At 40.8% G+C, this 144,179-nt stretch overlaps 1 protein-coding gene across 1 annotated transcript; it reads left to right on the forward strand.

The window, feature by feature from the left end:
- The first annotated feature begins 26,188 nt into the window (after positions 1 to 26,188).
- Positions 26,189 to 88,696, forward strand: PXYLP1 (2-phosphoxylose phosphatase 1). The gene is made up of 6 exons (XM_075417299.1): positions 26,189 to 26,254; positions 43,446 to 43,577; positions 69,657 to 69,818; positions 70,754 to 70,880; positions 83,668 to 83,807; positions 86,365 to 88,696. The coding sequence occupies exons 2-6, from the start codon at positions 43,499 to 43,501 to the stop codon at positions 87,294 to 87,296; spliced, it is 1,440 nt and encodes a 479-aa protein (XP_075273414.1). The 5' UTR covers positions 26,189 to 26,254; positions 43,446 to 43,498; the 3' UTR covers positions 87,297 to 88,696.
- Positions 88,697 to 144,179: the final 55,483 nt, after the last annotated feature.

The following is a 144,179-nucleotide window of genomic DNA, read 5'->3' on the forward strand; positions in this document are numbered from 1 at the left end:
AGATTTACTCAGATTGAATTGGGCAGCAGTTATGCCTCATGATAACCCTTTACCTCAGTAATTGGCAGGAGGAGATGAAGTAGCAGCTACAGTGTTGCTGTACTTGAAGTGACTTGTTCCTCATGAGTGCCAGCGGTGAGAGTCATTTTCTATCATCTCGCTATTTCCTTGCAGGATAGTCCATCCGAAGAGGTATCAGAAAGACAGTAGATGCTTTTTGGTGAAAGTATATCCCACATAAACATGATGTCACGGTTTATGGCCGTTTTGTGCTATTGAAGTACCATCCAGCACTTTTAGTGTAGACAACTGGACTCTGTACAACTAAAGCTGCAAGTCATCTCTGTTTGTACTGTCTGTCTTGATGGAGCTGTGGATCAATGATCTCTCTGATCTAGGTATAAGTAATACACTACATAGAAGCACAGTACCAGCAGTTACTGAGAAATCTGTCAGTGAATTATAATGACAGGTGTTTAATTAAAAGATTCATTCAATCTCTTGGCCAGAGAAGCTCAGTGTACGCCATCTGAACGAGCGAGAACCCGTTAAGACCAGTTTGTTCAGAGCATCACTCACAAAAGCACTGGTAGAGGAATCATGCTAGAAACACTGCTTCGTAAAGAGAAAAAAAATCCCATATGTTCTTACCAATGAAGGGCCTATTTAGCAACTTCTGAAAACTGTTTGACCACCAATGGTATCCTGGGATGCATTAAGAAGAGTCTGGCCAGCAGGTCGAGGGAGGTTCTCCTCCCCCTCTACTCTGCCCTAGTGAGGCCCCATCTGGAGTACTGTGTCCAGTTCTGGGCTCCCCACTTCAAGAAAGATGAGGAGCTAGTGGAGAGAGTCCAGCGGAGGGCTACCAGGATGGTGAGGGGACTGGAGCATCTCTCCTGTGAGTAAAGGCTGAGGAAGCTGGGCTTGTTTAGGCTGAAGAAGAGAAGGCTGAGAGGGGACCTTATAAATGCTTATGTAAATATCTCAAGGGTGGGTGTCAGGAGGATGAGGCCAAACTCAAACAGCACACCAAAGTGGTGCCCAGTGACAGGACAAGGGGCAACGGGCACAAACTGAAGCACAGGAAGTTCCATCTGAACATGAGGAAGAATTTATTCTCTGTGAACGTGACAGAGCCCTGGAACAGGCTGCCCAGGGAGATTGTGGAGTCTCCTTCTCTGGAAATATTCAAGACCCCCCTGGACAAGGTCCTGTGCAGCCTGCTGTAGGTGACCCTGCTTCGGCAGGGGTTTGGACTAGATGACCCACAGAGGTCCCTTCCAACCCCTAACATTCTGTTATTCTGTGATATGTTGCACTTTGGGCTTGAGGGTGCTTTAGATCTATGTGTGACACAGTCCTCCTGCTTGCCTTTCCTCTGGGGGTCTGCTGGAAGAGTTACGCTTTAACTGCAGTTTAAAATGGTAATCCACTGGAAAATGGTCTCTGGGGAAGACCTGAAAATGGTGATCCTAATGGCACTGTCTCTCACAGCATGTAGCTGGCTCCTACGTGGAAAAGCCTGTGCTGTAGAATAAGCGAGAAGGTGCCAGCACAGCTCTGTCAAAATGTGCCCAAATATCAAAACCAATATGGCATCCACAAAGTGTTAGAACCTTAAAGTGCTTGTTCAGAGGACAGTCATTCTCAGATTGCAGTGGTGAGAGAACCCTTGAAGGTGATGCTTGGTGAAAATCAGGTTGTCCAAATACTGGGGGTGAGGGGGTGAGGCGGGAAATCTGGAGAGAGAACAAACACTTTTTTCTTTTGTCATGGCCTTTAAACAACCACTTACCAAAAACACAGGGGAAAAAAAATCCCCTTACAGCTGTGCAAATCTGGTTTAGACTCACTACACTGCATTAATAAATAGGAGACTGTGCATAGGAGATCTATTTGTTCATGACCTGCTGATATTTTGGGCACTAATTCATTAGCAGGGAACAAAAAAATAATATACTCAAACTGTTATCCAGAAGTTCAGATACAGACATACATCCCACAGGGAACTGTTATTTATTTGTAGGCATAGAAGAATTTTGTTCTAGTTTGGTAAATCTAGAATAATTGAAAAATGCAGGTATAGGATCTCAGGCTAAAAAAGAGATTATATGGTTTCCGAAGTTACACTATTTTTTTTCTTTCTGTACCACTATTAACTGTTTAGTATTGTCTAAGTTTTAGGGAGTATATTTATTCTTTCATTTTCTTACTTGTGTAATCCACTTGTTTTCAGGAAAGTTCATATACTTTTTAAGTTACCGTCTTGCGCACATTTTGTGTTAGGCTTTCGGTAAGCAGCTACATGAGAACAGCTTGCCCTCTAGTGGTGCAGAGAGGCAAGGCTAGGCTCAGGCTTTGCGAGTGCTGTTTTAGTTATTAAAATAAATCTGCAGTATCTAAACACTGAAAAATCAGCTGCATAGATCATCACCCTTTGTGAGCTACACTTCAAGGGTCAGTAAGCCAACAGAATTAATGAGTTTTGAATATATTCTAAATACAAGTGGTTATAGTATGCAAATAATGAGAATTGTTCTAAAGTGTCCAAATGAAGTGTTTTAATATTCAAAGTAATTTCGTTAAAGTGTTCTTTAAGGGAACTTATTAAGGGAAAGGCTAATAATAACAAATGCGCTTTAGCTTATTCCAGAAAGCAAACAAGCGTACAACACCAAAATTATAATCATGCTTTGGACTGGAATGAGAGAAGTTTAACCAAACTCCTTTGGAAAGCCTCACTCTGTGAGATTAATATGTGAATTTAGAATAATTTTAATTCAATTATTCAAGCTCTGAATTCTGCTAATTTACACTAGAATGTGTCTTACTTTACTCAGTATTTCTTAATATCTCTTCATAATCAGAGAGGCATTAGAGACACTCCAGGGTTACTGACATGCTAGTTTGCCCAGCTCTGCCAAGATACCTGTTCAGGTTGTTAAAGAAAACAGGGGTCACCTGCTGATGAAATACAATTTGCAGTTGCATACAGTAGCATGTTTCATGTGGCCTTCCTATGTGTGTTTCCCATACTCTACTCCTTGTTTAGCTTGGCATTCATATGGAGGAAGCTATGGTTCATGTTTTTCCCTATCAATGGTGTACTAGGGAAGTAGGAGTCTATGTGATTCATCCACCCCTGCACATTACTAGAAGTATGTCACATTCACAGGGCCCTGCTCTCTCAAAGACAGGCACGATAAATAAGGAAAGTAACTTCAGAGGGGTTTTTCTGCTTCACTTTCCGTCCTCCTACTCTCAGAGCTGCTCTGCTTAGAAGAACAATTTGCTCAAATTCTGAGTTCCTGTTTTCTGCTCTGTTGGCCTTCTGAGAGGCCACGACATAACACAACTGTCATTTATGCTCATTTCCTGCTTATGGTACTTGGACCTTTCAGGTTCAATATTCACATTTGCCTAAAGTCATTACAGCATCTGCTAAGTAGTGAATAATGAGGTTGCCAATAAAGCAGCACTTTATTCATTTCAGGAGGAAAATCTGCACTGACAGTTAGCTGGCAGTCTATTCTGAATTTTTCTGACTATTGATCTACATTCTGAAGTGCACCTCAGACCTTCTGTCTCTTGACCTGATGATAATTTTCAGTCCTTCATTTACCATGAATTGAAGGATCTTTTCCAGTAAATACAAGAATACCCCTGGAATGTTGCCTAATTTGCTTGAAAGTACTGTAACTGCTGTTTTCAGAAAGACATTCAGGCTTACATCCTTAAAACAAAGTCTTAGGGCCAAATAGTGACTTCATTTGCACCACGGTAAGTCTAACATTATTCTGCTTGTTGTGGAACCCCTCTCATCATCCTCTCCCTGTTTGGGAATGCAGAGTATTTATCAGGAGTAGTAACAATTTCCCATGAAAACACCTCCAGGAAATGGTCAGTGAGTGGCAAATCTCACGTGATTTCCCTGGACTGGTCAATGAAAAGACAGATACATCAAGTTATTTCTTGGTCTCTGGTGTCCGATGTCTCAAGATCTGTGTTGTATAGCATTTCTCAGAAACTAGAGAAATATTATCTGGCGCCTACCTAACTCCAGTTTTAGCATAGAGGCTCTTCCCTCACAGAATCACAGAATGGTAGGAGTTGGAAAGGACCTCTGTGGGTCATCTAGTCCAACACCCCTGCCAAAGCAGGGTCACCTACAGCAGGATGCACAGGACCTTGTCCAGGGCGGTCTTGAGTATCTCCAGAGAAGGAGACTCCACAACCTCCCTGGGCAGCCTGTTCCAGGGCTCTGTCACCCTCAGAGGGAAGAAGTTCTTCCTCATGTTCAGACGGAACTTCCTCTGCTTCAGTTTGTGCCCATTGCCCCTTGTCCTGTCACTGGGCACCACTGAAAAGAGTCTGGCCCCATCCTCCTGACACCCACCCTTCAGATATTTGTAGGCATTTATAAGGTCCCCTCTCAGCCTTCTCTTATTCAGGCTAAACAAGCCCAGATCCCTCAGCCTCTCCTCGTAGGGGAGATGCTCCAGTCCCCTCATCATCCTTGTAGCCCTCCGCTGGACTCTCTCCACTAGCTCCTCATCTTTCTTGAAGTGGGGAGCCCAGAACTGGACACAGTACTCCAGATGGGGCCTCACTAGGGCAGAGTAGAGGGGGAGGAGAACCTCCCTCGACCTGCTGGTCACACTTCTCTTAATGCACCCCAGGATCCCATTGGCCTTCTTGGCAGCCAGGGCACACTCCTGGCTCATGGTTAACCTGTCCTGCACCAGGACACCCAGGTCCCTCTCCACAGAGCTGCACTCCAGCAGGTGAGCCCCAAGCCTGTACTGGTGCTTCTGGTGCATGGGGTTGTTCCTCCCCAGGTGCAGGACCCTGCACTTGCCCTTGTTGAATCTCATCAGGTTCCTCTCTGCCCAACCCTCCAGCCTATCCAGGTCATGCTGAATGGCAGCACAGCCTACTAGTGTATCCACCACTCCTCCCAGTTTTGTGTCATCAGCAAACTTGCTGAGGGTACATTCTAACTCTTCATCCAGGTTGTTGATGAAGAAGTTAAACAAGACTGGGCCCAGTACTGACCCCTGGGGGACACCACTAGTTACCAGCCTCCAACTAGACTCAGTGCCGCTGATGACAACCCTCTGGGCTCTGCCATTCAGCCAGTTCTCAATCCACCTCACTGACCACTCATCCAGCCCACACTTCCTGAGCTTCCCTAGGAGGATGTTATGGGAGACAGTGTTGAAAGCCTTGCTGAAGTCTAGGTAGGCAACATCCACGGCTCTCCCCTCATCTACCCAGCCGGTCATGCCATCGTAGAAAGCTATCACATTGGTCAGGCGTGATTTCCCCTTGGTGAATCTATGTTGACTACTCCTGATAATCTTCTTTTCCTCCACTTTCTTGATGATGACCTCCAGGATGAGCTGTTCCATCATCTTTCCTGGGATGCAGGTGAGGCTGACCGGCCTGTAGTTCCCTGGGTCCTCCTTCTTGCCCTTATTGAAGATTAGAGTGACATTGGCCTTTCTCCAGTCCTTGTGCACCTCTCCTGTCCTCCAGGACCTTTCAAAGATGATGGAGAGTGGCTCAGCAATGACATCCGCCAGCTGCCTCAACACTTGTGGGTGCATTTCATCAGGGCCCATGGATTTGTGGGTGTCCAAATTGCTTAAGCCATCCCTCACGCAGTCCCTCTCGACTAAGGGAAAGTCATCATGTCTGTAGGCTTCATCCTCATTAGATTCTCATTTCGAAGCATGAAATTCTGCCTGCTCAGAGAATAGGAGGAAAAGGGACAGTTGCAGATATATGGTGAGGATATTACAAAGCATTGCGCCTCAGCTGAACTGTGATGACTTAGCATAGATACTAAGCTGTATATGCAAGTATAAGGTAAATGACATTCACATGAGTGTGAAGGGAAATAGGGTGCCAGTGCAGAGGGCACTGAGAAGTCAATGCACAGATTAGAATTCAAAGCATTCCTGTGTGTTTTCTGTCCCCCTGAGACCAGGCCACAGATGGCTTGCAAGATGTACCTCAGCCTTTTGAATATGAACTCAGATCTGCCAGCTGATGCCCCATTTTACGCTGCTGGTTGCAGAGTCTGGCTGGTGGAGATCAGTCAATACTACAATGTCAAATTGCCTGATATGCCTACACCACACTCCTGCTCTTCAAAAAATACCCTCAAAAGCTCTGATGTAAAGGCATCACCACATATTCCTTGGGCTAAATCATTGCAGCTAGTGAGCATGGGTAAGGGAGACCAACATCTAGGGCTTTACTCCCCTTGTCATAAACACCATTTAAATCACATCTCCTGTGGTTGAGCAGCACCTAGAATACTGACTTTAAAAAAACCATGTCAGCTGAGGGTTTAAAATTAATGCCTGTAGGTCCATTTTGACTCGCTTTCTGACTTTTAAGCGTAGGATTTGCTCTCATAATGTATGCAAGTTTTCTTCTAAATCCACAAAAGCTTGAAAAGTTTAGAAATGCATCACCCAGCTCTAGAAATCTGAATGCCCCTGGAACCAGGAGATCAGCAGCTTAAATTCACATCACTGCCCATGGATGAAATAGTCATCATCTTTTAGGAAAATACAGCTTGCAGAATCAGACACAGAAATTTAGTATCCCTCGTAGGAAGAAGAAATTTTGTTGAAAGAGAAAGAAATAGGGTGGCAAGAATAAAAGAAAGGAAAACAAGCTATTTACATATGACATGGTAGTGGGCTAAGAGAAAGGGCTTGCTTTAGGAAGGGAGCTATGCTGAAGGGGAAAGAAGCACCCAGAGGGGCACAAGAGCTTTCATTGTGCCCATGCATCATAGGAACCAACCTAGCCAAAATCCAGTCTGTCTTCTGTGGTCCTGACAACAGCACAGAGGTAGCAGGGTAAAGCTGCCTTAAATCTAGCTCTGTTGTAGCTTATCCCAACTTGGAATAGGAACAAAACTAGTTAGTTGCAGTCTCTGCACCTATACAGACAAAGCAGGCTGCCAGGCAAGCAGATTTATGAGTTGAAAAGCATTTTGAACAACACTGACAAAAAGTGGCAGAAAAATCCTTGCTCTTATTTTATAGGCAATAAAATTGGCCACACAAAGCCTCGTATTTCCTCTGCATGCTTTGCACCAGCCCTGAACAGTGTCAACCTGCACCAGAGGCTTGGCTGTGCCTGATGCCTCCCAGATGCTGGTGTCGGTCTGAAAACCGCAGAGTGCCTCGCAGGGAGTCCTAGCTACTGTCTGCTCACTTGGTAGGGATGGGCAGTTGTAAGCTGTCCCCAAAAAATTATGTTCTCTAGGTTTGGTTCAAGCTTGAAGAGGCATTTTTGAAAATTTGGAAAAACCATTCAACTGGAGTTGCATAAGGGAGGAGGCTATGCCAAGAGAGTACAAAGACAGCGACTGAACTTCAGCACTTGCTTTTTTCAGACAAAGTGAATATGAGACAGGCACCTAAAAATCCCAACCAAACAAACTAATCTTATTTGTGCTTTGATTGTTAGAAATATCTGATAATTTTCAGATCTGCTGTTTTAAGGGCAGCACAATATGTGGGTCCATGCACAAATGCCTGTCTTTTCAGTTCTGGTTATCTAAAGCTTCTGTTCTGTACAGTCACAGCCCTTGCACTTCCTTGCTTTGTTATTTTCTCTCCCTGCAATCCCTGTCTCACCCCCTGCTCCCAGAATGAATGCAGAATGCCAGTTGAAATGAAGAGTAAGAAAGAGGTAGGAGTGATTTCTAGCTGGGCTGTTACAGTATTGTGGTATAGAATCCAAGAGGACTAAGAATCTGCTACAGCCTACACTTGCTGTACAGAGCAAAGTTGAAACCAAATTAGGCAGGCAGGCTGAATGGCCTGAGCCGCATAAACACATTTTGTCCTTCTTTGTTATTTTTCTAGAAGAAGTAATATCAAGGCAGTTTTGGGGTACAAAACTAAACAGCTGCATGTGGCAATTAGGAGAATGAGTGGAATGGTGGAGGGTCTGAAAGGAAGCCTGTTTGATGGTCTCATTCTTTACTGCTTTCATTATGTTGCTGTTACGGAGATGGGAGCACAGTTGTGCTTAGCACTTGTTTACCAACTCGGATCCAGCTGGGAAAATGCAATCAGTGTTTCCATGAATGAGAGGTAAAATTTTGGGTTTTGATATATGTCCTGTTTGCAAAGCACTGAAGCTCTAAAATTCCACCTCTCAGAGGTATTTTCTGCTTTTCAGGTGAATTACATTGAAGAGTTCTGACATCCTTTTGAAAGCGTCCTGCAGGAAAGATGACATTTGAACCTTGATCATATCTTGTCTGCTGTTGAAATATATGACTCAAAAGTGCTTCCTTATGAATTAGGCACTCATCATGCATTTTAACGTCCTTGGAGAAAATTATGCAGGCCTCTGAGTTGCCTGCATGAGTTATCTTTTATTCATTAGAATCCCAAATGTTATTGAAATGTATTCTTAATTATTCCATGCTGAAATCAGTAGTGTTCTTGAACAGTAGTTTGCATTTGTTATGTCCTGCTGCTAGCATAGTTAATAATGTATATAATAATAAAATAAGAAACTATCAGAGCAGAACAAGAGAACTTATTAATATGATTCAAATTAAGAAAATTGTTACTTCTGGCTTTCACAGCCTATGAGCAACATTGTCTGAATACTTGAAGCACACAGAATCTTTGCTGTAGGTCTAGCATAAAAATAACAACATTGCCAAAAGAGAAGCTGGTAAGACGTGACCTACTGACCCTGCATTCATACCCTCTAATATCACTTTGTGTAGTAGTATTTTATTCAGTGGAACTCATGTTGTCAAAAGCTTTCAGAAGCAGTCTTTGGACATATTTCTGGAATTAATAGGTGTTTATTCAAGCAGAAAATCACAACCCCTAAAAATTATATTTTTGCTTCACTGTTTCCCCTGTCTTTCCTCTTTTTCCAGCCCTCTCCCTCTCTGTATACACACGTACTTTTCATTTGCTGTTCTTTGTATGGGAAACCAAAAGGTTTCTAAAAATTCAAAAGCTGGTGCTGAAAAACTGTACAATATTCAGGGTCAATCTCTGGTAGGAAATCTAGAAGCATCAAAAGACTCAGTAAAAATTACAGTCTTTTGTTGAGTTGTATTTCTTGTGCAGCTGCATCATACCCCTTTGACTCACCACACAGAGTGTGGGTGATTTGCCAACATGTCCAGATCTTTTTCTGTAGTCATTTCCAGCTGGCTGCAATTCCTTAAATACATGGCTTTGCATGTTGTGCAATTAAAAGTCATCCACATCCTATGCTGTCATCCGCAAGATCTTTCACTTCATTCTGTAGGTTATTTCAGTCCTTTCTGATATTGACAACATGGTCCATCTTTGACATCAACAAATATTACTTCCTACATCTTATAATGGCAATGACAAAATTAAACACTAAGGAGAGAGGTACTCCCAATTTCAGACTTTGAAAAGACCAGCTAGGAACCAGTTTTCAGCCCTCTATTTTTGGCACAAATTATCAGTTCCTTAGTTTAATCAGATCCCTCACTGGTTTATACTTATTGCATGAAATGTTTTCCTCAGACTGGAAAACTTAAACATAAAATGTTATTTAAACACAGCAAGTTTAACTACCTGGAATTTCTTATCAAAGAATATACTAGGATGCTCTGAAGGATGTGCTGCTGGTAATCTGATATATTATCTCAGTGTCCATTTGTCACTTGTTCTTCAGTATTTCTTGCCTTTAAAATGTGTCCTAAGGTCTTCAAACCTGTTGACGATAGACTAACAGGCTCACGGTTGCTTAGGTTGCTTTTCTTCTGTTATTTTCCAGCCATGTGCAAGTTAGCTCTCAACAGCTCCCTCTAACATTTCTTTCTATGTCTAGGAATCATAGCATCATAGAATAATTTAGGTTGGACAGGATCTCCAGAGGTCATCTAGTCCAACTTCCTGCTTAGAGCAGCCCTAATGAGATCAGGTTGTGCTGGCACATGTCCAGTTGAGTCTTAAACACCTCCAAGGAGGGAGATTCCACAACCACCTGGGCAGCCTGCACCAGCGTTTGACCACTTTCATGGTAAAAATTTTGTCTTTGTATCTAATTACTTTCCCATGTTCCAATTTGTGTCTGTTGCCTATCATCCTACCACTGTTCAGCTCCAAGAAGAATCTGACTCCATCTTCTGTGTACTTTCCGATCAGATAGCTGTAGACAGCAGTAAGAACTCCTGCAAGTGTTTTGTTTTTGAGGCTGAACAGGCCCACTTCTCTCTGCCTCTTCTTTCACATCATGTTCTCCAGCCCCCCAGCCATCTTGGTGGCAACCAACCGGACTCACTCCAATATTTCAATAAATAGTATAATGTCCAGTATTGGGCTTTCTTGCACTGGAGAGCCCAATACTGGACATTATATCGCAGAGAGGTCTCATGAGTGCCAAATTGAGGGAATGATCACTTCACTCTACTTGCTGGCTACACTAATACAGCCCAGGTTGAGGCTAACGTTCCTTAATCCAAGGGCACACTGCTGATTCATGTGAACTTGTCTACCTGGACCTTCAGATCTTTTTCTGCAGAGCTGCTTCCCAGACAGTTGGGCCTAGCCTGTCTGGGTTGCAGGGGGTCATTCCATCCCAGATGCAGGAATTTGCATTTGCTTTTGTTGTACTCCCTAAAGTCCCTGTCGGCCCATTTCTTTAGCCTGTTCAGGTCCCTCTGATGGGCAGCCCTGCCATCTAGCATGTTGACAGCTCCTCCCAATTTTGTTCTGCCTGCAAACTTGCCAAGAGTACACTCTGTCCCATCATCCAAATCATCAATGAAGACATTAGACATTACTGATCACTGAGGGACACCAGTGGTTGCTGACTGCCAGGAAGACACTGCATAAACAGGTATTATTGAAGCTCCGTATATGCTTTGAGCAAGTTAAGTTTTGATTCTGCCGCAAATGTGTAAACTGGCAGTTAGCAGCGAGGACTCCTCATCAGTCCTACCTTTTCCTCTGTGTCCTTTATTATAGATGTTATCAAAAGCTGAGGCAATATTCATGTGGTTTTTCAGATAATATTCAAAGCACTCAGTCTGTTTTTTGGCAAATCAATTGTAGGGCAGTATTCTGTCCATAGGGGCTGTTTGTATTGGGTTATTTCTCTCTGCACATACTCTCAGAGTGTAGTAAAACGTATTACAGTGATCACAGCATGGTTGCTGTATCCATGATAACTTGAATTTAGCTAGCAGCAGTAAGACTGCAGCAGAGATTTGGTGGTATGCCCTCCAGCACAGAATAGCAGACATATTAGAGCTTGCTATTGTCAGAGCTGGCTGCCGCATCTTCATGGCAAGCGTGAGCAAAGCCAGCAAGGTAAGTGCCAATGTAATGGTATCCCTATTTTGCTGCACAGACATATCTTGGCTGCTTCTGTCTGTTGCTATTAAACTGTTCAACTGCAGCCAGCCTACACATGCCTGACATTCAGTTTTACCTTGTCTTTTGCCACTTTTGGGAAGTAGGACACAGCAGTTCCTCTACTTTCCTCAGAAGTAAAACAGTAAACACAGTGGCTGCTGATCAAGTTACGGATTTCTTTTAATACCTATTATATCGATAATGGATAAAGACTGATAGTACAAGATGTTTAAATCAATCAGCAGAAAAGAAATAAAATCAACCAATGGAAGCAGTGGAAAAGATCTTTGGCATGGCTTTGTTTTTGATCTGCTTGCTTCAAGTTGTGAGCAGAACTTCTGTCATGTACCTCACTTATTTACATCATAGAACAGTCCATTTTATTACCTCAAGTATTACTCACCTCCTAGGATTTCTCTCTCAACATGCCAGAAGCCAGCAAATCTGAGAGATATTTGTGTATCTTATTCAGACTTGTAATGAGATCACCAGTGGACAAGACAGATACAGTCTACAAAAAGTACTGGTTACTTTACTAGCAGTTTTCCAGTGGAGCCTAGTTTGAGTATGAAGTTTTGGGAACACCATTCAGGTTATACATTTTAAGTATGTTGGAAATATAAAACATTGACTAAAACTGAAGAACTTAATTCAAGACTAAAGAATTCTTTCCAATAATGATTTCTCTTATTCCACTTATCAATGTTTTTTTCAAACAAAATATGTACAATTAAAAACATTTTAACAGAATCCATCTGGAGAAAATTGAAAAGGCCATCAAAATAAAATACAGCAGTGGACTGAAAAAAAAATATTTTTTTAACTGGTAATACTAAATCATCCTTTATACTGTTGTCACAAGAAGGAAAATCAAAAGACAAAAAGCAAGAAGCACAATCGAAAGAGGAGACTATTATACCATTGTGGACACTTAGAGAACTTTTGAGAGTTATTCTCGCAGCCAGAATAACTAGATGATGATGAAATATTCACTTGCTAGAGCAACAAGAATCACCAGCCTAAAAAAATGTTATTACAGCACATTTTAGTATCAGCATTATTGGATATGGGACTTGCGTTCTGTCACTAGTTTTGACAAAGAAGAGAAAGCAATTTGTAGAGCTGAAACATGTTTGCCATCACTTGTATTTGAAAAGCCTTCAAGTTAAAAGTCTGTATGGCGCTAGACCAGGTTATGTGTTAAAAGATGTTTGAAATGTACAAGAATAATGACTGAGTTAAAATTTTTTCTTATAATACTCGTTAACGTCAAGAAGTAGTCAAACTAGTCCACATTTGATTGTTCCGATGTTAAATAATATTTCTGCTCTTCATCCATTCACAAATTGCCTGAAGATAAAATTCTGCAAGCTGACATAGGTAGAGGGAGTTATCTAACCCTGTAGGATTCTGGGTTAACAAAATAATTTCTCAGCTATACCTGTAACCTGTGTCAGAAGAGAGAAATGTACAAAGAGAAACTGAAACAATAAAAGGCAAGGTAAGGCTGAGATACTAAGTGCAGTCTTTTCTTACACTGACTTTTGGAGAGAAAATTTGTAGAAGAGCTGTTTCAGAGGCACTAGCTGGGATCATAAAAGATAAAACAATAACCTTGTGGGCAGATCTGTCTGACCTGATTATTGCCAGATTTTTAGAGCAGACAGACAATGAAGTTGTCTCTTCCTCTTTAGGCAAGAAATTTCTCAATACATGACTACCGTTTCAGCTCATTCAGGCCTGAAGTTTCATCTGTGTTTTGTCAGGGTCCTCACTAATTAACGCCTTTGTGTCTACAATCTGTTGACTTTGAGGATGAGAACAGTACATAATCACATGTGACACATGGACTGCAACTCCAACAGAACTTTGTCCTGTAATAACAATGGTATGCTAAAGAAAGGCAGAGGCATCGTAGTTCAGACTCTTTATATTTGGTGGATTGAAGCCTGATCCTTCTTTCATTTCTCTTGGGATTTTTTTTTGGGGGGGTGGCATGATGGTTAACACTAAAGTGTGCAACTTCAAACTTGCTTTGCCAGACTGCTACTTTAATCTTTATGCGCTTCTGCCAACTGACACATAGCAAGGTCTTTCAGGGTATGAGATTAAACACACCATGAGTCTCCATTTCTAATGAAAGCTCCATGGGAACACCACTGGGATCACTGCTACTTTGCTGCAGTCAAAGTTGTGTGAGCCCATGTGCCATCCCTTTGTGTGTTAGGGAGACAGCAGTATCATAAATACAATGCAGCGTATTCTGCTTTCATGCTTTAGGGCATTCATTGCAAAGAATAGCAATGTTTTCCTCTAGTCCTCAAAGCTGCTTGTTTACCCACCTGCTTTGTTCAGAACTGAAATGTTTAGCTTTTAAACCAGAGAGGAAAACCATCATTTTCTTTTTATCAGCAATAGGAAAGCCACATGAAATCACTCTCGCCTTTAATAAGCTTATTTGTTTAAGCATCTGGGGTGTTAAATTAGCTTTCTCATCTACATGTGGTTTAATACCCCACCCATCTATTGGCTGAGAACAAAACAGGTCTAAACACAGTATTGCCTGCTGTGACAAGTGCTGTGATGAATTAGTAGTATGAGAGCCAGTATCACAAGGGCCTAAAGTCTATCGAACCCTATACTGACTGGACTATAAACTGCACTTGTTTGTTGTAAGAATAAGTATGTCACAGAGGGGAAAAAATAGGCCCATGACAGCTGGTGCTGGATTTTTTTGTGAAAAGAGATCTTTTACCAATTCTGCTGCCTACTTACCATTTTCAGTGAGAAAGCTGTGAGAAGGCTGAAGGCTACGCATTTAATCAACAAACTATTCAGAGTAAGAGTTTGAAGGCTTACTACATGTCTACAGTTAAATATTTTCCCTTCTGCAAGGGATTTCTAATTTGCCAGAGTAGAAAAATCCAAAAGAAAACATACTTTCAATACATTATAATAGGAGCCTCTAAACGTTAGACAGTACCCTTAGAGAAAGAAGTTGTTGCATAATCTGTTAAGAAACAAGCATTTGCTCCTCATGTGCAGTATATAAAATAAACAAACGCATACAAACAATACAATCTCACTTTACTCGCAGAAGATATAACCCATAATCCTGACTGAGACTTACATAGTGATTTTACTTTTTTAAATGAAGGCAGACAGAAGAATAGACATCGAAGTTTCATAGCACACCCTCTGTAGGTCTGGTTTCAGTTGTCCCTTTTCCCAATTGTACGTGATCCCCCCTAAACGGCCATAAAGCCTTAAAAGGATTTACCTGAGTTTCCTGGCAGATTTGGCCTGTGTAATTTTGATTGTTCCTTTGAGACACCTCAGCTCATCTTCATAATTCCCATCTGGCTTGGTTTTACTTTTCATGCAGGGAGGTGAAGTAAATCTGACACCAGTGTAGCTGAGAGCAGAATGTAAGAGACAGCTTGCTTTGTATCTGTGCTGCTTTAAAGGAAACATTGTTTTTTAAATAGTCTTTAAACATTTACCTAATATTAGCAGCAGTTCAGTAGAACTAAAATACAATACGTATTAAATGCAAGAACGCTTTCCTTATTCAGAACTTGCACTTGGCTGCAGGCAAAAGGCATTCATTGCTATCTGACTTTTAAAAAGGGCTAGTTTGCCTTCTCTTAGCCATGCTGATGTAAATCTGAAATAACTCCACTGAGATCACTGAGGAGATGGCAGAGTCCTTGTTTTGTATCTGAAATCAGCCTACAAAATAAGCACAAGCAGTATAGGCTACTTTAAAAGCTCGAAGAATCTACTAGGACTGCCATTGCACACAGCAAAAAAAAAATCACTAAAATGCTGTTTCAATTTCAAATTCAATTTTAGAACATCAGTTTTTGAGAAAAAAAAGAAGGACAAATTTCAGTCGTTAATATTGTTTTCAAGCTTCTGGAAAGGAATATCAAACTATTGGAATTGGGGAAGGGTAATGAAAGTCACAAAACAGAAAACTCCTTTCACTTGAAGGCTGTCAGGAAAACAGCCCCCCCCTGGTTTCCTGCAGCTGTGAAAGCAGCAAGAGCTCACTTCCAATGACTGTCAGTGAGAGAGAGACAAGTTGCTCTATTTTCTCCACATCTGGGCTACAGCTCACAATGTACATAGACGTTTGGTGCTGGGATACAGATCTGAACCCCAGTTCTCTCACAGCACAGATGTGGAGAGGAGGTTCGAACCTGGAAGGTGTTTGTAGACCTTTGAACAAGTGACACACAGAATATTCATGCTCTGCTTGTCTGGTTGGTAAGGTCCATGGAGTGTATTCCTTACCACGCTCTACATAAATAAGTAGTTCGATGGATCCCTTAGGCCTTGATCCATAGGTAAGACCTGTGATCCCTCAGGTGTGATCCCTAATTCATGTTTTAGGGGGCTTGCAGCTTTTTCTGGGTAGCAGTTGTAAAATTCTTCCTGTCTCCTATATCTGAAAATGAAGCTCTTAATACCGCTGCAGCTGGGTCACTAATTGTTTGGGATTGTGGGATTAATCAGTTTCTTACCGACAGCTCAATTCAGATGAATATGTTATACTTGAGCTAATAAACATTTGGGCCCTTGCTTGGTTGGGTTTTTTTTTATTATTATGGGCAATATGATGCTCACACATACAATTTCTGTTATTTAGCTATTCTCTGCAGTGACTATTCTCAAATAGTCTTATTATCACACAGTGCACAACTCATTTGTCTCTCACTTTCCTGACTTAATACCCTCCTACCTTTTCTTGATCTTGTCCTGCCCTTGAAATGTACTAGTTAGCTGTATGCAAAAACTAACAAGACAAAGAAGTTGCAGTTTTTCTGAAAAAAACCCCCATGAGTTCTCAGAGTGACAATGACAAATGATTTATACTGGCGGGCACTCTTCATGAACACTGAATGCTGACAGTCTGTATTCATGCTAGATAGAGGATACCTCTAGGGCCATCAGTTGGACTGTTATTTGTTCTTTTAACCTAAAAAAATTGTGCTGTCTTTAACATACTAAAAATAAAAGTATAACATTTCCCCTTATGACATGTGCAATGAAGGATAACATCCAAGTAGCCTTTTTAGCATCTATCACTTTACAGAGCACTTGAAAAGTTACAGGTTTTTTCAAGCAATCATCAGACCCATGGAAGTAGATTTTGTTGCCATCCCATTGCTTGTACTGGATCTTCAGCTATGGGAAGGCATCAGCCTCCTGACAAACTATCGCATTTCAGCTTAGTATCCTGGCCCTTTGCCTCTTTTGTTTGTGTTTGCCACACTTCACATGTATCTGAACTGACAGTGGAAATCTCCTAAGAGCTTCTTGTTCAGAGCCAGCGATGGTGTTTGTAGACTATTAAAAGAACTGATTAATACACAAAACAATTCACTGAGGATGGTATCACTGGGTATAGTTATAAACATGAAACCTTGCCAGAGGCTCATATGGGAAGGAAATATGTGTTATGGCCCTAAGGACGCTTACGGGCCTTAATGGTCCTGACCAGCCTCACCTGGTTCCCCCATGCAAAACCTTGCCTGTGAGCACAGGAGCCCATTTAAGCTCAGTCTGGGACCTTCAGGCTTGGCATGAACTATGCTGTTGGGTTTTGGTCTCTAGTTCAGCTGATGTGTGGGTGACTTTCTGGTTTGACTTTGGGCATGTCTTGACACTGTGGACCTGCCTGTCAATCACTCAGTCTGATTCTGACCTCTGAATTTACTCCCTGGCTTGACTTGTGACTATTTCCTCACCAAGAAATCATCTGAGAATCTGGACTGTTGGTTGAACCTGGACCCCACCTCTGGGTCTGCCTTGCTGGGGTACAGTGGGGCTGGCCCCGGGTGGTGAGGCCCCTGGCTGCGTTCTTGCTCCCTGCCCCATAGGGAGCAGATGGCCCTTTTGCTTCCCCCAAGTACGCAGCTGCAGTTTAGAAGCAATGTGAATGGGGTGTGCACAAAATGAACTCCTCGTAATCAAAGGTACTTAACTCCAGGGCTTCAAAACCCTGAGGCAAGTAGGTCTTTTTCTGATATCACTTATATGGCTTTAAATCAGCAGAAACACTACTGAAGGTAGTGGAACTATTCCCCTATGTAAGAAGTGTTCCTAAATTGTATTTTCAGAGGAAAGAAGGGGAGACTTAAAAAAGGAGTATGGAGACAACTTCAGGAAATAGCCCTAGAGTTTGGGAAAGTAAGGAGACCTATGACCTATGAGGCTGTAGTAATGTGTTACTAAATCATTAACAAAATTCAAATGGCAGGAAACTGTAAACACCTTTCCAAAACATGATTATTGGACCTGCCAATTCTGCTTCATGTTCTAGCAAAAATAAAGATCTGTCTAGGGCTTTAATAGCAAGGATTTGAGCTAGTATGCTTTTTCTTTTTCTGCTAGGAAAAATGATGTTAGAAATGGGTTTAGGAATTCACATCTGCAAGAGCGACCTGCTTGATAGTTTCTCAGCTGTTCTGAGATGCCGAATCAGTGTAGAACACTGGTCCATCACCTCAATATTTGAGCAAGTTTGTTGATATCTAGAAATTCTTTCCTAAAAGTCCATGCATCTGACTATGTGCATGTTTATTTTCAGCTGCTAATTATTTCCCAGTTTCTGTTCTATTTCAGTTATATTGTCAAAACCTAATTCTGATGAAGCTCTGGCTTTGATCCCTGAAGCTTCAGCTGTGCAGTATCTGAAAGCTGTGAGTGGAAAAGCAAAGTATTCTAGTACCTTAAAAAAGACAAGGGAAGGGTTAGGAATTAACTGGCTAAAGAGTCCCTAGGTATAGAGTAGAATGGTGACTTTTTTTCTCCCCAGAATGTCCTAGGTGAAGATCTGTAAGAATAGAAGCAGCTTAAGTGACCTGAAAGGAATCAGGCAGTGTTACAATTACAGTTTCCTTATCTAGATCTTCTCAGAATACTGCCTCTTGCCTGTTCATCACTGGTGTTCACAGTGGGCTCATCCAGGTTGAATCAAATATTAAAATCTGGCTTGTCTGAAAGTAAGTTTTTCCTTGTCTGAAAGTAAGTTCTCCAAGGGTTGGAGCTACTCCTGCCGTTACTGGATTTGTTCGTTTGACAAACCTAAAACTAGTGAGGAGGAAATGAATACTTGAAATACACCCTATGTGGGTGTACAAACAGAGAAGCCTGGCTTAGCCACACTGACTGCTTTTCCTCTGTCGTGCTGAGAAAACACTACATGACTCATTCACTCACTACATTCTACCCACTTTCTTATTTACTCCTACAATACTGGGGAAGTGCTTTCTGTATGCTAATGCAGAAGAATTGAGCCTTAAAATTGAGCGATATTCCTGACATGAATATTAAATATAGTTAGAAAAAAGTATATTGAAGTGTCTGGCTTTATATCTGCTTAGCACGTTACTATTCCTGCCTTGGAGCAGTTGTATGTGTTCATACTGGAAGCTCATCTGATACAGCAGCATGTGCATGTACGTGTGTAGAAGAAGCCTTTTGCTGAGTAACAATATATTAGTCAGTGTTAATTATATGCAGTAAATATTAAAAGTTTGGGAAGGTATGTCTTGCTGTACTATTTATCTTTACTTAAACTGGGACACGGCTCCAGACTATAAATGTCTTGCATTCTCAGCCAATGAATTTGTTCACAGAAATAGGAAGCTAAGATACTAAGATACCAAGTTTATTTGGTGTTCTTCATATTTCAAGTCACAATGACTTAATATTCTCATCTGAATGTTGTTTTTGGTACACCCACCCATGTTATCTGTATTCATGTATATATTCTTTCCTGATGGAACATCAGGTCAGTATGCCAAATGCAGCCATAACTGCTGGCTTTAATGCAAACCAGCGTTACTGACTATAGGCTAAAGAGACTGACATGTCCTGTTCCACCTGAAATTTTTGACTCCCTGGTGACAAAGTGTACAGTATGAATCCTATTTGCATGTCAACATGAGCTTCTGTGTGTGTCTCCATCAAGTATGCCAAGGCATTTCTCATCTTCAGGTTTTGGACAGCAGCAGCAGGGGAATGTACATTTGCTAGATGGGTGCCCTTGGCATTGCGTTTAATAGAAGGACAAGGACTAAGGACGAACAGCCATCCCTTTTCATGTCTGGCTGGGGCCCCTCATGGGCAAGTTTGAAGCATATCAGAGAATGGGGTAAGAACAAAGTTGGCAGTGATAATGTCAGTGCTGAGGGCTTTTTTTCTAGGTAGGTTCCTTAATTAGACTTTCAAAGATGGCAGTTCCCCTGAGAACTAAGTACAACAGCATACCACGTGCTTAAAATTCACTTAGCTTCATGGACAGCTCTTTAGTTCTGCTCACCAGAGGAGTGAAAAATCTTCCCCAGTGAGGTACCTGGGCATTCCTCAGGCACAGATAAGCATTCAGACACTCTAAAGTCAATTTTGCTGGCATCTGACTATCTGGTCCCAACTCACCCAGCAACAAAAGGGCTAAAAGCTGTCACTCTGAAGAACTTTACTGCCTATCACTTTGATAAGTCGAATCTGAATTCAAGTAAAATCACAGCTTGCAGCAAGAATATTTATGAACTAGGAAATCCGCCTGTGAGTGTACAAGGGCAATTTAGATATATATACATATATTTCCACACCCCCTCCCCTTCCTCCTATCTCCGTGTAAGCAGTGCGGCAACGTGGCCACCCTGGTTGCCTAGGAAGCTGATTGCTGCTCCTAAGGGAACTGTTCAAAATTCCAATCCAGATTCTAGTCAGGTTTGTGAGACCCTGGGAATGGAGCTCTTGAGGTGGTGGGTACTTTCCACCTTTTTTCCCCTTTCCTCAGCAACTCTGGACTGCGAGCAGGCAGCTGTGCTGCTTTCCTAGGCAGAGCAGCTGGACTTGGTTACCCCTAGAACCGTTCAAGTGCTGTAAGAATGGCTTGCCTTGTGCCAGGGAGACAGAATGAGCTGTTTGGGACCATAAATGACACTGGAGAGTAGTTGTGTATATATGTAGTTATTCTGAGGTTTGGTTTTGAGGCGTTTTCTAAGCACCTGCTGCCTTTTTGGGCATTTGGACTTTCATCTGAGTTGTTTGAAATGCAAATAAAAGCAGTGACACATACTCAGACAACCTGAGATCTGTGTGTTCAGAAGACTATGCTAAACCCTTTGTGGAGTTTCTTTTCAGAAGCTAATCCTAGAACAAAATTACCAAATGGAGCTTTACATAAGTGAAATAATAAGCTAGCCAAATAGTGCGCATACTAGAGTGGCAAAGGTGAGTGCTCTCTCCAAGTCGGTTCCATCTCATAGCCCTACACTGCTGACTGCTATTCGGAGAGGCAAAGAGGGGTGATTTAAGAACAAAGCTCCTTAACATTTTGGCTTAAGGCTGTTGTTCAAGAAGTTGTGTCATTTCTAATTACATGTGCTGTTCAAACTTATGTGTTCAGAATAACACCTAGACAAAAATCTATGAATAGAATAACTGATTATCAATGTAACCATTACTCATTAAAAGATATCTTAGATGGTAACAAAAGGCAAGAGTTTGAGTCACTTGTTTATGCTGTCAAATGACCTTTGAAGTATGAATTATGAACAGAAGCTCTTTGATCAGAACTGATGTATGATGTGTCATAAGGCATTATGCCAAAAAAAAGCAGTCACTTCGGCTTCCTTTCCAGTGGCACTGAGTGAAATGAGAGCTATGGTTCTCATACTATGTCTTATGCTAGCATGTCCATACTGAAGAAATTTGTCTACAATGACTACCAGTGAACCCCTGCAAAGTGGAAACAGGTGTTTGGCTTTCTGTTGGAGAGAAATCGGCAATACACGATATGGGTGTTTTCTTAGCATACTTAAAAATTTTATTTATATTGCATACATTCCTCCATGAGTGTGGTCCCACACAGACTTCCTCTTTCAAAAACGTCAGCCCCAAATTTAGTTTGTGGTTTCTGCTGCTTGCAGTAATTTCTCCATAAAGGAGTGACAACAAGCTGTTTTCTTCAAAATATGACCACCCTGTTTGCACATTTAGAAAAAGCACAACTGGAATGTGATGTGCAATATTGCCATTTGGTGATACCTGTCACGTGAATACTTAAATTACCTTTGTAGGTAGCTGAATGAGGTGGGGTTGAATGACTTAATTAACAAGTCTTTGTTATTCTGACATGCACTGGCAATTCTCTTGTGACCATGTAGGGTCCTGCTGGGATAAATTATGGACCTGCTGGGATGAGATGCCTGTATTTTAATCCTGTGATTGGTGCACATCCAGCCGCATGACAGGGGGGCTTGGAAAACGAAGGGAGGAGGAAGTAGTGGGCCAAACTAACTATTCAAGTTACATTTGTTCAGAGATCCTAATTTATTTTTGAAAATCCTGCAACTAAATCAGATGATTTTCCAAATGAAGGACTATTATATAGCTGTTTATACTCCAGGACATAGTCATGTGCAAACAGCAGAATTCCATTCACTCTGAAAAAGGAACAGGATTTTTTATGATGCTGTCCAGAAGAAAGGGGAATATGGGCAAGTACAGCCAGATAAGGCATCATCTGCTGTATCTGTTTAATACCAGCTAGAAACAATGTAGAATTTGTAATTATTATTTTGGGTTTAATCAGCCAGTGAAAGACTAGAGGAAAAATAATGAAACATGGTAATATTCCTAGTACGTACTTTAATTGCTGATTGCTTGATTACTGCTGAAGTTGATGAGGCTGAGTGTGATGATATTATCAGGAAGTTAAGCCTGAGAGCAAGAGATGAAAACATAACATTTAACATGAACACGATGCACTGCAAAATAGCATGTTTGAGGGTTGAATTGAGTGACTCCCTGCAGAGATAATTTAAATGCTCTAAAGCCATATATGTAGAAATGCTGACAATAAGATAACAGGCAGCCTCTGAAGAAAACAGAAGCTGCTGTAACGCAACAGAAGAGTTACAGCAATGTGGGCAAGTGGCTGTGGCACTGTATCCAGACCAATGGTCATGACATTATTAAAAGATTCCAAAAGATCCAATGAGATGCAGACTGAGGTAATTTAATGGGTAGCAATATTGGCATCCCAGGAGTTTATAGCAACGTAATGTTGAAAGATACACAAGTCATCAAGGCACTCAAAGCGATAAGACCCGGGCTAACTTTGCCAGGCATTGGATAGATATGCCGTGTGACACTTGGAATCATGCAGGAACAAGCAGAAAGCAACCGAAAGAGATGACATCAGCTTTCAGGTATGCGGCGGCAAAGAGCAGGCATAAATAACTGTTTTCAAAGGGGTTTCCTTCCAGAACTGTCAGCAATTTCTTTAAATACTTAAAAGCAGTAGGGCTGAGACACAAAGCATCCCAGTCAGTAATTAGCAAACTGAAAACAGCGCTTGCGAAGAACAGGGTACTGTCAGAAGGGACCTTTTGCTATAGAGAGAGTAAGAACTCTAAAGCATTCAGGCATGTAGCTGAGAAACCCAGCCAAAGTCAAACAATGGAACTGAAAGAATGATTCAGATTGCTGAAACTCTTGTGTTCTTAAAAGAAGAAAAATAAAGCCAAAACAACACCCCACAAACATATAGGGCCTGAACCTGTTAAGAGTGCAGAAGTAACCCGAGAACTGAAATACCTTATCCAAATGTTACCTTGTGTAAAATACTCCATAATTCAAATTTAGAATAGCTTAGAAGAGCCTGAAACTCTCCTTTATGAGCAAACCTGACTGTAAACTTGTCTGTGGAACCATGACTTGCTGCTCTCTCTTGCACGCTCACTCGTGGTTAGGTACTATACTCCATTGATGTTACAGCTTTTAAGAGCAGTAGCTGGGATCTAGCTGGTATTTTGGGTAAAGTCCTTGGGTTTACTTCCTGATTGTTGTTTCTTACAGGAGTATTAGCTGTAGGATTAAACAGAAAATTGAATTATTTTATGCTGCGGAAAGTAATTAATTGGGTACTGTGTGTGTTATAATTTGTCCGCGGGACAGGCCTGAGTCAGCTCATACCTTCTCCCAAGAATCTCCTGTTCAGAAACTCTGGCGAACAGAAGGATGTGTAGTTGCTCTGACTCTGTGATTAGAAATGAAGGAGAGGGAGGAAAAAACCCACCTAACACTTGGAATATACGTAATTCTCCAAAAAAAAAAAAAAAAAAGAAAAAAGTAGGAGTAGGACCAGGAGCTCAGAAATCTAAGCAAGCTGTAAAATTAGAACTGCCCTCCCTGGACGATGGGGCTGCATTTTACCACGACCTATCCTCTACAGTTCAGGCTGCCAGTTTACCCCTTGGGACTGAGGTCCAACAGAGGAACGCTAGAGTGTTTTGACCACTTCTAATTGTGGATTGCTTCAGGAGCAGTTGGTGGATGTTAGTGAGCGAGCTTACAGTTTTAGCATCCATATGTGCTCACGGCTACTGTTTGGCTAATGCAACAAAATTTTTGTTTGTAGCTAATTCACTCTACTGTAAGGATACCTTTACAATACTTTGCAGAAGAGCCAATTCTGATGATAGGAAGTAGTATTTGTACTGTGAGAAGATCACTGGATGCACACTGGTATGTAGAGGAGAAAGTAGATCCAACTGACAAGAATATCAAGTGAGGGGATACGGTGTGACTGAGCATAACTTCAAGTCTCCTCCGAAGACAGCTATTGCAGTTGCTCTGCCCTGTGAGTGTTCAGTTTGTCTCTGCTAAGTTAATCTTTCAAATTTAAGTGTATGGGTTTTTTTTCCAGAGAAATTTTCAGGCTATTAACAACCTTTAAGTACACAGTCTTCTGTATTATAAATATTAGAATGACTTTATCTCTAACAAAGTTGATTTCTTTTGTCTATATAGACAACCTTACTTTATTCCCCAAAGCAAAAACATTCTGTGAAGAAAATTAAATCCTTTTATTACATGGGGAACAGACTGACAGTTCCTGAGTCTCAAATCCTTGGTGAACTGCACTTTGTTCTGGATGGAGATGGAAATGCAATTGCCCTGGAAAGCATTTGCTATCATGGTAAATCGTTGTTTCCATATGAAGGTGATTTTTCTGTAAAGTATGCATTCTGCTTTCTGGGTAGGGAACGGCCAGATTTATTTGTGCTAATGCTGGGCGTTGTGCAATCTTAAAATGCCCTAAAGTGATCCTAGTGAACAGCAGTCTGAACTCTCACTGTTCCACATCCAGGTTCCCACAATTTGCCTTCTGCTCTTTCACAAACTGCTCTTCTTCAGATGGTCGGCACTAGTTTTCTAAAAAATAAGAAAATCATTATGATGGATTAGCTCTGATCTGATGCAATGCTGGTAGCAGGGAAGAAGAGTAGTGTCTGTGTATTTGACGTGGAGCTGTCTGTTGGCAGGCCGACTGCCGTGCCGCTGAGCATCTCTGGGTATGGTTTTTAAAGTGCAGCAGTTGGTAAAGGCTCAACTCCGATCTGCAGCTGGATGACCACTTCACACACCACTGTGTTGGCTAAAACTAGATTAATTCCTACTTCTTATCACAAAAGGAAAGAAGATGGAGAACCTCAGCACATTCCCAGATGAAATCATACCAGTCAGACAAAAGTACTAGCCTAGCTAGAAAAACACGCCCAATGTTTTCGTAGGTGTGTTGGCTCTGCGGACGCGAAGTATCAAAGCACGCAAGTTTGGCTCCATGCTGCTGTTCACAGGGCAGTGACCACCGGTCACCGTGACCCAAGAGTAGAGAGGCCACACAGATAAGTAGCTTGGCTGGCAGAGCAGCGTGACCACCCAGTTGGAAGCTGGCAGAAGCACCCAGGGTTGCAGGTGGAACTGCAGGAATATCTGAACCCTGTGTGCGCTTTGAAGCGATTCCAGACTGCAACAAAAAAGCCCTACAGCCATTTGCCATAAACCCTGGTGCCAAATGTTTCGTGTCAGCGCATCTGCTCTGATCACCCAGTATTTGCATGGGTTCTGCATAGACATGTCAAAGTAGGTGGGTAAAGGGAATTAAGGCATTCCCCAAATGTGCAGAATGAATTTTAGGATCTGTTTTAGGGATACATGAAAAATCGGTGTATTTGTGGGATCGAATGGGCGCTCCGGCCGGTGGAGCAGAACGAGCAAAAGGCTGGTTAGCTGGGAGTCTCTTCGTTGGCAGCAGAGCCAGGGGAGGACTTGCCAAGCTACGAAATGACTTCACTTGCACCAGCTATGCGAGGGAATACATCTGTTTTATGTTTTTATTGCAATTAGTGGAAGGCTCCTATGCTGAGGACTTGAAACGCCGTTTCTTACCGCGGGCCACGACAGCTTCCAGCCTTGCCTCCCGCTACGCTAAGCGGGAGCAGGGCTTGCCCGCGGAGCCGCTCGCAGCGAGCGCCCTGCCGGGCCGCGCCAGCCGTTCGCGCTGTATCTCGGGGGACCGGCGGACATCTGCTGCGTGCCGGAAGCACCGAGAAGCTGCAGAACAGGGCTCCGGTGCGGGAGGGGCTCGGACCAGGCGCCTGCCGCCGGTCCCGGAGCCTCCCGCGGCGGCAGTCATGACGGAGTTCGCCGTCGGAGCGCTGAAACCAGCACAACGCCCCCCCCCGCCTCCCGGCCCTGGGAGACCCCGCCCCGCCCCGTCTCGGGGCAGCCGAGGGCGGGGCCCGGGGGCGGCGCGCGCCGGGCGGGGCCTTCCGCCGTGCCCCGGTGGCGTGGGCAGCACCGCCCTGCGGGGAGGCGCGGCACGGAGGGGCGGGGGTCCCCTCCCGCTCGGCTCCGGGGCGGGCGGCAGGGGGCGCCGGCGGGCGGCGCGGCCGCGGAGGGGCGGTGCTGGCAGGGCCCGGGGTGCGCGGCGGGCTGGCGCCGTGGCGTGGCGGCGGGCGGCGGCTCCGGCCCCGGCGCAGGTAAGGGGCGCGGCGGGCGGGGGTGTCCCCGCGGCCGGGAGAGTGGGACGGTGCTCGGGCCGGTGCCCCGGTACGACCCGGCTGCATCGGCGGTGCTTCCATCTCTCCGGTACGCGCTTGGCGGCTCCGGCGGGCAGTCTTGTGGCTCGGACGTTAGTAGTGCGGCGGGATCGGCCGCCCCGCGCCCGGCTCCGGGGGCCGGGGAGGCTCCGCCGCGGTGTCGCCTGCCCCGCGCACCGGGGAGCCCTCGCGCGCCCGGGACTGGGGAGCAGAACGGCCGCGGGCGGCGGCGGCCGCGGCCGGGCCGGCAGAACCGGCGGCGAGCTGCCCCGCACCCGGCGAGGCGGCGGCGGCGGGGCGAAGTCCGCCCTCAGGCTGGTGCCCGCAGGCGGACGGGCGGGTCTCGGCGCCGGCGGGCGGAGTGCGGCGCCTGTGCGGCTTCGCACGGTGGGTGCGGGCGGGCGGGCGGGCGGCCGTCCCGCGGGGCGAGAGCCCTGGAACGGGCTCGTCGGGTCCCCCGGGCGCCGGGCCGCTGAACAGAGCGGTGCTGTGGCAGGGCTGCCGTGCCTCTCCCGCGGGCTGGTGCTGGGCGATACACCGCGGCTGGAGTGGAGCAGCTTCGCTTGGATTTACCTCTTTTTTTGATGCCTGTAGTCTTTAGTGTATCTGACAGCAGTCCTTTTCGTTATCTGTACTTTAGCCTGGGTATTTTTAGAGCCTTGAACAGACTTGTCAGAGTATTTCCGTGCTGCAGTTTGCTGAAGAATAATCCTGAACCTTTGGACAAGCGCGGGCTTTTCGTCAGAAGTGTGTTCTGACATGGAGATAGTCTTGGCCTTCATGCAGAGTGTTGCACTTAAAAACTAAAAATAAAAAAAATCTGTGAAAGTATTTTTTAAAATGCTGGGAAGTAAGGGGTTAAATAATATATTTGTAATTACCATAACCTGAATTGCTGGACAGATCACTTTACGTAAAGGCTGGGACAATGGAAATGACAGGGTGGGAAGAGAGTGTGAGATGACCTTATAAGCCTTTGATTTTCTCTGGCATTATAGTCTGAGATGAGCATCTAGTTCAGACCGTACATTTTCTCTTTTACAAATTTTACAACTATGGTTTTATGTGGATGAAGAAACTACAGAGTAAGTGGCTCTATCCTTGACTAACTGCAAAAGCTGTCACATATAATAAGTTATTGTGCCAGTATTACAATAGTAATGGGATATTAAACTAACGTGTTTTGGCAGTAAGTAGCTGTAATACTTATGCCCTGTTTTGATGTCTGTAGAAGGAGGATTAGCTCAGAATTTGTAGTAGGAGGGTGCGAGTGGGATAAAAAGCAAAAGCTGCTTAATTTTAATCTTCTCAAAAAGGTAACTAAAAGTAGTCCACATGGTTAAAACATATGCTCCTCTCTCTAATGCCTTTTAATTGTAGACTCTTAAATATTTTCTCTAAGCTCAGCACTGCTGAAACATTAATTTTTATAAGATTCAATACATACTGAAACAGCTCACTGTTCCACAAGAAAGGAAGTATTGAGGAACAGCAGGGTCTTGTGTGAAGGCCTGACAACAGAGTGATAAAACTGTGTTGATGTAGCTAAACCTATGTGTCTGTACCTATGTGTCTAAATAGAGGTGTACCTCTGGTTGGGTTTCAAGCATGTAGGTATATTGTTTCAGTTTCATAATTGTGAACTTACTTTGCTCTAACAGCCTTCATTTGTCTTCTGGGCTTTTTTTAGTTTAAAAAGTGGGCATCTTGGAACAAGCACACACAAAAAGCAGTGCTTCAGGGTGTGCAAAACTACTGTCCTTCATGAAGTTTTCTTCCTCCAGTGGATTTACAAAGGCACGTGTATTTTTGCATACTTCTCTTCCCTCACAACCTCCTTAGACAAAAGAAACCTTAAGTGTCTTGTGAGGTATTTTTATGTAGGTGTCTGTTCATTTTCATAATCTCATAGGAGACCTTTGAAACTAGATTATGGTTGAGATTTTCTGGATGATTTTTCTGCTGAAGTTGCAGATTTTTTTTAAATTTTTTTTTTTAGTTATAAAAGGGTTGCATCTTAAGTGTATCTGCATATTATTGCCTGAAAGATGAATCATGAATTCATGTAGTCCTAAGAGTGGCTTTTACCTGGATTTATGATCAGTTCTGGTTGCATATTTTTTTCCTCTCCCCAAGGTTTTTATTCTCTTTTAAGTAATAAAAAAAAATTGGCAATTAATGTGCAAAAAACCACCATGAGATGCCTGTTGCTCACAAACGTACATCAAATAAGTGTAGGAATTAAATGTTAAGCTACCTACTAACATATGCTTTATGATTTAGATATGAGGAGATTTATGGATATGATGAATGCTACAAAGGAGGTGGTGGGACCTTAATTGTTTGAGGGGGTGGGGTTTTAAAGTCTGCCTCTACCAAATTGATGAAGGTGCTCTCTCATGGAGTGTTGGGAAGTGCACATAAAATGTGCAACTACTGCTTTAGGTGTTAAAGGAATACTTTGGTGAAGGAAGTCTGAGAGGATAAAGAAGAAGGATTTTGTTATAGGTGATATAGGAAGGCTTTGGTAGATGCCCAAGATAGTTACTGACAAGGTGCATGAAAAGACAGCATGGCAGCTCAGCTGCGCTGGCAAGCACACACAAATGCTGCTAGAAGGCAGCCTCAGGAGGGAGGAAGGATTTACTTAAAAAGAATCTCAGTTGTCTAAATGTTGGACAAACAGCATGGTTTGGGTCAAAACTGTTCAAGCAGCGCGTCGCATTTGGAAAGTGTTTGAACATAGCCTTGAATCTTGACTTGCTGGGTGAGGCAGTAGAGTCAGTGAGCTATGCATTGATCCATGTTCAGAAAGTTGTATTTAAAAAATACTCTAGCTTGGGTGGTAAATTTTATTTAAAAATGAAAACTTAAATTGTGTAGCAAAAAGGGATGAAATGCCAAATGCCTGCTAGGAGGCTTTAAATGTAGATTTTGTGCAAGATTTCTACTTGCATGGGTTTTACTGTTGTGGTAATTTTCCTGGAATTGTACTGAAATATTGCAGTACTGATAAAAAGATTGTGCTTTAAAATACATATGTTTTTTTTTTTCTTTGAAATGCTTTCCAGAATGCCTTCCGTAATGAATGCAGGCCAGTGTATGGTATAAATTACACAGAAGTAGAAATAGAAATGGAAATATTTGATCACAAAGCTACATATACGATGGTGGTGTCTGAAGGTTTATGTAGCCGCTTTCCAGAGAGATACTAGAAATGTCGTACAGACCACGACATGCTTCAGGTTCTGTTAAAATCAGGCTGCACTTTGGCAAAAGCCAAATGGAGTCCCCTTAAGCAAGCATTCGGTTTTGCAAACCATTTAGGGCAGAAAGTTTTGGAAATTTTATTGTCTAAAAATTGTAGCGGAGGATACATGAGTCTTGACTTATGTCTACGCAGGAGCACGTGAGCTTTGCCCGTGTGGCTGGCTTTGTGGTATCGGGTTTAGGTCAGAATTCAAAATTAATGTTCTTGTTTGTCTTGAAAGTATTGGGTGGTCTCTGATTGTAGCTGAGTGAGACATATACTTGCTCAGTGAGAAATGAAGAGTGGGAAGGTGTACTGCGAGAAGGAGTGTTTATGATTCTTTAAAAAAAAAATAAATCCGATAATGTCATTTTACTGTGCTCTGATAATGCCTGAATCATAAATGTAATGGTTCATCGTAGGCAGCAAAAAAGAGCATTTTTTTTCATTGTGCAAGATAATAATAGGAGCATTTGCCAGGAGGGCTACAAAGGTGGCTGGTCTGTGTGTGATTCTGCAGTAAGTGGTTCCAATGACAGGCAAAGGATTCAGAGCAAGATAGACAAGCTATTCCGTATTGATTAGAGAGGTAAACTGGGCACTGAAAAGCTGGATAAGCTGTCGTATTTCTTAAATGTAACTGATTTTTGGAAGCTGGAATAATTAGGCTTATTTGTTTGGGCCACATGATAAAGGCATTGTTCAGAAAGGCTGTTTGGAAATACCAGTCAGTGACTGTTTTCCAGCTGTTTCACCCATACTGTCTGCAGCCACCTTAAACTTTTTCATGTACCAAGAACGAAGTCAGTTTGCCCCAGAAAGTTATCGCATGATTCATGGCTTCCCTTGTGCACATAAAAAAATAAACGCCATAACTTTGTCTCCGTGTCTGCTGTGATAAATTCCACAATTACTTACGTAGTGGAAGATACTGTACTGTGTTTTCCTAATGCTGATAGTCTGTGGTGATAAAAAGGGAGGCCCAGTGAATAACTCATATGCTTTATTGTTAATAGTGATTTTAAAAGGACAAAGCAATGCTGACACTGGATCTTGCACTTTGTTGTATTTTTCATGCCTTGTTCATCTTCCTCGCGTCTATGGTTATGATGTTGGTTTACTGATTGGCCCTGAAGTAGAAGTCTGCGCACAGGCTTGCAATTCTGTCTGTGAAGACTTTTGGGTGCCTTCATGAGGAGCTTCTGTTGGGCCAGTAAGTTGTGAAAAGAACTTTGTGGAACTAAGCAACTAAAATGTGGGCAATTCAAGTGAAATACTAGAACATCGTGTTTAATACCAGCACTGTTTACCTAATCCTATTTTTATTTTTCCATTTGAAGAAATAACTCACCTGCTTGGACCTTTATGTTCAGGTTGTCTCTAACTGTAAGATGGTGTGTTTCTAGAGGTTGGCTTGTGCTGCTGCCATGAGGATCAAGGGAAACAACAGGCATGCCCTTTTGCCAGCAGGATGGCAATTTTCCCAGTATGTTGCCTGTGTTATTCCCCATTCAGCTATCTAGCAGCCAGGCAAACTGGCAGTTGCACAAAGTGTTGTGGGGAAGAAAGGGTAGCAGAAAATGCTGACTGTCTGCTAATGCATCTGTGTAATCACCATTCTGGGGTTAGATTGCAGGAAGATGACAAAATTGCTGAATAAAGTCTGTTTAGTCTCTTTTTTTCTTTCTTTTTTTCTTCTTTTTGTTTTCCCCTCCAGTATGAGCTGCCAGCTGTTGGTGCTGCAACGGGTAATAGTATAACCTGTGGAGAGAAACAAGACTTTTCTGTTTGGAAGACACAAACCAGAAGTGATTATCTACCCCATATTTTTGAATCCTTATGATTATATAGGGGTGGTTGAGTATGGAAGTGTTGAATGACCTGGCATATGATGATAGAACAAAACAGATCTCAGAGCAGGACCATAGTCAGGAGAAAAAAAATTTTGGGGTGAGGGTCAAAATATAGCTTGAGCACAAGGATAGAACAGAAATGTAATCAGTAATGAAATAAATGCCAGCCCTGCTATCTCTCTTGCACAAACACTTCTAACATCAGGTTGTTGTGCTGTCATTTTTTACTTATATAATTTAGATAATTTAGTAAAATTGTTATACTTTATGGAAAGCTCTCAGTAATGGCCAAATCACCAGATGTAAAATGCTACATTTTTGAATAAGCTGAAGGCATGGCTAATTAATGGTTACAGGTGGAGTCAGGGGTGAGTTGTCAGTGGAACTTGGTGAGTTCGGATTCTAGCAGTTTTCCAGAGGGTGAGGGGTAAAGGACCTGAAGAGGGGATACAAGGTGGGATGGCGAGTAGGCTGAAAAGGTTGGAGTAATTAAGTCAGCGAGCTCTTACAATTGAACTAGAATCTCCCCAAATCCATTCAGTTTGAATACTGCGAGCAATTCAACCTTACTGTGCGAACGCCTGAGAACTGTGGGCGTGTGAACTGTCAGCGTTAGAATATATACATGTGCAGGCGGTTAGAAACAGACCTAGTATAAGATAATCTGGAATTAAATGAATAAGGACAGATTTGGGAGCTCGGGTCCTATTCTCAAATCCATCTAACCTTAGTGGAAGGGCAGACATGCAGAGGAAGATATTGCCCTTCATACTAACATCATTTCAGATGTTGGATAGGATAACTTTGACCAAGCGTGGGAAAATAAACATTTTCCTTCATTTATGAGCTTTCTTCACTGATCTGTTTGTTAAACGTGACTTTACTGGTTGATCGTAACTAGCCTTGAGTGCATCCCTGCAATGTTTGCTTTCAGAGCTAGTGCCAGAAGAAGGTATTTGCAGTTGAATACAGCCCCTGACGCTGGAGTGGAGGGAGGCAGGTTCTTGTTCCGAGGCATGTTGAAATGCATGCAGAGGGGAGTGTTATGGTAGGAGAGGGAGTTGTTCAAGCAATTAAACTTGTAAAAAGTAAAAGCTTAAATAAAAAAAAAAGTATAACATTTCAAACATGTTAACTGCTTTGCCTTTGCTTGCTTTTTGGAGCTGTGGTGTTATCTGATCAGCTACTGGCTGATCTGTGTGTGATTAGAATCTGTGTTTATACAATTACAAGCGTATGGTATACTGTTTTAAAATTGTAAGTTTAAAATAATTACATTCTGGTGCTGTTTTTTAAGAGTTATTTAATTGTCTGTATGTTCTGGAATGGTTTTGCTACCAATTAAGATTCAGTTCTGGCCTGGAGCCATCAGAATCATGAGGTTTCTTTCAAGTTTCATAATAATGTTAAAAAAGAGTTGCTCAGTTTCCTTTCAGGAAGTAAAAGCACTTCCTTTGTTTTTGTTTTTACTTTCCCTGCAGTTCAGAGACTTGTATGACCTATCATTGCATAGGAAAATGAGTGGGAATATGGTGACATTCCTGAAGTAGATGATGAAGAATTAGGCTTGTGACAGATTTTCCTAGATATTTAACTTTTGTTTCCACGGGGCCTCCAAAGTGCCGTACTGGACTGGTGGGTTGTTACTGACTTCAACTTTTTTCAGATTTCTACAGAGTAACGTAAGCAGCTGTAGGACGCTGACCTTATTTCCAATCAAAAAGAGGTAGTGAAGGCCAGATCAAACCACTTACTGAGAAATTTGTCAGAAAGGAAGGTTCTCTTGAACTAAGGGTTTAAATGGACCAAAAGAAACCAAAATTAGTGACACCTACTCCTTGAAATATTTCATGCTGTCATACATTTGCTGTTCAAACAAGTAAACCAGATGAGACCAAGAAAATCATCATAGTTGGAAAACCAAAGCCCAAAGCATGGAAACTTTCAACAATTCCTAAAAGGAGTGTGAAGATGAGAGAAGAGGCATTAAGCTAGCAAAGGAATTGCAGTAGTCTTTTCAGTACTTATGATTTGGGTACACCATGAAGTCTGACTTTTTGAAAAGGGGAATGGTTTGTGATCCAAAGTTATTTAAAGACTGTTTAAACCTTTGTAATGTGACAGATTTTATTATAGCCTGGATTTTATTAATAGACAACACAACAGTGAAGGTTCTCTGGGGTTTGAAAGGAAGTAGTCCATGCTGTATCATGTTCTGTTCAAAATGCAGCTTCAAATTCAAAACTGCATCCATCTTCAGAGTGTCTGCTGTGCTCTGAGAGACCTTACAGCCATGGCAGATCTGAGGGTTTCTCACTGTTCAACGAAGTGGTCTTCCTCAGTCTTTATTTTGGTAATCTAAAATGTGCAGGTTCCGTAGAACTGGGGACTTTTTTTAGCTTTTTGATTTGTTTGAGCAGGTTTGTAGCTAGTGTAGTATAAAATGAAGAGTCCCAATAGGCTGAGATGAGGGAAAGGATGTTTGGGAAGGGAACAGCAAGAGAAACGTTGATTCTGTGAAATGTTACAAAAATGCACATGGCAGCAGGGTGTGCTTGTTTTTAATGCTGTTGGTAGTAGAACTTTCATGGCTTTTTTTTTTTTTTTTGTCTTAGTTTGGTGCAAGGACATGTTCTAAAATCTTTTATCTATCAGATCAGAAAATATATTTCTTTATAAACCCTGTCATCAAAGTAGTGGTCAAAAGCAGACTAGTGTGTGACCTAGAAAATGTAAAGCTTCGTATTTACATGTAGTTTCTTTGTATTGTCTGACAGAAAACAAAAATATTTGTTCAAAAGACTCCAGTTTGTTACCAGGTTTTATTTATTTGCTGCAGAAGGGGGTGCCATTAATCAGCTTTCAGTGCTGCTTTTTCTTATTGTTTAGTAGGCTTTTTGTTCTTTCTTTTACCTAATAGGAGTATAACAAATCTTTATTGTGTGTTCATAATTAGAAAAACTGAAATATACTGAATATTGAGTTCAGATTTTTGTTGCTGTTAGTGTGCATTGGTGTGAAACCCAAGGGTGTATGAAGCCCCAGGTTTTGCTCTTATGCTTGTAGGAATTGATTATACATCCATACAACTTTAAAAATAACAGCAGTGGCGTAAATTGATTGTAGCAAGAGCTGTATTGAGGGCATGTGTGGGCTTAGCACCTGATTGCTGTAAACTCTGAAGTGGGAAAACCTGATAGAAATCGGCTCTAGTGTGTTTTCATTCCCATGTTTTGGTGGCTTGCTTGGCAGCATACTGGTTTAGAAACAAGCCCAGCAAGATAACCCAGATACATCATGTGGCATCACAGCATCCGTCATCATTCCTTCTCTGGATGTGTCCTACAAATGCAATCCTATGGACCCTATGCTGGATGCAACTAGCAACAGCAAAATTAAAACTGGGGTCACATTTAGTACTTGCAAGCAGTGACAAAAGTATAGACTGCAATAAAAACGTTTTGCTGATCCCAAGAGATTGAGACCTGTTTCCAGCTGGTGCACCTACAGCTTTTTGGCAAATAACCAAGGAAAGAGAACACACTGTGTGTGTTACATATACCTTCGGTATAGGGATATGTTGCATATATGAAATATGTAGGGGGTTGTGGGGTTTTTTGTATTTGGGTTGGGTTTTTTGTTTGATTTTTTTAAATGTACAGGTACTGACAGAATTAAGATAATCCAAAACCTACTAAGAAGGGTTAGAAAATAATCAGTTGGGTAGGTGGGACTTGAAAATATGTAGAGATACAGACTCTGTAAAAGGGACCAGATTAAAGAGCGAAGAGACGGTTTTCAGGGGTGGATGACAGAAGAAGTATCCCGTTTTCCTCTGGAAAACAGCAACGAGGGGAAGAACTGTGTGGCACCTGTTGAAACTAAAGGAATGCTTCTGTAGAGCTGATGGAAAGCAAGATCAGCATAACGCCTGTCATCTGGAACCCAGAAGCCTTGTAGGAGGGCAGACATTCGTAACTGGAGAAGTCAGTACTCAGACAGTTGTTGCCACCGTGAACCTCTACTGAAGGTCTGGAGTTCACAGGTTCCCGTGGGTGCAGTGTGGAGCTTTACCCATGTGTTTCCCTTAATATGGAGCAGAATTCAGCAGAAGAGGTTCTTGTCACGGCTCTGAGCCCCCCAGAGTGAAGTGATATGGCAGACCAGCAGTGACTAGCAAGTATAACTAAACATTCTAATCAAGAGAGAGAGAATGCACGAGCTGCCAAGGATGAATTTTGATGCTGACCATCACTTTGTCCTCTGATCTAAACAGATGTCTAAATCTGGCACAAAGTAGAACATAAAGGAGACTACAGACAGGTTGCAATAAACATTCCATAATTGTTTCTATGTACAATCCTGCTTTTCCTCTTTATTTACAGTTAGAGCTAATTTAGACTCTTGCAAGTTCCTCCAGGCAGGGGCATGTCATCTCTGTGTCCTGGCTGATGGGAACACTTGATGTTCTTTGTAAATAGACTAGCGAAGCTGGTAGGAGGAAAAATGCCTCTGATGTCAGGGTGCTGCCAGAGCCTGGCCATGAGGGCAGCAAACTGTCTCCAAGCTGGATCTCTAAAGGGGTAAGTGTTCTGCGAAGAGGGGGAAAGGAGACTAAATTTAAAATGTTTTGTGTTTGTTTATTTATTTTTAAGGAAAGGATGTTCAGGACATAGAAATTGTATTTGAATTGCAGCTGTTCAGAACTCTCATGTATACTGATAATTTTAGGAATAGGAGAGAGTCTGGAGAAGGAAAACAGTGGTCTAGTGCAGTGGCATCATCCCAAGGATATTAGATTTTTACAGTACCTTATACTTTGGCAGTATAGTTTCCTTCATCTCTAAGTTAGTTCATGCATTTACTTACTTTTTTTTCTTATCATTAGTCCTAGGAACTATTGATTATATAGAAATAACTGCAGTACTGAAACCCCTTAGTGACTACATGTCAAAAACTATTGTGCTTGGTCTAAAAAAAAAAAAAATAAAGTGTGGTCTCTGAGTGGGATTTTGAATCTTACTGAACAAAGAGGATATTTACAGGTCACAATTACGGTTCTTCTTCCAAAAATTCTTGTTTGAGTTGTCAGAAGCATTTGGTTTTGGAAGTGGTTCATTGCAGGGTGATTAGTGGTCAGAGTAGAGGGGGAAGTAAGCTGATACACCTAAATGGTATTCTGTGAAAGTGTGAAAAAGATAAAAGAAACAAACACTTAATGATATTTTAATGCATTTTGACAGTTCCCACACTTTCTCTCCCCTTCCCTCCCCCAGTTATGTTTGTTCAAGAAAACATGGGAATAATTTCATCAGAAAACTGATGTAATCCAGGGAAATTCCAGAAACCAGGGGATCTCTGGCTGCAAAATAAGTTGACTTTCAATGCTGGGAAACTCATAAAGGGTAGTTGTAATGTTACAATGTTACATTACATTAACTACAACATTAATGTGCTAAACATAACTTGAATATAGGTATCTCTGCATGACTGTTTATTGCCTAATTTTAACAGATTCATAGACTTGTAGGTTTTAATTTAAATATAAGAAATATGTTCTAAAGGACTCGGACTGACAAAAGTAAAATGCAAACCTAAACTATGTAAAAACTTGTTCTGCTTGCGTCTCAGCTGCTGATCTCTGAAAGAAGGCATCTCATAATGGTGGTTTGAGTAGGACAGATTTGAAAAGCTGGAAAGTGGCCTTTGAAGGATGTAACCTGAAATTGTAAGCTGAAGACTGCTTTCCCAGAATTTCCAGCGTAAAACTGTATGACAGTCTTGCTCAAACCTGAAAGCTGGTTAGGAGAAAGAGATGTTTAAAACGTTTGCCATGTTATCTGCTTGTGCAACTTGAGATTTAGAAGCTAAGATCTCAGAGTCAAGTGGACCTTTTATTTTGAGAACAGTGGATTATCTTCAAGGTGTGATGGAATTTCAGTGTAGCTAATGGTCTCTCTATCACTTCCGAATGCTGAGCAACACTTCACCTTTACTTATTAAATGCAGCAGTAACTTTGCTGAACAGTGAAAATAATGAGTGCTGTAGAGAGGGACAAAATTAAGTAAGAGCTCTGTTTGATCTCTTAGCTTTAATAAAGTGACAGCTTGTGTTGGTTGCTTTGACAGACTGGGAGATACTGCTATGCCATTTTCAACAGCTTTCACACATCTCAAGACTGCAAGTATGAGGATTTTAGAACTGATCAGATAAGGAAGAAACTTGGAATAGGAGAAAAGAGAAATTTAGATGTAGATTTTTTTTTTTTGTGTTCTGAATACTTAAATATATTAAACTTTAGCAACTTAGCTGCTGTGTGGTGTTTTTTTTCAATCAGATGCTTGCTGCTAAAATGTTAAGTAATCTGAAAATAAAATTATCTTATAAGCAGCTATTAGGTTTTTTACATACCAACATGTAGCTATGCTCTGTTGGATAGGTGCTGCTTCCTGCTGTTTCTGTGCATGATTACCACGGAGTAGTTGCCTTTTTTTTTTTTTTTTTTTTTACCATGACTTTCATTCTTTTCACTTTTTTTTTTTTTTTTTTATGAGGCTGCTGACCTGTTTGTACTTCCAGTCAAGTTCTGTTTCCTGCAGTTACTAACTTCCAACTTAGGTCATGAGGTGGGCTAACCTGAGTAGCATTACTCAGCAGGTTTTATTTAATTTTTTCAATGATGAACTGGTTTTACTTTTTTAGAAATGCAGTTTTTTACACCAAGTGATATGACCTATTTCTCACAAATGCTATTCTTTTTAAAAAAAGGAATACTTGTTTCTTTCTGATGGGAAAATGCAGAATTATGATTAACAATATTGCAGATGCTGGCTTTGTTACTTTGTGATGCTATGCAAAATGCAGCTTCAGTGTTGCAGGAATCATATGGCCAGTTGAAATTGCTGATGTTAGTCAGCTGCAGGGGTTTTGTGAGGGTTTCCTGAATGTGAGGTAATGATTACAAGCATGAGTAACTAAGCAGGTTGTGCTGACTGGAGAATTACTTCTGCTGAGTGTTCCCTGTTTCCTCTTTGTTCTGGTGCTTGCCATAGACCTTTGTAGCACTGGTCGATTTGGTCATAATCATGAGATTACTATTTTTCATTCCTGCAGGAAAAAATCAAATCCTCTGAAGCACCAAAGAAAAGGTTTGGCTTGCGCCGCTTGCTGACACTGCTATTTTCTGCAATTTCCAATTCAAGAGTGTGAAGTTCTTCAGCTCTGAGAGTGTCTGGATGCTGGATTTGTGGGTTTTAGCAGATGAAAAATGTTCTGCCTGGTGGTCTGCTGCCAAATGGCTGGGAAATAATTGATGGACCATCATGACTTGAAGTGAAAGTAAAGGCAGAACTCTTTGTTATAATTGTATCAGGTGCTGTCACCTTCATTTCAGATGTCTTCAAAACAGTTTTTGTCAGAAAATAAGCCTGCAGATGTAGATGAAAGATAAAAGATGCATCAGAAAGCAGTTAAAAACAGTCTTCTGCAGTGTAGAGACATCAGTCTAGTAAGTGGGTCCCTGTGTTCTTCTGTGACTTTTTCTAAAGCTATCAATGAATGTTACTCCAAATCAACTGTATGTTGTCTAGACTTTTTGCTTTCCCTCTAGACTCTATAAGCTTGTTACAACATATATGTCTGTCTGTCTTTGGCATATAGTTCGGTACAGACTTAAGGCTACCTTCTTTTTTGGGCAAAGTCACCATTTCTTTTTGCTGTTTCATTGCAACCACTTTAGTTCGCTTGTATTTCAGTAGATGATATCATTTTGATGTACCACATCAGATAAATACAGTAATTTTATTGAGGCAGACTTTGAAGAGTAGTATTGATTATTTATGGAGACATGCTATTTTAATCAAGTAAATTCATTTAAGCTGTCGTGGTGAGTCAGTGTAATAATGTGCTTACGCTTCATGCTAAGATGGTAGGTTTGTATCCTAGATGGATACGGGTGATTTAGAGGATGTAACAGTATCAGTCAGTTGGCACAGAAGTTTGGCAGTGGTGGTTTAGTGTCATGTCTAACCTCATGAGCACTTTGAAAGCATTGATGTCAAGTTATTTTCAGAGCATGACTTAAAATAATCAAAAGGAATAGTTTAGGTGGTCAACCCTGCAAAAAAAAGTCTTCTCTAGGTTTTGCACAGGACGAGAGGGTGCTGGGGGGCAGCTGCACGTGGAGCACTTGCTAGCAATACCCAGCTAGCGCTGAGCAGTAAGTAGGTTAGTTGTGCCAGCTGGTCTGCTGGGAGCTACGTGCTTAGCCTAGGCTCTTAGCAGGCCTGCTGCTCTCCCAGCATTTCTAGGTAGTTACTAACTTTTCCAGTGAAATGGCCTGAAACAGAGAATGTGGCTTGCCTGAATTTTTCCAAGAGCCTAGCAGAGGCTTGGCTAGTCTCCTGACTCTGGCCTGGCCTTCAATCGTAAGACTGTTTTACCCCTGTGTGAGAATGCAGTAGCCTAGCACCTTACACTAGCATGTGTTGGCACCAGCTTGTGAGGCTCGGTAAGAGCTGAGTGTCCTCTAAATGCTGCGAGTCATTCTGGGATGTTTTGACGAGCTGAGACTTTTGGAGTATGCTTAAAAGAAGGTGATAAATTCTGTGGGCAGGTAGGTATGCTGCAACAGGTGGCTCAGAAGTGATGCTTTATTAATGATTATCCTTCAGAATATCTAGACTGCTTATGTGTGTCATGCTTAAGATCAGTGTTGCTGAAATAAGTTTGAGGTTCTGTAGTTCATCTTTATCAATTCCTTCATTCATAGACTCATGAAATCATTTAGCTTGGAAAAGACCTTTAAGATCATCAAGTCCAACCGTAAATCTAACACTGTCAAGTCCACCACTAAACCGTGTCCTTAAGTGCCATGTCCACATACCTTTTAAATACCTCCAGGGCTGATGACTCAATCACTTCCCTGGGCAGCCTGTTCCAGCGCTTGATAACACTTTCGGTGAAGAAATTTTTCTGAATATCTAATCCTCCCCTGGTGCAACTTGAGGCTGTTTCGGTCTTAAGCAGAAGACCTGTTCTCAGGGATAAGCATAAATCACTGCTTTTCTGGCATGTATCAGAAGCTGCTGCCAGAACACTGCTGCTCCCAGTGCTGAGTTCCGTCTGTTCTACAGCAGTGTGGTGCTTACCTTGAAAAGCAATAACCACTTCAGAGGTAACTGAAGTAAGAACCAAGGCCTGTACCTGGAGACTAGCGAGGCAGTGTTGTCAGTTGTTGATAGAATTGACCTTTGAGTACTGAGAGCTTGCAGCGTGGCGATGGTGAGGCTGGGGTGTGGCCTGCACTGTGGCCTGTGCACAGGGTAAATAGATAAAGATCAATATTCTCTAACGCTGCAGGCTCTTGCTATGTGGTAGTGTATTCGGAAGACCCAAAATGTGTTTTGCTATGCAGTTTGTTTTTTGATCCGTCTGCATATAAAAATAGTTTTGTGGGGAGATAAGGTTGGTTAGCCTTTTATTCCCTGCCCCCCCCCCCCCCCGCCCCCAGCTCAGTTTTATCTTTTTTTAGCTTACAAATGCTCACCTCACTGAGTGCTCACAATGCTTATTACACTGTCTTTGCTTAATATGTGCTGGCTAAGTGATGCTTTTCCCTGGGAGCGCCTCATGTGCCCGCACGGGTGAGCAGAGGCTGCGGTACTCGCTCGGTCTTACGTACGTTCACCTGATTCCCAGCAGCTTGATACCAGGTAGGGGCTGGTGACTGATTATATTGACAGGTTCTTGTTGAACAGTTACTCAGCAGGAGCTGTTCCTTCTAAGTTGTAATACAGCAACTTTTAATTTGTTAACAGGCCAAAGTATATTTAAAAGAAAAACCTTTCCACCTTGTTTATAATTTCTTGAATATTGCATTTAAAACTAAATGTCTTAAAATTTCTGATCTTGCAATCCAGGTTTAAAGCTAATTAAGCTTTTCCTCTAGAACATTTTCCTAGTATGAGGTGTGCATGATCTCCTTTTTTCCAGTCTTGCCAATTTTCCTTTTTTTGTGGCAACTTTTTTTTATGCAGCAACAGTATTAATGGCTCTAGACCGTGCACAAGACCTCTTGTTCCTGAGAGCTTTTTAATAGATTTTACCTTCTCCTCCTTGCTAAGTCTAATTCTGCTTTTTTCCTGTGGTTCCCCTTCTGTTCTTCCATCTGTTTGCTTTAACTTCTTTATTCTCTCCTGGTGTTTTGTATACACTATTCTTTATGCCTTCTACCCTTCACAGCTTTGTTTAGTTTCAGTGGTTTAGTTCAGTTTAATTTCAGCATACCTTTCACCAAGATGTTCCAGGATGAGCTGTGATTTTGTGAAACTGAGACTGTTAAAATCATTCCTTCTGTCTCTCTCTCTCTTTTTTTTAACTTTATTTTTATTACTGCTTGCACATGCCATTTATGGTGCTATTGCCATTTTGGAAAAATACTGTAATAGCTCCAGTTTCTTGTGTGTCAGAATCTCCAGTTCTTTCCATTTTTCCACCGTTTCCAAATGCTGTAAAGGTAGCTCTCCAAGCAAAATGGGATGGGAAGACCTCAATTCTGCAAAATGTACATGCATAATACAGTTCTATTACTGCAAGCCCCACTGCCTTCATTTCTGGAAGATCACCACTTACGCTCTGGGTCCCATTGCTTTGTACTATGGAAGTCACCTTGGGCCAACTTGTAGATCCCACAACTGTTCTTAAGACTAACCACAGTAGATAAAATAAGAAAATCAGTGATTCCTGAGGCATTGAGAGATTAAAATCTTGCTCAGATGGTTAGTTTTTGGAGCACAGAAGAGGGTTAAGAAGGTAAACAGGTGTATGTATTAATTACATGTAATTGTAAGCCTTTTTACTCTCAAAAGCAGGAAAGAAGCAAGAGAGCTCTCTGTAAGCAAGTAAGTGCGGGGGCAAGAAGAAACATTGCTGGGGGAAAAAAGTTATTTTCTGTCAACATGTTTGGATGTGCTGTCGTAAACAGAGCTCAGTTCAAAGGATCTGGGAATCTTAGAAGATTTCTTTCAAGACTAACCAATTTCCTGCAGCGTGCTGTCAGTGCTAGGAAAAGGCACCACTTACACATAAGCACAGCTGGCTGTTTTAAAAAAAAAAAAAAGTGCATGTGAGAACAACACCCCATCCCTTATATAGAGCCATTTTCCAATGGAAAAGGGACATCTGTGAAAACAGGGCACTGCAGCAAACTCTGTGCACTTTGGGATGTCATTTTGCAAGGAGAAAGTGTGTTTTTTTGCTAACAGTGTATGCTTCTTGTTTGGGTATTTTCAGGAGAGGGCTGGGGTTTTTTGTCTATTTTTTAACTTCTGCAACTAGTTATTTGAGTTTTGAAGTTCTACTTTATATTATTGATTTGAAATATATTGTTCTGATCCTTGTCAAAATAGTTGTTTAAAAATATTGTTACACAGAGTTATTCTAGGTGTTAATCTTAAATCAATATACTTTTCCATTCTCTGCATAGTGGTATTGGTAATTTTTCTTACTCTATTTTTAAATAGGAATTGTGAACTTTGTATCAGTAAAAAGGTTATCAGTTAGATAAACTAATTTTTAACCTGCATTTATAAGTGTGTGCATGTGTACCGTTTTAAGATGTTACGATATTATTTTGTTTCTGGAGTTGATTTACCAAATTGCTTTTGAGGGCCCTTAAGTAGTAATATTATTGTTGTGATTTGTGTTGCACAGGGGCAAGAGGCTTTTGTCAAATAGCAGATGACAATGTTATGACATATTAACCCTATGTTAGCTGGAGAGAGGTTAATTTTATGGGAAATAGCAATTTTTTTTTATTTACTTGAAAGTTCTGTCTTGTGGAAATATAGTTAATCTCATAACTAGGGCGAAGATAACTTATTGATACCATTGTTGCTAATTTGAATTGCCTCGTGTTCTTGCCTTTAAGAAATAACTTGACACTGTCAAAAGGATATTTGAATTTTCTTTGCTATAGCTGATGCTTCCACATCTGAAATACATTTGGCAATGTTTTATTGTTTGCAGGAGCCATTGATATGTGAAGATGAAACCATGAAGAGAAAGCAGAACGAATAATAATGCTTTTCCGAAACCGTTTTCTGTTCTTGCTGGCTCTGGCAGCCTTATTAGCCTTTTTGAGCCTCAGTCTACAATTCTGTAAGTGTCCTCCCCTTTTATTTTCTGTATGTAGTGGTCTATAGGTGTGTTTAAAAATGGCCATGCTTACATGTTGTTTAAGCATTCTTTCTGTATTTACATTTTTGTTGTTTTTTATTTTTTTTCTTCCAGAAGTAGGAAAATACGTGTAAGAATATAAATAATGTTGTGTGCCATATAGGAACCTGTGCAATCTGGAGACCTTTCCAATCAGACTATCTCAGAAAAAAAAAAAATCTCAATTTTGTAGTGCAATTAAGCAACTGAATGTGATTGAATCCTTCCATGAAAGTAGGCAAAACACTGCTGCAATTCCTATTTTACATTGCATCAGAGCAGTAGGGTTAGAAAACTGCTGTGAGAGGGTTGAGTGTTGGAACTTCTTATTTTTGCCCTCACATTAGGAAGTTTTTAACAGTTGAATTGGATAATTACAAGCGGCCGGTTTGTTTAAGAAAAGATAAACTATGTTGTGCTTCAGACCAGTTAATCATGGGTTGTTCCAGAGGGCCGTCATTTACTGAGGACTAAGCAGGAAGGTGGTGCTGAGTGCGGGTTAGTGTGTGTTGACGGATGGGCTCTGTGCCACATGGCTGCTTATCACCTGGTTGATAGGAGTGGTAACGTTTGCTAGGTAAAGTGAAGTTGTGTGTAAATCTAATATGTACTAATACACACCGATGTAATCAGTTGCTCTTAGAAGGCAAGGAAGAACACATATTCATAGTATAGGATAAGATTCTTTGTTGTTGTCTTGCATCATGTTTTAATGTAAGAGTACACTCCTACTGATGTATTTTTTTTTTTGCATAGTGTGTAAAAAAAAAAAAAACAAACAAAAACAAACAAAAAAAAACACCAAAAGAAAACCACCAAACCAGAGGATTACTTTAGATTTAGAATGTGTCTTTTGCATATGATGGACAACACTAAAAAAAGGGGGTGGGGGGAGAGAAGGGGAAAGGAACTTTGTGGTTTTATGTTATTTTTTTGTGTGTTTAAACTCTTCTGCATGGAATACAGGGACCTGTGGCTCTGAATTGATTTTTCAGCCTCTTATGGGTACGTGCCAGTGGGTCTGATGGCAGCTTGTTTTGCCTGTCATGGCGCTGCTGTTGATGCTATATGGTTGGTTATGAATGGCGTGGAAGGTGAATGTGCTAGAGGAACTTCAGCTAAAGTATGAAACTGAATTGCTAACAAATATGTGCTTTATTTAGAGATGAGGAGCTAGGCATGTAAGAGAGTAAATCGCATTTCATCAAAAGAGGAAATTATTTTCTGCTTGATTATAAGATAATATTTGTGCAAGAGGAATTCCAGGAGATAAAGATGTTTGAGGGGTGCCTTAAAAAGCACTTAAGCTACAGCAAGCAGCCATCATGAAGGTTAGTGCCAATACTAAAACATATGCAGAAACTTTTATGTAATGAGAACTGCCATACAGGCTAGCAGGAACCAAGTAATTTAGGACACACAGGTAGCCTGGTATTTTAAGTTCTGCCAGCTCCAGTGTGGTAGTTAGTTCAAACCTGGAACAAGGACCGTCTCCAAAGCAAAGACAAAACTCTCTTCTGTCACCATGTAACACTATTTTGGAAACCAGATGGAGTTTGGAGAATAAGAAAACCCAAGCCAAAGTTGTAATGCCAAAACCAATTTTTTCCCTTCAACCCCCAAACAACACACTACCTGCAAAATTATATTAGAGTCTACAAGTGCTTGGTAAGCTGCTTTCAAATTAACCGTAGCTGTAAATTTTTAATCTTCTCCAAACTGTACTTCCTGACTAGCTTAACCTTAAACTATGGAAACTCTTGATTCTGAACTTGAGCTTTTAATGAAATGGGCGTGCACATATTTAAGGGAATACTTGCAATACGTTGTTAATGAAACATAGTTTCAGTACGTAGAGCAATATCTTTGGTCAGTCTCCATGACTAAGACAAATACATAAATTTGCTGTTTTGATAAAAGTGGACCAAGTACTAGCACATGGTGACCCACATGCTGACTCAAGGAGACGGTAACCCGCCACCTGAGAAATTCCAGAAGATCCTGCAGAAAACATCTGGCAGCCCCTCTGATACTGCATGATATGGAGAGCTTTACTGCAATAGAGCATTGATGGTCAGAAAATTTAAGTGTCCACCTCCACAGTGCATAGAGAAGGGGCTGCTGGTATGTTAGTCTCCTTATGAGTAGTTTGGAATTTATTGTTTTTTTTGAAAAACAGAAAAATTCCAATTACTGTATGTATTTTTAGGGATGAGCTGTCTTTAACTGTCGATTTAAATACAGGATCTGTTTGTTGTAGCACTATATACTTAGTAGATCTGTGTTTACTATTTGTTTCCTGTTGCAACATTGAAGGTCCTTCCTTGCACTGAATCTGTTACTCTTAAGACATGACACAGGTCAGTGGCACACATCCCTCACGGCTGGATTCTCATTGTTGCACAAAGTGGTAGTAATGTAGTCTTGTTTCACGTATAAGATGTTTTTTCTTGAAAGCAATGTGCTGCTTTTCTTTTTCATCAGACTGTAAAAGTTGGCTTCCAAATTTTGATCCCTTCTGAGCTGCCCAGAGACAAATTTTGGTTACAGTGCTTTAGAATTTGCGTCAGATCATGGAATGAAAATGAGAGTTTATATGTTTAGACTTAAGAAAATGCCCAAACCATTGGTTTTTTCTTTCTTTTTTTTTTTTTTTTCTTTTAGGGAGTTATCTCCTGAAGCATTTGAGCATGGCCCCAGGTTGCATCAGGGGAGGTTCAGCTTGGATATTAGGAAAAGTTTCTTTACTGAAAGAGTGGTCAGGCATTGGAACAGGCCGCCCAGGGAAGCAGTGGAGTCACCATCCCTGGAGGCGTTCAAAAAACGTGTAGATGTGGCATTTTGGGGCATAGTTTAGCAGGCATGATGGTGATGGGTTGACGGTTGGACTTGATGATCTTATAAGTCTTTTCCAACCTTAATGATTCTGTGATTCTATGATTTGGAGTGGAAGTGGATGTTTTCTGCTGTTGTGAGATTGATTCTCTGTTAGCAAGCATGACAGAGCTTTGTGGAGGAGGGCTGGTCATCCTAAAACATACTACTGCTTCTCTAAGCAGTGAATGCTGAAAATGTCTCTTCCTTTCTTTGCTAAATTTGTTTAAAAAAGTGAAACAGTAACATTAAATGCATAATTATATAAATGGTACATATCTTCCTTTTTTAAACTTCTGCTTTAGGGCAGAGCATGATGCCTGTAAATGCTTGGTATTTTATCCCCTCTTGTCCACATGTGGGACTGCAGCGATTTGAAGCCAGACTTGTGAGGTGTAGCTGACTGAAGCGAAGGGAGTAGTGGAGGCCAAGTTCAGCTGGTTTTCTGTAAGTTCTGACTCAATATTACAAACAGCCCATACTGGGATGGCTGACAAGATTCCAGTCTGTCCCATGCTTGAGCTGTGAGGGTTCAGGAATTGCTTGCAGCAGTTTGCAGCCCAGTCAAGCAGAAATCGATGCTGGTTTACTTGAAATAGGCTGTGCTGTGGAGGGTCTGGAACTGCTTCATGATCAGTGATTCCTGCAGCCACGATGAGGTAGAGGTGATGGGTGTTGTAAGTGTCAGCAGTCCTAATGTAAGTCCATCTTTCCTTGTAAGACAAGGTCCCAAGGCAATTGTTTCAGAGCTAGCAGTTGTCGCATCTTGGGTTTAGACGCAAGCAGAGAAGTGCTGGGGAAGACAACCAGTATGGGACCTCAGAGTCTGATAGGCTGGGGATGGGTTGGACCCAGGATCAACAGAAAATTTTGTGTCCTGTTTTGATGTTTGTTTGTGGTCTCTTTCTGTTCTGCTGTGGTTTCTGAGTTCTGATTTAAGCCAGAGTGCTTTCCTATGTTGTTTTTTCCTCCCAAGGCTGGTGCTTTATGTGGATACTGTTTAACTTGCAGGGTAAATAATTTAGAAAGTTTCCCCCAAAGTTTCTCTTGACAGCAACCAACAGCTCTGAGTGCTGAAAGTATTCTGTCCCACCAACAGTTGCAGTGGATGGACGTGGACCGGTTGGCAAGGATCACTTTTACCAGAGCAGAAGCTACCCTCTGCCTTGGGTCTGCAGTGGCATAGTACCAGAGATGCAGAAGCCAGCTCTGTGGAGCAGTTGGTTGACATTTGTCAAACACTGTGTGCTGGATTGGCTTGCTGGATCAAATGCCAATTGAATCTTCTACATTTCCTTATCCTGAGAAGAGGGAGACGCATAAGCAGACTGCACTTTGCCAAACGGTTGGAGAAAGGCCTTTTTTTTAAACTGTGGTAGCCATTCTTCAAGGTGACGTAGTTGCTGTGGATCCCATAAGATATCTTTCTTCCTGCTTCCAGAGTCATCTGTCATGCAGGTTTTGGGCAATGGGGGGCTTGACCAGTTCTGTTCTTTGTGCACTTCTACAGGAGTAAAAAGGCACGGGGTCTCAGCGTGGTCTTTTTGTATGCTGCTTCCCACTGCATCAGGCGCCAGGCTTGTCTGCCTGGGATGCTAGCCAGCTCGCAGGGTATTTCACCTGGAGCCGTAGGGCAAGGGAACTTTTTTCAAGAAGTCCTGCTGTTTTCAGGCTGTGGATATTTATTTAAATAAATAATGCCTCAGGTTTTGTTTCTGAACATACCTGGTGGGTGATAGGAGAATGAGATTCAAGACATGTTTGAAAACTTCCTAGAGTATTTCAAAACCTCTTCATAGTTTCGCCAGGGTTGTTTACCGTTTCTAGTAGGCATGTAGAAGACATTTTAAAAGAAGTTTATACTTGATGAAAAAGTGCAAGTCTTAACGGTTCTAGGCATTTTTTATATAATTGTGCAGCCTGGACTTTGGAGCAGAAGACTGAGAGCCAGATGTGTTCTCAAATTCACTTTGGCTATTAATAAATCGTACAGTGTGAGACCTGGACCAGATCAGCAATAGAGGGAGACTCTCTTTAGTGGCAAATGCCTCCAAATTTTGTACATATTTTAATTTTTAAATGGTATAGGAAAATGACAGTGTTAAAGCTCCAAAAACGTTCCACTGCTGACTGAAAGCATACCGTGTCATCTCTGGTGCGTAATTATAGTGATGAGAATTTTTGTTTGGGAAACCCATTGGATAGGGTGACTGGTTGACTTCCAAACCAAATATGACTGTCAGCTTAAAGTTTTATTGGGAATTGTCATTGTTTCCTTCTTGTTTTGTGTTTGGGGCTCGACCTATGGAAAAGAGTGGAGAAGAATTTTCCTTGTAGTATTTACCACTCCATACATTTTTATTTTCCCCCTCTTTGTCTACTTATGTAAATGATCATGGTTCTAAAACGATTTGAAACTTCAGTACTAGAGACAAAAGGAGAACTAGTTTTGATAAACTTGTCAGTTAGAAAGCTCTAAAATGGAATTAGTTGTTTTTCTCTTAAAAGACCTCAGTGTTTTGCTTTGTCAGAAAAACTGCAGAATGGAAAAATGACCTGTGCTAGATTGTGGACTCTATTTTTGTCTCTGTAGATCTTATCTGTAATGCTGTTGACTAAAATTGGGCAGTTTCCTTCTGAACCGACAGGGTAAATGCAAGTTGGAATACTTCATTCATTTTTGCCGGAAGAAAAGATTGCCATGGTTGGGCTCTTCCTTCCTACTCTGTGCAATGTGAAATGCCCAGAGCGGTACAAAGGGATTGTAAATGCAATGGTTGGGGGAGTTCCTATAGTACAGAGATGGAGGATGGCAGTGCAGCTAGATTCAAGTATGTTGTAAGGGATGTGTCAGAATCCAGCTGTGGTCCTGCAGCCTCACACTGAGGCGAAAAGGTGTAACTTCGGACCCTGTCAATATTAATTACGTTGGTTAGCCCTTAGGTCAGCTCAGGAACAGGAGATTGCAAGTATGCCTGAAGAGCTGCTTTCTTTTTGCCCCTTAAAACTGGTGTAATTCATGAGAACCCAACCACTGGGCAAGCACACACCTTCCAGGGTGTTAGAACATCTGTGACTGACTGCGGAAGCCTGAAGGTGGGTCTCCTCAGGATGTCTCAACTATTTATCTTTGAAACTACCTTGAATATACCAAACTGAAAGGAACTTTAAAAGTTAGCGGTTAAGATCCCATATCTAATGTCTGTAAAGTTTACTTGACAATGACTACGGATTTTATTTTTTTAATAGAATGCATGTAAATATTTTTTTCCCAACAAAGTAAATACCTTTATTTACTTTGTTTTTTATTTTTGTTTCTGTTTACTGAAAGCCTAAAGAAAGAAACAGTCAACAGAAGAGGATTAAAACTATAGTAGGAAATCAGCTCTGTCTACTAGCTGTTTAACACTGTGGTGAGCACAAATCACAGACTTTCCTTTCGAGTCTGCCTGTTTCGGGCACTTGCAGAATTGCAAAGTCCCTGGCTCTCAGGCAGATCCTGCACATGGAGCTTCTCTTCTGGTTTGAAGTTTGTTTCCCTAAATACTCTGATGCTTTGGTCAGTGCCTCAGGCTTGTCTTTCAATAAAAGGAATTTTGGTATCTGCCACTGCTTTTTAGGCTGTTGGCTGCTACCCTGGAAGACTGCTGGTTCCTGCATAAAATGTGGGGAAGGTTGTAGGTTTTTTCCTTTAAATGCTTTCTCTGCGTTGATGGTTCAGCATGTCTGGAGATGACATTTTGCTTTTCCAGTAATAATTTCCCTCTGCTTTCTGTCATCTTGTTTTGCACTGGAGGTTTTGGTTTTACAGATGAGTCATAGGAAACAGAAAGCGTGGTTCTCCACAAAAAAAAGCAGTAGAGTTTTACTTCATTGGCTTGAGTGCTGCAGGCAGCTCTTTTTTTGACACAGACAGTGTGGGCACCACATGCAACCCTGCCAGGATGTTGCTTGCGGGAGGGGATAGCTGTGTTGCTGCTCAGCCCCTCTTGGAAGCCCGTTTTTTTTAATAACCTGAGCCCTCGGGTGTGATTGCTGCTGTTGGCATCACTGTTTGGTGGCCCAATACTGCTGCACAAGAGCAACACTGAAGCGTTTAGGGCTTAGCTTGGTATCCTCGCCACTGCTCGCTTGAGCTCCCCGCTCCAGACAAGCCGGGGCATGGCGGGTGCTCTGGGGAGGGGTCTCCAGGGCAGTGGGTGCCAGTGCCAGGTGCTTGGCCAGACGGGCAGGTGGGAATAGGGGTGGAAGCTGGGAGGGTGCAGCACCCCTGCTCAGCCTTCCCGTTTGCGAAGCAGGACATGCTTCCTCAACATGCGAAGCTGCAGCTGCGGCACTGCAGAGCTGCCTCTGTCCCCCAGTCTCCACCCCAAACCAGAATGGGGGTGCGCACTGCACCCGCAGCCCCTTGCCCACAGACTGCCAGTGGGACGCGAAGAGGAGCTGGGATATGCGAAGTCTGTGGAAAAAAATGGATGAGTTAAGTTTTTCCAGAGCTTAATTTCTGGAGGAGAAGGGGGGGAAAAACTCTAAGGTGTTCAGTAAAAAGATAATATGAGCTTCTGGCAGTTTCTGGACAGAATACATAGCCGTACCATCTCTCTAAGGTGAGTTCCTTACCACCTCTTACTGTTCTTTACCAACAAACAGTAACTACTCATGTTTTGTATTTTAAGAATATAAGTTCTTCAGTGGAAGGAAAAAAAAATTCCAGTACTGCATTTTAATGAGTTATACAACTAACTACATTTAAAAAGCTGCAACTTTAGAATTCTTCATGCAGAGAACTTGTTTTTGTCATGTGTTACCAGCATATGGAATTAAATGGAGACCAGGTATCTTCCTTCCTGAATTTTGTCTTCAAGATCATAAGCATGGCAGATTTTCCACTAATAAGAAGTCACTCTGGGCTTTTTGAAAGTATTAATTTAATCTGAATTTAAGATTAAAAGGAAAAATAACCCACAAATAATATATTCAAGGCTGTGTACATTTTAGTAGTGAATGAAGAGAACTAACTATAGATACACAGACTTTGTTAAAGATGCTTTTTATGTTGTAACTGGAGATTTAAGTAACTGTTGTGTGATTCTTGAAAGTGGTGGTATAATGTACTAGTCCAGAAATTAACCCTTGAAGGGGGAGAAGACATGATGAATATTTGAGAATGGTACTATGGGACAGTGTTACTTTCTCCCACAAAAAAAAGAGCAATCATTTTTAAATACCTGCTTTAAATATAGGTCAGGTTAAGTTGCTTCAGATGGGATTTGACCAGTAGAAGTTATTTGGCAGGCTACAGAACTTCATGAATCTTCTTTAAATATATATTTTACTTTCATCCATAATGGTTAGTTGAACTGTATTTAAGCAGAGATTAATATGAGCTGTTAAAACATATGTTGAAGGCTACTATAAATAAAGCCTAATACTTTGCAAAAACTTACAGCAAGTTATTAGTTAGGCTTCTGCTGATCCTTACTACAGTGTTGGGTTAAATTCTAGAGGGAATCTAAACAAGACTGGAAAATAATAAGCATTTTAACACAATTTCTCTCAAAATCCAACTCAAATCTTGGTCCTGATACCCTCAAAAAAGTTTGAAAGTGTTGAAATTTGTGCTTCAGTCCTTTAATAATTATAGTGATATGTACTAAAATTCTTTTAAACATATGAAAGGGTCAGTGAGTTTTTGTAGGGACAGTCTCATAGGTACGTATCTGTCCTTAATTGTTTGAGTTCTGAATGGATAGTAAACCACAAAGGAAAATTAATATTCTCAGTAGGAGACAAAATATTGTGCTTACAGCAATTAATATTTCTGTCGGTCTTTACCTAGACTAATGCATCAATCTTATTCCCTCTCTGTATATTTAAGCTGGAAGAGTTTTGTTGCCAGTAGTTAAGCTATCTTTGTTGGAATACCTATGCTGTCATTAAATCCTTCCTGTTCCTGCTTCCTGCCAAACTGGGCTTTTGCACTAATTGCAAATAATGCCACAAATAAGTTCCACCACAAGGTGACTTGGATGTTGTATGTAGTTATATGTTATTTAAATAAATTTGACCTACATTTCTTTCAAGGACAGGGGTAATACCTTTCTATTCCTACATACCACGGAGACCTGCTATCTAGAGGTACTTGGGTTTATCATCAGAATGGGGCTGTAAAAGTAAATGAGGGTAAAATACAAAATTAGGAAGGATATAAATTTTGTTCATTTTGACTGTGAGACCACTATAGGTTTGTCAGTGAAGATGTGAGTCAGGCCTTTGCTTCTCCTAAAGCAGTGTTCAGACAATGGCCCTCCTCTTGTTTTTGTGGAGGTCCGAAAGGTGGAGTTACATCAAGACCAAAAGGCTCCCTGAGGAGTGGGTGTATTCCTCGTGACCTGGATTACATGGTTTTTGCAAATCAGTGATGTGCCAATGTAATTGCTAGAAGCTCTATTGCATTCGAACTCCGATAACCACATGCATAGCTAGTTTCCTCCCGTGAAAGTCTGGGGAAGTTTAGTAGACTTCTGGGGGACATAATAGAATGTGGTTGTGCAGTGTTTTCTTCCGGTGACTGACAATTTTTTGTAGTTTTTTTCCTATCTCTTCAGATGATATTGCAGTCATTTTACAGTCCTGTGAGGTTGTTTACATTGTAATAGTCTATTAGTTTTTTTTTTGGAATCATTGCTTGGGACTGTCTGGCACTGTGGTTGCAGACAGTTTGTATAGACAAATATGTGTATATGTATAGACATATTCTATGCATGGAATAAGTAGCTCAGATTTTCTCTAGAGCTTTAAGAAGTGCTCTGATTTTTTCTTTAATATGGAATATACCTCTTTTTTTTCTATGCTACTTTTTCTTCCATATTTTTTTCATTCTGTGAGCCAGTAGTTGCTTGCCTTTTTATGTCAATTGAATCCCTTCTCATAAAAGGGCAGTTTGTACTTTAATGTGTATCAACTTGATGATGGCCAGTTGCAGTGAAGACATGGGACAGTGAAGAAATTTGGACTTTTTTTTTTAAGAGTTGCTTACTCATAACCAAGCTTTAGGCTGTCTACTGTCATTCTAAGTTGTAGGTGGTTTGGACGATGCCTTGAGCAACCTGATTTGAGTTAGTCCTGCTTTGAGTGCTGGGTTGGAGCAGATGACCTACAGAGATCCCTTCCAACCTAAATAATTAGTTTATTCTGTAGCAGTAAATTAGGTGAAATATTTATTTACTAGTGAATTCTTTTTTGTTGTTTAAAGTTTCAGGAGTATTACCCCTATCAACTTAACAAAAGCTCATTTATCCAGTTCTTTGCTGTTCCTTTTTCATAGCTCTCTAATGCTGTGTCAGGCTGCCTTACAGGTAACTGCAGATGTGTTTTGGATTAGCATGTCTGTCTTTTAAAGCTAAAACCAGTGTTCCTAGGATTTTTCCATAGATTAGTTGTATACTGACCTGAAGTGTGTTTTAACACCTGTAACATTGTGTTTAAATTCTGAAATTCACCTTATTTTGTTTGTGGAAATAGTAGAGATAGTTTTATTTCCAATATGCAGCTGTTGCATTCTTTACAAATGTTAAATTTGGTTTGGTTATTCAGGGTTAGTTCAACCAGGTGAAGTCTGCACAATATAAGCCCCCAATTCTCACAATACGGCCCCTCTGTGTGGGGTTTGCATTCTAGCTCCTGCTTGGGATTTTTGGGATAGCAGATTTCAGTGTTGTGGTGGCAGCTGTGTGGATCCAGTGCCCACAGCTGCTGTCTGGGCGATGTGCGTTGGGCAGCTTTGGTCTTTGCTCGCCTGTGGGTGAGCAGGCAAAGGCAGAGGTTGCCTGGGTCTGATTTTGCCACTCTGTTCTGCCCTCCGTGCTGAGCTTTCCTGTTCTGACTGACTGGGCAGTGGGAAGTGATTCTCATCCCTGAAGGTTTTTTTTTCTTTTTCATGTGCAGTTTTTCAACTGCTCATCCTCTTGCTAAAGGCTGCCGTCCTTTGTACATTTGTTTTTTTCCATATTTCATTACAGAGATGATGGGATCAAAACAAAACCTGGGTGTCTTAAGCTAAGAAGGTGAAGACAGCCATGTCGCCCTGCTTTATTATAGCACAAGCCCATTGTTAATCTTTTGCTGACCACTCTGATGCTAGACCAGTTTTCTGAGAATTCACAGTCAATTCAGATTGCATTAGCTTCATCCCTCTTACTTTAGTTTTATCAGAGCTTTTAGGACTATGCTACCTATTAATTGCAAATGGATTCATCGTTTTTTGTTTGCTGTCCTTTGAGATCTGTGTTCTATACCTTCATCAGGGGAGTGTTCGCACCCCAATCTCTCCACTCCTTGTTCCGAGTGCAGGCCCAGAGCCTCAACGGGAGGGTGTGGGGAAAACTGTCTTAGCATTGGTGGGTATAATGCAGTCACGTTCCCTCCATTAACAGGCCATGTGCCATCTTCAGAACAGCATGGACAACTACTTAAACTTTAAATTTAATGATAAGTTTGTTTTTCTGAGCTGTGCTTTGTGTCTGCCTTAATCTACACTGTGCTGCTTCAAATTGAGTTAAAAATCATCAGGTTTTATGCATGTGCTAGTTCTCCTGTATGTATCTGTTTCAGATGTACTTAATATTCATCAGGTAGTTGTTGTCAATGTTTCTTATTAGTCCTCTTAATTTTGCTCTTGCAATTTATGTCAGGCAGTTTTGTTCTTTAATCTGGGTTTTCACTGCTGAAATGATATAGTGACTTATTCAATCCAACGTGTCTTGTTATTTGACTGTGAAGTTTTTTGGAAAAATTTATTGTGTATTCTTCGGCTTGTGTTATCTTCTGTGATTAATAAGGTTTCTTAAGCTGTACTGATTTTGAGGATTTTAATGCCTGCAGGCAGTTTTTTATTGTTTTGGGTTTGTGGGTTTCTTTGTTTTTTGTTTTTGTGGTTGTTTTTTCTTTTCCAGGAACAGAGATTACTCTTCTTGAAGTTACTTAGCTTTTAAATTGTCAAAGCTCACTCACTGAGAGAAAAGCAGTCCTTGCGCATACTAAATGGCATTGTGGTTTATTTGTTAATGAGGTGGGATCTGAGTTGTTTGTATTTAAAAGACTGAGGCTTTTGTGGACTTGCTGCAGTGAAGTATGAAGTTGTGGAAAGTGGAAGTGATCTCTGTGATTTTTGTGAGATGGTTAGATTAAAAGAACTGGAAACCCTAGGTACATGGTGTAATTTAGGGTTTACCAACTGTGCACGTTAATACTGGATGAAGACAAGAAGTATGATTGACCATCTTCCTCTAAGCTGGTTTACAGCAATTGTTCTAAAGACATCAATAATTCTCCTATCTGGAGAACAGTGTTCTAAATTTCTGAGATTAATGACTGCGTCTGTCGTTACAGGTTTCCCCAGCAGAAAACTGTCGGGCTCTACTGTTGTGTTGGGGTTTGCGGCTAGCAAATCCATGGCAGCTTTCTGTGCTCTGGTGTTTACAAGGACAAACAAGCAAGCTGGCTTGGCTTCTGTAAGCAGTGGTATATGGTGTTGAGATCACTTCCCCGAGTGGGTCAGGTCGTGGACAGAAAACAGTTGGGATTAGATGTGAAACAGAAAGGTGCTAATTTAATGCAGTAGTTAAAATACTGATTTGAATTTGTAAGGCTTTTCATCTTACAAGGACACTGATGTAGGGAAGTGCCATATGTCTGTGGATGGTGTTTGATGATATGAACATATGAAACAGTTTGCGTCCTGTGCCTTTGCAGAGGCTATGGCTGAGCTGTAGACAAGGTGGGTTTTCCTCTCTTTTAGGTGATAGCCCTTTGAGAGAAAGAGATTACTCTGTGGGTCCCAGGTGTGCAGACACAGATACTGCTGAGAAGTGCAGAAGGGAGCTCTGTTGAGAGGTGACAGAAAGATGCTCTTACCAGTGAACAGATGTACAGAGTTTTTTGCAGCCCAGAAAGTTGCTGACTTGGTGTTCTGAAGCCAGGGGAGCAATGCTTGTAAAGATGTAGTGGGCAGAGAAAAGGCGTGCTTTTAAGTCCTTTTATGTCTTTGTTTTTACCTATGTATTTTGTAACCTCTATTTCAATAGCTGTATGTTCTAATACAAGTTGTGCCCTAATAAAAGTTGACTTGAATTTCAAAAGCCATTCTGAGTATTTTGAGATGCTGTCTAAGGAGAGCTGTAAGGAAAAGAGGCACTTGTAGTTCTAGACAACTATGTGCTCCTATCATTTGGTCTTTTAAATGGAGGGAAAAAAAAATTTTATCTAGTATAGTAGAAACCAACTGTGCACACTTTCTCTTCATATTCATTCGAGAAGCGAGAGCTTAGTAGCAAGAGTATGTGAATTCCTTAAAGACTAAGCGCAGGGGAGCATGTGTGCTTCAGCAGCAGAGAGCCCTTGTCAAAGTTGTAAAGTGTTAGCACCAGATTGCTAGATAGGAGCAACAGTTGAGCTGTCTTGCACTCTACTGTATGGGGTGTATTTTTGTATCATTCTCAGCTGCTGTAGATTAAAAGATCACTGAAGCCAGAGGATTTGCCGTCCATGTTCCTGAGAAAATATTTTTTGCCATGTTTTTTTCTGCTATGTTGAACACTTAGAATAGTTGGCCTTTATGTTTGTGTTGAGTTCGCATGTGAAATCTGCCAAGTGTCTTTTTTTCAGGCGTGATGTAATCACTGCTGCACAGCTTCCCACTCCAGTATCTGTGAGAGCCAAAAAATGTACAGGATAAAAAGTAAAAAAAAAAAAGTCACCTCCCATAGGCAAATTATGGCAGTAGCATTTAGTGTATTGTGTCCTGCAGCTACCTTTGCATGTTGAGCTTTATTTTAAGACCATGCGATGGAAATGGGAAGAATTGCCAACAATTTCTGAACACAGCTGATAAAAGCAGTTTTGAAAGTCTGTTCCAGGACAATTTGGCTGGATTAGTTCATTTACCAGTTGCTGAGTTCTGTAGACAGAAGCAGGACAGATCTTTAAGATCTTGCCATAGTGCTCATGAATCTTGTTAGTTAAGTAACAATGTCTGGATCTACTGTATTTATAAAAAATCATGCTTTCAAACCATAAAAAACTCTTTACTTTGTATACTTAAGCTTTGTTTCGTGTCCCTCAGGACACTGGTTTGATGTAGTAAAAGTCATCTCACAGCCTGATGAGATGTGGCAGCTATGCAGATACACTGAGAGGAATTACTTCATTTATAGCATCATGGTGCAGTTTATGTAATGCTTCTCATTTGTGAATCCTAACAAGCCTGTGGTAGGCAAGGGACCAACATAATTGCTTTATCATAAGCAGTGGTGGGGCTTTGTTTGCATCTTGTCGCTAAATAACCTGGAGCATGAGCAATGTCTGACAGGAGTAATGTGTTCATAGGGCAGGAAATCTGTCTGCTTGTCTACATGTCTAGTAGGAACCTCCCCCATCCCCTTCAAATCCACTGGAGAACCAAGCAGTGAGGGTAATGAGTGACAAGCTGGTAAGGAAAAGCGTTATTATGCATATATATTTAACTTAAAGGAGTGCATTTAATTGATGGAAATGTAAATCTTTTCAATGTTAAACAATGTAGAGTTTCAATGTAGTAGAAAAATGGAATAAAATGTAGAGAGTAATTTTTCACTTTGGGAGGAGAAGTGGAAAATGACTGTCTTCTCCAGAACTTAAAAAAGGCTCGGACTTGCAGTGAGCACTGTTGTGTTATTGCTGTCAAGCTGAAAATCCTGGAAGCTTTTTAAGCAGTGCCATGTATGCCCTTCTGCATTGTCAATTGAAAAACAATTGTGGGGAGGAACCCCTAAAACTACAAAGCTCTTTTCAGAGCCACATCTGGACTCAATAAATGCAAGCACCCATTGTATAATTTAATGTGTCTGATTTAAATTTGGTTTCAAAAATGTAACACTACAGGGCCTGCCATGTTGTGCCTTGGTGCAAAAAACTATTTTCTTAACATATTTATTTTGCTTGTGCAAGTCAGATTGGGACTCTGTAAAAATCAGCAAAGCGTGCAACTAATGCACCTGGAAATAAGAAACTTGTTCTCAGAAATCCTGGCATGAGTTGTTTAAAGCTGGTAGAGCTGCCATCCATGGTGGTCATGTGTAGTTGTTCTATTGATTTTTGAACACAAATACACAGACAAGGCAATCTGGCCTTTTCCTGGAGTCTGATAAGAAATAAGGCCCTTGGTCAATACCTGGTAGTTATGGCTCTGTGGGCAGAAGGCTACTTTTGGCAATTGTGCCAAGATGAGGAAAAGCTTTAAAGAAGTTCCCAACTTGTGATCCAGAAAATTGGCAAATAGGTGTTGACCCACTCCTGGGAAGGGGTTAGGGGATTTGGCAGTTTCTGTCCAAGTCTCTGAAAAACAGGTAAGAAAAGCAGGTAATTCGGAGTGGTCCGTAGGGAGATTTGCATCTACAGCGGAAAGCTTTCGGGATCTGAAAACCAAGAAGGCTGAAAACTCAACTAGCATTAGACTGAAGAATGAACTTCTGGTTGCATTTCATGAAGTAAAATTATGTCAGTATTGATTAGTAAAGTTAAGATGCACTTAAAAGTTGCAGCTACCACCATATTATGATTGTTTGGGCATAAAAGTTGCAGCTACCACCATATTATGATTGTTTGGGCAGAAAGAAGGAACTGTATTGTGAAAGCTCCTGCTGGTATGGACTTCCGTTTTGTTCAACTAAAATGTAGCTTATCTTGTACTTGAACTTGTGCATGGCAGGAGACCATTATGAAGTCTTTTTTTTTTTTTTCTTATAGCCTAGTACAAATGAGACTTTCTGAAAAAAATGCACATTAAAAACCTAAACACTTCAGTGCTCACACTCGTTCCACTTCAATCAGCTCTGACTTCCACTGGTTTAGCTGAGGTACATCTGCAACCTCCTAGCCTTCCTGAGGTTCCATTTTCTGTCAGTAAACCTGTGATATACAGGATGCTTCTGAAAACTTATCTTTCCCACACTTTAAACAGAGAAACAGCATTTTTATTTACTTAAATAATTAAAAGTTGCTCAGACTTGCCCTGTAGCACAGAGAAGTTATTGCAAAAAAAAGTTAATCAAAGCTTAAGGATCTAGGAAAAAAACAAAGGAAAATCAAAAGCTTTAGGTAGCATGTCTTTAAATTTCTTTATTCCAGTAGGTATGTCCATCTCAGCCTTGGCCAGGTGATTCTCCTCGAGTTACAAATGAAAATGTAGCAGGCAAACCAAAAAAAGCATTTGTTTTATTTTCACTGTGAGCTGAATGCTAGCAAGTTGCTATAGCTGTTGGTCTGGTTAGTTGTATTGTCTGCTGCAATTTCTCCTCTAATGATGTCTTTGACAGTCTTTAAAAGATAGCTGAAGCCTCTTTACTTTTAAGTATTTTTTGACCGCAAATGTGGCTTGGGCTGATGTTTTCTGGTGGTCAACTTGATGATGATAACTTAATGCTGATGTTGAGCAGTGTTAGCACAGTACTAACGCGCTTGCTCCGCAGGCAGTGCAGACTCATGCAGCTGCCGTCTAGGCGTTGCCGCTCCTGGGGTGCATGCTGTGCCTCCGTAGTGAGCCTGTGGATCAGTTTTCAAGGATCAGCTGGTTGGTTTTCGAGAATCACCTCCTCCAAGCTCAGGAGCAATGCATCCCGACCAAGAGGAAGTCAGGTAGAAATGCCAGGAGGCCTACATGTATGAACAAGGAGCTCCTGGCCAAACTCAAGCAGAAAAAGGAGGCCTGCAGAGGATGGAAACAAGGACAGGTAGCTTGGGAGGAATACAGAGAAATTGTCCGAGTAGCCAGGGAGCAAGTTAGGAAAGCTAAAGCCCTGACAGAATTAAATCTGGCCAGGGATGTCAAAGGGAACAAGAAAGCCTTCTATAGGTATGTGAGTGATAAAAGGAAGATGAGGGAAAATGTGGGCCCTCTCCAGAAGCAAGCTGGAGACCTGGTTACCTGGGATGTGGAGAAAGCTGAGGTGCTGAAAGACTTTTTTGCCTCAGTCTTCAACAGCAGGTGCTCTAGCCACAGCGCCCAAGTTGCAGAAGGCAAAGGCGGGGACTGGGAGAGTAAAGAACCACCCGCTGTAGGAGAAGACCAGGTTCGAGATGCCTAAGGAACCTGAAGGTGCACAAGTCCATGGGGCCTGATGAGATGCACCCACAGGTCCTGAGGGAACTGGCTGAAAAAGTTGCCAAACCACTCTCCATCATGTTTGATCATTTGGTCGTGGCAGTCTGGGGAGGTCCCCACTGACTGGAGAAGGGGCAACATCACCCCCATTTTTAAAAAGGGAAAAAAGGAAGACCCGGGGAACTACAGGCCAGTCAGCCTCACCTCTGTGCCTGGCAAGATGATGGAGCAGATCCTCCTCAAAACAATGCTAAGGCACATGGATAACAAGGAGGTGATTTGGGACAGCAGACATGGCCTCACCAAGGGCAAATCATCCCTGATCAACTTGGCATCCTTCTATGATGGGGTTACAACATTGGTGGACAAAGGACGGGCAACTGACATCATCTGTCTGGACTGCTGCAAGGCATTTGACACTATCCTGCATGATGTCCTTGTCTCTAAATTGGAAGGACATGGAGTTGACAGGTGGACCACTTGTTGGATAAGGAACTGGCTCGATGGATGCACACAAAGAGTTACAGTCAATGGCTCAATATCCAGGTGGAGGCCAGTGAAGAGTGGTGTGCCTCAGGGGTCGGTACTGGGGCCGGTGCTGTTTAATATCTTTGTTGGCAACATGGACAGTGGGACTGAGTGCACCCTCAGCAGCTTTTCCGACGACACCAAGCTGTGTGGTGTGGTTGACACGCTGGAGGGATGGGATGCCATTCAGAGGGACCTTGACAGGCTGGAGAGGTGGGCCTGCGTGAACTGCATGAAGTTCAACAAGGCCAAGTGCACATGGGTCAGGGTAATCCCAAACACAAGTACAGGCTGGGCAGAGAGTGGCTCGAGAGCAGCCCTGAGGAGAAGGGCTTGGGGGTACTGGTGGATGAGAAGCTCAACGTGAGCCGGCAATGTGCACTCGTGCAGGCCAGAAAGCCAACCGTATCCTGGGCTGCATCAAGAGAAGCATGGCCAGCAGGTCGAGGGAGGTCCTTCTGCCCCTTCACTCTGCTCTCGTGAGGCCCCCCTGGAGTATTGCATCCAGCTCTGGAGCCCCCAACACAGGAAGGACATGGATGTTTTGGAGTGGGTCCAGAGGAGGGCCACGCAGATCATCAGAGGGCTGGAGTACCCCTCCTATGAGGACAGGCTGAGGGAGTTGGGGGCTGTTCAGCCTGGAGAAGAGAAGGCTGTGGGGTGACCTTATAGCAGCCTTCCAGTACCTGAAGGGGGCCTACAGGAAGAGTGGAGAGGGACTTTTCACAAGAATGTGTAGTGATAGGACAAGGGGGAATGGCTGTAAACTAAAAGAAGGCAGATTTAGATTAGATATTAGATATTAGGAGGAAGTTCTTCACCATGAGGGTGGTGAAACACTGGCACAGGTTGCCCAGAGAAGCTGTGGCTGCCCCCTCCCTGGCCAGGTTGGATGGAGCTCTGAGCAACCTGGTTTAGTGGAAGATGTCCCTGCTCGTGGCAGGGGCATTGGAACCAGGTGATCTTTAAGGTCCCTTCCAACTCTTACCATTCTATGATTCTATGATCACTGTGTCAAAATGGGAAAAAATCCCCTAACTCCATGAATGTAATCAATTTCTCTTGACAGGTTAATGTTTATATGTAAGAATTCAAAATATGATGTTCTGTTCCACAAGTCTGCTGCAGCATTCCTCATTGTCTTCAAAAGGAAATGATATGTTTGCTGTAGGAAGGAAGTCATCTATGTTTACCTGATAGGACCAGCAGGACTATTCTAGTGGGCTTTAACTTCTGGTGTCAAAATATGCTGTAATGAAGGCTATTGCAGAGATCTGTGGTTCTGCAGTATGAAATCCATGTATTCAAGGCTGCCATAGCAAGCACTTTTCAGCACTTTTGATTAGAAGCACTGACTTGAAAAGAACATTTATTCAATGACATCTGCTACTTGGTTATTACTTATTAATACTTTTCAGAGTAAGTTTAAAGTCTGTATTAGAAGTTGAAACATAAGGTCCTAGCAATAGGATTGTGCTGCAAGTCAACAGACTCCTTGAAAATTCTCTAAATTATTATGATTTCTCTTACAGAAGGAAGAGCAGCAGCAGGAATCCAGAAACTGATTGTATGTTGAATAGGTATATATGTCTGGGCATGTCTCGATCCATAACTCATGGTTAGTGCTGAATGTTAGCAAATTCTTGGGAATTCTCTTGGAGGAAGAGATCAGTAGTCTCTGTTCACTGTTTGCTCCTATTTGACTGCTCAGTGAATGCCATGAGGCTGGAAATTGCTGCCTACTTCTGTAATGAGGTTGATGAATTTATATTTTTGGGTCATCTGTTTTCAGACCTTTGGTCTGATAACATTTCCAAGTGTGTAAGAAGGGAAGTGCTTACCTCTGCTGACCAGCTACAGTTGCAGTCTGAAAGCTGTACCTGTGTGACCTTGAAACCCATGCTATTGCTAGGTTGAAGTATTGTGGAGAAATTACACTCCACAGAACCTTCTTTCCTCTGAAAATTTAAGACAAACTTATGTAAAGGTTTAGTAGCTTCATTTATATTTTATATAAATACAAAGTTTGAAGCTTGGAAGCTTATGTTCACAGGCTTAGAAAGCCTTTTGAAAGATTTTTATGGTTGTTTTTCTTAATAGTACTTGATAGTTTGGCCAGTGTGAGCCTAGTAAGCTTTTTTGTGTAATTACTCAGCATGCAAGTACAGCACATTAGTGATTGTGGTATTGTGCATTATGGGTGAAGGCCCTCACTGTTAATACAGATGCTACCTTTGAGACTTGCAAAGCTTTTATTTAGCTGTACAAAAGAATAAAATGAGAAAGGTTGATTGTGTGTCACACAGGCATATTTGAACTTCACTGATGTCTAAATATGCATTTGTAATCCCAAGCAGAGCTCCAAAAGCGACCCTCGGGATGTGCTCCTTGGGCGTGGGCGCAGGGTGGCAGGGATCAAGTCCAGGCTGGCAGGATGCTGGAGCTCCTGCAGCGCTGTGCCTGGGCTGCTGGCTTCCAAACGGACAGCATCCTCCTTCACTGTTGCACTATGTCTCTTCAGCCCATATGTACCTTATCTGCCTTCTCCAGATTGTTTTTCTTGCTGCGCACATCTTCACCTTTTTCCCCCATCTCATTTGTACTGAAGCATTCCTGCCTCTTTGTGGTTGTTCTTCCCCTAGACTACTCCTTTTCTAGTTTCCATTTTTTTCAGAGTGCAACTAGAAGAGAAGTCTAAATTCATCATCAGAATTTTAGAAGCCATAGTGTCCTTCTCTGTGCCTTGTTAGGAGCAGAAAGGGGAGGGAGGTGGAAGAGGGATAAATAACTTTTTGTGCTGTCTGACATGCGCATTTGCTTTTCTTCACCCATTAACATAAGGTTACCTACAGTGTTTGTTTTTTTTTTCATTTCTGCTGTGTGTGGCTTCATTTCCATGTGACTGTTTTAAATAGTATGTTTGCATGGGGCTGAAAGAACCTTCTGTTTTATAAAAGTTGAAAACTTCATGTCTCTGTTTAGTCAGAAAATTGAGACTAACATGGCTACTTGTGCTGCTACTTCTCAGACTTATTAGGGCTACAAGGGAAAACAGAAACGGAAAATGGTTTTGTTGCCTACCTTTCTCGTTTTAGGTAAATGTTAATGATTTTTTTTTCATGGATAAATCTTTTTCTTCTTGGTAAACAGTGGTGATATCTTTTATTTTTCAAGCTGAAACTAGGACTGCAGAAGCGAGAGAAACTGGTAATGGAGTGATTTAGTGTTTAATTTTGTGTTTCTTCTACATGAACTGCACTTTGCTTTGTGTTTTTCTGCTGTATTGAATTCTGTCAGACTCATGTCAGTTTTGTAGCCCTAATTCATATCAGACTGGCTCCCTGCTTGGGCTTCTGAACACAATAGTTGATTTGGTAAACTTGACATTCTTCCATTGGGGATTAGTTGCTATGTAGTAATTGTTACAATCATTATACTGAAAGTGCTTCAGAATGATTGTTTCTCTTGCTAAGAAATGACTTGTCTCATATTTGTCTTTTTTGGTATATTTTGTGGCATTCAGTGATGGGGGAGGCATGGAAGTCAGACAAGTTAGCTTCTTGCTCTTTACATAGGTCATATTTAATGTACACTGAGAATAAAACCATGCGTCATAATATTTCAGATGCCATTGATTTTGTTCATAAGGATAGTTCTTAGTCAAACTGTTAATTTTAAAATTTGGTCTTCAGGCTCTGTGGTTTGATTAAAATAAAAATTACTGGAGTCTTGTTTGATTAAACTTAGTATCAGAGTTTGGCTTTTATTTCCTCTGAGTTTTGTCAACTTAAAAAAATCATATCTCACTTTAGAGCTGCAAAAATTCTTGAAGGAGTGATTCTACAGCAGTATTTAGCTATTCTGCCATGTGGTCAGTGCCCCTCTGTCTCTTGCAGGACTGCGCTTGCTGTTGGGCTGTATAATCTGGTCTTACTTTTGTCTGATGCTGGCCCATGTGTTTAGTTTTGTGTTTCAAACAATTTTAACTTGGTGGTACACCGAGCAGAGTTGCATTGAGGTGTCTTTCATTTCATTGTTTCTGTAAGCCACCTACTTGTTTCCTAGATAGAATTTTTTCAAAATTAATATGTCAAAGTAGTTTCGATGTAGCTTCTTTAGTTTTAAAAATAAGCTTACGAATATTGGGAAAGAAAAAATATTTTATTTCCTTTTTTGTTGTCAAACTACCTCTATAATAATATGTATGTATTCTTTATAGTTTGTGTTGGCAAAGTTTTCATTTAGATCACCAAATATGTTTTAAGACATATATGATTAACTGCCCTGACTGTGGGAAGTGCACATCAAAATCATCTCTTTCATTTCTGTTTTATGTTGTTGTATTCCTGTCATAGTAAAACATGAGCTTTGAAAAGCACAGCAGTGTAAAAATCCTGTTCAAAAAATCACTGAATCAAAGATTGAAGTATGACTATACACACATTGGCAGACTTTTGGGCCAAGTGCATGTTACTGTGAACTAATAGGACAAGTCATATAAAATAATGCTAAGCTATAAAAAGTCATGTGAAAGCTGCATAATAGAATTCTGATCTTATAATGATTTACAGCTGAAAGAGCAGAACAGAGTTTGGAAAAAAGATTAATTTCAACTCCATATGAGGGACTTGTTTTTTTTTTTTTTACTTCCTTTTCTCCACTGAACTGTGTCAGTCCTATATTACTTGGAGGTTCGCTGGTTACATATGGGCCAGCAAACCCACTTGGGGAGACAATGGTGGGATTGACACTGCAGAGGAGGACTTTCAGTAATTAAATACTTAAATACAGAGAGACAGTCAGCTCTTCAAAGAGCTTTAAATAACTGCTCAAAGTGGTGTAAGGGGTACCAAAATGGAAGAGCAATTTGAGCCTTCCATACAGTAGGGAGCTGGAGAGGGTGAGCCATGTAAAGGACTTGGCAGCTAGGAAGCAGCGTAAATGAAGACAGCCATTATCAGAAACATCATAAATGCGGGAAGCACTAAGAATGTCCAGGGAGTGGCAGAAGATGAAAAAACAGCTGAGAGACAATGGACTTTAGCCATCAATATGGCAAATACCTCTGCCATTGTTTGGCCCAGACAGAAGTATGAAGAGGGGCTGCATTACTTGGGGTCCAAAGCATTGAAACTGCAGGATTGTTCCAGCTTGTGAGGAGCTTCAGCCTTGTTGGCTGGGCTCTTTAGGGTCACTGTGCTGATGAGGCTGAGCAAACAGAAGGCAGCTTTCCAACTGGAATTCATCTCTCCTTGGTCTTGTAACACCTGCCCCCACCCCTCTGAAATACTTGCTATTTTTTGTGTTCATTCAGTGGAAATTTCCAGCAGACTGCCTAGACTGATGCGACTGCTGCCCAGATCGTGGTTTTTTTTTTCTTTTTCTCTTTAACGTACTTAAGTAGAAGACCTGAGTATTTGCATAGGTAGTTTGGTTATGACAGTGCTTATTTAAATGACTGGAGTGTTTTGACCTTCTTGATAATTTTCTTTGTCAAACCTACAAACAATTTGAATCATTCAAGTCAAATCATAGAATGGTTTGTGTTGGAAAGGACCTTTTAAATATAACCTAGTCCAATTCCCCTGCCATGGGCAGGGATATTTTTCACTACATCAGGTTGCTCAAATATGATCAGAAATCCAGACAACATGGTTATGTCCCAGGTGGGTTCAATGTTAGAAGCTCCTTTAGCCAGTCCCTATCTGAGATACTTGGACGTGGACAGGGTGGTAGTAGTTTGGTAGGGAAATTTTGCATTCCTCCTTCTTCCCTGGTATAAGCCAAGCTTATTCACTATACAGTAAAGGCAATATTTAGCAGCTATTACTAAGTGATTACTAAATGTAGTTAGCAGGAGCATTTAGAATAGGACAGTTTTCAATAAGCTTTTTAAAAAAAATTAATGACCTGAACCATTGTTATACCTAATCCAAGTCCATTTCCAGACCACAAAATAGTCTGTAGTTGCACCCATAACTGCTGTGTTGAATTGAGAGTCTCCTTTAAGGGTGTTCTGTCAGTGGCTTTTTAAACTTCAAACATGTAATCTGGTAATCCTGTAGGTGCTATTTTTAATGTTCAGGTTTATTTTTAATATTTGAAATAGAGTAGATTCTTCTCTTTAATATTTAGTGCTTTTCCTTATTCTTAAATTTGTCTGGCAGTGTTAAAGTATTTCTTCAACTAGTTTGATTAGAAATGAGACTTGCTATCTCCAAGGAAAATATTTGGCCCCATGAATTGTAGGCACTTGATCTTAATAAGATAATGTATACCTCTGCTGACTGCTGTAGTTAATAGTCTCAGTGCAAAAATGTGATCTGTTCAGGTTTTTTCTAGTTAAAACTGATTTAGATAAAAAAATAGGTTCCTTATTTTGCTTTTAAATCTCCCAACCAAATTTTAGCACCAGAGTTCATAGCTGTTGCTATTGGGGCATGGGTTCCCCTATCTTCTGAAACAGTCATGGGTCAAAGCTGAATTGAGTTGTATTACCTCCGTGAGTACTTAAGCCAACTCTGTGTGCTTTTGTGACATTAAGTGAGCAGTAGCAATGTTGTGGGTTGCTCTAGAGACAGTAGTTAACAGAAAGCTGAAAGTTGTTGCTCCTAACCTTTTCTGGCTAGGAAACTTGACCAATATAATGTAACTGCTGTAATTACCCATTTATACTCGTTAGGCAACTACTGTCTTCTAATGCTGTTTATTTGCAGAGGCCGGTAGCTGTTGTAACACATTCTTAGGTTTGGGGTTTATATACCAAACACAAATGTGCTGCAAGCCCCCTTTGAGCCAGTTATCAACCTCTGATAGATATTGCCAAGGCTCTGTGTTACTGCTGGAGTTTCTTGGTAAGTGGTTTGCAGTATCTCACAATGATGGGAGCCTTCGTGTGGAAGGATCTGAAAGGATCATCTGAACAATTCTTTTAGTCATATGATTTAGTTTTAGGTGGTCCTGCGAGGAGCAGGGGATTGGACTCTATGATCATTATGGGTCCCTTCCAACTGGAGATATTTCATGATTCTAAAAAATGAATCTGATAAATAAGTGTTGGAATCGCAGCTGAGCCCTGCAGTTTAGATGGCCAAAGTCAAAATTACAGTTTAATATTCTTGCCAAGCACAGTCCTGTGGGCAGTTGTATGCAAAACTTGAAGCAGCTTAAGGAAAAATTTAAAGTCAGTGCACTTTGTGAGTATTAGCTGTGTCAACAGCACTAGTAAGGGTATGGAAAATGCTTGAATTGTGGTTTTGGCAGGCAAAGAGAAACCACATTAAAATATGTAAAGTAGTGTATTGTAGTGTAAGAATGAAGAGTCTGTGTTACATAAAGGGCTGCATGCTCTTAAAATCTTTGTGTGTTTCACTTCAGTTTGCTTCTTCATTGATTTTCTTTGTGTTCACAAACACATTTGTCCTCTACTGGGGACAAATTTACTTCTAAAATTAGGATTGGGAATCAAGATGCAACTGAAGACCTAGAAGAATTAGTAAAATTCTGCTTTGAAATTGTCTCATCTTTATTTCTTTTTTCCTTTCACCACAGAAGACTATTAGGGGAAAAAACATGAACACTTTCACTCTGTATTTTCACCTCTAAATCTGCCACTGTTCAAATACCAGTAAATACTAGTAGAAAAAACAAATGTGGGTATTCATTATTATGTGTGTAGTCTTGTAAGACTCCTAAATTAGCTAGTGCTTTCACATCCAGACAAGGTAAAGAGACATTGTCAATACAACTCTGGCCTTAAATTCAGATATGTCTCAGCATGCGTCTACATCTCAGAAGACTAGTGGTGGTATTTCTGGTAATTTCCCTGCTGTGCATGAATGTTAATTGCATTTTGTTTTATTTAACATTTTTTGTGGTAGTTTCAGTTACATTTCAACAAATATATTTTGTGTGCATTTTCTTTAGATAGGTCAGACTATTTAAGCCTGGCAAGGTAGACATTTTAGGGCAGGGATTAGTAAGGAAAACGATGGAAAATCGAGTCCCTTCAATCTTGACTACTTTGTGTTCCCAATGGTTTGTAGTACCATCATCATAACTGTGCTGTGTCTTTTGCTGATGTTCTTCAGTGTCAGTTTTCAAGTTAAAATGATGACAGACAGCTGGTCTGTTATGGCCGTTTTCTTCCTATTCATGCTCTTAGAGCTTCCTGAGAGACTTACAGGAAAAGCAGCTTCAAAAGATTGCGAAAGACAGAGTTGTTCCAGATGTGGATGTGTTTCTGCAGTCTTAGCTAGGTATTGACTTTGCTGAAGAGCTTTGTGGGCTTGCCTTCTTCATTATATAAATCATGAAAAATTCACAACAAAGATCTATACTGTAGAGTGGCATCCTTTCATAGAAACCTTAGCCTTTGTGCATATTTACTTCAAAACAAACAAACAAACAAACAAAAAAAAAGCCAGTCCTATATGTCCTTAAACCCTCCTAAAGGCATATGGTGTATGTTTTGTATCTTTCAGTGCATTTAATCCCAGTCAACCCCATCAGGGAAGATGGGCTGAATCCTAAGAGCCGAAAGAGAATAATGCCTGGTTTGCTGACCGAGCCTCCTGCAATAGATCCTGTTTATGAAGCTCGTGTGTACTGCAATATTCCCACCATTGCTGAACGCAGCGTGGAAGGTGAGCTTTGTGAACGCAAACCGCAGTTTAGTTGCTTGTTTCTACGTGCTGTCGTTGGAAACAATACCTTTGTGTGTTGTCAGTTCCTTGGTGCTTAGAGAAGGTACAGCAAATGCTAGCTGGTTGCTGAATTATGTTAAATCATTCAAAATATATGCGGTTCTTCCTTCGTTCCCTTTGTATCCTCTCTGTTGCCTTGATTTTTGGAAGAGGTTCTGTTTCCAGTCAGTGGACAACTGGAGGTCTAAAATTGAAAGGCATAGGAGTGATATAGATATTTAATATTTGAATTGTAATTCTTATTACAGGTGAGCTGGATTGCAAATTATTATTAACATCTGAAAGACAGTTGACTTGGCATTCTGGAAAAAAAACCCCAGAAGTAATTAATTTTGGAACACCAAACCATTAGACATAGTCAGCTAGAAGGCACATTTGCATTCTTGACCCTATAGCAGCTGTAGCAGCAAGTTAGTCTGAATGAACTCCCTTATTAGCATACCCCACTAATACATGTAAAATAAATTGCAAACTAGTATGTCAAAAAGCTCCAAATTAAGCATGCTGCAAAAATAAGTCATTATGATAGGGGTCTGGAAGAGAGGTGTCATAAAGGTATGGCAACCTTACTGTGTTGGCAGAGTTCAGTGCTTGAATAATGTCTTGTATGGTGGTTGTACTTTAGATGTACTATGGAGAATGTGATAAACACCTGAGTCTTGTATAATTTGTCTTGCAATTTAAAGTGAAATCTTTCTTGGGATGGTAAGTTATCACTTCTTATGGAGGTATTCTTTCATTGCAATACCAAAGCTATCAAGCTAATTATACCTGCTTTTTTTCTTAAAAAAACATGTTCAGGGGAAAAATTTAGGTAACATTTACTTAATATTTTAAGCTTTTTTTTTTTTCCCCTCCCCTCTCCTTTGCTTTAGGTCATGCACCTCATTATTTTAAGCTAGTATCAGTTCAAGTGTTGATTCGACATGGTGACAGGTATCCACTATATGCCATTCCCAAGACAAAGAGACCTGACATTGACTGTATGTTGCTGCCTAGCAGGTAAAATTCTTGACTTCTATCATTACTAAGTGCGTGTTTTACTTGATAATTATTTTGTTCCTCTACAGGAAACAATTTGTGCAGCTTGAAGTACATCGTGACTTCTGATCTTTGTGTATTGTCATGGATTAAAACTCCCCCTTGTATCAGTGGTGTACAATATTTCCTTTGAAACAGGAACAATTACCTGCTACCAGTTTGGACCAGAAGAAATTCTTGCCATTTCTTTAAAAAGCAAAAGCTATTTAATTGAATATTTACGTTAGCATTCCTCTTAGGTAAGCTTCTACACATTTTCAAAATGTAAGTGCGGTGTTTGAGAAAGTCCATTTCAGCTAAGAGTGCTTCCTTTTGTGTGAATACCAAAAGGTCTGTTTGTCACTACCATAATAATATTAATATTTGTGTCTTATTATTTTTTACTTTTACTTTTCAGAAATACAGGCTATCGGGAGTTCCCTTAAATTAATGATTTGTGTCAAAGTTCAGGAAAAAAGATAGGTGTTACACATTTAACTATTAAAATACAAGTTAAACAGAAGTTGCACAGTTTGCTGCTTGAAAATTACTCTTTTCCTGTAGTTACCACTTGCTGTTTAGAAACTGTCAGACATAAGTTATTTATGTCTGACTGCCAGTAAAACATCATTTGCCTTTATGTTTCAGTATAGCGTGCTTGTCTAACATCATGTCTTTGTAACTTGCTGATGCTGGCCTTCATACCTGAACCAGTTTGTGCTGTAGATATGGTCAGCATTGCTTCTCTTCCTTGTAGAACAACCTTGCTTTCTTGTTTAGAGTTTACTCATTGATCAAGAATTATAGTGTAGAGCAGTAGAAATAAACAATGATGATATAAATCGCCAACCTTTGTCCTAGCTTGCTTGATTACATGTGGTTTTTTCTCCTTTTAAGTAGGATCTGTGGTATTATTTACAACAAATGCGTGTTTATTGTTTTGATTAATTCATGGGCCGTGTTCCTTAAAATTTTAGTAGCTTCCTGTCATCAGTAACATTTATGATGTTATCTTTTATTCGTGAAATGCTCTGTCCTTTCAGCTTTTCCTCAGTGGGCTTTTAAGAAAAGACTCTCTCTGAAGCAGAAGATGAATTATGGTACATTTTTAGGTTTGTGATGATGTGATGAGCTAGTCTACAGCAGTTCCATTTAAAAAAATAACTGATTTTCATATCTGGTCATGTGTCAGTTTCTGGCTCAAGTATATTAAAAACGAAGCACAGTAGTAATATTGCACAGTAGGAATGTTGCTAGAGTGTGCTGAAGTGACATGAAAGAATACCTGAAACTAATTATTAAGTGTAGCTTCATCTCATACTTGTAAAGATGATGGGAAGCGTTAATAAAGAGACTTGCTAACTAGATGCACATGGTAGTGGACACAAAGGCTGGCAGAAAACGATCAGCAAATTGGATCTTTCTCTGAAAAAAAGCTGAAATACATTTCTTTTCAGGTATCAGGCTGCATAAAAGAAATTGCCCTTGTTATTAGTAGATGTCCTGAAATTTGCAAGGCTTGCAATGCTGTCTTCAGGTGTAGTCAGGGTTGTAATGCTCTTCTGGCATGAGTAACAGAAAAGTAACCATTATTGCTGAATCAAGCTACTGTTATGGTGGTTGGGGTAACCCTACAGACGTTTGAAACCATCATCAGTTTTAGCCCATCTGTGTATCCACCTGTTCATAGGAAACAGATTTAGAAGCTCCAGAGTTATATTCAGACTACCTTATCTATCTGCCTACATGTTGTATGAAGTTCTAAACAGAGGAAAGTTAACATTTTTCTTCCTCTCAACAGAGGAAAAATACAATATTCCACATAGATGTATTTTTGTCTACAATATTGTATTGGGTTTGCTTGGCAAGGTTTTGGTAGCGGAGGGGCTACAGGGCTGGCTTCTGTGAGAAGCTGCAGGAAGCTTCACACGTGTCCAACAGAGCCAGTGCCAGCCAGCCCCAAGACGGACCTGACACTGGCCAAGTCCGAGCCCATCAGGGATGGTGGTAGTGCCTCTGGGGTAAGAGACTTAAGAAGGGGAGAAAGTTGCTGCGTAACAGCAATTTGCAGCCAGAGAGGGGAGTGAGACTGTGAGAGAAACAGCTCTGCAGACACCAGGGTTAGTGCAGGAGAGGAGGAGGTGGTCCAGATGCCAGCGCAGAGGTTCCCCTGCAGCCCGTGGAGCAGACCATGGTGAGGCAGGCTGTGCCCCTGCAGCCCATGGAGGCCCACAGAGGAGCAGATCCCCACCCACAGCCTGTGGAGGACCCCACGCTGGAGCAGGGGGAAGCCTGAAGGAGGCTGTGACCCCGTGGGGACCCGCGCTGGAGCAGGCTCCTGGCAGGACCTGTGGGCCCTTGGGGAGAGGAGCGCAGGCTGGAGGAGGTTTGCTGGCGGGGCTTGTGACCCTGTGGTGAGCCCGTGCTGGAGCAGGCTGTGCCTGAAGGACTGCACCCACGCTGGAGCAGTGCATGAGGAACTGCAGCCTGTGGGAAGGACTCATGTTGGAGTTCGTGGAGGACTGTCTCCCGTGAGAGGGACCCCACGCTGGAGCAGGGGCAGAGTGTGAGGGGGAAGGAGCAGCAGAGACAACATGCGATGAACTGACCACAGCCCCCATTCCCCATCCCGCTGTGCCACTTTGGGGGAGGAGGGAGATAAAATCAAGAGTGAAGTTGAACCCTGTAAGGAGGGAGGCGTGGGGGGAAGGTGTTTTAAGTTTTAGTTTTATTTCTCATTACCCTACTCTGATTTGATTGGTAAATTAAATTAATTTTCCCTAAGTTGAGTCTGTTTTGCCTGTGACAGTAACTGGTGAGTGATCTCTCCCTGTCCTTATCTTGACCCGTGAGCCTTTTGGTATATTTTATCTCTGCTGTCCAGTTGAGGAGGGACAGTGAGAGAGTGGCTGTGGTGTGTACTTGGCATCCAGGCAGGGTCAACCCACCATAAATGTATGTATACATATTTAAGACTAAAATGGGAAGAAAAATAGACTTAAGGAATCTGCTTCTGCTTTTTGTAACTATCATGGTATTGGAATTTAGAAGATTCAAACAGCTGATTTCACCTTTTTTAGAGTATGTATATGTACTTACGTATTTCTTAGCTGCTTGGTACAAGTATCAAAATCAGAAATTAAGCAAAACCATATCCTCCTTTTTTGAAAGGAAACTACTCTTTTGGAATGCCTGTCTACGGATACAAACCAAAATATCTGATTTTCTGACTACACTGAAAAAGTTTTGTAAGCAATAGTGATCTGGGACCTTTTATGTAGTGCAGGTTTTTTAAAAAAAAACAACTCTGCTATCATATTGGCTGCTTCTTTTCTTTATTCATACTTCAACTTCCACCAAAATTCCTGTTATGTCAAGAAGTGCCATTCAGTGACCGTATCTAACATCCTCCAAGAGAAGTTTGAACTCCGAGAGATGCCGAACTCCAGCAATGTTCTGTGTCTGCTGCAAGCTGACTGGCTTTCTGAAATGAAATATGCAGCACTGAGATTGCAGAAGGGAGACCGACCTCCAGATATCTCTGCCACAGACTTGAGTGGGCAATTAATTTCTCTTACAAGATGAAAAATGAATCATTTGCTAATAGCTATGATAACATTTTTAATGACCTGCATTTAAGGGGTGAGATTATTTTCACCATGAAATACTAAGTAAAGAAATATGATCCAGATTCCTTTTAGAGTTCTTAGAGGCTCTGATCTTCTGATCTTGTTCAATGTCTGTCATGTTAGAATGTATGTGAGAAAACTTTTACAAGTTACCATCTTTGCAATAGTGACAAAGTTGGATGAGTAGCTGTATTTCTCAGTATTGCAGGGCCACACAACACCTCGGTTTTGTATTTGTCAGAGAAACTTTTATAGCTATTTCCACTTCAGTTTCAGGTAAGGAATACAACACGGAGGCCTTAGAGTCAGGAAAACTATCCATAAAAGGCAAGCAAGTAGTGCAGCTTTGGCCATTGCCAACAGAATGACCAAGTCAAGCAGTTAAGAGGGCATAGTGTCAGGATATGAGGAAGCCAGCCGTGTAGATGTCCTTAACTGTTACTATTTATGAAGCATTATAACATTAATGTGTTAATGTGATGATGATATATCCACTACTGTTCACAACCACTAAAAATGAGCGGAGAACCAAAAAGACGTTGTGTCCTTGAGAATAAAGTTTATGTAAAATAGAATCTCCTGGCTGACTGTGAAAGGGCAGGAGAAAGATTAAAGGAGTCGGCTCTGTACCATTCTGTCCAGATGCATTAAAGCTGACCTTTCTCAACAAAGCTAGAATTGTTACTGTTTCTTCCATAGTTTTGAATAGAATGTTTATTACTTTAAGATCAGGAAGCTATTTGCCACATTTGGCTGTTAGGCTTATATTCCTTTGTGATGTAAATTTGGTGCTCAGTTGTCAATGTATATATATTGAGAGTATTCCCAGATATTTCATTGCTAACTTTGAATTGGAGGTTTTCTGATCATAGAATCATAGAATGGTTTGGGTTGGAAGGGACCTTATAGATCATCAAGTTCCAACCCCTCTGCCATAGGCAGGAACACTTTCCACCAGACCAGGTTGCTCCAAGCCCTGTCAAACCTGGCCTTGAACTCTTCCAGGGAGGGGGCAGCCTGTCACTACAGACCCTTGTAAAAAGTCTCCCTCCAGCTTTCTTGTAGGCCCCTTCAGGTACTGGAAGGCTGCTCTAAGGTCTCGCCAGAGCCTTCTCTTCTCCAGGCTGAACAGCCCCAACTCTCTCAGCCTTTCCTCACAGGAGAGGTGTTCCAGCCCTCGGATCATTTTTGTGGCCTCATCTGGACCCATTCCAACATGTCTGTGTCTTACCTGTGCTGAGGGCTGCAGAGCTGGACTCAGGACTCCAGGTGGGGTCTCACAAGAGTGGAGTAGAGGGGCAGAATCACCTCCCTCAACCTGCTGGCCATTCTGCTTTTTATGCAGCCCAGGATACGGTTGGCCTTCTGGGCTGCGAGCACACACTGCTGGGTGAGCCTCTCATCAACCAGCAGCCCCCAAGTCCTTCTCCTCAGGGCTGCTCTTAAGCCACTCTATGCCCACCTGTACTTGTATTTGGGATTGCCCCAACCCATGTGCAGGACCTTGCACTTGGCCTTGTTGAACTTCATGAGGTTCGCACAGGGCTGCCTCTCAAGCCTGTCAAGGTCCCTCTGGATGGCATCCCTTCCCTCCAGTGTATTGACCGCATCACACAGCTTGGTGTCATCTGGAAACTTGCTGAGGGTGCACTCAATCCCACTGTCCATGTCAACGACAAAGATGTTAAACAGCACGGGCCCCAGTACCGACCCCGGAGGAACACCACTCGTCACTGGTCTCCACTTGGATCACAACTCTTTGAGTGCGACCTTCCAGTCAATTCCTTATCCACCAAGTGGTCGGTCCATCCATCAAATTCATGTCTCCAATTTAGAGACAAGGATGTCATGCGGGACAGTGTCAAATGCTTTGCTCAAGTCCAGATAATGACATCAGTTGCTCCTCCCTTATTCACCACTGCAGTGGTCCCATCCTAGAAGGCCACTAAACTTGTCAGGCATGATTTGTCCTTAGTGAAGCCATGTTGGCTGTCACCAATCACCTCCTTATTTTCCATGTGCCTTAGCATAGTTTCCAGGAGGACCTGCTCCACTATCTTGCCAAGCATAGAGGTGAGACTGACTGGCTTGTAGTTTCCTGGGTCTTCCTTTTTTGCCCTTTTAAATATGGGGGTTATGTTTCCCCTTTTCCAGTCAGTGGGAACTTCATCAGACTGTGAAGTTGATTTGATTCTGTATAATGAAATTGAGATGTCTGACTGAAAGTCTGGCTTGTTTAAGCTTTCTGGACTTCAGTTTCAGGTAAGTGTGCTGCTTATATTCAATCTGTTCTTTATTTGACTTGGCATTCAGCTGATGTAATTCATTAATTAAGCAGATTATGCTACAGCCCAATGGACTTCTAATGGGTATGCAAAATAGTCTTGAGGTCACGCTTCAGTTTTGTGAATTATGGATTGTGACATGTAAGTGTGGAATGAATATAAGCAAATGAATTTAGTCCTTTGGAGATTTCTTCCATCTAAAACTTTGAATAATATTGTTATTTTCATTGTTCTAGATGCAAATTTCCAAAGGGAACTGAATAATATATACTTTTTTCCTCAATAAAATTAATTGAATGATGTTATGAACATCCTTTCATTGTAGTATTTGCTTATGGGGGGAATAAGTTAATCTCCCACTTCTTTTTCCCTTTAGTATCTTACATTTATAGTGTCGAAAGTAAAAAAATATGTACTGTTTCTTCATTGAGTTTGTATGGGAGATAAAGAAGAAATACTTTTTGAAGATGCTAAAATGATTTCATAGGACTGCTATAATTTGATAGTGTGCTGGGTTAATTAGCGTGTGATTTAAGGGATTTTGAGAGGTGGTGGTGTTTGTCGCGGCGGGCTTAAGGACTTGTCATACGATCAATATGATCAGACAAAGCCAGTTTATTGCGCTACAAACCCGTGTTTATATAGTTCCTTGCCACGCGATAGCTCTAACATGATTGGATGCATGCACTGTCCATGCGCTGTTCACGCGTACTGCTCAGTCTGATTCGTGCGACGCCATTGATCACGCGCATCAAACTGCTCCTCAGGATCTTGTTTTTTCTTGCTAATCGCGGTTAATGCAGGCCTCATTGTTCATCGTTGTGACCCTGATGCCTGCTTCATTACCGGCTATCAAGGGTCAGGCCCAGTGTATCTGGAGGGCTCACCACATGGCCCTGGTTCCCCCAACAGTTGTTAATCATAAGAAGATTAGTAACAAATATTTAAATTTTAGGTTCAATATGCACGTCTTGAAACTGCCAAAAAAATGAGAGAAAAGTGGAAGAGGCAAGTACCATACTGTGAGATAAAGGAGGTGTGGATTTGACTTGGAGCGAGGTCAAAGTATGATCCAGACCAGAATTAGGTGAAGAAAGGTCTCCAGAGGCCTTTTCTGACTTCTCTAAGGACTCAGAAGAGCAGCAAAGTAGACTGGATCACTGTAGAGTTTGTTATAAAAATGTAAAAGCTGTAAGACCGTTACAAAGAAAGAAGATACAATACTAATGCTGTCTTAAGGATCTCTTCAGTAGACTACAATAATCTGTTGTTGTTTTTAGTAGCTCTTTCCATTCATTTGCATTCTAAAAAGGAAACAATATAGTCCTTTGATATACACTTTTTTTTTGTCTGCTTGAACTTCACAGAAAACATGTTATTTTTGCCTAAAGTTACAATTTTTTGAGTTTTTAGTAAGGGACTTGCTTTTGGTACAGTTAGCATACAGAATCTGGTATGATATGATTACAAGGTAATGTTTATTTGTCAGGAGCTTGGTGTGTGCATGGTGTGGTCATGTTTACTCACCGAGCGACACCCTGAGGGTTCTGCAGCTCCTTATGAGAAGTTTGGTCCTCTTGGCTTTTGCAAATTCTGCGTTTATTAACAAAAGTGACATTTGCATAGATAAATGCCATGTGGGAAGGAAAAAAGAAAATCAGTATTTCATTTGTATCAATATCTACCTGCACACGTTCTTTCCTGAGGCATATAGATCTCCTGCAGACCTCTAGAGTATAGTGCTGTGAGAGGATGGCACTGTGCAGTAACAGATGTAAGATGAAGTTTACCCCTTCTTCATTCTGCGAAGCATCCATAATCTGCTGTTACTATTCAGTTTTAGCTTTTAAGAAATAACCCTTAGTAACTGATCTCAATAATTACAGTATTTCTTCTATCACAGTTTCTCTTTTAATCATAACCTTGACCAGCGTATTTTTTTGTCTGTAGCATCTTATATGGTGGTGAATGTATGTTATTTATGCCATTCTTGAATTTTTATGAACATATCAATTATTAAATAAACTGTAGCTGCATATAGTCTTGTGAAGATAATGTCTTTCCACACCTGTTTCTTAAATTCTGTACTTCATCTTAGATTAACTTTGCAATTTTTTTAGATATGTAGTCTAAAATTTGTAGGTTGTTCGAAAGAGTATTCAGTTTACTGAGTTGGAGGTCAGATTGAAGGCTGTGATTTGTTGACCATCAGGTTTGTTGAAGAAACAAGGCTTACGCTGTACTTAATTTTACAGTATATATAGTAGAAATAAGGCAGTGGTCCAGTAGCTTTGACAGGAAAGAATGTTAAAGGAATCTTCCTCCTATCAAGGAATTAATTTTGATCAAAAGTCATCCTAAAATTAATAAATGTAAGGATTGAAGGGTTGGGAATTTTTACCAAAATTGACCTTGTTGGGTCTGATTTGCAGCTTAGATCTAAAGGAGGAACAAAACTGTGCCCTAGATCTGATTTCTATTTATGTTTTAATTTTTTAATAAAAACAGTTTCTGTTCACAAGGATCACTAAGGAAGGAAATGTTTCACAAGTAGACAATATAAATCAATAGCAATATTTCCTGAGTGGTCCTGAGACAAGTACCCCTAAGAAGCAAGGATGATTGTCTTCTTGCACTGTGAATTAACTATCAAGTGCAGCAATGGTCTTCATGCTGTCATTCGTTATTATTATAATTTTTTTTTTTTAAGCAAAGGCAATTAGCTCAAAGAGCTAACCTCTTACCAAAAGAGGCTTCCATGCACTCAAACATTCTGAGCATCACTTTGTCCAGGGGCAGAAAGCCCCACTGTGTCCTATAGCAGTTCCTAAATACTGGACTTGAAGTCTTGAATTCGGTTGGTCTCATGGGGGTGGGGTGCAGGAATGTCCTATAACAAAGTTTTGGTGCTGCTGTGCAAGATTTGAGGCATTGGTGTGTAATATATTTGAACTTAATGTTGAGCTGCCAGAGTTATATTTCATACCTTTGCACATATATAATAGATGCAATAAAGGTATTTTCATGCACGTTTCTGACACAGTATTTTGTGCCATCCAAAACCTGTCAGAAGATTTTCTGGGGTGTCATGTGCGTATGCTCCCTCTGGTACCGTATTTCTCATTTTGCTGTACCAGCAAGTTAATGTTTGCTGCTTCTTAAAAAAAAAAAAAAGAAAAAAAAAGAGACAAAAAGAAACAACACACAAACAATAAAAAAACCAAAACAAAACAAAACCAACAAAAAACCCCCCAAAAAACTTCTACAGTTTTGTATCTAAACTCCTCAAGGAAAAAGGAATTTTTTAGTGAAGGATGTCAGCTCAGTTGCTGGCAGAAATACATATATAGTTCAAATAGTCGCACAGTATGATTTCTTTCCATGTACACTGGTTACAGTGTAGCAATAGAGAGATGACATTTCAGTATTAGAGCTTTTAAAGACCTTTACAAACAAGATATTTAAATGTTGAATAAGGATTTAAATGTTGGTCAATTTTAATGCTAGCGCGTGAGAACTACACAATTAAATCTGGAATCTGTTATCCCAGTGTTTAGTTTGTAAATAACAAGAAGACAAACTGAATTCTTTATCTGAGGGAAAAGAAGCATCCGCAGTTTTGTTACAGATAAAATTTATTCTATTTTACAAAACTAAAATCATTAAAAGGCAAATTAACAGACATTAAAAATGGGAAATAAACATTCAAAATTAGGAAAAAGTGTGGCTCTTGCTAGTGGTGTTAGGTGAAAAGTGATTCCTTGTTCTGACAAACTTTGAAATCTTTATTGCATTAATGTGTTTCCCAAATGTGACAGATTACCATTGTAATGTCCAGCAAATTACAGAAGGATACCTCTTTAGCCCATTTTTATTTTCTTGTTACTTTTATGGAAATTAAATTTTAAGGATATTTCAGTCTTTTCAGCTATACAACTGAGTAATTTTCTTTGCTTCCTGCTCAAACAGTCCCAGCAGTCTTAGCCATGTTGCCTAGATACTACTCCATCTCCTGTGGCATCTGTTAATTGGCCAGTTCAACAGGAGGATTCATACTCTAGATAAAAGAGAAATCTTGGGGCGGGGAGGGGGAATCATTTGTTAGCTAGTAGCCTGAGTGGTGCTGTAAATTTTGCTGTTGAGAGAAAGAAGTTTTAATTTGCTCAGTTGTAGGGCATTAATCAGGAGAATTGCTGGTATGTTCAGAATTTGGTTACATGCATGAGGATTACATTCAGGATTGAAGTATATTGTAGCCTGAGGTGTCTGTCTGCTTCAAGCAGAATGGCTCTTATTTCTATTGTTTGATTTTTATTTTTTTTCTTCCCCTGGAATCTATTTCACAAGTAGTAAGCTTTGAATTTATATTCAGAAATATGTCTAGCAGACATATTTCACAATTCACTTCTGCAAGCATGTGCTTAACTTGTGCTCACTTTAAAAATAATGTAATCCAAAGTTAAGTAACTTGCATCTACATATGTATATGAAAAGCTATATCAATACATTGGAATAAAATTTTATCGATTATCATATATTTTATTATTTTATTTTGGATGTTAATTTATCTTGCCTGCCATTTTTTTGATAAATCTTTTTGCAAAGCACTGATAAATACTTTTCTTTCTTCTTTCCTTTCTTCCTTCCCATGAGTGATTGCTGACAGTTTTATCAGTACAGGTTTGATTCATTAGAATTTTTTTTGTAAGTAGAGCAGCTAAAGAAGCAGAATGGATAATGCGGTTCTTTTGGTTTTCTTGCATGTGTAGTTGCAGAACATGCTGATTAAATAAACAGGGTTTAAAGAAAATGATGACTGACAGTTTATTCCTGCTCACAGTTTTTTTTAAAGTGCAAAGTTTAGAAAATTGGTAGTTCAGCCTCCTACATCTGTAAAAAGCTTAAAAAGCTATTTGCTAATGGGTTTAATTTAATTTTCTTAACTTAATTCTTCCATTTTTAAATTGCAGTGCTGGGCTGTGAAAACAGTGAAATATACAAAAAGTTCTGTTTGAATTTCGCATCTGGAGCTGGATTAAGCTTTCTAATGTATGCTTAGTACCACAGGAAGCTTCCACCGCTTTAGGAAGGAACAAAGCCTTTTTTATATACCTCTGCTTCTCAAATATTAATCTTCATTTGCATTATTAAAATTGTAATATACAGAAGTAGTTGTAGATTTAGAATGACGCAAATTGGTTGGTTTTCCTTTCAATTTGAAGTAAAAATGAAAAAAATATTTTAATATTTTAATCTCATTTTGCTTTTTGTCTCATTTTGCATTTTTTATTACTGGCAGTTGTACCATAATTTATTGTAGCATTTTCCTCCCAAGACTTTTTTTTTTCCTGAAGGTAAATCAAATACTGGAAAATCCAAGGTTTATAAAATGATATGACAATGAGCTACCTTTCTGTTGACAGAGGCAGTGATTCTTATGAGACCTCCTGTACATGCATACTGTGAGCATAGCTCTGCAAGAGGTGCTTTCTCATTTAAGAGTTTCTCAGTTGGCTCTTCTATGTAAGCAGGAATGTCTTTGTCCTAATAAACTTTGATGCCAGACAGTTACTCATACTTTAGTAGTGTTATTGCTCCCTCTTGTGGTTCGTGCAACTCTGGAAGGTTTTTTTAAACCTGACGTTTTTTGTATCAAAACAGTTTACCATTCTAGCAAAGTGTAAATATGAACAATACACACAAGCCCCAGACTTCTGTAAAAGTTCTCTGACAAAATTTATCTTCTTTTTAATATATTTTTTTTTTGTGAGCTACATAAAAAACAATAGTCACCATATTCAGGCTGAAAATCCTATTAAAATGAGGACTCACTGAGGCAGAGTTGAGCTGCCAAACAGTTTCTGATTTAATTCTACACAAAAGTAGAGCGGTGCCTGTGTGACATTTGTTGAACATTGACATTTATCAAAGAAATCCATATGTAATGTATTTCTGTTGTAGAAGTGTGATCATAGATTTTATTTTTTTAAAAGGTTTAAATCCCTTTAAATTAGTTTGTGGACTATTTTTTATATGTAGTTTTCAGCACAACAGTGAACTGAGTCTGTAGTGTATTTGAAATTTGCAGAACAGTTTAGGAGATCTAAGCATTCTTTCACTGAATTGAATTCTGTTTCAGTGAGTTCATCTAGACTTTTTTGTATAGATGTCTTTTCCAGTTGTATTTGTTACTTGCATTGTGCAAATATCTTACGTGTTTAAGTGTCCGGCAGTGTTGGACTCTTTCTTCCCATGTACAATACTCAAAACAATGACTTCTAATTTTAATGGGGCCCCTGGATAGTACTTTCTGGGTAGCACTTAACTGAGGCTACATGTGCTATTTGATTTGAAGCCTGAAGTAATTAGAAATAAAGGCTGAGATTGTAATGAGCATTGTACACAGCAAAACCTGAGAATTCCTTCAAGATCATCTACCTAAAATACTGGTTATTGAATCCCTTTAGATAGTTACTGCCTTTGGCTGTGTTGTTAGAGTGCGAGGGTACTTCAGAAACTGGGGAAAGCATATTTTTGCTAAGGATTTTTTTTTTTAATTCACAACAGTATTAGTGACTGCTTTCAAAACAACCATGAAAAATTTTCCAAATTACTTACTGAAGGGTATCATTATTTTAACATGACATCAGTTTCCCTATAGCTCTTTGGTAATTAGTAAGTAGTTAGATTTCCTTTCCATACTTGCCAAAGTCCTGAGTAAGAGCAGATGTTGTCTCAGTGGCAAATAACCTCACACCATGAACTTTCTGAGCTGACATACTTAAAATACTGACTCTCTTGAGCTGTTTTGCCATATGCTTTTGGAAGTTTTCACATTTTGGTTTACCTCTCTAGGAAACCTTCTCATCCTCAGCTTGAAGCTTTCATTAAACACATGTCCAAAGGGTCTGCAGCCCAAATGGATGGTTCCCTAAGCAGCCTGCCTCGTTACCCTAGTCATTCGTTGTGCGAAATGGGAGAGCTTACGCAGACAGGTGAGTTTCCACAACAGCTTTATCTTTTCTTCTGCTCTGTTAAATTCAATCTACATGAAAAGGGATCTTCTATTTTTCTTTACATTGAAATAAATGCTTCTTTATGGGAAGCTTATGGTCGTAGTCTAGATTATGCTGGGATACTGTAAAAGTGGTAACAGTTCTAGAAACCACACTTGCCAGTTCTGTGACAGATTGATCAGGCTGGGCATCGCTTTTAACTTTATTTGTAACAAGTCAGAGCTCCTCTCCTTGGTGTTGCTCCACACCACAAAATTGCTTTGTCACCCTTGTGAAAAATGGCATTGCTCAGTCCCTCCTGGGGAAGATCTAGCACTCTGTTACTGATTGATTCGTAATGCAGAGAGGCTCTGGAACTGCAGAACAACCACTTAGTTGCCACTTACAACCTGTGATGTAACCACTGTGTCCCCTGCAAGAGATTCAGATGCACCACACACATTTAATTCTTGTGTTATGGAAATTGAAAAAATTTTAAACATCTGGTGCTTTCTTCCTCTGGTGCTGTGGGGTTTTTTCCCTCTCCCCCTAAGCTTTGTAACGCAGCATGTTTTATGGTATATTTACTTATGTGTATTTTCACCACAGGAGAATGAAGCTGATTTTCTTATTCCATCGTTCAGTTCTGCTGAGCTAGTTATTGGGAGAAAATGTGAAAATATCAGCAATTAAATTACAAACAACTTCTTTAATAAAATGAAGTTTTGAGTCTTCATCAATACTACCATTGCGAGAAAGGCTATTGAACTCTGCTAGTGAACATGTTCTTTAGTTTATACCAAAAAGGTAGGGGAGATGGGAGGTAACTGGAATTGTTGCAGTCAGGGATTTGACTATGTAGAAGAAAGTATGTGGAAAGCTGAGAGTATTGTGGTGCTGGGGGTGTTAGGAACATTGGAAATAGACAAAGGATTTGGGACTGGAGAGGGAAAGTGGAGGTAGTGCTGGATCAGAGCAGCCATAAAAGCGCCATTGGAGAGGATCTGGGACGGCTGTAAGCAGGCGCTAGAAAATATGAGGGGAACAAAAGGTAATAAGACAGAAGTATAGAAAGAAGTTGCCACTTTGTAAGAAACAGATTTTCACAGATTCCATAGCTCTTGGAATTGTTTGTGTCCTCCATCCAGAACCCAGCTGAACTGGTATGAACTGAAGTCTGTGTGTTTGTTTATTTGCACTTATTTTGCTGCATGTATTCATATCAGTGTGTCAAAAATGAAAATACAGAAGCGCTTTCCCACAAACATATGGAAACAGACTGTTGCACAACTGGGTAGAAATGTAATTGTGAAAAGGGTTAGCCACATGTGGATTTTTCTCTTCAACATTCATTAATTTAATTTAAAAATTCACGTTAATAATAGTTTTCTGTTCTCATGTGACTTTTCAAATTTTAACATTAATCCATTCCATTTCTGTCTCACACCTTGCTTTTAACTGTGTTGCTCTTTTTATCTTAAATACCAATGACTGAAAGAGTATATCACAGTGGATCTGGGTAGTCAGATGGTTTGGAGACTCACTAGAGAGAATGAAAATAGTGTTGAAGATTTGGGGAGTGTTTTTCCTTTTGACAGCTGTCTTTCCAGGAATCTTCTGTATTTTTTTAGTCCAAAAATTGCCTGTCAAATCCTTGTATCTTCCATGATCCCATCAGAAGAAGTATTTGTGCTGGGCCAGTGTCAAGTCTTGCAAAGTGACCTTGGGAGAAATCTAATCAGGTTACTAAGGAACTCTTCCTAATGCAGCATGTTGCGTGTAAAACTGGATTCATCCTTGCACAGAGCTTGTAACCGAGTTACTGTACGGGACTCCTATTGCCTGTAGCAAGTTACATAGATGTTCTAGTGCATAAAGGGTTCATGCCTGTTGCTTTGGTGTGGGAGGATAACGCAAGTGAGGTGGAAGCTGGTGTAAAGGCTTTGGTGTGTGAGAAGGATACACACTCTCTTCCTTTCCAGCTGGATAGAGGCAGAGCATTAGTGTAAGAATTATCAAGCATTTTGACTACTTCCTGGAAGGAAGATGGAGAAGGAAGTTTGATGCAATTGCCATACCTCAGAGTTTACACACTGGTTTACATTCTGTGTATTTGTTTCCTGACTGCTGGTACTTTACTGCCTGCCATAAGTGTGCAGTCAGTACAGCATTCACTGCCTGTCTGAAAACATGACTCAGGTGCAGTCTGGATCCATCTCCATAACTATCTCACTTTTATAATCACGTTAGACGCATTTAATCTGTCTCTCTATCCCAAACCACTAAGGCTTTTAATAAATTTTATGGAACCAGATTTTTCTATCTACGTCTCAGTTTAGCTCCTAGAATCTCAGAGATACTGAAGAATAGCAAGTATCTCATATTTTGTGCAATTTTCCTAATAGGTAAGTATAGGTGAAGTCAGTTTTGAATTTCACAACCTTTTAACTAATTGTGCATTTATCAGTAAGACTCCTAGCTGTGTATTTTATTTTTTCTTCAAAGCTAAGAAGATTCTAATCATGAGTTGTAACTTCTTTAAAAAAATCTCTTCCAGGGGTTGTACAACACTTGCGAAATGGACAACTATTACGAGACATTTATATAAACAAACATAAACTGCTTCCTAGTGACTGGACAGCAAAACAGCTCTATTTGGAGACAACAGGAAAAAGTCGAACCCTGCAGAGTGCATTGGCACTGCTCTACGCTTTTTTGCCAGATTTTGACTGGAAGAAAATTACCATGAGGCATCAGTGGAGCACCATTTTTTGCTCTGGAAGCTGCGACTGTCCTATGCGAAACCACTACCTAGAAGAGGAACAGCGCAGACAGTACAGTTTACGGGTGAAAAACAATGATTTGGAGAAAATATATGTGGATATGGCAAAGATTGTAGGCATTCCCACCAGGCAGTTGAGAGCTTCTAACCCAATAGATTCTCTCTTGTGCTATTTTTGCCACAATGTCAGTTTTCCATGTACCAAATCTGGCTGTATTGGTATGGAACACTTCAAAGTAATCAAAAGACACCAGTTGGAGGATGAGAGAGAAAGACAGGAAAAGAAACTTTATTTCTTGTATGCACTGTTGGCTACTCATCCTGTCCTCAACCAGACTGTTAATCGGCTGCAGCGTGTTGCAGAAGGCAAGAAAGAAGAAGTATTTGTTCTTTACTCTGCACATGATGTCACGTTGTCACCTGTTCTTAGTGCCTTGGGCATTACAGAGGCCAGATTTCCAAGATTTGCTGCCAGATTAGTTTTTGAGCTGTGGCAGGATGGGAAGAGACCCAAAGAACACTTTATCCGCATCCTGTATAATGGCGCTGATGTCACATTCCACACCTCATTTTGCAAGGATTATTATAAACGTTTCAGCAAGCCAATGTGCCCACTAGAAAAATTTGTTACCTTTGTCAAGAGGGATATGTTCTTAGTTTTTAACAGCACTAGTTATTATGATGCATGTCGTAGAAGACCACTGTAGGGAAGGAAAGTGAAAAGGAAGCACTTGCATATCAGTGAAAGTCTGTATTCTGGTTGAGGCACAGTTCAGTTTTGTTATTTCTTGTACTTCTATGTATAAGTACAAAAGGATATTGCTTGAAACAGTCTTCAAACAGTTTTATTTTCATTCAGACTGCAGATGGCCTCCAACAGAAGAACGGATACTGAGCGTGTGTTATGTATATGTGTATGCCCACATATGCTGTGTTAACTGTAATGAAATGATAAATCACACAGGCTACTGTAACCTGGACATTGCTTGATTAAGAGTGGGAGAGCATAGACTTTGTTTCTCTGTATTCCAGAGCAATACTTGCATAACATCAGTTTGAAACCAAAACAATTTTGTCACCACCATCTCGATCATTTCAAGCAGTTTGTGTCAAGGTATTTATGCATTCCAGGCAGCTGCATTAAACCATTTGTAAGGAATTCTTGAAACTCCCTGTTCAAAAAGAAGCATTTTAATATTTAGTGCTAGGTGTTTGTAAAGCAAAGTGCATGTGTGTATCTGTGCATACTCACCTGAGCAAGTACACATGAGCATGTGCCTTCTTGACCTCACAGACCTATAAATACTTGGCTGTTGCCAGTTCTAGGGAAGGGTGTACTGGAAAATGGATACAAAACTCTATTCTTTGATTGCACTTTCAGCACTTTGAATAGTTCAAACACAATCTAGGAATATGTAAAGGTCTTGTGACATTAAAATAGATAGCAAACATTAACATTACCACTAAACCTGAGTGGGAAATTAGGATTAGAAATCAGTTTTATGGTGAAGTGTTTGACTCTTCCCACTGTGTTCAAGATGCTGTGCTATGGAAAAAATCAGTGTTTTAGGAATTTGATACAGTGATTGCCTGAGACAGCTTGACTAAACACTAAGAAAATTTTGTAGTTGAGTTAATATTTTTATGGACTAGGAAACTCTTATTTTGTAAGATCAAACTTGTACATACTGTACTGTGTATATTTATAACACAGTAGATCTTTCTTACTTGTTTAGGTTGTAAAGACTTGTGAAGCTCACTTTTAGACATTTTTTTCCCCCTTGATCAGGATGTTTGGACTTGAGCAAACTGTCTTTTATGGGTAACTTGAACAATGAGTAGATATGAAAACTTGTACTTCAGACTGCTTTCATCTCTTTAGGAGTAGTAAATTGAGAAGCAATTTTTAATAGAACTCAAAGAAATTTTATAATGGTGGAGGTTTTTTACACCTCTAGAAATAATTTAGTCTGTGACCTGTGATTCAATGGTGCTAGTTGATCAAAGAAAACACAACTCAGCGTAAATTCTCTGACTATTGGCATTCCACTCTTTCTGTTTTCAATGCTGCATTTGAACATATTTCTTTAAATAAAATTTTAGTGACTCTTGGTACACTTGCGTGTTACGTTTAGTCTGACTGATTTAGCTGTGTGTATTGTTAAGCATTATAAGAACGTTGCATTAGTAGCTTCTGCACTTAATGTGTTCTGGTTCCCAGTCTGAGAAGGAGCAGGTAAACATTTCGTGAATAGTGAATCATGATAGAAAATTTGGGGCTTTTGTACCATGTTAGAATGTGTAACTTCTGGATATGTTTTCTTTCTGTCTGTTAGTCATCATACATGTTTGTGTGATAGAGAGCAAACAGGAAGAGAGAATCTGAAAGTTGAGCTTGCTTTGTATAAATTGTATGAACTAGACCATTTGTCCAATCTAAGTACCAAATACTCCAAAGAGCTGTTAAGCTGTCAGCAAAAGGCAGCTATAGCTCTTCAGAGTGTTATCTGTTGGAGTTTTGACGCTGTTCAGTGACCGTTCGCAGGAATGACGCTGAAGTGCAGAAAACATTACCGTTGGGCATATCACTGGTGTTTCAAGTGTATTATTTTGAAACTTTGAACCCTTAACAGCTTCTGCAAATGCCAGTCTTGGTGTCTTCAACAGCCTGTGCTATGAATAGCATCTAACCTTGCATCTTCTGAAGACAGACCACAGAAGTGTTTTGTTTTGACTTCCTTGCGCAGAAAGATCCCCTTTGTCTGTTGTAGGGGTTTTGAGATGCAGCCATGAATTGGAGGAGATGTGAATTTAGATGGATTTTTCATTTGTTGAGCTCAAAGAAGCATTGAGATCCCAGATATTAATGGATATTGCAGCTGTTTTCCAAATGTCTAGCTTGATTTTTTTGTAGAGCAGCAAAAATGCACTGATTTTGTGAACCTTTGGTTGCTGATCAACTAATAAGCATTCTGCTTGAAGTCTAAAGGAGATCTTGGGGTTTATCCCCCAGGGTAAATCTGTTAAGTTGGGTGCCGGGAAATGCGTTCATCTGTATAGTCATACATTGAGAAGAAAGTGATACAGATGCAGAAAGATTAGATTCTGTTAGTAGCTGCAGTTCCTCAGATTGCCCCAGATGTCAAATGTTTATCCTTTCTGAATGTCTAACCTCAATCAACGCTGCTGTGTTGAAGGTTGTCCCTAATAATGGTGGTAATGGTGAAGTATTGCTATCCTCTAGCCAGAGTTCTCTTTATGCTTCCCATAGGGGAATGGGTATTTCATTCCTCATTTCTCTTCTCTCTTTCTCAGCCTTTGCTTCACCATTACCTGTAAACTTCTGTTTTGTTTAAGGAGGATGGAAAAGGGGGTGTAGGAATACTTCGTGCTCTTTCCCGCATTGTTCATGCCAAGCACTCCCCCTGCTCTCACTCTTTACTGCACAGTCTCTGAAAAAAGGAATGCTCCTTAACATAATGTTTATAAGAAAGTCAGCATGCTGCTGAGTGACTTGCAAAGAACAAACAAGTATACACTATATAGAGGAGCACAGACTGAATGTAACCCTTTTTCATAGAGAATGTGTAAGAAGAATGTGTTTCCTCCTTGAAACCATGCTAAGGCACACGGATAAGGAGGTGATTGGGGACAGTCACCATGGCTTCACCATGGGCAAATCGTGCCTGATCAACTTGGTAGCCTTCTATGATGGGGTTACAACATTGGTGGACAAAGGACGGGCAACTGACATCGTCTGTCTGGACTTGTGCAAGGCATTTGACACTGTCCCACATGATGTCCTTGTCTCTAATTGGAAGGACATGGAGTTGACAGGTGGACCACTCGTTGGATAAGGAACTGGCTCGATGGATGCACACAAAGAGTTGCAGTCAATGGCTTGATGTCCAGGTGAAGACCAGTGATGAGTGGCGTGCCTCAGGGGTCGGTACTGGGGCCGGTGCTGTTTAATATCTTTGTCGGCGACATGGGCAGTGGGACTGAGTGCACCCTCAGCAGCTTTTCCGACGACACCAAGCTGTGTGGTGTGCTTGACACACTGGAGGGAAGGGATGCCATTCAGAGGGACCTTGACAGGCTGGAGAGGTGGGCCTGCATGAACTGCATGAAGTTCAACAAGGCCAAGTGCAAGGTCCTGCACGTGGGTCGGGGCAATCCCAAACACAAGTACAGGCTGGGCGGAGAGTGGCTTGAGAGCAGCACTTGAGGAGAAGGACTTGGGGGTAGTGGTGGACGAGAAGCTCAACATGAGCCGGCAGTGTGCGCTTGCAGGCCAGAAAGCCAACCGTATCCTGGGCTGCATCAAGAGAAGCGTGGCCAGCAGGTCGAGGGAGGTCCTTCTGCCCCTTCACTCTGCTCTCGTGAGACCCTACCTGGAGTATTGCATCCAGCTCTGGAACCCCCAACACAGGAAGGACATGGATGTGTTGGAGTGGGTCCAGAGGAGAGCCACGCAGATCATCAGGGGGCTGGAGTACCCCTCCTATGAGGACAGGCTGAGGGAGTTGGGGCTGTTCAACCTGGAGAAGAGAAGGCTGCGGGGTGACCTTATAGCAGCCTTCCAGTACCTGAAGGGGCCTACAGGAAGAGTGGAGAGGGGCTTTTCACAAGGGTGTGTAGTGATAGGACAAGGGGGAATGGCTGTAAACTAAAAGAAGGCAGATTTAGATTAGATATTAGATATCAGGAGGAAGTTCTTCACCAGGAGGGTGGCGAAACACTGGCACAGGTTGCCCAGAGAAGCTGTGGCTGCCCCCTCCCTGGCAGTGTTCAAGGCCAGGTTGGATGGAGCTCTGAGCAACCTGGTCTGGTGGAAGATGTCCCTGCTTGTGGCAGGGGTGTTGGAACCAGATGATCTTTAAGGTCCCTTCCAACACTTATCATTCTGTGGTTCTAAAAGAAAAGGTGTGCGGCTGTAATGGACTGTAATGAGGTGAAAAAAGCAGTGCACTTAGTTGTCAATGTTTTGTCTTTGTCAGTTTTTCTTGTGGCATCCAGTCTATAACAGCTTGTACAATCAGGGCTATATGCATGCAGTATAGTGAAAAGGCACCTATGTTATTTTGGCTGTTACCAGTTGTCCATCATCCTGCATGCTTTTGCTCTTCCTTTGAAGAAGAAACAAGGTTACATGAAAATTAACAGGTAAGTAACTTTTCCTGCTTTTAGGGGAAATGCAGACCATTGCGGTGTATTATTACGATTCACTTACTTTAAACATACATATATGTATACTTTGCCATTAATGAAACATCTCCAAAACTCCAACAAGAATTAATACCTTTATAATATTGCTGTATCACTGCTGTCCAAACAGCTTTTGACTATCTCCAGTGGTAGAGACCCCACAGTCTCCCTTGGCAACCTGTGCCAGGACTGTCACCCTCACAGCAAAAAAAAAAACAACCATAAAACCCCCCAAAAACCCAAACAAACAAAATCCCAAAACAACCTAAAAACGTTTTCATTTATGTTCAGGTGGAACCTCCTGTGTTTCAGTTTGTGTGCACTATCTCTTGTCCTGTCACTGGGCGCCACTGAAAAGATCCCTCTTCTTTATACTCTCCCTTCAGGTATTTATAGCATTGATGAGATTCCCCCCGAGTCTTCTCTTCCCTGGGCTATCCCAGCTCACTCAGCCTACTCTCATACAAGAAATGCTCCAGTCCCTTAATAATCATGGCTCTTCAGCAGGGACTTTGTACTGGGCATGATAAAGAGCACGATAGCGGTTTCAGACAGAGTGGCCTTCCACTGTGGTCAGGGCAGCGGTAAGAAACCTGTATTGGGGAATTTAAGGAAAATCTGGAGCAAAATTTTCAAGGGTACAGCAAGGTCAGATTCTTCATATCGTTTAGATGGTTGAAGATGCAGATCATTTACGGGAAATGGTGTCTTTTCCCGTCTTTATGTATTTTTGGGCTAATGTCATAAATAATTTTTTTTTTCCCTGTAGCAGTTAATATGAACAAGAACTAACTTACCATGTTGCTAGCGCCTGCTTACCTGTATGTCTGAGGGTGAGTGGGCAGGCGTTACCAAGTCTCTGAGGTGATAAAAAACCCCAAAAAAACCTAATTATTCTTCTGTATATGTGTAGTTTATTGAGATATGCTCATCTCTTCTAAGCCACATACTCAGAGGATCTGCAGCAATCAGAGACTTGATACAGCTCCAGTGCCACTGGAAGTGCTAAAAGAAAGCTGCAGGGCTGAGATCCTTCTTGCAAATCTCTGACTTGGCTAAGGAAGCAAAATGATAGGCAAACTGCATTATCAGACTTGATTAATTATTAAGTTTTAAAGTTTTACCTAATTTATGGTACAATTTGGAACTGCCAGTGGATTTGTATTTGGACTAAGGTCATAAATCTACCTAAATCGATGGAAAGAGGAATTAGTGGGAATTTATTTATCCTGGAACTGATGAATACTCCTTCTATAGGGATGCATTGATGAATTAGACCTACCAACTGGGAAACACTGATTTGTGAAGTTGCACAGTTTAATCAAAAGATGGAGCAGAAATAAAAGCTTCTGCTTTAAGGAATGCTGTTTGAGCTATTGTTGTTGCCTTGCAATTGATGTAGGAGTGGGATGTTTTGTTTGTCTGATAATTACAGTATTTAGGAACTGATGTTTAAACATGTTGAGAACTTGTAGCGTGAGTGAAATGTGTGTATTGTTTCCTCATAAAATTCAGCTTATTTTTCAGTGTAGTGCTGATGTGCAGTCTCTTTTCCCCCGCCCCCTACATTTGTTTCAGTTCTGATAGGTATAATAGCTTTAGTTTCAAATGCTCCTTGAACATTATGAATGCAAAATGGCTTGGCTTTAGTTGTCATATTCTATTTTTGTATTTGGGAGTGGCTGAGAAGGCATCTAAATGCACGATATTCAGGTGCAAAGCAGCACAGAAGGAAGGTTCGCTGCCAGTGCCGAGTTGAGGGATTTAAAGCCAGACATAGGCCGCCCTCTGGTGGCGGTGTGCTGCTGCGCAAAAATGGGCTGGCGGGAACCGCGAGAACCCATGACTTGGCTCTGAAATTGCGACGTTGTGGAAAAGCAGAGTTAAAGCTAGGTAAGTTAAGTTAAGTTGCAGATGGATTTTATCCTGCATGCTGAAAAAGAGGCCCCCTTCTCCATGGTTTAAATGAATGGTTATTTATAGAAGATGGACAAAACCTTGTGGGGTGAAGTAGGAATAATGATGACTGTGATGGTTATTTTGCAGCAAGTTGTTCCTGTTGCTGAAGACAGGTGCATTCTTCAGGTCACTACAGCTTCGCTATCCTCTGCACCAAATTCAGTCCTACTCTTTTCAGCAGAGCAAAGTTTGAAGTTTGTATATGGAATTCTAAAGCAGAGTATGTATTTCCTTGTCAGTTTGCAGGTTTGGTCTTGGGTAGTTTGCTTGCCTTGTGGTTTTGTTTCTTTCCCTTTTCCACATGAAAGGAGCTATGCCATATGTGTGTACTATGTCGTTATTCAAGTAGTTGAGATATTACAGGCTCTGAACTTTGCAAAGTTCCCTCAAACTGAAAACAAATACCATTAAGACCTTTGTTTCCCAGAGTCCTGGACAGCTATGTTCAAAAGTGATTTAGAACTCCTCTTGAGCTATTCCTTTAGGATCTCTGACAAAAATCAGAATTAAAAGCTTTTCTTCTATTGAAAGTGGAAAAAGAAGCGTGGAAAAAAGTGATGGCACTTGAAATGTAAAGCAGTCCAGATCTCATTCTAAGAATAGTCTTTATGGTAGAGAAATAAAACCCAAAACATCTGTTTGTCAGTCTTTAAGATGCCATTGAAAAATGGTCATTGGAGAATGTGGGGAGGAAAAGTTTATGAGCTGAAGTTGTTGCTGTTGAAGGCCCTTGCAAAACAGGACACACAGGATAAAAGAAGAAGAGTAGGTAACAGACCTAGAAATGTAGCCTCTGTTGCAAATTCTTGCATGCATCGCCCCTGGAGCAGGTACAAACAGGCAGCTGATTTAAGTATACTAACCAGGAGACTGGGGATCCAGGACCAGCTACAGGACAGACTGAATGTCTAAGGTCAGTTATGAGGGTATCCGTACTGTGTACATGTGAGTGCTGGCATGTACGCATGGGTGTGTGAGGTAATTGGAAGATTAAAGGGTCCAGGGCCAGCTACTGGACAGACTGAGTGCTGTCTTGCTACTGGCTGGATCTGGGTACGCAGCACTGCAGCAGTCTTGCTTCTGCAGGGCTAATAGATTTGACAACTCCACACAACTTTGTCATCAGAAACAGAGTGATCTAAAAACGGATTTTTCAATTCTGGGTGATGGGAAGGATAACGGTAATACTGATAAAACTGTTTCTTCTTTAAAAAAGTCTGTCCGCCCAAAAAGTGGTAAGCAACGGAGAGGGAACCAAGCCTAGTTTCTGAGGAACTGATATTGGCCTACTGGTTGCTAATGTAATTCCTTTTTGAACTAGGCCCCACTTAATATTCTCTTTTGGCAATGCTGGTTCGAACAGGCTGTTGACCAATTCAGTGCCTCTTTCATTTAAAAAAAAAAAACCACCACAACTTTGAAGTAACAAGCTATAGTGCTTTTCTGCTACATTCATACATGCATAGTTCAGGTATCAGAAGGATAATTCATGGCTACTGACATTACTGGCTGTCAAGCGGACAACAATAATGTCTTGGGTGTGTTCTTATTCCTATCTCTAGTACCAGAGAGGTATCTTTTTGCTTAAACCTCTTCCATAGGGGTTTAAATGATGTCCATTACTATATAATAGAGCTGGTGTAAGATGACATTTGTCAGCAATTACTGTGCTTTCAGCTGTGTTCCTAACCCTTTAGATGTGAACCCACAGTTTAGTAGGTTTATGGTAAGTTTTACCTGTTATTAACTTCTTCTTCAGGCTGCAAAGTGGTAATTGGGGTTTTGGTTAAGAATGAGCAATGAAGTGCATCAGTTTGCAGAAGTGTGATAAAAAATATTTTTGCTTTTAATAGAGGACTGGAACCAGCCATGCTTTTAAGTGGTGGTTATAAGGAGGAAGGCAGCCAGTTTAAACACACAGAGATAGTCAGGGTCTCATTAACTGTAAGGGCTTGTTGTGCATCTGTGCTACTTCTGACAGTGCTTACTCTGACTGGCATAGAATGGGAGTTAATTGTCATGGTAGTATCCTCGTGTTCTGATATCCATGTGAAACCACAGGATCTGACTGAACCTTGCCTCATAATGCAGGACTGACTGCTTGTCATCCTTAATTTTTGCAATAGCACTCCGTCGGGATGCAGAGCTTAACTTCCGTCTGTTGGGCCAGCAGCCCATTAGGAGGAAAAATTGCTGCAAATCCTGGAAGCACGCAGCAGGAGGGAAAACAGCATTTCTCTGTCCTTGCTAGCTCCTTGGCAGGGCGGTTTGCCATGCCACAGGTCTGACCCTCTGCTGTAGTAGTTGGCATTGCGGTGATGTGCAGCAGCGGCTGGGGCTCTCGCCCTACATATCACCTGCTGCCTTGCTGCTGCTATGCTCCTTCTGGTGATGCAATCAAAATCCAGTTTATTTGCTCCTGCTTATTTTTGTAGCCGTTCTCCTTTTCAGTTCTGTCATTCTCTCATGTTTGTGTGGGCCCTTGAAAAATGCTACCTATGGACCTTGTAATTACAGCACAAACATCTGGATGCTTCTGTCCTTTAAGACTGCGGGTCTCCTTCCTGCACTTTTCCGTTCAAGCAAAGGCAGCGCCAGAGCTGTTTGGTTGCGAGGCTTTACCCTGTGCCCCTCCGCTGGGAGAGCGACTTTTGCCTCACGGGGCATTTACCGACAGTGCTGTGAGGGCGGATCGTGGGCGCGCAGGGCAGGGGCAAGTGAGGCCCTGCGGGTGCAGGGCGCGCCCGGCCCCGCCGCTGCCCGTCGCCGCCTCGGTTGTCGCCTCCCGACCGGTACCTGTAGCCCTGCAGCTGCTGGCCGGAACGTCCTGAGGCGCGGCAGCCGCCGCCTCAGGCCCACCGGGCGGACCGGCGCCTCGCCTCGTGACCAACGGCCTGCCCGGCGCCGCGCCCAAGCGTGAGGGAGCGCCCCCCGCGCAGAGGCGGCGGTGGCCTGAGGAGGGGAAAGTAAACGCGAGGACAAAACGGAGTCCTTCCTCCCGGCACGGTTTTGGTTGGGACGTACAATAACAGGGTGATGGCCACCCAAAGGGCGAGGCCGCGGGGAGCGTGGGAAGCTGTTGCCGAAGTGTTGAGAGCGTGAAGTGTGAGCTGTGTCCCCCGTGGGCGAGGCCGGGCTCCGAGACGCGCCCTGCCCTGCTCCCGCCTCTCCTCCCGGGGCCTTGGGCATCGCTGTGGAGGTTGGCACAGGAGTTCGAGTACCACTGCAGAGGCAGGCACATCTTTGCCAAAAAAACACAATCCGGAAAAAATCTTAGGTCAGCCAGGGTTTAATTTCTAGGCGTGAAAATGGTAGTAAAAGTTGCTAGCATGTGAGCTGTGACAGTAAAGAAATCATGGAATCATAGAATGCGATTGCATGAGTGAATGATGATATAAGATGCATGTTCCTTTCAGTTGTATTTGCAGCCCTGTGTATTTCTATTTGCCCGCTTAACTATGTGAGCAAAGTCTTAGCAGCAACAGCTTGTGATGAGGCGTACAAACCAGGGATTTATCTGGAGAAAGAGGATCTCTCCCTAACAGCAAATCCCCAGAAGATATTTTCTCCAAGTAACGCAAATGCTTAATCAACCTTTTTCTTCATCCAGAAAATCTGTATGGAGGTTGAGTTCGTGTCCTGCGCTGATGTGGTGCCCCAACTTCACACGACTTTTTTTATTGCCTGAGAGTATTTATGCTGTATCTGTAGAGGGAGTAAACTAGCACTGGCACACTTTGAAAGTCAAAGCTTTTGTAACAATGTGTATTTACCTGTAAATATGGGTATAGTTGTCATCTAGCTTTGTCTGTCATAGAGGTATTTTGGTAGCTGTCTAGGGAGGGCTTGGAACCTGTCTGATCAGGGAACACAAGTATCAATAGCATGCGAATGAGATGAGAAAGCTACAGAACATCAAATATGAAGAACTAGAAGCAGAAGGTGCAGGGGAACAGTTTGCATGAAAGGTCAAAATTGAAGTATGTCGTGGAATCCCTTGGAATACTTCTGGATGTTGCACTTAAAATATGAAGTTGGGATTGTGGTTAATTTGTACTTGGAGAGATGATGGATTAACAAGTGGTTCGTTGTGAATACTTCCAACTCTAAATATACTATGAGCGATTTACTGCTGTGGAATAGGAGATGTAGTGTTCCTTTAGTTTCATTTTAAAATGACATTGTTTCATCAGTACAGAATCCAGGTCATGCTTTCTCAGTCCTATGTGCTTTTAAATAATGAACATAGATAGGATTAAACATGGCTGTATAGTTTCATCCTCATTCTCTTAAGCTTTCAATTTATTGTGGAAAGTTACGATTCCTCTTCCCTCTTGAGGCTCTTCAGCACATTTAAATTTATTATTTTATCAGTATGAAATAGTGGTTAAAATAACTGGTGCAATCTTTGACAATTTCTTTCATCTATACATTTGAAATTCTGAGGATAACTTTAAGTGCTCTGCAGAGGATACCAATTAAAGTAAAAATATTTAGCAATAAAATTGACAAGGAAGGACAGTTTGAGAGGAAGGGAGGTCTTTAGCAGAGCGTGGGTGGGGTTGTGTGCTTGAGGACCCGGAGGGATGTGTGAGAGAAAGAGAACCAGAGCCAAGTGATGTCTGTGGACTGCATGAGGGAGAGTCAAGGGAGAAAGGGATGATATACCAAAGAAGTAGCATGGTGTACAAAATGCACAGAGTAATACTTCCACTTTCTCAGCACTGGTAAAAGACTTACCTCAAGTGGCATGTTCACTTTTGGACACAGAACAATGAGAAAGCTCAAAAATGTAGTTGAATAACCTAGAGTGAGAAAGACTCCAGAAGAGAAAACTGAAGGGAGAAAAGGATTTCATCAAATGCAAATATGGTTACTGTGAAAAGGAAGGAAATAATCTGTCGTTCCTTATGGTTAGGACAAGAATAATTGTAGTTAAAAAGGCTGAAGCTGGACAGGTAAGAAAAAAATTGCAGGACTAAGTTTAGAGAAATGGTTGAATGAACTCGTAGGAGGGGGACTGAAGTCACAGTCTTTCAGTATCTTTAGGAACAGGAGATTCAAACATCTCCCTGAAAGCATTTGTTGATTTTGTTTTGCAGCTAGGAGATGAACAAGTGACTTTCAAGTCTCTTTCGTCCTTTATTTTTGTTTGATTCTATGGAAACATGTTCCTAACATCCACCATGTAGAATACTGCTGACATATTAGTGGTAGTCTCCTGGCAAACTACTTGTGAATTTGGATATTTGGAAGTTGTATACTTCTTCAAAATCTTCAGGTCATCTACAGCTAGCTATATTATGACTTCTCATCCATCAAAATGAAGCCACAGAATTTGACATGCTGGGGTTCTCTCTGTTCCCACCAGAGTGTGCAAATGTAGATTTTGTTCCTGGTTCCTGCCAAAAACCTCCTCAGGGAAAAATCTGTATCATCTTGACCTGTTGCCTGTCATTAATTCCTTTTCTCCCCCCCATTTTCTCATTTTCTAAAGAAGTTGAAACATTTTTCTGTTAAACTAGCAACAGCTCAGGCAACTTCAAAATATTGGCATGTGTATGGGGGCTTCTTTTCCAGACACATAATTTAGAAGGGCTTATTGCATCTCTGATCTGCTATTTTTAGGAATTTTTAAACTTCTTATTTTGAACTTCTTATTTAAACTTCCTATTTAAAGTTTGGCTTTTCCAGCATCCAAATGGTGCCTGTGAGTTCACAGAATCACAGAATCACAGAATAGTAGGGGTTGGAAGGGACCTCTGTGGGTCATCTAGTCCAACCCCCCCGCCGAAGCAGGGTCACCTACAGCAGGCTGCACAGGACCTTGTCCAGGCGGGTCTTGAATATCTCCAGAGAAGGAGACTCCACAACCTCCCTGGGCAGCCTGTTCCAGTGCTCCGTCACCCTCAGAGAGAAGAAGTTCCTCCTCATGTTCAGACGGAACTTCCTGTGCCTCAGTTTGTGCCCATTACCCCTTGTCCTGTCACTGGGCACCACTGAAAAGAGCTTGGCCCCATCCTCCTGACACCCACCCTTCAGATATTTGTAGGCATTTATAAGGTCCCCTCGCAGCCTTCTCTTCTTCAGGCTGAACAAGCCCAGTTCCCTCAACCTCTCCTCGTAGTGGAGATGCTCCAGTCCCCTCACCATCCTTGTAGCCCTCCGCTGGACTCTCTCCAGTAGCTCTTCATCCTTCTTGAACTGGGGAGCCCAGAACTGGACACAGTACTCCAGATGAGGCCTCACCAGGGCAGTGTAGAGGGGAAGGAGAACCTCCCTTGTCCTGCTGGCCACACTCTTCTTGATGCACCCCAGGATCCCATTGGCCTTCTTGGCAGCCAGGGCACACTGCTGGCTCATAGTTAACCTGTCGTCCACCAGGACACCCAGGTCGCTCTCCGCAGAGCTGCTCTCCAGCAGGTCCACCCCAAGCCTGTACTGGTGCATGAGGTTGTTCCTCCCCAGGTGCAGGACCCTGCACTTGCCCTTGTTGAACCTCATCAGGTTCCTCTCTGCCCAGCTCTCCAGCCTATCCAGGTCACGCTGAATGGCAGCACAGCCTTCTGGTGTATCTACCACACCTCCCAGTTTGGTGTCGTCAGCAAACTTGCTGAGGGTACATTCTAACTCTTCATCCAGGTCGTTGATGAAGAAGTTAAACAAGACTGGGCCCAGTACTGACCCCTGAGGGACACCACTTGTCACCAGCCTCCAACTAGACTCAGCGCCGCTGATGACAACCCTCTGAGTTCTGCCATTCAGCCATTCATGTGCATTTGTTTGTGTGTCTGCATATGAATACAGTTTTTTATAGGGGATGCTTATAAATAAGTAGATGAGGAAAAAAGCTTTAGCACCAGCTCTCATATCGTTCAGATCAGAATTGGGCTTGAATGGTACGCTTTGCTCTGCGTGTACTGTTCTCTTTCCTCAGGCCCTCCTCAATGTGAGTTTTCAAAAATTCTTTATGTGATTTTCCAGCAATGTTCCCTGTAGGGAAAGCAGGTTTTGTAACGGAACACCCCTGCAAGAGGAGATTACAGTCTGTCCTGTTAAATATTGAACTAGATTTTCAAGCTGTTACAGCATTTTTCAATTCAGTTCCTATGAAAACTACTAGGAGGTGTATAGTTTATCTGCACAAAGCTAGACAAAGATACTGGTCGTTACCTTCTTGGTATGTTAGGAACAGAAAATTATTTTTGCCAGTAGAGGAGAGTTAGGTGCCTCTTACCAAACACTTTTAGCAGTTGTCCTTTCTACCAAAGAGTTTTCCTCAGTCTGACGGAATGCCAATATGCTGCTATTACCCTGGTAGGCCAGCTTAGTAAATCACCTGTTTGTTGAATGTACAGAAGAAAAGAACGTAAAGCTTTGGTACTTCAATCTGGTACTTGACCGAATCTGGTTTATTGGTAGCATTTTAACACAGAAGTGAGATTTTTTTGTAATCACACCTGGCATTTGTTTGGGGAGAGGTCTCCCCTTGGTAAATTTTGAACCTGGGTTGATTTCAACATTTGACAGAACAACAGAAGTCGCCAAGTTCTACAGGTTTTATGGCAGCATATGATTAGGTGGAGGAAAGAGATCCTCCAATTGCTCCATCTGTAGGGGAAGTTAAAGCATGATTTGAATACACTGAAGCTGATCAGAGATCACAGAATCACAGAATGTTAGGGGATTGGAAGGGACCTCTGGAGATTGTCTAGTCCAACCCCTCTGCCAAAGCAGGGTCATCTAGAGCAGGCTGCACAGGACCTTGTCCAGGCGGGTCTTGAATATCTCCAGAGAAGGAGAATCCACAGCCCCTCTGGCCAGCCTGTTCCAGGGCTCTGTCACCCTCAAAGTTAAGAAGTTCGTCGTGTGCAGATGGATCTTCTTATGCTGAGTTTGTGCCCATTTCCCCTTGTCCTGTTGCTGGGCACCACTGGAAAGACATGAAATAGCAATGTACAGACACCAGGCTTCCTGAATCCTAAACTTATTTTTTTTCTTTGTTGGTCTCCATCAATAGACATTTGTCCATAAAGGCAGTGCTACTAAGCATTTGCAGATTCGTGCTTGATCTGCTCTGAAGAGTGTCTGTAGGGAGAGCAGGTGGCTAAGTTCTAATTTTTTTATTTTGACATGGCAGTCTGCTTTCTTGTTATCAAGAGAAGCAGCAATTTCAAGTGAATCTTGCTTGAAGCTTTAGCATGCTATTCGCATTAAAAAAATGGTGCATGCCATCCACCTGATGGATGCTAACAGTGTAGGCAAATGAGCATGGCCCCTTCACAGCTGTGAACCAAACTTTGAAAAGGCTGACCTGCACCTTGATTGATAATCCTGAGCTCTTTCCAACTTGCAATGTCTGTCGGGAAGCTCTGAGAATAAGATTCATCTGTGACTGACTACTGAAATTGCCAGTTGAGTGAAGAAATGTCAATTCAAAGTAAGAGCGACTAGAAGGAAAGCTTTTTATTAATTCAAGTTGTTCAGACTTTTGCAAGAAGTATTGAAAGGAATTTTAACCCTAGCATTCTGATGAAATTCCAGGCTCTAGTTACATTGGCTCTGAACTCAAGCTGCAGTTTTAATACAGAAAGCTGTTCTGCTTCAAGCTGTAGCCTGCTGTGCTGCTCAGTGTCAAACATGTGCTAGAGTTCATCTCAGAGGTAAATGATAATACAAGGTATATAATTTATACAATGCTTTTTTGCATTTTCAAAGCCCTTTCAGGATTCTTCAGGATAAAATACACAGCAGAAATGAGATACTGTTTGAGGAGAGACTTTTTATCAACCTGGTTGATGAGTTAGCTTTTAGGGGATGCTAAATTTTTATGCTTAATTGTGTGTTTTGCTAGAACTTAAAACATAAATAAACTATATATATAATCAGTATATACATACAGCGATCCAGTGTCCTGGAACTTAGGTCGACTTTCCTTGTAAAAGCACGTCAGCAAAAAGGTCTTATTGATTGAAAAGAGAATCTGTGCTACTCATTTAGGAGCGATTGAGTTCTGTTTGCTGGTTGGGTGTGTATGAACTCTGGAAGAATGTACTACTATTGCACAGTTATCTTGAATAGAAAGGCTTTAATCCTGTATTTTGAGAAAAGGCAGTGAAAAAAGAGGTAATCTGCAGTTGGGTGATGTCAAGCATGTGCTATCTCTCATTAGTATTTTTGTAAATGCAGGCATTACCTGGTATCTGTCATTCAGTAGGTCGTGGTGTAAGAGGGCTGGTCTGCATGGTGGATTGCTGAAGGGCTGTTCAGCTTTACCAGATTTTTACAGGTTTCCTGGAGGATTTTTCTTCAAGAAGCCAGTTTGTAATTTATGGTACAGCAGAATTAAGAGATTTGCATGACTTTCTTTTTAAGTAAGTGTTCACTGTTCTGAGGATAGGGATTTACAAATTGAACACTACTCCTAACACAGAAATGCACAGGACTTCCAACATATATAGCCTGAGTTTTGGCTTTATACTAGATGTGAAACATTACAGACTGCATTAAATTCTTGTGCGTAAGTCAGAAAATTTCCTGTTGCCCTAGACTTATATCGGTTTACTCTGTTGGTTCTTCTCCATTAATCCAACTCGCATGATGATAAGAATGGTAATTTGAGTTACCAACTTATGATTGCCTTTTTAAATATAAATATTTGTATTTTTAGTCATGAAAGTGCCAGGTGAGATGAGCTCCCACTGCCATAGTGCTAGTGTGGATACTCTGAGAGATGACGCTTTTACCAAAATGAACTGGACAAAGTGCTTTGACTAGACAGTGGAAGAAAAAAAGTCTTGCCTGTCTGATACTCACCAGAACCTCAGCTATTTCCCCTAGTGCCAGTTTGATGCTATAAAGTCTAGAGTACAGGGGCATCTTTGAAGTCGTCGTATTTACTTGCATCCTTTCTCTCTGATTCTTGCACTAGTGGTATCATATCATTAAGCTCCATTCTTACTGTTGATAGACTGAACCACTCATTTTTAGGCTAGCACTTACACAAGGAAATGCTGAGGACTTTAGTATGTGGTGTTTTTGGTGGGTTTTTTTTCCCCATAAACCCCAAACTGTAACTGAATGTGGAACTGTTTGAAGTGACTGGAAGGCAGCTGCAGAATTTAATCAGGACTTTAATCTATGTTATATATTAAAGTAAATCTCACTCCTTCCTGGAAGTAATTCAGCATTCTGTTAATGCTTCTGTAAGAAACCACTGTGTGTGTGTTGGGGTGGGGAGGGGGAGAGTAAATGATTTGAGTAGAACTTCTGACACTGTAAGATGCTACTCAGTGTGAAAGGACAGCTTCAGCCTGCAGGTGACAATGTACTGCTGGAGTAACTCGAAGGAGGGAATGTTTTCCAGTTCGCTGTGGGCAGTGAGAACCTTTGTGCTTAATGCATCTTAAAAATTTTCTTTGCAGACTTTGTAAGGCTGCAAGGACTTCCTAGGGGGTGCAATGCCTTACCGTTGCTATTCATTCCTGCCTTGAGGTAAACAGTGACTGAATGCTCCTTAAGCTGTCAGGAATAATTCCTCTTTGAGCAGACATAGCCTGAGCAGCGTACTACTGCTCTGTTCCTCTGCTGACTGTTTCTAAATTGGACTGCAAACTAAGAGAGGTACCTGGAGTTTGATCATTTGTATTTTGTTAAAAACTTGTCACAGCACGGGAGGCTGTGGTTAGAAGCTCTCCAAATGATTCTTCTGTTCTACTATGATTCTTATATAGCCTGCTAATTGTTTAAATGTGAATGAGTAATTTTTCTGAAGGCTACTATATCTATCAGTCTTCACCAGTCCTAGGAAGAACCTCGTGTATATCAAGGGGAAACATTCCTAGCTGTTGTCATTGTATCAAGACTGGTTGTGTCTGTTTGGCTCCAGACCCCAGGCAGGTCGCTGGTTTCCTGTTCTTAGGCTGATGGAGCAGGGGAAATGTGTCTGTTTCTCCAGGAGAGGGTATCCCCTCACTGCAGGCCAGGAAGAGCTCGCACGCTCAGGGCTTACACATACTTTGATCTGCTTTTTTCCTGTGCTTTCACTCAGCCAAAAACGGCTTGGAGAAGTAAAAAGACAGTAAATCTAATGATGTGTTTGAAGACGTTGGTGGAAAGAGTATATGTATGCCTCTACTTTTGGGAATATCTATAGTGACGAGACCTGTTAGTGAGCATAGAATGTAGCTTCAGTGCACTGGGGGCAATTTATAAAAATTATACACAATTATTTTTTCTGTTTATGAAACAATCTAGCCTATATGGTATATTTCATTAATTCCTTACTGAAACCTTAACACATGATTTGTGGGCTGTATTTCTGTCCTTGTCTGATTTTGTTTTCAGAGATCAGGTTTATTCTGTGTAGTAACTAATCTGTTATATACACCTACACTGTGAAGTACCTTTATATGATTTTAGTTTCCTCTTCAGTGTGAAAGCAAGATGCCTCCTTTACTATTTTCTCTTTAAACAGTGACTCATTATTCAAGTGCATGGCAGCTTTAGTGAAAATTTGTGTGAGGCTGTAGAAGTCAGTGTAACTGATGGTTATGGAATGAACGTATGCAAAATTTATTTGGGACTTCAGATTCTTTCCTATAGTTTTTGGTTGTTCTTGCTCTTCCAAAATCCTGGCAGCTGAAGAATGAGAAAAAGAATAAGCAGAGAGAGGATCAATAGCCAGAAAATTAACTTCTAATGTAAAATGACAGCTTGACAGTGAACATAGTTGTCATGAATTGCAAGTGCAGCAAAGACTGGGAACCGTAATCTGATAATTTTTTTTCTGATTCTATGTCATTATTTTGTAGAATTTCTTATATGTACTAACACCATTTGTGTCATAAGAGCCTTAATATAATCAATATTATATTGCAAAAGCATTCTCAGGATAGTCACAAGTGTCTCAGGCCTCCTCAGTAACATTTGCCATTAATTTTTTGCAGTAGTAAATGTTAATTATGGGGGAATCCTATATGTTCTAAGTCAAGGAAGTCTTCTACACTTGTTTGAGTCACCTCATAAGAACAGATAATTTCAAATCTTCTGTTTTTTTGGTGCTCAGATGACACGGAAGTGACTTAATTTGGTTTTATTAGAACAGAATCAAAGCACTAGCCCTGACTTGGCTCATGAATTGTATCTGCAATCAAATCCAGACCCAGATCTTCAGCTCTTTAGCTTTAAAGGGATAACTGATGGCAGTATATGTGTTGTGTTCGGTTTCTATATTATGTACTTGGTAATTGTGTTTTAGTTGTTTCTCCAAATGTTGTATGTAGCGTTTGGTTTCATTTCCAAGCTAATTCTAGCTCTGCTAGACTTGATTCTTGCCCTTCCTGTGTCTTGAAATAGTCAACATGCCTTGCATCATGTGTAAGCATGAATGTAATTTCTCATGGGCTTTTCTTTTGTGGTTCCCCATCACCTCGCGTCTGCTGTGTGACAGTCTCAGAGGACCACATACAGAATGTTTCTTCTGAGGTTCCTACAAAACAGCCACTAATTCTTTCAGAAATTTCCCACAACTGCAGAGCATTTGTTTGAACCAAATGAACTTGAATGAAAACTAGAGAGATGTTTAGTTTAGAGGCAGTAAAAGGGTAATTGTCTAACCTAAAATACGGATTAGAACTAGATGTGGTTTTGTGGCATGAACCTGTTTTACATCTGAAGCTTAACATTTAATAGAATGCATGGCTCAGAGAATCACCTTGCTGTGGTATCAAACACATGTCTATGCTTACATATGTCTAATGGAAAAGATGACATTTGAGGAAAACCAACACTTATCTGTGTTCACTGAAATTTCCTAATGGGGCTACATATCAGTTTTCTGAGAATGACTTGCAAATCCTATATATTACAATGATTCATATCTTCATTCACAGCTAAAACAGACCCATCAATTAGAATGCTACATCTTAAGAAAACCGGTCATTCCCTCTGCCCCTGCTTGACTCTTTGGATATGGATCACAGCTTCTGTACTTGGACTGAAAGATCGTCAGCCAACTAATTATAAGAACCGTGATGATGTCTCTTCCAGAGGTTCATTAGCACTCACTCAGCAAGGTTCCCCAGCATGCCTGTTACTCTTTGGAAGTAGCAACCAGATTGCATGTAGATGTGTAGTATGTGTCTGTCAGCAACATGAATAAGTCTTTAACAATTGTGATTCTTCTCTATGAAAAATGAGTATGAGATTCTTTTGCTGCTTTGTGTCGTGCACACTTTATAGCACTAAAAATGCTTGCTGCCTATAAGGAGTATGTATAGGCTCTTCTACTTGCTTAGACAGCCTGAAATGAGATGGTGTTAGTGTGCTTTCTCATGTCTGAAATCATGCTGGTTATTTTGTCAAGTTAGAAACATGAATGTCAAGACATTCTACAAGCCTAGAAAGGGTAATAAAAATATTTATGAATGTTACAGTTTTAGCTGTTACATTTTTCAAGACCTCCACAGCCTGGACTGATTTATGGCTGTTCAGCTCCTTAAAAAAAAAAAAAAAAAAGAAAACATATTACATACAAAAGAAATTAAGAAAGCCAGAAGCTATGCATTCAAAGAACTATCTAAAAATAAGAAGTACAGCTATAAATTTTAATATCCCACTGAGCAAAGGAGAAGTTTTTTTTCTTGTCTGGCTACAGGAGTGTGTGCAGTTTTGCTGAAATGTAGTTCCCATTTTGCCTCATACAATCTCTATGGTGGTGACTGCTATTTTTATTTTAGATCTGGATTTCTTAATTTCCTTGCTTATGTTTTCATTCTCACCATAAGGCATGTATTGTAACTGTTCTCTGCGTTCTCCATGTTTAATTCAAAACTCTGATGTGCAACAGCCCTGGATTGAGCTGTGGCAACTGGAAATTCAGTACAACTGACATGCAGTCCCCAAGTCTGTAAAGAAGTGGAGTCACAAAAATACAAATTTCACAGCAGAACAAATGAAAAAAAAATGTTCATTGAGACCAGTTGCTGTTATATTATACCCATATAGTGACTGTTCTCTGTCATTGTCTGCATGCTTGGTATTTTTATGTAATTTTGGATCTATTCTTAGCTGATGTGGCAAGGATTTGATGTTACAGCACAGGTGTCCAGATGTAAAAGATTCATGTCTAATCGTGGCAGTACAGGGAGGACAATACAGTGCACTCTTTCAGAAATGAATGAAGTGTGTGACAGAGGTGAAGTGCACCTTTTGGTAGCCTAGAAGAACAATCACTATAAAATGGATTCTGGAAGTCAATAAGAAGCGTAAAGCAACAGAGTGAGAAACTACTTCTTCCCCTCAAACAGTACGTGTTTTTGCTGATTCTCCTGAAGGAGTTCCCATCTTGGAGAGAAAATTTTAGTTATTCCAGTAAGTCTCTACTAGCAGTGTGAGGAAAAAAGGACGAAAGCTTTGCTTCTTTTCAGAAGCGTACTTTGTTAAAATACTGCTTGTTTTATTTGTTGTGCTGATAGTCATGCAAGCAGTGGCCTGATTGAGGAAAAATGTGAAATTTAGTATTAATGTTCTTGGATGTAGAGTGTGGAAAGTAATGGAGGATTTTGGCTGGCCAAGATGTTCTGGCAATTTTGAGAGGTCTGACTTCCAGTGAGAACAAAAAATTACTTTGTTAACAACCACTGAAAATGAGACGTCAGAAATACAGTGAACAGTATGTGTAATACTTCAGGTTTAAATTTAGAATCCCAGTCCAGCAGTTTTAGCCTAATATGTGAATTAAATAACATAAATATTTATTTTAAAAATGCTGTATTGGCAACTTGTAAGAGACCAAATTCTTTTGATCATCCAGAGAAGATGCAGCTCTCAGAGAATACCCATGTTTTCTTTTTTTTTATATATTTTTAACATGCCTTCTTCTCAAAGTGATTTGAGTAGCTTCGAAGGAGTTGTTTGATAAACAGAGCCTGAGATCTGAATGGGTTTATATGGCTGTTGTGCGTGCTTAGCCATGCAGAGAGATAGCAGTGCGATACTTTAATTGTCTCCTGGAACCAGTTTCAAGCTCTTTTTGTCAATGCCTGATTTCAGCCATTGGTCAGGGAAGATGCTAGGAAAAAGGAGGATTAAAACCTCTAATTAAATCTGTCAATGTTTTATTTCTAGCACTGTTTTGTAATTGCCATGTGTTCCAAAGCCAGTACCTGGGTCTGCTGGAGACATTGCTGCATGTAAGCAATGCTCTCCAGCACTCTGATGGTGTTCCAGTGGGAATCAATGCAACGATTGTGGACTTCTCTTCAGAAACACTGGCCAAACTCTGTTTCTAGAAACCTTCCATGTCCAAGGTGTGCATGGATAAATAAAAGTGAGGTGTGTCCCAGAAAGATTCTGTGGAAGTGATGCATTTGAAATACTTGGGTACTGCAGTGGTAAATCCTATATAAAAGCTGTATGTATAACAAGGAAAGAACACAGGGTAATATATTTTGCTTGCTGCTTTAAGATGTTTCCAAAGTTTTAAGGCTGCTGCTTTAAGATATTTCCAAAGGCTAACTACGTTTCGTGTTCTCTTCATTAGTCGAAATTTCCATGCCCTCCCTTCATCTCCGTTATTCCATCTATCACATGCAGCAGTAGAAATCTGAGGCTGGTTTTCAGACATGATTCTAGGAAAGTGTCCCCCCCTTTAGCCTCTGTGATGAAATACAGCACAAAGGAACATTTTTAATGAGACATCAATTATAGAATATGTGTAAAAGATGATATAACATAGACCTTATGGAGTGGGCTTGCAGATACCTGTTACAGTTGTAAAGGGAAGTGACAAGACCCCAAGCTGGCAAAATCTTTGGGAGAAACATGCCAGGACCTTCTCTCATAATCTCCTCTTTCTGAAGAAAAACAAGGGCTTTAAGACAACAACAAACAAACAAGTTCTATTACAAGATAAGCTAGAATACTTAACTTTTTAAGTAAACCAAATTCCTAACGTCCAAATTGGCCAGGGTGTAAATAAAGGAGTTTAGGTAAACCATCATGTTCCCCACTCCCCATCTCTTCCCATTTCTGCCACGGTGGTGGAAGGTTGATTCTTACTTCTATGCTTAGTTTAATACATTTCAGTTGTTTTGTGGACTGCAAAAAACCTCTACCAGTCCCATTTGCTCTCTCAGAAGGTTTAATAATTATTTCTTCATTTCTTTCAATATGCATTTGTTTGCTCCCTGTTTGAGTTTGTTTTGCAGCTCTATGCAGTGACTCTTTCACTCAGAAGTCCACAAGGACATGGCCAAGTGGCTGTTGTGCTCCGTATGTGGTGACTCTGAGCTGGTAGATGCTCATGCAGAAGTGATTCCCACCCCATGGGCCCTTGTACAGCTTTTTGTGGCTATGTGGTAGGGAACAGCTGCACTGGATGGGTGGATGTAGGTAACTCTGCTTGTTTTGATTGTTCTTTAGAAACCTGTTCATATCTGTGGTTATGCCCATCACTGTCTTTGCAATACTTTAATTTCTGTTTATTCCTTAGCATAATCAGAATATAACTGAGTATTCCATAGTAAAAGTTAATGGTAAGTGATGCAATTTGTAATATTTTATTATTCATATCCCTACCATCCCTCAGCCTGCCTCAAGTTTGCTTTCTGAAACACTTATGCACACTGAACAGAGTTATCCATTGATACACAGATTTTTTTTGTTTTGTTTTTTCTCCTTCCTGAGTGGTTACTTTAAAATCCAGTCATTTCTGTTGTTCAAATGTTGAACTGCATTAGGCAAGTGCAGGCTTCTAAAACATTCAGTCCAGAAAACTACTCCCAGAAATGTAAATGACACGCTTAAACCCCTTCTCCCCACTCCCTACAAACTACTGGTATTCTTCTTTAGAGAAGGCAAGAAGATCAAAACCATATGAATGCTCTGCAGAGGGGAAAGGCACTCAGTCACTGAGAACTGAATCTAAAGTATCATTATAGACTCATTCAAACTGATGATTATCAATGAAAGCTGAGCCTTGTACATGCTAAAGGTACTTTTAAGCCATTAACACTTCATCATAATTCTGTAGTAGTCTGAAAGGCAGAAAATAAACCTCAAAAATAGTTTTCCTTGACTGTAATTTAATCTGGTGATTGACAATATGTTCTGAATGCTGTTTGTGTAGCTCTCATTATGATTGTGGCCTTACATAATTAATTAACAAGTCTATGGCAAAGTCTGTGTTACTGCTTTCATCATGAGCTGCAAGTATTTCAGAGGTCAAGAATGAATGGCAGAGTCAATGAGGTCTCTTTGAACTGATTTGCCCCTTACTTCTTCCATGATCTTTAAATCTGCATTCCATTACCTCTAAAACATTTGCTCAACATGACTGTATCTTAGTTAATATGCATATTCCTGGGTTCAAATAACCTTTGCTGCCCTCTCTTCCTCTATGTGGCCTCCACTGGGTTCCACTTCAATGCATTTCGAGCTCTCCAAGTTGTGCTGGCTATTTGTGGAAGCAAAATCATGCTGTTTCTTCTTTTGTGATAATGGCTGTCTTCTTGAGTGTTTTCTGTCAGGTCTTTTAGTCTGTCTGTGGTCTTAATTTTCCTCATTCAGTTTTCCTGGTATTGATGTTTGGGTTTTTTCTATTCTTTATGTGAAAGAACCACTTTAATTTCATTTTTCTCTGTCACCAAATTCCATTCAATTCACTGAAACTATTGACACGTATAAAACAGAAGAAGAAAGACAGAACTTCTGCATGATGTTATGGTTAGTGTTTGGAGTTTGATCTGCAATGTCCATTCATCATACTCTTTTTTTTAACCTGATGATAAGTGATTATGTAGTGCTGACGTTACCTTTAGATCAATCTCCTTTTTTTCCGTGACCACGGGTTTTTTTCCATGTTTTTTTAATAAGAAACGTTTGTTTCCTGGTATTTAGAGAGATTTTCTTTTCTGCATTTGGGAATTCGAACCAAATGGCTTCTCAGTCTCTCTCACATTGTTCCTTGGTCATTCTTCATAGACTAATACTGTGTTGTGGTTTTCATCTCTCGGTCCTCCTCCTGTGTGTTGTTAGCTCTCTGGGTGTAGGCATTGCATTCTCTTCCTCCTTGGATTTTCATTTGCCATCAGTCCCATTTGTGCCATACTATCTGATGACTCTCCTTTTCTTGCACTCCAGCTATACCTCTAGCCACCCCTTCAGAAGATCTTTCTTCCTCCTTTCTGTCTGAGAGTGGCACACAGAACCCTCTCTTCTCTTTGCACCTTTTCAGTGAATAATCTTGTCCCTGGTTAATTTTATTGGCACAAACGGAATTCAATGACTGTCTATATGCTGAAGACTATTAGATTGGCCCATTTCAAATCAGATTCCTTAGGTCCAAATTAAATCTTCATCTGGTCTCTTAGATCTTGTGGATGCCTAGTCCATCAGCTCAGTTTCAAGAGCTCTTGTCTATGTTTGTGTTGGGAGAATCTGCCTCACTTGTTCTTGCCTTGCCTGACTGCTAACAGAGAGGCTTGTGCAGATAACTGAAGTGGTCCGTGTTGCTTCTTTTTTTTTATTGTTTCCATGGATTCTCATGTTTGTTACAAGCACAGTTTCTGCCTGTTGGTTCCATTAGTTAGGGTGCTCATGTGTGAACCTTGAGAGGAATCTCTGTGGAGTCAATTGTGTTTTTACTGGATTTTCTACAAATTTTTAATGTGTTTTTCTCATGTATTTTGTACTCAGCAAGACATACTCCATTGTATTGCAGTCTCTGGGACTAAATAACGTGAGCTTAGGGAGGTTTTCTTTATGACAGTTCTGCTAAGATAGCAACAATCCTCCAATTTTCCAGGGCCTGTCTTTCTCCTCAAAAGATCAGTTGCTGGGTTTTGACTTATCCAACTTACTGATGTTATTGTTAGAAAATACGAATTCTTTTTCATCTTACTTGAACTAATTTTATACCCATATATTCCCACTAGCATTGTTTTAATTTACTGTGAAGTGAATGAAATCAGAATCAGGACCACTGAATGTATAAAACATACTTGGATTTGCAGGTATGATTAGGTGTCAAAAGTTTCATGGTAATTTTGAGTGCAAGATGGTATACAATGACACACTGTTTGATACTCTGGGTTGCAGAGCCTACAGGTGACGATAGGCAGTAGAGCTCTATAAAAATGAGAGAGGTGACAGAACAGCAAGTGAGAAGAAGAGAGAGAGAGAATGTGAGGATAGATAGAAGAATGTGTAAATAGACTGATGAATGATCAGAGAATGTGCAGCTGAATTAAAGAATGTGTGAGCTGATAGATAGGAGATTGGGCAAGCAAACAGCAGAACTGAGTGCATTTAGGATATTAGTAAATGTTCCAGAGTGCTACGAAGAGGGAAAGAGAGTAAGGGTATATGAGGATTAAAGGGTTCAAAAGACAAAGGCATTCATAACTAGACTGGTAAACATTGCAGTGAGATGAACCTTTCCAGGAGAACATTACAGATGAACTAAGGAAAGGAGAAAGACAGTAAAGTCTTATATGAAAAGGCTTGAAGGAAGCTTCTAGGTGACACCAGTGTGGCAGCGGAAATCTCCTAACAGAGCTTTGAATTATCCTCTAGAGAAGCTGACTTTTCTTCTGTCCAAGGTGGTTTTTCAGGCCATATATTGTCTCTGTTCTGTGCATGTTGACTTGGATAGGTGTGCATGCATATTCCTTATAACTTGCACTTTGTGGCCTGAGTTGGGAGCCTACCTGTTCTATATAGATGCAGAATCTCTGGAGCTCATTGTATACTCATGTATTCATGTTCCCTGAAATAACTTTGGAGGCTTAATGAACAGCGTGGGATTTTAAGCTCTTAATTTTGTCACTGAAATCAATTACCTTAAATTAGACTGTGTAAACTCCCCAGGTCATGAAATGCAGCATCCTCAGAGCATGGAGCTCTCTTTTGTACAGCGTTAGGGAGATTACTTGGATTCAATACAGGGCACTAGAACCACTCTATGCTGATTCTCACTCTTGATTAGTTTTTCTCTATATTCGTTGTCTACTTCCTTCCCCTAGAAAGCCTTAGCTCATGAGAAATGCTTGTAAGAGCTGTCTATGTCTTCTTTATATGTCTTGTCTAGGAGAAGACTAAGGCTGTCATTTTATATGCACTCTTAGCTGGCATTTACTAGTGGAAACTAGTCTGGGTTAAAATTGAGTGCTATTTTTAACTTGTCAGGTTTTTTCTGCGTCTGTTACCCAGTCTGTTTTTTCATGGTGCTGCACAAATGCTTTTGCTGGGTTAAGAAATGGGGAGGTGAAGGACAGGAAGAAGCAGCTGAGTAAGTCTGCTGTTTGAGAGGGCAGTGCTGCCTTTAAATTGTGTGTGAAAGGCTCTCCTTACTTACAGTGATTTTTTTAAAATTATGTGTTTTTAAACTGATGTAACAGAATTGGAGGAAGGAGGAGGGTGGACTCTTCTTGGAGTGCTGTCATGCAGCGTGTCCTATGTGACAGTGTAAAACAGCAAGGACAAGGGATGTATCCTATTGAGTGCCTATTGGCTGGCTTCTTTATCTTTTACTGTATGGTAGGTGTCAGATGTAACTCATTCTTACAGTTTGATTCCCAAAGGGAAAATGGTACTGTATTAACTCAACACGGAACAAATTCATTGTAACACAGTGCATCCACAGTACCTTAAGTTTTGAAATCAATGCACATTTATTTGTCTATAAATCATGAGTGTTGTTTTGCCAAAGTAAATGAGTTGTGAAGCCATCTTTATCTGATTGCTGAAACAAATCAATATCGCTAAAAACATCAACACATGACAGTGATCATTCATAAATGCGTGTTTCCTGCAGGTATTGTTCTGGTAGGCAGCTGAGCTGTGAAGGTTGTTGCATTTTTAAAGCAAACTTTAGGGTATAAATATTAAAACTGCAATAGAGTCAAACCCTACCATAAGAGTTCTATTCTAGTAACAAGGTTTTTGGAATACATTCCTAAAAATTCTCTTCATCCCTATTACATGTACTTACTATCTATATGGTCTGAAGAGCTTTGTGAAACAGACCTGCTTCCTCTTCACCTGTGCATGAGTACACACATCCACATATGCACTACTAGGAAACGGACTAAGCTGTTGAATGTCTTTGTTGAGGGCTCTGTGAAGCTTTCTGGTCTCGATTTTCTATGGAGTGAGATAGTATGTTAGTCTATTTTAATATTCCTGGATCAATAGTCTTCAAAAGAATCCATGTAAAAAAGAGGCACAAATGAAACTCGGTGCTATTTTATTAAACTTTGCTCACTGTCAGGATGTTAAATAGGCTTTGATCATTTCACCTAGGAACTGAACCTGGCTATCAACAAATACATGATTTTGGTTCAGAATAAGCATGGTGCACAAATTGTATTCCAGGGAGGTGCATGACTTGAATTATGGAAGTGCTGTAGAGGTCACACGTGAGATGTATTTTGGTACAGTTCTCATTTCACTTATAAGGAGAAAGTGTAGAAATTTTATTTTAATAAACTCTAAGGCTTCTTTCCAACTTAAAGACTGGTATTGTCACGCCTTCTGTGAATTCTGAGAAGTGTCTGTTAAATAGCTGAAATAGATTAGAAAAATTAATGCTGAGTAATTGTCCTTGCTGATCTGATGGCAGGGAGGAAACACATTAGAGGGACTCTGATTAATAACCTGTACATCTTGAATAGTCATGCAAAACTGTATGGTCATGAAAGATTAAAGGTCCTGGCAAGGTTGATAATGGTCCCAGGTCCTCACTCAGTTTTTATCCACTCTGCTGACTGAGAAGGATTTGTAAGGGATACACTGACACAATTGCAAGTCAATCCAGTGTTGAACTTTAGAGTTAAGTGATGGGGAAAAAAGCAGCATGAACTCAAACACTCAGAACCCTTATTATCTATTTCTTTTCTCAGAGAGGAAGCTAGCGCTATGTGTTGGACCTTGTTTAGGCTTTAATACAAAATAAAATGGCAGAGATAGATGGATGTCGTATTGTTTATTTCTGTTAATTCTTTTCTGAATAATTCTCTGTCGTCCTTTTACTAGGACTGGCCTTTTATGCTTAGCGGTGCCAGTTACTGAGAATTTTAGAATGACCTGGTGAGATTTTCATCCCTTTTCTGATCACTTAACACAGGGTAAACTGCCCCTTAATCTGTAGTTACAAGTTTTAATGGTTGGTGGGGTATTTAGTGAAGTGTTTCACAGAATCACAGAATAGTAGGGGTTGGAAGGGACCTCTGTGGGTCATCTAGTCCAACCCTCCTGCCGAAGCAGGGTCACCTAGAGCAGGCTGCACAGGACCTTGTCCAGGCGGGTCTTGAATATCTCCAGAGAAGGAGACTCCACAACCTCCCTGGGCAGCCTGTTCCAGTGCTCCGTCACCCTCAGAGGGAAGAAGTTCTTCCTCATGGTCAGATGGAACTTCCTGTGCCTCAGTTTGTGCCCATTGCCCCTTGTCCTGTCACTGGGCACCAATGAAAAGAGTCTGGCCCCACCCTCCTGACACACACCCTTGAGATATTTATAAGCATTTATAAGGTCCCCTCTCAGCCTTCTCTTCTTCAGGCTGAACAACCCAAGCTCCCTCAGCCTTTCCTTGTAGGAGAGATGCTCCAGTCCCCTCATCATCCTTGTAGCCCTCCTCTGGACTCTCTCCAGTAGCTCCTCATCTTTCTTGAAGTGGGGAGCACAGAACTGGACACAGTACTCCAGATGGGGCCTCCCTAAGGCATTGTAGAGGGGAAGGTGAACCTCCCTCGACCTGCTGGTCTCACTCCTCTTATGCACCCCAGAATGCCACTGGCCTTCTTGACAACCAGGGCACACTGCTGGCTCATGGTTAACCTGTCGTCCACCAGGACACCCAGGTCCCTCTCCACGGAGCTGCTTCCCAGCAGGTCAGCCCCGAGCCTTTACTGGTGCATGGGGTTGTTCCTCCCCAGGGGCAGGACCCTGCACTTGGCCTTGTTGAACTTCATCAGGTTCCTCTGCGCCCGACTCTTCAGCCTGTCCAGGTCTCACTGAATGGCAGCACAGCCTTCCGGTGTATGCACCACTTCTCCCAGTTTTGTGTCGTCAGCAAACTTGCTGAGGGTACATTCTAACTCTGCATCTAGGTCATTGATGAAGAAGCTGAATAAGACTGGGCCAAGTACTGACCCCTGAGGGACACCACTAGTTACAGGCCTCCAACTAGACTCAGCGCCACTGATGACAACCCTCTGGGCTCTGCCATTCAGCCAGTTCTCAATCCACCTCACTGAACACTCATCCAGCCCACACTTCCTGAGCTTCCCTAGGAGGATGTTATGGGAGACTGTGTCAAAAGCCTTGCTGAAGTCGAGGTAGACAACATCCATTGCTCTCCCCTCATCTACCCAGCCGATCATGCCATCATAGAAAGCTATCAGATTGGTCAAGCATGATTTCCCCTTCATGAATCCATGCTGACTACTCTTGATAACATTCTTTTCCTCCACTTGCTTGATGGTGACCTCCAGGATAAGCTGCTCCATCATCTTTCCTGGGATGGAGGTGAGGCTGACCGGCCTGTAGTTTCCTGGGTCCTCCTTGCCCTTTTTGACGACTGGAGTGACACTGGCGTTTTTCCAGTCCTTGGGCACCTCTCCTGACCTCCAGGACCTTTCAAAGATGATGGAGAGTGGCTCAGCAATGACATCTGCCAGGTCCCTCAGCACTTGTAGGTGCATTCCATCAAGGCCCATGGATTTGTTGGGCATCCATATTGCTTAAGTGATCCCTCACACAGTCCTCCTCAACCAAGGGAAGGTCATCCTTTCTGCAGCCTTCCTCTCTTCCCTCCAGGGCCTGAGATTTCTGAGGCATGGCCTTAGCACTAAAGACTGAAGCAAAGAAGACATTCAGTATCTCCGCCTTCTCTGCATCCTCCATCACCAGGACACCCACCTGTTCAGCAGCAGCCCCACATTATCCCTAGTGTTCCATTTGCTGCTGATGTACTGGAAGAAGGTTTTCTCATTGCCCTTGACATCCCTTGCCAGATTCAATTCCAAGTGGACCTTAGCCTTCCTTGTTGCATCCCTGCATGCTTTGACAGCATTCCTTTACTCTTCCCAAGTGGCCTGTCCCTCTTTCCACATTCCACAGACCTTTCTCTTTTGTCGTTTCAGAGAAGACTACAGTATAATCATTGTCTGAGAAGCTCTTTCCAGGATCAGAGCACAAAAAATGCACCGATGGTAATATTTCAGGGCAAAGCTCTGGAGATATCCTGAGAAACTTTGCAGGTCATAGAGTAACCTAAGGAAATCAGTGACTCAAGGCTGATGGTGCCACATTTTATAACTTTCATGGTATGTCTGTACTGTGAGCTACAAGACAAAGCAGGAAACAAATGTTAGAAGCCTCGGAGTCAGAATAGTTACGGAGAAGGAAACAGGTTCAAGGTAAATTAGGACATCTCTTAGAGTACTGCTGGGGACAGCAAACTCGGCAGATGTCCCTCCTTTCAGAAGCTGTGGTAGCCTCATCAACAGACTTTACCTCTATGTCTCCCATCTCCAGTGGTATCTAACCTTGCTCTCCAGGACTCTATGTTCAGGACTGTACTGCCATACAATTCTGTACCAGTACAGTTCCTATGTCCTTTTTCTCTTTTGCCTTGCCCCCTGCAGCTGTAAACAACCCAGCCTTGTACACTGGGGGCAGATACAATTTTCCTGTATCTGCTGAGAATCCTAGAGTTGGCTATAGAATCAGGCTAATTAGAGCACAGCACCATGTTGACACAGACAGACTGCTGCTGGGACCAAAAATGAAATCTGTGTGTTGCACTACAAACACAGGAGCTCTCACAGAGCTAGAGTGTGTATCTGTGAAGTGGAATAGCATTATGCTGTGCCATTATTCCCTATCAGGCACTGTGCTGGAGCTTTGGGTTAGCACAATTCCAGTCATGCAACAGCCAAATAAATTCAGTTGTCATGAAAACAACTTAATTGTCTATTAGGAACTATGTATTTCTGTTCTGGACTCTGTGCAATACTATGTTCATCTTGTTTATGTTAGATTTTGACAATAAGGCTTCCTTTAAGCTAATATTAAAGACTAGCTATATTGGTCCCCACCAAGACACATGTAAAACTAACTCGTTTGGTAGGCCTGTGTTTCTTCTACACACCTGCAAAGCAGGGCAGTAGTCAGTAGCTAAAAAAAATTATGATGGATAGCAGCAATTATAAACCAATAATATACAGGAAACAGAAAAGATTGCAAAGAATTTCCTGCCATATGCATTTAGGAGGCATCTGGACTACATCTGGGAAAGCATATGCTCAGGGAACTGCAGGTTGCTGGAGGTGCATGTCTGTGCTATCAAGAATAATGATAAAATGGTGCTATTCATGTTTATTTCCTGTGTTGAGGGGAGGTAGGAATACTCCATATGAAGCATTTCTCCAAACAGATGGAGTACAATGCAACGTTAATTGACTGAGAAGTAGGGGAGATCACCTTGTGAGCTGTTTGCTCATTTTATTGCTTAATCATATTCAAGATGATTGATAACATTCCTTAAGGAGTAAGGTACTGGGATTACTATTAGCATAAGTAGTGACATGTAAATATGGCCAACCTTAACATTTACATTTTGGCTTGTTTGCCATAGGGACAAGCTGATGTGTAGGAATGCATATTGCTAGTGAGTCATTAAAAGAGAGGAGGAATGCAACCTATCTGAAGGGCATGCCTGCTGATACACCAGAGCAGAGTAATTTCTAAAAAAGATTGGAGGTTCTGCTGGGAAGATTGTGGAAGGAAGGAAAAAATTATTTCTTAGAGTATTTTCTAATGTGTGGAAAGTTTGTAGGTGTGGATTTGTGCTTTTTTGTCTCCTATCTCTCCCTGATGAAATGAAAATTGTTTCTTAATGTAACTGAGCTGATTTTCTTAAGGGCTACAGAAAGGTTTGTGTCAAGTTGTCTCTTTAGTTTACATGCACATTCCTATAAAGTTTGAAACAACTGATAGTTGTCTGTATGTATATTTAAAATGGAAAAAAAAAAACCCCAGGGTTTCTAATCCTACTGAAATCAATTCAAACAAGCTGTTTTCCACTAGTGGACAATGGTGTTTTAGCCTGATCCACTTGTACTGTCGGTCAAAAGAGGAAGCATGAAAATCACTTGATGCTAGACTACCAGTAATTTTAAAAAGCTTCAGTGCATCTGACTTCTGGTTGTAAGGTGCCTCTCTTACAACCTTTACAGTTCTAACCTTCAGCTAATAAATTTGACTTCATGAGTATAGTGGGGAGACGATCATGACTTAGCTTGTATCTTTTCCTGAGGCCCTAGGCTGATTCTTTGTTCAATCAAAAGCTTATCTTGTTTTGGAGGTTACTGTAAAATATATTACTGTTTGATTTTCCAAGGCTTGCTATTACTCTCATATTTTCTTTTGTGTGTGTAACTGCACAAAGACTGATGCATACAAAAAAGAAAATGCTTGTTTCAAAGCAATTTTTTTTTTTTGAGATGAGCAATAATATGTATCTGATGGATGTGTTACATGATGGATTATTCCAGAGCTTCAGACGTGCCTTGTGGGGGTCTAAAAGGCATGTATGAGGTCGGGGGCAAAATGCTGTGTGCTGCAGTTCATCCATACCTGTCAAGAAATAATAGTGACTACGCAGCACAGGTCAACTGCTGGATCCTTTAATAACTGAGGTGTTTCATCAACACTAATTATAGCAAATACTTTCTACTCTGTAAGTGTCCATCCATGGAAGGAATTTAGAACAATTGTGGGCCCAAGAACCATTTTGAAGCTGAAATTGAAAGACTTTCTACTATAAGAGAAATTTTTTTTTGGATCTCTCTCAAGAAAAAGTACCTTTTACATCTCAAATCTTTCATGCTTTAGAAGCCTTACCATTTTTTTTTCCTTGCCAAACTATCCCCTGAACACAACTGGTTTTTAGTCATGCTGCTTTTCAGTTGTAGCCTGCCTGTAGCGTGGTTGAAGTGAGCTGGTGCATCTGTCTTATTACCAACATCTGTGGTTCTCGGGAAAAGGTAGTATGTTTAAAAGCTTTTTCCCCCCCCCCCCTTGCTTCTCTGTATGTTGTTACCACTTGGTAGAGTGTTTGCATGATTCTGTAGCCGGTTGCTACTGACTGCTCGCTCAGCTGCACCTGAAGCGAAGGAAGGCCAGGGAAGTTGGGCTGTAGTCACTTCTGCCTCTGGAAATGGGTAGGTAGCTGGACAAAATTATTTTATTTCTTTCCTACTCTTCTGTTGGGGAAAAGAGCTTGAAAAGCCAGATGTAGTACTATAGGCATTTGCAGTGCTTGGAGGTTTACGTGAGGAACATGGGTTAGTCATTCTAGCTTTGCTCCCTACTGACTTGACACTGTCTGTTTCTGGAGACTCAACTGGAAGTTGGTGACTGCAGATGTTGCGAGTCTGTCTGATGCATCCCAGTTCCCAGTGGACTTTCTGCAGAGGCACCTGCAGATTCTAAGGGAAAACAGATGTGATCAGCTCCCCTTGGCCATAAAAAAGAAGGTGGCTGGTCATCTCTAAATACACGTCTCAAGGTTACATCATACCTGGTAACACTTTCTATAGGGTGCAGAGAATTACACAAAAGATGAGGAATAATTGCTAAAAATAAATGCAAATATTATTAAAAAATAAAACTTTCTGATTAAAATTATCAGCACGAGTTATGCGTAGTCACCTAGAGAGCATGTGACTTATTGTCATCATAAGTGGAAGCACTGCCTCAATATACAATAGAATTAATTTTTTCTCTTTCTTATCTTCAAGTCTGCTTATTCTTATGTACTGGGGAGGTGGACTCCATAGAGACTTACTTTCAAATGAAATAAATTAAAGAAATAAAGGATGTTGATGTTTCATTATTTCCTTTCAAGGCTTTTACAACTTTTTGGATTGTGGGTTTCTTTTTTTCCTTTTTTTATTCCTTTATGACCACATTCTGGTGTCTTTCAGCTGTTGGCCAGATACAAGAGCAGGTCTACTTGATTAATGAAGTCTGCTCCCAGTGTCTCAGTTTGTTTGGTGCATGTCCCATACATTGCTATAGGCAAGACCTGACACAAACAGGGTAGGTGGCAGTGCCATCAAGCGGGCTGAAAACCTGGAAATTACTCATGGACAGCTTTGCTCATCCAGTCATTTATTCACTGTGTTTTTTACAGCAGCTTAACAAATATCAGTCACACTGAATTTGGCAAACAACATAATTGCTTATTAGGGTCTAATGATTTTCAGTGGAGGAGTTACAGTGAAACAGTCTTAACTATGAGACACGTCAAGAAGCTGTAGCTTTTCGTCTTATGCATACTAGCACGCTGATGACAGTTTTTCCCATGCTCTCTTCCTTCAAGGGACAACATATCTTCTCATTAACTACTAATATCTCAAATAAGGCAAAAATAAGCAGAGAAAAGTAGTTCATATTGTTCTCTCAGGTATTCAAAATAACTATTAAGATCTGTATCGGTGAAATGGAGACTGTTGCTTGCAACAGTCACCTCTCTAGAATCAAAGTATATGTTCAGTGCCCTCCACTCTACATCACTGTAATGGCTTTGGTTGCATGCTAGAATGCTGTTGACCATCTGCTAAGAGCAGAGGAGTGTGCAAGTCGGTATTCATCCTCTAGCACTCTATCCTTACAGGCCAAAGAAGACAGTGACTACAGTAAAGTGGTCTTCATATTTTTGTTACCTTTTAACTGTCTAACTAACAATAAGTCTGAGTGATGTTAATTGTTTTAGTATGCAATACAACAAGTTTTTGTGTAAATCTGGGACCTCCAAACTTTCTTGAATCTAATGGTTTTTTGATTTAAAATGTTTTTCTATGGCAAATTCACTTGCAAGTTCTTCTGTTGTATAATTGTTATCCTTATTCCAAGTTTGTTAACAAAAGAATATTTGAGACACCAGGTTATCTCATTGTCTCCCATTCCTGCTACTAACAGGCTTTTATGTTTTGGTCCTAAACACACCTTAGTAGTTTGCAAGATCAAATGTACTTTATGTCTGAGCTACATAGTAAGGGGTGATGTCTTGGTCTTGCTGAGATAGTAACAAAAAGAAACCAAACAACATAACAGAGTAATATTTTGTATGACTATTTGTGTGCCTGTCTATCAAAGGTTTTCTTCAACTAGTTCTGTCTCTTCATGGGAATGCTATAAATAACTGCCTTAAGGAAGGACTCACAAACAGGTAGGAGTGTGTATCGGTTTCTGTAGTGTTGGGAGACTGCATTGTAAGAGTTAAAACTGGACCTTTTGGAAGAATTCCATCTCTGATTCATGCAGGTGATTAATTACCGTTTTGGGGAGTTTCTGATACATCTACAGACGATATTTAATGGAGGTCTTTTGTGAGACTTCTGTTAAAAAGTAGACATTTGGTGGAAGTATCCAGAAAATAAGTGTTCATGAAGAATGTTTGTGAAGGCAATTTCTGTTTGCCTTTTGGATCTCTCACGTAAAAGTAACTTCATCATATATTAATATGCATGTCTTATTAGACAGAAAGAAGCTGAAAAATGTAGTTTGATCCTAGAGTGAGACTTGAGGGTGATACAAGTAATTATTGTGCTTTAAATAAGCTCTAAAAAAGAAGTGAGATTCTTCCATAAGTGAGTTTCTTTTCTTTCCATCTTTTTCAAACTTGGGGAATAATCTTCTGAAGGGTAGGATTCTACGGACCCAAAATATAAAGCCACTGGACGAGAGGGGTGCAAAAACAAGTCAGTGTCCTTTTTTGGCCTACAAAGAGGAGTCTCTAAATGAACAGCAAGCACAGAACTCATTCTGGATACATTAAACAAAGAAAGGAAATGTATCATACAGAGCAAGGGCAGAAAAATTTTAGCCCAAGATCACATGCAGGAACTGATGTGCAGATAAAGTTGAAGCATGGGAAGTGGTGGGAGGGCCTATCTGTAGCTATTGATACCATTTCTGCTGACAAAGACAAAAAAAAGAAGTCTCAAAGCCAAAAACTGATTCCTTTTTGTGAATGAAATTACCAAATCTGCAGATGACAATATTACTTCAGGAGATGCAATCGCTAAGAATACCTTCCTCTGTGTTTTCACCATTTATTCTATTTTGAAGAAAAAGCTATTTGTTTGGTTCTGTTTATCATGAGCTCTGTGTGGCCTGTAAGCATCTTTTGACACTGTACAGATGATTTCTGGTAGCTCCACTGCTTGAGTATGTTGTAATCTTCTGCTGACACTTCCTTTGAAAGTTTGAGTTCCTAGTCACTTTTCTCCATCGCTCAGAAATGGCTCAGCCTTTGAGTACTGAGCTGTCAGCCACAGAAAAGTCAAAAGGAAAGAACATAAATCAACTCCAAGTGTGTAGAAAAAACCCAGGTCAAATGGAGGAGGCATCCAGTGCTGGGTAGCTATCACCTTGTAACCAGTTCAGTGAAACCACATAAGCTGACTGCAATAAGCAGTCATGCTTACTGCGTGAAGAAGGGTGTCAGGTGAAGAGAAGCAAAGTGTGCAGATGGTTCTCTGTCCTCCAGAAATGCTTGAAGTGCTCTTTCTTCCCTTCCTTCCTTCCTTCCTTCCTTCCTTCCTTCCTTCCTTCCTTCCTTCCTTCCTTCCTTCCTTCCTTCCTTCCTTCCTTCCTTCCTTCCTTCCTTCCTTCCTTCCTTCCTTCCTTCCTTCCTTCCTTCCTTCCTTCCTTCCTTCCTTCCTTCCTTCCTTCCTTCCTTCCTTCCTTCCTTCCTTCCTTCCTTCCTTCCTTCCTTCCTTCCTTCCTTCCTTCCTTCCTTCCTTCCTTCCTTCCTTCCTTCCTTCCTTCCTTCCCTCTCTCTTTCTCCTCTCTCTTCTCTCTTCTCTTTCTCTCTCTCTTTCTCTCTCTCTCTTTCTCTCTCTCTTTCTCTCTCTCTCTCTTCTTCTCTCTCTCTTTCTCTCTCTCTTCTTCTCTCTCTCTTCTCTCTCTCTTTCTCTCTCTCTTCTCTCTCTCTCTTCTCTCTTCTCTCTCTTTCTCTCTTTCTTTCTCTCTTTCTCTCTTTCTTTCGTGTTTTTTTTCCTCATGCTCTAGTTTATAGCTATTGTAAAAGTCAATATCCATCTTTGCAAAAGTTTGATTAGAATTACAGCTTTGAACACACAAAGTTGATGAGATTCCAAATTCAAATGATCCCCTGAAACGAATGGAGGAAAACAGCATAAAATGGAAAAGGAAAATCTGAAATTGGCAAGACACCAGCACCCAGTTCATTCTCAGAACATAAAGGCAGTATGAAGTAAATCTTCCGTGCTTTTCAGTCATTAATTTAATGTGGCCTCTCACAGAAAGCTGTTAGGATTTAAACAACCAAAGTGACATTAAAACTTGTGAAATGTTTTAGTATGTTGTTTCAAAGGGTAGAGCGATGGTTGTAACAGTGTCTGACGGTATTTAACATGTTGCCTTTTTTTGTATCTCTTTGAAGGATCAAAGATGAAGAGATATCAATTACATTTTTTGTTGTTACTAAAAGTTAATTTCACATATATTCAACCATCTTCCCGCAAGCGTGTCTGTGGAACACAGAAAATAGGGAATGGGAATAGAAAGGCAACATTATTTTACTTTTGCTTAGTTCCACAACTTCAAGCAAATCCTGTTTCCTTGTCTCTGCTCCAGGCTTTAATTTTTCTTCCCCTTCTTCCCCCCCATAAGTTGTGCAGGGATACTTTCTCCTGGTGTTTGTATTTGTAAGTACATTGGCCCAACAAAATGGGTTCCACAGTACTTTGGGGATCTCCAGATGCACTTTCATTCCAGTAATAACATCCCAGCTGCACAGATTCCCACCTCCCCCCCCCCCCCCCCCCCCCCCCCCCCCACTCCCCCATCAATGTTAGGAGGTTCTTAAGGCCTGATCTTCCATAAGAGATTACTGTCAGCCTAGGCATGGTGGAATTTTGTTCTCTCTCAGATTTCACCCTTACAATAAGACATGCATGCTGTACTCCTTTTTTTCCAAATCAAACAGCCAAGTTTCAACGTTTAAATGGGCATGTTGTTACAAATGAATTTCACAAAAATTTAAAGCATCAAAACATGTCATGACAATTATGTTTTTTCATCTTTTGGTTAGCTCTGTCTGTTGGTGCTGTGGTGGTGCTAGAAATGCAAACCTGTGTGGTGATAACTGAGCTGCAATGTGTATGTATGAATTATCAAGTAAACATTTCATAGTAAGTGGAAGATTGTTTAGTGTTACACTAGAAGTAGCTTGCTGGTGGATTCCTAGTTACTGGTATGGTGTTGTGTTACAGGCTGTCCAAGTACATAGTCCTTTCTGCTAGATGCGAGCTTTCAGGTGCTTTTTAAGCAATGTGTGCCTTTGATCTAGTTTTGTCTTGCTGCAGCCCTCCCTTCCAGCAGCTGATTTCTAATCATGTTTTCCCCAGTTCTTCCTTCCTGCATGTTGAGGATGTGATTCATCCTCCTCCCTCTGCTCCCTGTTGGACAAGTGGCTAGATCAAAACAACTCACTGCTGGAAGTGACCTAGGGGAAAGCCTTGATGGCTGCATAGGATGGGGGACAATGGAAATCAACTATCTGTTTAGAAATGGCCTCCCATCAATACAGCAAAAGAGCATGGAGCAAACTGATTCCATTAGAGTTCCTGATAGCAGAGTTGCTATAGCAGCATACCTCATGAGCATTCTTAGATATGACTAATTTCTCACTCCTGTTTCTCTTCTGAGTGACATTTACTACTACTCCATGCTGCAGCGGTATTTTTCTGTCACAGTGTTTCTGTGGCATTTTGTTGTTTTCTTTTCATTAAGGGCGAGGGGGACATTTCTGCTGCCATTATCCTTTCCAAGTGTTGTGGCATGTTGTGACCTAACCTAAAGAGTGCGGTCACTCCAGTAACCAAACCTAGCAAAATGTTTTCAGACCAGCAAGGACATGATACATGTTATACTGTATTTTCTAAATCTACTGTTGTCTTAAATATTCCATGGTATCGATTTCCTGTAGTATATCTTTTTATATTGATAAACTAAAGTAATGCTGTCTATGAAAGCCTGGCCTTCTTGAAGTCCGTGTAAACCTCTGTACTCATCTCAATGGATCCAGGCTTCCCTATTTTTCATTTGGAATTACATAATACTAGAATAAGCATTCACAAAACACGTATTTTGCAATCCTGCATTGTACTGCTGGTGTCCCAGTCCTGACAGTCCTCTCTGCTGATACGAGAAAGAGCACGTCGGAGGTCTCAGCTGGGTTTCATGGCCTCTGCAGGATGATGCCAGCCACACCTTCAGCAGCCCAGCCAGCAGAGCAGGCTGGAGCTGTTATGCATTTTTAAAAGAATGTGTAAACAGAACCAGCGGGTAGCTATGCAGTGTTTTTTGTGGTCTGTCATGAAATCATAAAGAGCTTTACTACTTTGCCCTAACCCTGCAGAGGTCTCAGAGCCTGGGCCAAGAAGCTGTCTAAAGCTATAGTTAATGTGGTAACGTAAGGTTTTAAAACCAAACAAAGCTAAAGATACAATCAATGGAGAATGTACAGTGTGGATAGTGGCTTGTAACAGATGAGTTCAGAAGGGTCTGATGTCCATGTCTTTTTAAAAACATTTGAGCAAGTAACTTATCCTTCAAGCAGAAGTTTCCGTGCAACAAACATGAGAAATGTCAAGGATTTTATAACTTTAAGACTACTACTTCTTTTCCTTCTTCAAAAGTACTCTTAAAATTATTTATATTGAATTCTGAAATAAAACACTAAAGCAGAACTTGCACCGTTCTGTTTTCTTTTGAGGCTCTGGTTTTGATTGTTTTCTCTGAAGCCAAAGCGTTTAGTGGAGAAGTTGCCAGCTCTTTGGCTTAGCGTAAACTCCATCAGTTTCTCTGCATGGAGAGGCATGGCTGTGCTGGGTTCTCTCTCTGTTTAATGTTCTTGCAAGTTGCTGATCAAATTGCTACCTGAGTTTTAAACTTTTGACTGTTGCTTCAGCAGGCATTGTCCTGAAGTAGTGGTTGCAAGCTAACAACATTTTTCAAAATGCATTTGAATATGAACATGGTTCGGGGAACCACCCATCTAACTGCTTTGTGGGCCAGCAAAGACTTTGTAGACTGCATCTTAGGGAAGCCTCTGCTATTTGGTTCAGCTGTAGCTTACACCCGTCTGCTTCCCACACTTGGAGTTCTGTTGCACTTTTCTTTGTTTTCTTGTGAAGTCGAAGGGGTTTTGTTCTGTTGTTAAGCTTTACTGTTGACCAGAAAAAGAAAAAAGCAAAGAAAAGAAGTTTGGACATCTGCATGCCTTATATGATTTTTGTTTTGTTTTGTTTTCACGTGCAAGTAAAGTAGTCTCTGAGTAAGTAGACACTGTATGAAGACTCCTGCTGTTTGCTTCTGCCCACTTTTAGACCTGCTCTGTCTCAACCAAAGGAGCATTTTTTAAGTCTGCTTGCTAGCATTCAAATTGTTTTTGTAGATCAGATATTAGAGAAAAATCATGCACACGTGGAGCACTAAAAGCCTCTTAGAATCATAGAATCAAATCATAGATTGCTTTGGGTTGGAAGGGACCTTTAAGGGTCATCTAGTCCGATCTCCCTGCAGTGAGCAGGGACATCTTCAACTACACCAGGTTGCTCAGAGCCCAATCCAACCTGGTGTTGAATGTTTCCAGGGATGGGGCATCTACCACCTCTCTGGGCAACCTGTGCAGTGTTGCACCATCCTCGTTGTAAAGAATTTCTTCCTTATATCCTGTATAAATCTAGTCTTTTACTTTAAAACCATTTCCCCTTGTCCTACAGCAACAGACCCTGCTAAAAAAGCCTGTTGCCATCTGTCTTATAAGCCTCCTAAGTATTGAAAGGCCTCAGTAAGGTCTCCCTGGAGCCTCCTCTTCTCCAGGCTGAACAACCCAAACTCTCTCAGCCTTTTCTCACAGGAGAGGTGTTCCAGCACTTGGATCATTTTTGTGGCCTGCTCTGCACCTCCTCCAACAGGTCTGTCTTTCCTATACTGAGGGCTCCAGAGCTGGATGCAGGACTCCAGGTGGGCTCTCACCAGAGCGGAGTAGAGGGGCAGAATCACCTCCCTCGATCTGCTGGCCACGCTTCTAGGCAGTGATGTTAGGAGTCTATTACAGGAGGCCTTGGGAAGCAATGCTACTGGGGTAGTTCATTATTTAGACTGTATTTTCAGGAATGGAGAGTAAGGGCACCCAGAAGCTAGAACACACTGGTGACATAGGAGGGATGAGTGCTCAATGTTTAAGTTTCCTGAAATGTGCAGCTTGTTGAGTTCTGTTGCTCTAAGGTGAAATCTGCCTCTGCATGGAAGCCCTTGATTTGATGTATCGGTATTTTGATCTGGAAGTCTAATTCTCTTCTCCTTTTGCATTGCTATGATAGTACATTGAAACGCCTGCAAACTCACTGAACTAATGTAATGCTAGTGGAACTACAGGCTCAGTTCCATCATGGTTTTTCACTGGATTTACAGTACACTTGCTACTTATTTAGATTCCTAGATAGAGTTCACACTGTATTGCAGAACTGGCTCCCTAGCAGGAAGTGTAGCCAGGAAGCACAGCGAGAGTACAATATTGTGAGGTGTCACAGCAGTGGGTGAGGACAAGAGGGCAAGTGTTGAATGTGATCTCCTGTGTTGGTCTGATATGCAGGTGACTTCATTCACCTTTCTTGAACCATCCTGATTTACTTTCCCACTGCAAGCAATCAGAATGCAACTGGAGCCCTCTCTGCTTCTCAGTGGAGTTGTGCCAGGATCTCCTCAAGTCTCTGCAATGACTTCATGTGCTGTGTCAACAGCTCTTCCTGCTTTGATGCATTTTTAAACTCTGCATCTTTTGCATTTGTCAGGTGATGCAGGATTTTTCAGCCACTTACTGGATTAGAATGTACGGAGTTTTTTGTGGCTTGTGTGCTTTTTTTGTTGTTGGTTTTGGTTTGGTTTTTTAACCTTTTGGCACTAAAAAGTTTCAAAAATTTGCCAGAGGCAAGGTACATAGTAGCCCATATCTGAAGTGTAAAACTGGAACTGCCTGGACAGTAAAGGCTTCATTCTGAAATCACTGAAGTGGGTTGTGACTGGAGACATGGTATCACCAGTCAGCTAGTCAGCAGTGCCTTGGTCTCTACAAGGCAGAGACTCCTGGTCCCAGCAAGTCAGCATAATTACAACAGTGTTTCTAGAAACCTGTAATACATACAGCAGCTCCAGCACTGCACAGAAGAGTTCTTTTATCTGAACAGTCTGGTACCAAAATATCCAAATATCCTTTAGAGGTGTCCCCTCATCTTTGGGGCAGATTGTGAAACCACAATGGAATCACCAGGATAAAATTTTATTCAAGAAAAGTCTGGCTTTGATCTGAAGGCTACAACCACATTCAGTGATTGGGATATGTGGCCTTTGGCTGTGTCAGTGCAGGGTTTCTAGCAGCTCTCTTACAAGTATACCAGAACTACAGTTATGCCCTCTTGCTACTGGAGTGGTAAGGAATAAGTTTCCTTCTTTGCTCACTGATATCAGCTCTGACTAGTCTTATGTTTTGAGTGTATGGGTAGAAATGGATCCCAGCATTTGTGCTCAGTTGAATTTTAGATGGTTTTCTTCTCCCTGTGATTAGCACTGATTTTCCTTTAATCACCAGGTATGCCAGACATACTAATTTTTGGTATGTCTGTAAATGCCTTGATTGATGTCATGTTGTCCTGAAATCAACCTGGGATGCTTCTTATAGGACATTATCTGCCACAAATACCTGACTAAGAGTTTTATATGCTCTGTGCTATTTGTCAGTAGACAGGTGCAAAGAAGTGAGTGTGGACCAGGAATTTTCAGAAGATATTATGCTGTTGCTGATACTGCCAACAGGGATAGAAAACAAACTCAGAAGTTGCAGTTGAATTTGTAAGCCTGTGTGATCATAGTATTCTGGTCCCAACTACAAAATTACTGAATATTTTCTAACTTATTTGAAACAATTACAATATAAGGAAGTAAAAGGCAATAAAAATACAATGTATGCAACAGAATTTATGTAATGTGTGGCAGGGCCCTTAAGCATAGCCTCCATATACTCAAATAGAGAAAATGTGTTGTGATTTTTAGGAAGTGGTTAATATGTTGCATTATTGCCATAATTGCCAAATTTCAGCTTGGTATGGTGAGAAAATGGTTTGTGGCACCACCACATCCGCTGAAAGGGAAGGGAGAGTGGTAAAATAAATACAACTTTATTTCTGCCTGATGAGAGAATTATAGAAGAGGATAGACTTTTCCACATTTATTGTATTCCTGTGTATAAAATGTGTTTGAAAATTTGCATATATGCAGAATCTTTTTCAGCTAGATTCATTTGTCCTATCAAGATGCTTTTTTTCTTTGTTTATTTGATAGTTTGAAGTATGAAGGAGTTTTCTCAGTGAATTCAGTAAACTCTGGATTTCCCTTGAATTCCATAAACTTGAAGAAATAAATGGCTAAATTCTAGAAATTAAACACCTTGAAAATGTACATATCTCTGACTAGACCTGAGACTCTTCAGCAAATTGTATGGAAACAAAGCAAATCCTCAGTGCATTAACAAATACCTGAGTAATAAAACTATAAAGTTATACAATTCCACATTTAAAATGACTATTGATAGGCAAAGTGTTACACAGCCTATTTTGTCAGATTGGCTGTTAACTTTGTGGCTTGTTTGAGACAAGGCACCCAGTCTTCCTCCCTGCAGAATCACCGTGTCTCTTCTGCTCCTGTCCCTGCCGCCTCTGCAAACCAGCCACTCAGGAAGGAGTGCAGGGGCTGCATTCCTGCTGTGCGACTTTCACTCTCATGGAATTGAATTCTCTCACTCTGCTGATGTAAAAACATGAGGCTTTTGGTTTTAGAGACAGTAGGATCAGCCAAGAAGTCCTCTGAGTAGGACATCCATTAGCAATGTCTTTCTTCAGATACTGAAAACTAGCATATTATATGTTACGACACTACTTGTTTACTCCCAAGCTGGAAGATGTCTGCATCTGTGTTTGAGGTGCTCTCTTTCCTACTGATGTCCAACCTCTCTAACAGTTAATAAAACTTTGAGGAAAAATCTTTATGATTTGGAAATTCAGGAGAGTCTTATTTCAGTTTTGTAGCAAAGTTCTGTGTTTAACATTTTGCATTTGAAGCTCCCAGGCATTCATTTCTGGAAAGGGCCTGCATGCATCTGATACCACTGTGCTCCATTTACCAGGCTCCTAGAATTAACTGGAGTGTCTTGTCACAGCTGTCAGTTACAGGCTATCTGTGCTCAGAGATTTTCTGTTGATAGATGTGCAGTTTCCTGAAAGTAACTGCTACTGAACTAGTCATAGTTACTGCTTGATTCAGATGCTGGGCTGGTTTTTGCATGCAGCATTCTGGTTCATGTGTCTAAGCCTGCAGGCATGCCTCAGTGTGCTGTTGTGCCTGCCTGTGCGTGGCTCAGACAGCTGGATCCCAAGTGTTGCCATGGAATAAACTGGCATGCCCAAAGCATGAAGGAATTGTTAACACAAGCAAGAGTGCAGGCAAAACAGTTCCTGTGAACTGCAAAGCTGATGAAACTTGATTTTCTCAGGATTTATGTCTTGCATGGGACCACTGGGGTAGAGTACCTGATATCTAATATATTGCAGGCCACAATCCCTTTAGCAGTCTTTTTCTCCAGAGAACACTAAATCTATCTCTCCTCATTCCAGCTGTTTTTTAATGTAATTTTAAGAAATTAACATTATTTGGATTCCTACCTTTTTGTCAAATTGTGAACTGGCCAATAAGTTCAGTACTTATTAGTGGAGAGACAGGTAGACAAGTAGATCTGGAATAGGATCATAGAAATGTTATTTTTTTAGGAAATCAGGCCAAGAATTGTTTCCGCTTAGAATGAACCAGAACTGTTCAATGCAGGAAAATTTGCAGTGGGATCTGCCTTGGATGTCGTTGTGAATGAGCATGTCAGGAGGAGGTAGGAATACGTAGACTCAAAATGAAGAAGCAATGAGCCCATATATTACCGACTGCAGCTGTCAGTTCCACAAAGTCAGTAATTCTTACTAATGGTTGTATACTACATTATTTCGAAGAGCACAATTATGTGGAAGGTGATTTAAGATTAAGCTTGCTTTTCTGAATTGCCTGCAAGTAAGGCATAATGCAGTGTGTGTTTCTGCTGGGTAAATGGATGCTTGCTTCTGGGCTTGGTTTGTGATTTTGTAGGGTACTGAACTGTGGCAGTCAGTTTAAGGATATCATATTTCTGGAGGTAGCTTAGAAGTACATTTTGAAGCATACTTTTTTACCCCTTGTTCATTCTGTCTCTTTAGACTTGGGGTACATGTAGGTAGAAACCATTAACAGCAAATGAAAATCCAATTTTGCTCATAAAACCTCTTTCATGGCAGAAAACGCCTTGAAGTGAACTAATTTTATCAGTGAACAAAAGCTTATGGTGGACCTCAAGGGCATTACGCTAACATAGCACTGCAGCTCTAAAATGACCACAGTTTTTGAGTTTAGAGTGTTATTTATTTCCCCCTCATCATCCAAACAAATAGTAATAAAGACTGAATTGATCAGTTTTCTTTTTTGTGTGTGTGTGCATTTGAATGTTGCCTGGTATGCTTCTGAAATTCCCACACAAACAGCAAAATCAAATTGCTAACGCTGGCCAAGACCATGTAACTTCTATGCAAGTTATTTCAGTTCTAGGAGGTAGAAAATGTGGGGTCCTTTTAGTAAGGTTTTCTTTGTTTCTGTGGTGTTTTCTTAGATCCTTTGTGTTGTTTTCAAGGTTTGTTTAAAGGTATCTGCAACAGTAACAGAAACTGTGTATTTTACTGTGTTAGTATTTGCTTTAAGCTGCGTGCTGACTATGCTTTCTGTGAGTGATGTTATTCGTAGGGTTTTAATTCCAATCTAATACTAACATGGGCCTGAGTAGCAGTTCTTTGGGTAAAATCTGCTTCCTTCTCCCACCTGATTGTTTTTTTTTTACTTACGTCTTTTAATTTCCAGTTAAGGATGCTTTGGAGAATAAGGACCTGGACTAAAGCCAGTTTAAAGGCATTGAAAGGCCTTTCATTGACTGCAGTGGGCTTTAGATCAGACAGTAAGTGTATGAAGAAATATTTATCGTAGGTATAGAACAGCATTTAACACAATAAAACTGGTGTCCACCTAGTCCAAATGAGACAAAAATCTGCAAAGGGAAGATCAGTTGGTTGCAAGAAATATTTTTGCTTTTGTGATATAACCTCAAACACAGAAAGCTTTTCTTGTTAACATCAATGTAGACTGGTAAATATCAAAAAATCATACTGGCAGTTTAATTACCTTGGCAGAACAGAACCTTTATCCACAAGTACCCATCACAGGAATGTACCTATTGAAATGAGACACTTGTGCCTGCATCAAACCATTTGCTATAATATGTTGGTGGGTAACGCTTAAATTACTACCTGTCACAAGATGAAACCTCCTGTAAATCAAATGGTAAATTACAATAATAGCTGTTTAGGGAAAAGATACATTAATCTACAACATGATGGAACCTTTTATTTGTAGGCTTTATGAAAGAATAAATGTATAGGAGATGAAGATTTTAAAGAAATCACACTGGTTACCAGCTCTTCAGATGTCTCTAGCTGTTTAGCAAGAAGCATGTTATTCTGTATATGATGCACTAGATGGCAGAGTAAGATAACCTTGCTCAGATAGGCAGTAAGGGAATGGGGTGATTTCTAGGGATTGAAACAAAAAAATGGAGTTACAGTGAAATTGAACAATCTGGGATAAAAGAAATATGAAACTGAAAAAGAAACAGAAAGTTTGTTTTCCCTTGATAAAAAAAAATAGCAAATTTAGATTCTTAAACTGCTATTCCAACAAGTACAATACAGTAATGGCTAAATTGCGGATGCCAGAGTGTGGAAAAGTGGAGTCTTTATTTCTGAGAGACAATGGAGCACATTATAAAGCAAATAGCTTGACAGTAATTTCTTCTTGTCTGTTTTTAGTGAAGACCCATATGTTTGAATAAGAACTTTCTTCATTGTCTCTAGCAGCTTCTTTTTCTGATAATTCACTGTATTCATAACCTTAAAACTCTGTTGCAAGAAAAGGGATCATGAGAAAGAGATGGAAATGGCCCTTGGGGTCATGTTTTGCTCTGAACAACACTAGTGTTAATCCAAAGTAAGTGCGAGCAGAATCTACCCCATTATGTAATACAGTCCATTCCCTTGTCAATAGAGGATCGTTTCCTGTAGTGAATTTTCAACCGTTTGTCTAGCATAGCTGTAAATGTCACTAAACAATTCGCTTTCTGGCACTTCCTCTGGAAGACTAGTCTACAGACAAAGAAAATGTCTGCGATGTCTGTGACTTCACTCCAGGATCAAGTACCGGTAACGTGGTTTCAACAAAACACATTTATTCCCCTCAGTCCATGAACTTACCATTGCATCTATATCCCACTCTTCACCTTGTTATCAGAACTGCCAAGAACGCAACTGTCTAAACAGCAAACAGGTTAACTATCTCAGGAGCACACAACCCCAGACTCAGACAATGACATTAGACTATGAGTGACTTTGGCTTTTTGAAATTGAAAAATTAATTACTTCACAAGATTTCCACAGAAATCCTGAAAGCTTTTTTCTGCACTCTAGCAAAACTGTGATCTGCTGTAGTCCAGTCTGATTCTGGGTAAGAAAAGTGGGTAGACAATTAGAGAAGCTTTTCTCTCATAAAAAGTCTTAAACTAGTACAACTGAGATAGAAAAGACACCAGTTAAACAAACAGCAAGATATGAAGCTATACTCGTCAAACTGCTTTTATGTACTGAGAAGCTCTTGGGCCGACAACCTACATCCAGTAGCTTCTGTGTTCCTGGAACATCTGCGTGTAAGGTGGAATTTGTGGAGCTGCATAGGAGATCTGAATTCTTGATTCCCGCAAAAATGAAAGAGAGGTCAGGTATCACCCTTCTTTACCAAATACTTTTAAAAGTTGCCTGTAACGTTGAGTTTCACCCTATTTCTAAATGCTTCTATTCCAGTTGGAAGAGTGACATCTATAGTTTGGATTTGTTAATTTTTTTACGGGTAAACAAAATCGGAATAAAGAAAAAAGAAAATCACAGTTTCCAAGCAGGTTTTATCTACATGTAGCTATAGAATACTGTTCAATTTGTGAAAATCTCCTTTGTCTTCCTAGACCAATACTACCGCACAATTTACATGGAAAAAGCAGGAGATTTGCATATAAATTGCTATTTTTCATAATACACTCAGTTCTTCTGGGCCATACATAGACTAAGATTTAGACGGTATGTAGGAATGCAGGCAGCTCAAAGAAAAAGATTTTACATTCTGAAAGAACAAGGCGATTTTAAAATAACAATTTGCCTCCAGACTGGCTTGTAACTGTTCTTACAGTTCAGCCTGTCTGGTTTGAATCCCTGAAGGACCAACCTACCAGCAGGATTGTACTGAGGGCTGACAAATGCAGCTTTATTCTTCCACTGTCTGAAATAGCCTTTTCCGTTCTAGTAATTCATGGATGTCCTTAGTTTTGCAGTGACAAATAATTATTTTCAGTAATTCAGCTGCTGGTTATATGTTCTTAATATCTTGCAAACCTGTTAGTTTACTAGAGGAAGTCTAGGCATTGGTGTAGATTTGATTTATAGGTTGTAAACTCTGAAAAGAGACTTCTGTTTATTAAATTTAAATGTTAGGAAACTCAGATTTTTCATCACTTTAGAAAAATGTGAATGGGTGTAGCTGAATGACATCCTGGAGCAAAGACAAATCACTTCTGACACGCTACACACCCCCCTGAAGGGTGGCCAAGAAGATTGTCATGGCAGGAGAGTCCTCTACGCTTATGGGTAGCCATAGCTACAATTTTTATTTGGCTATCAATCAAATGTGTGTAGAAACCACTGTAAAAGTTATAAATACCTCAGAAAAATCCAGCTCTGTGGGTTTCGTTGTCATCCGAGAGAATTTGTTTAGGCAATGGCAATCCAGCCCAGAGTTTAGACAGATAGCTTGCCATTAGGGGTGCAAGAGATTTGTAATCTTCCTAGTTGTCTGTTGCATTGGGTGTGCTAGTGGAGTGGTGGGATTTTAGCATGCCTGCTCTCCTGCAAAGCAAATGAGTGTAAAATTTGTCGCTAATGCAAGGAATAGACGTGTAGGCGGGTTGAAGCAGAAAAGAAAAGCTAGAACACTTGTGAAGTGAAAACTTTGCACTTCCCAGTTGAATTTCAACTACCAAGATGGTACTTAAGCCACAGGCTTAATGGCCTAAGAAAAGTGTGTCACAGATTGAAAGCAAAGTTTCTCATCTACATGTATTTCATGTTTATTTATAGTCAAATGGCTAAGTGGAAATCAGGATTTGAGTTCAGAATATTGACCCTGTATCAATAGCTATTATTTCTACACAAAATCCCCAGTTGCTTCTATTTCTTTTGTGTATGTGAATCTGAAAACCGTTTAGATAACTTAATCTTTCACAGGAAACTGTGCTGTACCATTTCTAATAGAAATAATGCTTAATGCATCCTTGCTTTAGTAGACGAATAATTATATAACTGTACTGTCACCCACTCTTTGCAGTATTTTCGTGGATGTTTGTGGTATTACTGTTTACGGATAAATACAAATGTCAGAATGACATGTATTAATGTTTAGGCCTAGGCATGTTTCAGCAAGTTATTAAATTTATTTAGATATGTAGCTTCAAGGGCAATGAGCAATTTTTAACAGAGTTATTAGAAAACAGTCAGAAGTACTAAAAATAGCTACAGTGCTGTGGTGGGAACAATTTTGCTGTACGATAATTGACAGGACATAGGAGAAACTATATAGAGTATATGTGACAAAATGTGCCATTATGTGAGACTGTGTGTTAGAGTATATTACCATTCAGAAGTAGTTTATTTTTTTCTGTGGGCCTACACATGTTTTTGCTTCCTCAGCTTCAACAGACGCTACTTTTTAGCATACAGGGGAGGTCAGATTTTGTTCCACAAATTTAGCAATGGACTTTTTTTGTTGAATTTGGTTTATGGAAATGGCAATAGAGATCTGGCATATTAATATCTGTCATTTTTAATAGAAGATATAAATTGGGAAACTCTTGGTGAAATTAAGACCATGTTTTTATAATATGCTGAAGGCCTAATCCATGATGTGGCACAGCAGTTCTGAAGGTAATGGAATAAAATTTGTGAAATGTTGATAGTAAGTTGTCTTGTAACTACCAAAAAGTGAACACTTTTAAATTTTATTTCTTTGGAAATTTCTAATCTGATCAATTAAATATTTTAATTTGATGAATTAGTTGTCTTATGATAATAAAATAATCCACCAGAAAATCAGCTAATAGCTGTCATTTTTACTGCCACACACCTACATGGATTTGAGCATGCTTGGAAACATGAGTGCTGAACTGAGAATCTGCTGCACTTTTAGATAGGCTGTCACTATTCTAATAGTATAATTCTAATAGTACACTGAAATACAAACAAACATACAATGAAAAACGGGAAGCTGAAGATTGATAAACACCAAAAGATAGAGTTTTTAAAAATGTTTTTGTCATATTCCTTCTGTAAGTTCTGTCTGCTGCCATGTCTGGCAGGGTCTTTGTTTGAGTGACAGGACTAATCTGGTTCCAACTCTGCCCTATTTGGGGCCAGTTATAAGATCTATGGGAACGCAGTTACCTTTGAAATTTCCACACCTTTTCTGTATCTGGTTTAAATTAGCTAGCAGATTCAAAGACTATTAGCAGGAATAGACAGTACAATCACACAAGTTCTATCTCATTAAGAAGTCAGGCTTGCAAAAGCTAGCAAATTGACTTAAACCAGTTTAAGAATGTAACCAAAAAACAGTTCATAGGCCTTAGAGGATTTAAAATCTTAATCCTTTTCATTTGCTTTGTTAATCCAGCTTTTTTTTCCTAACAGAACCTCTATGTAGCTTGCCCTAGAGGTGAACAAAAAGTTGTCTCTGCTAGGATGTATTTGGCAACACGATCTAGGAGGAACAAGGAGTATCTGGCTCCAGTTCCCCTCTGCTATGAGGAAGTCACTTTACCTCATTTTCTCCATTTGTAAAATGGTGATAATGGTTGTGATGTCCTTTGTAGATATTTTATTTATGAAAAGTTCTTTATAAGCTTCAAGTATTATTGTGTTGCTTGTAGAGAAGGCTATGGAGCGCCACTCCACAGTATCTCTAGTTTTTGAGAGGTTAAGAGACATATTACATGAATTATAGAAATTTAGAATCATAGAATAGATTGGGTTGGAAGGGACCTTTAAAGGTCATCTAGCCCAACCCCCCTGCAGTGAGCAGGGACATTGTCCACTAGACCAGGTTGCTCAGAGCCCCATCCAAACTGGTGTTGAATGTTTCCAGGGATGGGCCATCTACCACTTCTCTGTGCAACCTGTTCCAGTGTTTCACCACCTTCATTGTAAAAAATTTCTTCCTTATATCCAGTCTAAATCTACCTGTTTTAGTACAAAGCCATTACCCCTTGTCTTGTTGCTACAGGCCCTTGTAAAATGTCCCTCTCCAGCTTTCTTGCAGGCCCCTTCAGGTACTGGAAAGCTGCTCTAAGGTCTCCCTGGAGCCTTCTCTTCTCCAGGCTGAGCAGCCCCAACTCTCTCAGCCTTTCCTCACAGGAGAGGTGTTCTAGCCTTCTGATCATTTTTGTGGCCTCCTCTGGACCGGCTCCAACAGGTCAGTGTCTTTCCTGTGCTGAGGGCTCCAGAGTTGGAATGTGGACACTGAGAAATTCCTAAAGCTGCTTCTAACTTTCTGTACATGATTTTGTAATTTGAAGCCTAAGAGAGAGCAAATGTGGTAAATGTAGACAGCTGGCCACCTGGGATTTACAGGCTTGGATTGTCTTGTTTTGGCTGGGTCAGGAATCCACTTTCTTACTTTTTCTGTCTTGAAGTTCCAAAAGGCCACAATCCATCACTGATGTCCAAAACCTATTCTACTTCAAGACATCTGAAAGAAAGAATACAAGCTGCTGAAATGGCTTTCTTCATCATGTTATGCATTGCAGTTGTTCACACAGCTTGGTGACAGATTTGCTGTTTCCCCACCAGGGAAACTTCACAGTTTAAGACTCCCGTAGACAATCTGGCCTCCAGGTGAGGGAAGAAGGGGGACGCTGACTGTTTCTATCTTTGCAACCCTTCAGAAGTTTCTGATTCCATTTTTGTTCGCTCTCCAGGAGGTCACATGGTTGGGAAAAGAGAAAGAGAGTTTGCCTCACAGCTCTATTTAGACCTAAGCCTGGTTAGTAAAAATAGCATTCCTCACAGTTGCAGGGTAATGTAACATCATAAATAGAGCTATCAAGATTGTCAGACAGCCTTTGTGGTTGTCAGAGCAGTGATGTTAAAAGAAAAGGGTTTTTTTTTTTTTGTTGTGTGCATTTTTTGTTTTTTTTTTTCCTAAATAGCTTTCTCAAACTGTCAGGAGAGCACCCGGTGAAATGAAGCCTTGCTTTTGCTGTGTAGCTTTTGTCCTCAGAGATGGTTTAAGTAATAAATATGATGAAATAATTACATAGAAAAATAACAACTTCATTTCCATCAGAACACTAAGGGGTGGTTTTGATTCTTCAAAATGTCTTGAATACTCAAGGAAATAATTATAGCTGGGCTACAGCTGAAATACTCCATGCAGTATCCCAAGATCTGTGGACAGTAGAGGCTGTACCTGGAAAAGCAGAGGGAGTGAAGGTTAGACGCTCAAGCTAATTACTCTGGAAATGGTTGATTAGGAGTGAATCACCTCTCGTCTCATTAGCATTCAGCAGCGCAACTGCTGGATAAAAAGGAAACAAACACTTGGAGTTGCAAGAGGCAAAAAGGGCTGGTTTTTCTGTTGATGTAAATCAGGGTGATTTAACTAGGAATTCACTGGAGCTTGGAATGATTTATTCCTGCTGAGGACCTGGCCTTAAGGAAGGCACTGAAACAAAAGTTTGTTCTTAAGGGGCCTGTCAGCTGTCCCTGGAATCTCTGCAAAACCAAGCAGTGAGCTTCTGGCTGCCAGGGGCCTGGCCACATCTGTGTCTAATTTACCAGTAAATAGATCATTTGGTTATTGTTTTCTACAAATGTGAGGGAAGAGGACCATAAGATTCTTACATCATTTGCCTTACTGGCCTTACTGTTGAATCCGGATTCTTAACCCCAGAGTTATTTGTTCTTAATTCTCCCCACAGGAGGTGGTTGTGGCTAAAGCAACAGCAAGGGTAGAAACATGGTGCTTAATATAATCACTAGCTACTGCTGTTTTGTGCTTCATTATCTCTATTGCAGATTTTACATTTCATGAGGATGATTCTTGCCCCCTCCACCCTTCCATGCTGCCTTCTTCCTGCTGGCCCCAGGATGTCACGGGAATGCAAAGCTACCATAGTGAGCAGGAGGTTGAATACTGATGTTAGAGCTGCTGTAATGTCTGTGGAATAAAGGTACAGAAAATATTATGATGAGTTTGCTTCTCTGTAATGCAGTTGCTTGCTGGTAGAGCAGGTTCCCAATACTAGGTACCTCTTTGCTCTCTTCCCCTTGTATATGTACAGAGGCCAGAAAATAGGATCTTGCTTTGTGGCTGGAGCTTGTGCCTGCTACTGTGAATAGCAATGAGTGAACCTCTCACTATGATCTGCTGCTCTTGGGCACAGTTTGGTGTAACCCAAAAAATTTATAGTGTGCTAAAAGCAAAAGAAATCTCAGCTGTTTCTTTTTAATATTCAGTGGTATTTCTCCATTTTTCTTAAACCAATCCAGCAGTGACGTCCTCTGGAAGTGTGTTTTGGGTGACTTGGAGTAGTTTTTTAGTTCCATAACAGCTATTCTCAATAGGCTGAAGACTAAGATAGAACGCTTGTGGATATTGTACACTATAGAGTGTTGCTATTGGCATAAGATACAGCAGTGGCATAAATCTAGCTTACAACATAAAAGGTTGTTGTGAAGGACACGGAAGTATGGCAGGCCTCCTTACTGTCACAGGAGAAGTTTGTCTCTGCAAAATTTATGGTGGTCAAGGTGTTGTCAGCAAAATACGGAATGTACTATACTACGTTAAGGTAATGAATTTTTATGAATGTTTTCTTGCTGAAGAGAGTTATGATATATATATATGCTTCTGGATGAATGGTCTTCTCCTTTCATGAGTTCCAGATAGTTTGTGTGTGACTAACAGAAGGCAGACAGTTCTGGTCTTTTGTGTCAGCTACGAGAATTTCAAGAATAGCGCTCACTCTCAGGGCTCAGATATTCCTTGTAGATGAGCCACTAGCCTCTAAAGAGGGCAGCAGCCCACAAACTGATGAGCTATAAGGTAGGCGAAGACAATTTAGTGCCTTGCACATTGTACAGCTAAAGTGGGGCCCAAATACTTTTTATTTGGCTTTCTTATCTACAGTTAAAAATAGACTTTTGTTTGCTGTCCCAACTCCACAAAGTCAATCCTTCCTTTCTTTAAAAGTTGCACATAGTACAACTAAGCATTAGAGATTTATAGGGTTAGTAGCATTGTTGGAGACTAACACAAAAAATTCAGGAACTTAATAGCAGACCTGTAAGTGATATTGATGCCTAGAACAAACACTATGACCATTGGAACGTGCAGCAACATCCTAAATAGAAATTATTTAATTGGTAGAGAAATAAATTAAATTAATTCAGGTGTCAACTGATATTTATGGTTTCTGCTGTTAAGTTCTTACAAATAGTAACTAGTTACAATTTAGTATAATGTAATGGAGTGAAAGTAATAAAATATGAAGGCTTCTCTGCATCCGTTTATCATCCTTCATGCTAAGGCCAGTAAAGGTGGTCGTTTGTAATGATGGCAGGGAGGTAGAAGGGTGAAAATATTGCAGTCATATTGATGTTTTGTCACTAATTAGATGAATGAAAGAGCTCTTCCCTAAAAAGCAGGAAATCCTTTCACGGGGGTATATGTTCTTAATACGGGAGAGTTATTAGGGCATTTTCCTCATTCCTCCCTTTCTTTTCCTCCTCTCGTCATTCCCCAGCACTTTCTTTCACGCCTTCATTTTGTCTGAAAGTGACTTGCTTTTAATTCAAAGTACTTTTTTTCTGAATGAATCCTTGATGCCAATATAACCTTGATTTCCACAGTTCGGGTAGGAATTCGAAGGTGAGGGAAAGATTTTAACTGGGCAGAGAAAGAAGAATCCATTTTAAGGGATTTCAGAAGTAGATTGAGCTGGTTTGTAGTGCAAAACTACATGCAATTGCATGAAAAAGATCTGTTTCAGAGGCATACTACCTGCTTGACTACTGTTTAGATTTTGGTTGCTGCTTATAGAAATTGTGGATTTAGGTTTGGGTGCTGCCCAGACATAGTCTTTCTTTCAGTTACTGTCATTGCAGCTGTAGAACATTTGTGTTGTTCATCTGTGGCTGCAGAACAATGGTTTCTTCTGACATGATGTCCTGGTTTTGGCGGGGATTGAGCTAATTTACCTCCCAGTAGCTGCTGTGTTTTGGATTTGGTACAAGAAGAAGGTTAGTAACACTGATGTTTTTAGTTGTTGCTCAGAAATCAAGGACTTTTTCCAGTTTCTCATATTCAGCAAATGAACAGGTGTGCAGGAGCTGGGAGGGAGCATAGCCGGACAGCTAGGCTGTGCTGACCAATGGAAATATTCCATACCATAGATGTCATGCTCAGTTTATACATGAGGTTGGCTGAGGGGCAGGAATTCTCTCTTCTGTGAGTTCGAATCCTCTCTTGTCTGGGTGTTTGAACTTTTTCTGTGAGTTCGGTCTTTTTTCTGGGGAGTTCCACAAATTTTGTGCTCACTGCTTGGGGACTGGCTACACAATTGGTTGTCAAGTGGTGAGAAAAAAATTGTATTGTGTATTGTTTCTTTTACATATTCATTATTACTATTATTAGTGGCATTATTAGTAGTATTAGTATTGTCCTTTGTTGTTTTATTAAACTACCTTTATCTTAACACACAGATTTTTCATTTTGCCCACTTCTCTCCATCCTGCTGAGTGAGCAGCTGTCTAGTCCTAGTTGCTGGCTGCTGGGTTAAACTACGACACATGAGTATGTGAGAGGAAGACAATTACCTTACCATCAGGTGCTTCCATCTGTTGTTTGATGCACAAGTGTTTGCTTTTGCTTTCTTCAGAGACATATTTGTAAATATGTATTTTGCATGAGGATTATTTCTTTCCTTGGATGATATTTTCTTGTCTGTGGGAACGGATATCCACAATATTTGTGCAGAGCTAAAGTAACTA

Source organism: Opisthocomus hoazin, chromosome 4 (assembly GCF_030867145.1).
Source record: "Opisthocomus hoazin isolate bOpiHoa1 chromosome 4, bOpiHoa1.hap1, whole genome shotgun sequence".
NCBI lineage: Eukaryota > Metazoa > Chordata > Aves > Opisthocomiformes > Opisthocomidae > Opisthocomus > Opisthocomus hoazin.

What these genes read in the sequence shown, in the direction of transcription:
- PXYLP1 (XM_075417299.1), top strand. Translation starts at nt 43,499, where the DNA reads ATGCTTTTCCGAAACCGTTTTCTGTTCTTGCTGGCTCTGGCAGCCTTA. An exon ending in TGCTGAACGCAGCGTGGAAG is followed by an intron (nt 69,819 to 70,753) that starts GTGAGCTTTGTG and finishes CCTTTGCTTTAG; the next exon opens with GTCATGCACCTCATTATTTT. An exon ending in GGGAGAGCTTACGCAGACAG is followed by an intron (nt 83,808 to 86,364) that starts GTGAGTTTCCAC and finishes AATCTCTTCCAG; the next exon opens with GGGTTGTACAACACTTGCGA.